This window comes from Girardinichthys multiradiatus, chromosome Y (genome assembly GCF_021462225.1).
Source record: "Girardinichthys multiradiatus isolate DD_20200921_A chromosome Y, DD_fGirMul_XY1, whole genome shotgun sequence".
In the NCBI taxonomy this organism is placed as follows: domain Eukaryota; kingdom Metazoa; phylum Chordata; class Actinopteri; order Cyprinodontiformes; family Goodeidae; genus Girardinichthys; species Girardinichthys multiradiatus.
Window position 1 is genome coordinate 7,646,993 of NC_061818.1, and position 119,166 is coordinate 7,766,158.

Here is a 119,166-nt window from a genome sequence, read left to right on the forward strand (position 1 = left end):
GACACCTGTCCACACTGTATCAAACAAGCTCCAACCTCTCCACAACGGCCAAGACCAGAGAGCTGTGGAAAGACATCAGGGGTAAAATAGTAGACCTGCACAAGGCTGGGATGAGCTACAGGAAAATAGCCAAGCAGCTTGGTGAGAAGAACTGTTGGTGCAATTATAAGAAAATGGAAGAAGTTCAAGATGACGGTGAATCTCCATCCGTCTGGGGCTCCATGCAAGATCTCACCTCATGGGGCATCAATGATCATGAAGAAGGTGAGACATCAGCCCAGAACTACACGGCAGGACCTAGTCAGTGACCTGAAGAGAGCTGGGACCACAGTCTCAAAGAAGACCACCAGTAACACACTACGCCGCCATGGATGAAAATCCAGCAGAGCACGCAAGGTCTCCCTGTTCAAGCCAGCTCATGTCCAGGCCCGTCGGAAGTTTTCCAACAACCATCTGGATGATCCAGAGGAGGAATGGGAGAAGGTTCTGTGGTCTGATGAGACAAAAATAGAGCTTTTTGGTCTAAACTCGACTCACCATGTTTGGAGGAAGAAAAAGGATGAGCACAACCCCAAGAACACCATCCCTACCATGAAGCATGGAGGTGGAAACATCATTCTTTGGGGATGCTCCTTCCCTCAGTAGGGGCATTAAAGATGGGTCGTGGCTGGGTCTTCCAGCATGACAACGACCAAAAGCACACAGCCAGGGCAACTAAGGAGTGGCTCCGTTAGAAGCATCTCAAGGTCCTGCGGTGGCCTAGCTAGTCTACAGACCTGAACCCAATCGAGAAACTTTAAAGGGAGCTGAAAGTCCGTGTTGCCCAGTGACAGGTCTGAAACCTGAAGGATCTGGAGAAGATCTGTATAGAGGAGTGATCCATAATCCTGCTGCACTGTGTGCAAGCCTCGTCAAGAACAACAGGAAACGTCTGATATCTGGAATTGCAAATGAAGGTTTCTGTACCAAAATATTAAGTTTTGTTTTTCTGATGTATCAAATATTTATGTCATGCAATAAAATTCAAATTAATTTCTAAAAAATTACCCAATGTGATTTTCTGGATTTTTGTTTTAGTTTCCGTCGCTCACAGTTGAAAAACCTGAGAAATCGGCAGTGTATCAAATACTTGTTCTCCCCACTGTATATACATGTGTTACAGCTCATTTAGCACATCACTATTATGCAATGCTGACATTGTAATTTCTTTCAACTATTAAGGCTCTGAGGCAGAGTGGCAGTGTCCCGCAGAGCCTAAACAAGTTGTGTTGAAAGGTAAGTGTCATTTTTTCAATTTCATTTTGTCATTTATTTTTTATTTTTTATTTTGGTCTATAATTAATTTGTCCTTTCCTAAAGACATTGTAGGGAACAAAGTACTAACACAGCTTGCCCAAGTACTCATCGAGATAAAATAGATATCAAAGGACATGCAGATTTTAAAAACTCAAGTTGCTGCGATTACAACAGAGATTGGTCTTGAGAGAGATGCTTCTCAGAAAGACTTCCCAGTTGCTCTCCCACTCATGAATGAGGACCAGTTCGAGGAACTAGAAGCAGCACTGAAGGACACCTCAGTTCGCCAAAAAATTGTCAATTTTAAGTTAACCGTTTTTGGTTTGAGTACTATATTTTTATTTCAAATTTGTTCTATTTTAGTTACATTTAGATTTTGACAAGATTAACCTTTTTTTTCTCTTTAAATTAAGGTTACTCGTTTGGCATTGGTTGGTGGGACCAACGCTGACAGTATGATCCAAAGGATGTTAACTGCAACCCTTGCAAACAGCCTGGCCAGCACTTGTAATTGGAAGTGCAAAGGACAAAAGAGGGCCTTCAAAGACACTGTTGCAGGACTGCATGTTTGGTGAGTTTGGAACCTAAAGACGGACAGCAAAGAAAGAAAACCTGTTAGTTTTACACTTATGTTTTGGCACAAACATTTACAATCTGGTTTTGTAATACATAGTTTAGTTGTATGTATTGTTACTTGATGTAATTTACTTCTACAGACTATATTAAATTACAAATTAAATAAGTATAGCCTAATTATTATTTAAGAAATTGTGTATCTTGAAATAATCTCCAGACCCCCAACTTGATGCCTCGCAAATCCCCTGTAGGTCCCAACCCCCACTTTGGTAACCACTGGTCTAGTGCATAGGTCTGGGCAAAAAAATCAAATAAATATTGAAAAACAAATGCTCAACTTTTAAAGTTGATGAATTAACCTAACAGGTATTTCTTTTGGAAGAAGCCGGAGTACCCGGGGAGAACCCACGCATGCACAGGGAGAACATGCAAACTCCATGCAGAAAGACCCCAGGCCGGGAATTGAACACAGGACCTTCTTGCTGCAAGACAACAGTGCTACCAACTGTATGTATGTATATATATATATATATACAATATATACAATATATATATATATTGTATATATTGTATATATATATATATATTGTGTGTGTGTGTTAATTGTTATTCTCATCTGTGGCCCCCTCGAGATCTCTCTCTCTCAACAAAGTCCAAACTCAAACTAATTAAAACATATCAATATTTTACTTTACCGTAGGCTGTCTGTATAAGGCAGAATTTAGAATCCCTATCTCAATTGTTAAAGAACTGCCATGTATGAAACAATGATAAACCATTTTCTGAAGCATAACTTTTCATCTTCAGTTTCTGTCTTTTCTTTTGAACAAAGAAGTAATTGTTCTCTGCATTGTGGTCAAGTTTTGATTTCTTTTAAATAACATATTTGACAGTTTGGTTGTTTTCGCGGTTTTTATTTAAAAGTTTGTAGCTGGTCAGTGATTTATTGTTTGCCCTGTCCTAATGCAAGCGGCATTTTTTTATGTCTGTGCACCACCTGTGTAAAATCTCCCAGTCCATTAAATCGAACACACAAAATCCTACAATATGATTTCCTGGATTATTTTCTTATTTTGTCTATCATAGTTGAAGTGTATGATGAACATTACAGACCTCTCATCTTTCTACGTAGGACAAATTGCACAATCAGTGGCTGACTGAATACTTTTTTGCCCACTGTATTGGTAGATTCTGAAAATACATGAATAAATCATAGAAATAAACAGTGGGTAATAAAAAAAAAAGGCAAAACAAAAACACTTTACATTTCTAAAGTTGTTTATAGAAAAATAATAACACAACACACATTTCTTTCCCTGTATTTAACCAGATTATAACCAACCAAAAACAGAATAGGCCTACTTAATGTACAAGTGAGGGAATAAATGTGTAGATGAAAAGATGTCTGTACTATAGTATTGTATTTGCACTTTGAGAGACATGTATGAGTAAAGATAAAGAGCGCCTAGATAATTATTTAGGACTGTGACACGCAGAAGGAACTGCAGGTGCATGCCTTTTTGGGCAGTCTTGCTTTGATTGAAAATATGTAACATGATAATTCCAGTAATGAGATATGGGAATTGGTCATTATATTAGTAAAAATGTAAAAAATAGTTGTGTTATTGAACATCAGATAGTTGTATTGATCATTTTATTAGGACCTTTTCTGAGTTGTATAAAAAACAAAATAATGCGATAGAGAATTTCTATTTTAGGGTTCTTATTCATGCCAACTCATAGATTAAGAATCTTTCTAGCAATGGTTCATAGAAAAATAACAGCAAACACGGAATACAAGATTAATTTTTCTGTATTTAATAACATTACAACCACCAAATGTCCACAGATAGCGTTTCTGCAGACTAGCTCCCGTGCGAGTGCCATCTGGTGGAGGAGAATAGTATTACAGCTACAACTCGGAATTCAAAATTCAGATCTCATTTCAGCACAGTTGATCTGTCATGAATTAGTGGGGTCTGCAGTTCTACTTCTCTTATTGGATGGCTGGAGTTTAAATTTACTGGCTAAGAAGAGTGTGGGCAGGGCATTGCTTAATTTGAGAAAACGCCGTTTTTTACGGCGTTCTGTGACATTTTTTACGGCGTTCTGTGGCGCTCTTTAAACGCCGTAAAAAACGGCGTTTTGATGGGTTTTTGACTTAAAAAACGGCGTTTTTTGCGTGACCATTTAACCAGACGCGTGGTAAAAGTGGCGTTTTGTGGCACAGTTGGCTTGCCATACTCACGTGGCAAAAAAGGCGCGTGCTTGTTCAGCGCTCGTAACCAGCGCGCCGTGCTTGCGCCGCAGACAGCGTGAAAGGTCAAACAACGTGTTTCGGCGAAGCTGTGCCACTTTTTTGAAAGATAGATATCGTTCCCCCTGTATTAAACAGGGGAAACGGTATCTGATGGGTCTCCAGACCCCGTCAGATACCGTTCTTCCTGTATTATAGACGGGGAAACTCGCATCTGACGGGGTTTATAGTACCATTATAGGACCATATAGGACCAGAACATCTGTGGGGTGTATATATATATATACATTTCTGTATGTATGTATATATATATATATATATATATGTATATGTGTGTGTGTATATATAAATATGTTTCTCTATCTCTTTTTTGCCGTATGGTGATGGGGAAACGTGAATCGACGTAACACCTGTACTACGTACCGGCGCAGAATCTTTTAATGGAATGCAGTACCGGACCGTACCGGCTCACTTTCACCCCTGGGAATAACCTTTATTGATATGACTCATAGCTGTTAATCCCTTTTATGCCATAGTGATAGAAAGTATAAGTTCTGTTTCGCTTTTGTTAGAATAGGACAAAAATGCTCATCGACACACATTACAAGGATAAATGGCCCAAGGTTCGTCATAAATCACCTAAGGCTGGGGCACTGGGGTTGATAGTGGAGCAGCTGGTAACTGGTTTGATTAGAAAGCCACAGCACACTTAGATGAAGTATGGACACCCGCTACTACACAATCTAACAGATAGACACCACAATGGTGACACATAGTCTACTGATAATCACTGAGGGAGGCCACATCCATTGCATTGGATTGCCAGATATAAAACTACATGTGACCTTAAATCGAGGCTCTTCGTCATCCTCTAACAGACGGTGACGGTCCGAGATGGGAGCCTCAGTGCTGATCTCTGTAAACATTCCTCTGCCTTAACTTAGATTAAAGAAGCTAAAAGTGAGAAACTGGTTGAGATTTGTTCATTTAAGAGTCTTTAGATAGAGTGTGTGATTGCTTCTGGGGACCAAGGACCGGAGGAGCTCCGAGGCGTCTGACCGCCAACAGGGTGCGGTAGCTCGGACACTTTATACACCTTTGATACCAGCGACAATGGTTTAAGTTCGAAGAGACGTTTTGTTCCATTTAAAGCGGACCAAAAGTAGCAGGAGTGAATCCACCTGCATCTTTATGATTTTTTGGCAGGTGGCATCAAACGTTTAGATGCATTATCAGCATCTACTGTGCTGGAGTGTGGGCCAGACAACCTAACTGAGCTATTTTATATTCTTGCAAATAATCCCGTTTGTCTTAAAAATCTTATAAATACTCTATTTATCATTTCCTGTTTAGCTAGTACTGTATTCACTTTTAATGCTTCCATACCATACTTCCTTAATTCTTGCTTTAACTTTTTTCTCTACTCACCCTATATTTTTCACACTGAATTAGAACATGCTCTACTGTTTCCAAATCCATTCCACAATCACATTTGCCTGTTGGATGTTTACCCAACATATGTAATGTTTTATTTAATTTTGTATGTCCTAATCGTAATCTTGTTATGACTGCCTGTTCTTTCCGATATTCTCCATTTACTTCCATTTTACCTACCGATTTTTGTATTTGAAACAGATGTCACCCTTTGGTTCCCTCTTCCCAAAGCCGCTGCCATTCTGATTTTACTTTGTTCTTAATAACAGATTTTATTTAAGATTTACTATATGCAATTTCCATAACTCTATCTTGACTTAAAGACTGTTTGGCTTAACGATGTGCAACTTCATTACCTACAATTTCTTTATGAGCAGGAATCCACATGAACTTAACTATTAAATGAAATTGTATAAGTCTAAATAAAATGTCATAAATTTCATATACTAAATCTATACGGCTTTTGGACAAGAAACCCATAATCGACATCACGGAGGACAGTGAATCTGAGCAGATAAGAACTCTTTCTATTCTGTTTTGTTCTACCCATTGTAACGCCATCAGAATTACAATCATTTCAACTGTAAAGACAGCTAAATGATCTGATGTTCTTTGTTTCAATGATATGTTTAACTCAGGAATAAAATATGCAAATGCTGTTTTACCTGACTCTGAATCCTCAGAACCATCTGTATCTATTGCAAGAAATGATCTGTATGTGTTCTCAATTCTATGATGTACTACATCTATCCAATTCCTCTTATCCTTATAAATCTTTCTTTATGGATATCTAGATCAACATTAATGCTAGGAAACAACCAATAAGGTATAACTGAATAGGGCACAGCTGTGCTATATCTCTTCCCTTGTAATCCCATTTCCTTACCAGATTTGTTTGCTGCCCAAGCAAAACAGTCTACTTTTGCCTTTCCACTTTCCCAGCACGGCTGTAAAGTCCGCAGTTATCCCGTTTCCTGGCTGTGCCGGAAGAAGGTTAATGCACTTTATTTTGAAAGTTCCAGAAAAGTCCGTACCGGAGTTTAATGTTGAAATCCATGGCTGTGGGTCCCAACACTGTCTTTATGTGCCTCTGAAGGTTCAGGTCTGAGTCCATCACTACACCCAGGTTTCGAGCCTGACTGGTGGTTTCTAGCTGTATTAACTGAAGCTGTGTGCTAACTTTTAAACGCTCTTCCTTTGGTCCAAAGATTATTACTTCAGTTTTGTTTTGATTCAGCTGAAGAAAATTTAGACCCATCCATGCATTGATTTCTTCTAAGCATTTACCCAGCGCTTGAATGGGTTCATGGTCACCTGGTGACATCATAACGTATAGCTGTGTGTCGTCTGCATAGTTATGATAACTTACGTTGTTATTTATTAAAATCTGAGTTAGGGGGAGCATGTAGAATAGGATATTGAATATTGAATAGGAGGGGCCCTAAGATGGACCCTTGGGGAATGCCACATGTGATTTTTGTGTTCTCTGATGTAAAGTTACCTACTGACACAAAAAAGTCCCTGTCCTTCAAGTAGGATTTAAACCAGTTGAATGCTATACCAGAAAGACCGACCCAGTTTTCCAGGTGCTCTAATAAAATGGAGTGATCAACAGTGTTGAATGCTGCACTAAGGTCCAATAATACCAGCACTGTGGTTCTTCCACAGTCTGTATTTATACGCATGTCATTGAACACCTTGACAAGAGCAGTCTCTGTACTGTGGTGAGCAGGAAGCCTGACTGGAAGACATCGAAGCGGTTGGTTTTACGGACGTTGTTTAACTGCTGAAACACAGCTTTTTCAATAATCTTACTGATGAAGGGGAGGTTTGATATAGGCCAGTAGTTCTGTAGTAGCAGCTTGTCCAAGTTGCTCTTTTTCAATAGAGGTTTGATAATTGCTGTTTTTAGGGCCTGGGGGAAAACACCTGACAAAAGGGACGTGTTTATTATTTGTGTTAAATCAGATGTTATTACAGGCAAAGCTTTCTTAAGAAAGCTGTGGGTAAAAGATCGAGACAGCAGGAAGAAGAGCTTAGTTGCTGTACGATTACTTCTAAGTTTTTGCAGTTTATTTGGTGAAATTGGGAAATTTTATCAAAATCAGTTCTAGTTGGAGACAACATTGGTACTGGAGTTGATGTGGATGTGCTGACTGCCCCTCTGATCTTTTGGGTTTTTTAAGTAAAGAATTTAGCAAATTCATTGCAGGCCCTGGTAGAGTGGAGTTCAGATGCTACAGTTACAGGAGGGTTTGTTAACCTGTCGACCGTGGCAAATAATGCACGAGCATTGTTAATGTTTTTGCTGATGATCTCAGAAAAGAAAGATTCCCTTGCATTTTTCAGTTGTAGGTTATATCTATATATTGTCTCTCTTTATAGATAATATAGTGAACCTGGAGTCCAGTCTTTCGCCACCTGCGTTCAGCTATTCGACACACCGTTTTTTCACTTCTGACTGGTGGAGCACTTCTCCACGGAGACATTTTCTTCCCAGAAACGACTTTCACTTTAATTGGAGCAATTGAATCAATGATGTCCGAGATTTTAGAATGAAAGTTATCTATCAGTTCATCTACAGTGTTACAGGGCAAAGTGGAGGTAGATTATATCTGGTTAAAGATTTCAGCAGCACTGTCCTTAAATATGCGTTTTCTTATTATGTCTCCTTGGAAAACTGAGTCATTGCAGATGATGCTTTCAAAAATAACAGAAAAGTGGTCAGATAGGGCAACATCAGTTACAGACACCTTGGAAATGTTTAGACCCTTAGTGATGATCAAGTCCAAAATATGTCCCTGTTTGTGCGTTTGCTGTTTAACATGTTGAGTCAAACCAAAATTTCTAAGAGTGCCACGTAGATCTATTGCACTTCTGTCTTCACGATTGTCCATGTGAATGTTGAAGTCTCCCACAATAATTAAACAGTCATAATAAACACAAATCACAGATAAAAGCTCATTAAAATCACTGATAAAGTTTGATTTGGACTTAGGAGGCCTGTAAATATTCAAGAACATGGTTCGGAAAGGGCTCTTTACCTGGAGAGCCAAATATTGAAAAGAGTCAAATTTGCCCAGAAATACATTTTTACACTGTAATAAAACTTTAAACAAAATGGCCACCCCTCCACCTTTTATTTGCTGTCTCCTCTCACAAAGAAAATTGTAGTTCGGAGGCGTCGACTCTATCAGAATGGGAGCTTCATTAAATTCATGTAACCATGTTTCTGTTAAAAACAGAACATCAAGATCGTGGTCAGTAATGAAGACATTGATTAAAAATGATTTTCCTGACAGAGATCTAATGTTCAGTAAAGCCAGTTTATATGACTTAGTTGCTGATATGAACTCTGTGTCTGGTTGTACCTGACAGTTTATGGCTTTTGTTGATTGTTTATTACTGTCTCATATCCTTTTGGCTTTGTTCTTTCTGTCACGTATAAGCACAGAGATTTTACAACTATCTCCTATTAGGGGCACAAGTTTTTCCTGGACATGCTCATTTCTGATAGAGTTACCACTGGGGCCCAGACTGTATCACAGAGAAGTGATTTGAAGGTCCTGATTAGGAGGAGATAGATTAGGAGGTGGTGGAGGTCTGTTTTTTCATTTGGGACACTAAACAAGGAAGAATACTGTCAGATAATCTATATGCAGAAACATTTTAGCATTTGGTGACTTTGGCTAGAGGGCAAGCGAAGGGTAAATTGACACCTGGAGGTATTAATCCAATTCAATACAGTTTATTTATATAGCGACAATTCACAACACGTTGTCTCAAGGCACTTCGCAAAAGTCAGGTACATACATTCCAATTAATCCTAATCATTGAGCAGTGCAGTCAGATTCATTTATTTATTCAAATTGGATAAAAAGTTTTTCTGTCTAAGGAAACCCAGCAGATTGCATTCAGTCAGTGACTTGCAGCATTCCCTCCTCCCAGATGAGCATGTAGAGACAGTGGACAGTTACTGGCGTTGACTTTGCAGCAATCCCTCATACTGAGCATGCATGTAGCGACAGTGGAGAGGAAAAACTCCCTTTTAACAGGAAGAAACCTCCAGCAGAACCAGGCTCAGTATGAGCGGCCATCTGCCACAACCGACGGGGGGTTTGAGAGAACAGAGCAAAGACACAAAGAGAACAAAGAAGCACTGATCCAGGGGTACTTTCTATGGGAAGGAAAAGTAAATGTTAATGGATGTAGCTCCTTTAGTCGTTTCATCTAGAAAGAAAGAACAGATAAACTTTGAGCCAGTTTTCAAGGATAGTGTCTGAAAGAGAGCACATAGATTAGTTACAGTAAAAGTTCAGTCAATTGCTTTATCTAGGAGAGATATATTACTCAGCATTGTGGGAATACAGAGCAACCCCTACCACAACCCTAACATTACAATAATGCCACCTACTCTTAGATGTGTGAATATGAGTTCCGGATTTTATATGTATTTAGGAGTAAATTTCCCAGGATGGATCGCACGAGATCAGGGTAGAATTGTTTGAATTAATCTTGTTTCTTCTACAGCCAAAGGTGGTGAAGTAGAAACCCCTGTGGTTCAAATAGACTCAATGTTTGGTGACATATGCTGAACATTTATTCCTAATAATACTGCCCCTGATGGTTCAGTGACTCGAGCGTTAGAAGGCTTGCGTACGTTAAGTAAGGAAATGCATGAATATTCAGGAATTGGCGGGGGACTGGAGGAGTGGTTCTCCAACACCTTTGGTAAGTGGGAGAATATAATTATCTCATTACTGATTTCGTTGTCCGTATTTTTGGGTATTCTAGTCACATGTGGATGTTTTTGAATGCCATGTATTCGCTCACTCACAGTAAGACTTATAGCGTCAACTATTGAAAAAAGGGGCAAGCACTCATCAGCCACCTCCATATAATAAGATACAAAATGTTGCTGCTGAAGGTTGGGAATTAGTGGCCCAGCTGTAATTCATTGCTTTCCTTTACTACTTTGGAGAGTACTAATCTTTTAGTGTGCCTACTTTTGACCTTATTATTCTTTTTTATTTGTTACTTATCATTGCTACATCTTTGAATGTTGACCTCTTTTGCAGAGGTCAAAAGGGGGGGAATTGTTGAGAATTAAAATCATTTAGTTTCATACTATGTGTTCAGTTTGCATGTGTATGCATAAAACTGAAATATAGCATGCATGAATTGTGAGCCTGGGAGAGAGAGGTCACAGAGGTCACAGCAGGGTTCAGGCTGAAAGAAGGGTTAACCACAGGTCAGGATGTTCCCAGCAGCTGTGAGCAGTAAATGCTGGCTGTTAGTCATGATATAGGAAATAAAGTACTCCCATAGGGGGGTAACTAATTTATAGTGGAAAGTGGAAAACACCATTAGAGACCGTGGCTTTGTAAATAATTCCTTAAAAGGGGAGTTTCAGCAGTCAGCAAAGGTATATAAAAAAGCTTTGACACTGACGGTGTCAGAGAACACTTGGTGAACCCAGCCTAGCTTTGCTGACTGAGTCTCTCTCCCTAAGGCCTTAGGTAATCTTTCTTTGTATCATTCTTTTTGTATTCAGTTCTGCATTGGAAATCACTGGACTTATTTACCAAATTAAACGTGTGTTAATCTGAATTTCCTGCTCTTCTCTGTTCTTTCTCACGACATCTGGACTGGGTGGGGTTGAGGCCTGTGTTATATCTGGTAGAATTATTTTACCTCAACAAGTTTAAAAAGACTCTGGTAAGCTGTTTGCGGGATGGTGGCTGCTGTGTCCAGATGCGTTTCTCTATCAGCAGCTGCTGATCAGAGGCTTCAGTGGTCTGCAGGTTCATCACCCGTGTTTAAGATTGGATTGTATTTCTACAAAGCGTTTTGTAGCCACAGGTATCATAGCTGCATGCTTCATTAAAATTCACTTGCTGTTATTGACATTGAAGTCTAAAGTGAATAAATACATTTTTTATATCTGCAAACTTCAGCAGAACCTCTTTTAGCAGCTCCTGAACATCATATGCAACAGTTTCCAGGTGGTTTTACTGATCTATATGGTGTTTACTTCAGTGATAAAACCTCAGTCAGTTCTATACACAACACCTTTACGTTAAGCAGCTACTGAAGCACTCATGTTTGAAAAATAACTATTTTCTGCTGCAGCATCTTTGAATAATGGATTTTTCTTCTAATTAAAAATGGCAGCAGACGGACTGGCTGCAGAACCATGGACAATGACACCAGCACTGGTCAGGGCCACAGTGGACTGGAAAGCTGCTTACAGTGCCAAGAACAGGTAATCAACTTTTTCATGTTGTAACCCCAAACTTTAATGTATTTTATCTGGATTTTACAGTACAGACCAAAAGTTTGGACACACCTTCTCATTCATAGAGTTGTCTTTATTTTCATGACTATGAATATTGTAGCTTCACACTGAAGGCATCAAAACTATGAATTAACACATGTGGAATTATATACTGAACAGAAAAGTGTGAAACAACTGAAAATATGTCTTATATTCTAGGTTCTTCAAAGTAGCCACCTTTTGCTTTGATTACTGCTCCGCACACTCTTGGCATTCTGTTGATGAGTTTCAAGAGGTAGTCACCTGAAATGGTTTTCACTTCACAGGTGTGCCCTGTCAGGTTTAATAAGTGGGATTTCAAGCCTTATAAATGGGGTTGGGACCATCAGTTGTGTTTTGCAAGAGGTGGATACAGTACACAGCTGATAGTCCTACTGAATAGACTGTTAGAATTTGTATTATGGCAAGAAAAAAGCAGCTTAGTAAAGAAAAACGAGTGGCCATCATTACTTTAAGAAATGAAGGTCAGTCAGTCTAAACAATTGGGAAAACTTTGAAAGCGTCCCCAAGTGCAGTCGCAAAAACCATCAAGTGCTACAAAGAAACTGGCTCACATGAGGACCGCCCCAGGAAAGGAGGACCAAGAGTCACCTCTGCTGCGGACGATAAGTTCATCCGAGTCACCAGCCTCAGAAATCGCAGGTTAACAGCAGCTCAGATTAGAGAACAGGTCAATGCCAGAAGCAGAAGAGACTTGTTTGGGCTACAGAACACAAGGAATGGACATTAGACCAGTGGAAATCTGTGCTTTGGTCTGATGAGTCTGTGATGGCAATTCTTGCAGTAAGTGTTCCAAAGTGTATGACCTTTTTTATCTCACTCCTCAGAACATCTGTGTTAGAGGAAGAAGCTGTAAAAGCCATTATCAGAAGTTTAATGGTTAAGACCCATCTTTTAGGGTGATGTCAGGAAGGGCAGTTTGGTCTGTTCCTAGATAACCTTGTCACCTTTGAACTCAAGAAGGGTCTGGGCCATAAACCCAGACCAGAGACCGCAGGAGTGCCAGAGACCGCAGGAGGGGACAGGGACACCTGGCCAGCCTGGAGACGTTGTCCTCAGTCCACCTCCATATTACGGGAGGGGAATATTACACATTAACCATCATCTCCTAACTAATTAATTAGGTTCCGGAGTTGCGAGAGGGAGGACATCAGCTGAGGGCCAGGTCACCCTGTTAAGGAATGACAGGGAGGTTCTTATTGGTAACAATAAGTTAAAGCAAAACACAGGGTTTTGCGGGTGGTTTTTAGCAATTTTCTACACCTCATAAAGGAGAAAAGCCAGACGGCAGACGTGCCGTTGAACAGGTAAAAAGGAAAAAAAAAAAAGGGTTCCGGAACCTCAAAGGCATCAGGGGTGCCTCCTTCTCTAGACTCTGCGATTTATAAAATAATGATTGGGACCCTGGATCTGGCTGTCACTCGCATTGAGGAGGGGTCTCTTAAGGAGCGTGAGGTTCCACAAACACACACAGTTGCATGATGATACTGATTCACATAGGTTGCTTACAGAGGCCATACTACACTTAGAAGGTGCCTCCGTAGTTTTACCAGGCACGTATCTCCATACACAGAACCCTGCTTTTAAAAGAATGCCTATGTTTTCTATGATGGTGATGGATGAAGAAATTTCTTTTGCTGTAGATTCAGGAGCGACACACTCTGTTTTATCAGCTAAATGTATTAAAGAGCAGCCAAAACTGAGTGGTCAATATGTTCATTCTATCTCTGCTTCAGGTGAAACAGTTAGGGAAAGTTTTTCGGTTCCTCTAAAGTGTTCCACTCCACAGGGAGTGCAGTTAAAACATTCTTTTTTGGTGTCTCCTTTGTGTCCTTTAAATTTGATGGGTAGAGATTTGATGTGCAGATTAAATATTGCTATTATTTCAAACCCTGATGGACTGACAGTTCACACTCAGAAGGACTTTGACTATGACTACACTGCAGTACATTGGGCCCCAGATCAACCCTTATATGCATATCAGTGGAAGCTTCCAGTTGGTCCTGTACCTCAACATTTTGTCACATTGGCAGTAAATGCTGTGACACCTGACAGTGAGATAATGAGTGCAGATGATCTGCATTGTACTTCACATGTATCTGAAGGACCTGATTTTGATTATGAGGACAGTTGGTACAAAATTACAAATGAGAGAGTGCACCTCTCTGTCATGTACTGGAATGATCGCATGGCGGCTTTATCTGTGACTTTGACCTCTGAACAGCTGCATTTTTTTCAAGTTTCTGGTTCACTGCCGCATGTATTGTTGGCCAAGTCTGAAAATATGGAATGGAAGGATGTGGGGTTTTTTGTTAGATGTTGTCTCCTTGCCACAGATTGGAGGGAGACAGATATCCCATATGTGTTTGCGTCTCCTTCTCAAAATGCTTTTAAAAGACATTGTCCCACTGTTGTTTCCTGTAATCGGACAAAGGGTTATAAAACTTTTGGCGGCAGCTAGCCAGCAGTGAGGTTGGAGACAAGACAAGGGAAAATGGGGAATTTCACCATGAGGTTATTTCAGCAGTCCAGTCTCACAACGCACCTGCGTTGACTCTCAGGTGGTAAAACACGCACAGAGCTAGCACAGCGGCTTCAGACATCAACACAACACATCAAAGTTCCAATAAGCAAGGTTACATGCACATATCATTCAGAACACATGAGATTCTAACTAGCGATTCTCATCGCACTACAACCTCTGACCCTGCCCAGGCCTTCTAATAAAGGAATAAAAGTAAATGATAGGTTTACTTGTCGTCGTCTTCCTTCTGAGCGGAGGAGGGGGGGGGGGGTCGAGTGAGGAAAGGTGGAAAGGGGTTAATTGTGCGTCCACAATTAACTTCAGGAAAAACAGTCAGTCTTTGTCTTCTGGCCTTTTTGGCGAAAAGGGAAAATATGATCTGACCATCAAAAGTCGACTTTGGGATGAAGCACAGTAGCGGTCCGACTTCTCGAAACTCCGTGTTCTTAGTTACGTGTTAAGCTCACGTCTTCGATCGGCAAAGTGAAATTTCTGTCCTTCCTAGTCCAGAAATCTCAGTTATGAATTGTTCGTTGTCCAACGAGAGAGAATGAATGAACTTCCAGGAGCTCTTCTCTTAAAGGAGCGCGCTTAAGTTGCTAGTCCGGTCTCTAGCAGAAGGCAGCGTGTTCAGAACGGATGACTTCCTATATAGCGTCTTGTGACGTCAAACTTGGGACGCTCATCATATCCGTCGCAATGCTCAATGGGATATGTAGGAGCGGCTGTCCTGGATACCAAAATGGCCGATGCCATTGGAGAGGCACAGTGACGTCCAACAACATGCAGATAGTCCAATACTCAGCAAACAAGTGGTCCAACGTCATTCATATTACCCTGGTCCTTCAACACTGCATCAAGCAGACAAGAGAGAACATGGCACATCTAAGTCTGAGACGTGATCCAAATCGCTTTGTAAATTACTATGTAAGTCAATCAGGCATCTGCCAGGTTTTTATGGGGCTCCGGTAATGTACGGACGCGGAATTGGATCATTATTTTTTTGCTATTGCAAAACCCCATCTTAAAACGGCTGCATCAAATATCGCTTCGGATGTCATCGGTAGAGCCGTTAGTAAAATGAGTGGTTCTACACACACCGAAGGTCAAGAAGGTTCAGGAATTATGGTTTTATCCTAAAGACCCAGAACAAGACCCCTTGGTGATCGTTTAAGGACGGTTAAAAAGCAACGACAAGCACAAAAAAGGAGATCAGTCGGAGCTGACAAACGAAGAGGAAGGAAGTCTTCCGCAAGTTTTGATATATTTAAATAATGGCTCTTTTACATAACAAATCATCAGAGTGCACGCTGGCAGAGCTGGACTTATTTTCTGCCCCGATGACGCAGCTATCGATCGAAGATAAAATTTACACCGAGATCCAGCCTTTATCAGCAATCACCGATGGAGGCCCGATTGAGTTTTTCATTCCGGGAGACGGAGAAAAGTATCTGGATCTCAACGATATGCTGTTGTATCTCAGAGTGAAAATTACTAACGAGGATGGAACAAAACTGCCAGATGATGCACCTGTAGGGCTCATCAACTACCCGTTAAACACCATCTTCAGTCAGTGTGATGTCACTCTCGGAGATCGATTGATTTCACAATCCAGCGCCACACATCCGTATAGAGCCATGATTGAGACATTGTTAAACTTTTCTGAGGATTCTTTAAAAAGCCAGTTTAGCTCTGGTCTTTTTTATAAAGACACAGCCGGGGCTCTGAACTCTATTGTTACAACTAACGGCCCTAACCAAGGTCTTAACAGCAGAGCAGGCTTTACGGCAAATTCCAGGGAGGTACATCTCCTAGGCCCCCTGCATGCAGACATATTTTTCTGTGAGAGACTTCTTTTAAACTCTGTTGACCTCAAAATTAAACTTACAAGAGCCAACGATGCCTTTTGTCTCATGGCAGCAAGAGACTCCACTTTCAAACTCAGGATATTAGGAGCCTCTCTTTCCATCAAAAAAGGTTCCGTCTCTCCAGCCGTTCGATTGGGTCACGCTTCAGCTTTAATGAAGGCAAATGCTCTCTATCCACTTTCACGTGTCAATGTAAAAACATATTCCATCCCTGAAAATTCAAGGGTGTGCAACCAAGAGAATCTTTTCTTAGGCGTCTTTCCCAAGTATGTGGTGATTGCATTACTGGATCATGACGCTTTTACAGGAACACGCGATCTCAATCCGTTTGACTTTAATCATTTTGATATGGAATATTTAGCTTTGTGTAAGGATGGCAGACAAATTCCAGCTAAGGCCTTCCAGCCCAATTTTAACCAAGGTAGTTCGGTGAGAGAGTATTACAACTTGTTTACGGCTACAGGACGACATCTAAAAGATCTTCCGCTGAGTATAACACGTCAGGAATTTAATCAAGGATACTCTCTATTCACATTTAATTTTAACCCGGGTGAGGACACAGATGCTCTATCTCCAGTTTCCAGTGGGAATTTAAGATTGGAAATGCGTTTCAGAAACCCATTGCCTCATACCACCACGCTGATCATCTACGCTTGTTATGACTCTATTTTAGAGATTGGTTCAAAGAGGCGTGTGCTGGTGGATTATTATTAATCTAATCAGACATGAATAATCATAAAATTGAGAATCTGCTGCATCATCTGCTGGGAGATATGTTTTGCGGTGTGTGTGGCCGTGCGACCAGCTCCCGCTGCTAGCTGACAAATTCCCGGGGCCGGCCTACTTTATTGTGAACACACATCCTTCGCACATGCCTCGAAAACACTGGTTAGCTCTGACTTTGGATAAGAATGGTCAATCCAGCTTTTTTGACTCTTATGGATTCTCTCCGGATTTCGAGTTCTACCCGTCAAGCATCCTAACATTTTTAGAAGACAGATCCTCAAAAATATTGTATCATAATAATCAGCTACAAAACAATCTGTCCACTGTGTGCGGTCACCATTGCATTTTTTATCTATGTCATAGAGCGTGCGAATTATCACTGCAGCAAGTGTTGTCAAAATACACCGGAGATGTGATTAAGAATGATTTAATGGTATCTAACTTTGTGAAAAAATATCAGAAATGTGTCATTAATCAAAGTTGTACATTTTATACTCACGGAACATGCTCTTTGGAGATGTTTCTGGATTGTTATGGAATTTAAATTGTCTTTTTTTTTTTTCATTGTTTGTTTTTTCTTATGATTTAATATTTGTGTAATGACATCATATGTTAGTGTGTGAAGTAGAGAACAAAGCTAGACTTGAAAATATAATCAATAAATATTTTATTGAATAAAAGAAATAGGCTACATGTTTCATTTTCTTATAACGGTTTATGGTGAAAATGTAATCCATCGGGGTGGTAGTGTCGTCTTACGAAGAGACTTTTTTGACCTCCCATCAGCATTTTTATCTTCCAGCTCGGATCTCGACCAGTGGGTGGAATGAGTTATTTGCCTTCTTCCTCTTTTTCTTCTCTGCTTAACGCTGGGGGGTGTACACCCATTTTCAATCGATGTACCCTCTGTTTTGAAACGTCTATATTCTTCACGAGCATAAGGGTTAATGACTGAAGATATAGGGATGTTTACCTCTGACAAGGTGTGTAGAAAGTCTGGACATCCTCGGGGTTGCGGTGCTCCAGATTTTTTAAACGGTAGCATGAGATTTTTCAACAAGTCAATCATGTGGGACCCGTTTACGACATTTCCTTCAGATACAAATTCACCTCGCGAAGTCCAACTGTCACTTCTTTTGGATAATTTCTTCAAAATGTACTCGGCATTTTTACGGTTATGTTTAGGTAGGCTTTTCAGTACTTCCGTAAGAACCTGATCTTTAGGGGCCTCGTCCTGCCCCGGGCCTTGTTTTTCTTGGGACCGCTGATGTTCAGGAACCTCTGTGTCACGCTGCAGTGTCAAACTCACCCACTGTTCTTCTTTCACACCTTGCTTTAGTAGAGTCAGATACCTCTGCAATAGCGCATTGTATTTCTTGATTTTTTCATAAGAAGTCAAACCGAGCTCGTTTAATATCGCTCTCATTTCAGCATCCAAATTCTCCTCCGCCGTCTGTCTGATAGACGTGTCTGACTGGGTCAGACGCTTGAATTGATGAGGGGAAATGAGAAACATCTTCTGCGATGTTCTGAGAGACATTATCTCCTGATTATACCACCCACTAGATCACCGATCAAGGGAGCAAGAGCCGTTAAGATGGGGAGAATAAAAGCACCTCGTTGCCTTTTGAGAGCCAGCTGTTTAGTTTTTATTCCGGTTCTTTTATCACCCAACAATCTAATGATTTTTCTTTGTTTCTTCAATTGTCGGTGTTGAGAGGGCGATAGTTTAATGTTACCTTTTAAAATATTCAGAGCAATCTCACACAGAGCCCGAAGAAAGTCGGGTGAGCAGTGTGCGAGAATATTTTTGCGCTTCTGCGGAGTAGCCTGGTACAAAGCTCTGAATAATGGTACATTCCTTTTTATACGTGCAGACATGATGACTTACTTTGTTCTGGGCACGTACACAGCAGGCCACTGGTGAGGAAGTATGCCCGTTCTCAGTCTGAAATGTTCTGGGCAGGTAGGCGTAAAATCGATGATTAAATATCCATGAGCTTCTCTCCTCACATCTTCAAAACTCTCCAAGAAGAGACCCTTTTGAGATGGAAACATTTGGCGGGCCAGTATATTCAGCTGGAGTTTATCTCTCGGGTTTTTAAACACCATATAATTAGCGTTCAGGCTGATGGTGCGACTGTACTTTCCCTGATGAAATACATTCTGAGTCAACATCATGACGCTCATATTACGATGGTGACGAAACTGGGTAAAGACCTTCATCACGTTTTCATCATCTGAGGCTTGAGCAATAACATCGTCTAGAATAATCAGATGATTTTGATCAGGAGGAAACAGGTTTTCATCTTCAAAAGAATGAGGCAATCCTTCCACAAAGGTAATATTTGTATTCATCTTCTGCAATTCAGCATACATGGGTTGAAAAGAAGTGTAAATCCATACAATATTTTCTGGAACAACATCCATGACATGATTACAATTTTGCAAAATACTTTTTACAAAGAAAGTTTTCCCACAGCCGCTGGGTCCAACAATCATACATGAGAAAGGTGCTCTAAATCTAGGATCAAAATCAATCTCCTGTAAATCCATGGAACTTTTTATTTTAGTTTTTCTTCTTGTTCTTAAGCTCTAATAACCAAAAGGCAGAGTTGTCCCGTCAGAAAAAAGACGTCTCTTATCATAGACCAATCGAAACTTTTTAAGAAATGTTGCCTTTGTCAAGCAGAATTTCTTTTTATCCCTCCTGATCGTGTGCTGAGGAATTTCAATGAAACTCTCACCTGACTTCTGTAAGTAACCCTCGACCAGCCCTTTGATGCTGTCAAAATTGACCCTCTCACTGCATTCATGCGTCTGAGTGATGCCTTTAGCACGTATCACTACTTTTTTACGGTTTTTGGTCTGGTATGCATAACTCTTGGGTCCTGTTGATGCAAACTCCGAAATGCTGTCACCATCTAACTCGTCTGTTAAATCACCCAGATAATTTCCAAGCTCCAAAGGAGTTTCACCACTTTTTGTCACATAAATCAAACTGTCCGTGTCAATATAAATCAATCTGTCCTGTAACTTCTCCATGCTGCTGAGAAGTTTTAAACGTGCGTAAGCGGTGGTGAATGCTGCAATAAACACATTGTTTGCCTTGCTTGGAGGATAGATGACACGTTTACTAAAATTGCACTACACACATTTCAGGGTTGAAAAAATGAAAATAGTTAACTATATTTACTCGAGAACATGAAGCTGAAAAATTCTTCAGGGTTAGTGATGACTGTGGTCTGAGACAGATCACTTCTTTGCGCAAATTTCCCCCAAAAACAGTTTTGCAATCTGCCTTTTGGCAGGGTTCACCTCGATTTGCTCAGGGTCTAATTGGATACCCTGATGGAGTTTGTAGTCTGCTACATACTTTGACTTGCTCTTCTGATCCACTGCTTCAGACGGGTAGCCTGAAGCCTCCTGTTTACCCTTCAGGAAGGTGTTGATATACCCTTTGCAGATTGTGTCACTGCTCTTTTCAAAATGCCACACCTCTGTGATTTTAGCAAGGCGATGACCACACTGCAACGCTTTACAAAACTCTACACTCACCCACACACCCGTCAGAGCTCTGTCCTCATCATTATGCCTGCAGGGACCTGACTGGTTATTTATTTCAGCGCATGTGCGGCAGAGAGTAAACACAAGTTTACCTCGGGAAGTTCTGTAAGGTAAAACGGGGAACAACAGGTCACGTGGTGGGTAGACCACATCTTTGATTATTCCGAAGTAGCTGCTGGGGTCATCAAAATCTTTGCATATGATGGTGGGGTGACCGAGGGGAAAAACGCAGTTGGCGTTTACATAAGGGTACAGAGATGTGTAATCCACATAGTGTACAGTTTCATCCGGCCCCGCTGTGTACCTCAGTCTCATTGCGCAGGTGCGTCCACCATACAGAGCATCCCGGGGTGATAACGGTTCGGGTGCGTTAACTTTCTCAAGAAAGCTGATTACCCCCAGGTGGGTTTTTGTCATTTCAGTCCACTCATGCTCCCAGATGACCTCGAGACGAAGGCCGTACACAGTTTGGAGCACCTTGCTTCTCTCTACTGTTGCTGCGTAAAACTGTTCAAATGCTACCCCTCTCAACGGACACTTGTCATATAACACTTTTTACTGCCGTGGAAAAAACAGCCGTAAAATTCAAATGCAACTTTGACACCGTTAATCTCTGCATACCCATCCACAGAATATGGGCCGATTTTCTTTTCACCCCTATTTAATGCATGCTCGATAAATATGGTTTTGCTGTCTGCAATTCAGCCGAGCCATTGAATGGACACGCTCTTCGGATGAGAATACAGGTCCTTCTCAAAAAATTAGCATATTGTGATAAAGTTCATTATTTTCCATAATGTCATGATGAAAATTTAACATTCATATATTTTCCTGTTGTTGTTTGCCCAGATTTGCCTATAGATGGTGTGGCTATGTTAATGGGGAACGACATTGCTGGAGGTCTAGTACTTCCAAGTTTGGAGGTTTTAGACAACCCCTTAAATCAGACAACCCCAGACTCTTCAGACCCCGGGCTGTACCCAGCCTGTGTGGTCACCCGTGCACAGGCACGTAAAGACCCAGAGATTTCCATTTCTGATTCTGTTTTGATGTCTCCATTTTCTAGTGAGGGTGATGCACAACCCAAAAGTAACAACAAGATGTTATGTCCAGATTCGGTGGTGTTGGGGGAGCCTGGTCCACTCTGGAAAAAAGCGTCCATCCCCCTGACCAGACAACATTTGTCGTCAGCTCAACAAGCTGACGAAACATTACAAAGATGTTTTGCCCCTAAAACACAGGGGTGTGTTTAAGGGTGTTACGGGGAAGGCCTTAAATGAGCCAATTAAAACACAGGGGGTGTGTTTAAGGGTGTTACGGGGAAGGCCTTAAATGAGCCAATTAAAACACAGGGGGTGTGTTTAAGGGTGTTACAGGGAAGGCCTTAAATGAGCCAATTAAAACACAGGGGGTGTGTTTAAGGGTGTTACAGGGAAGGCCTTAAATGAGCCAATTAAAACACAGGGGTGTGTTTAATGGTGTTATTAATAATCTGTATGTTTTTCAGGCATTAATATATCTAAAAAAAAAAGACATGCATCTTTTATATTTTAAAGGTATAATCAACTTAATATTAACCTGTCACATGAAATCCTTATAAATGAACTGTGTAACCTGACAGAATTGTAAGTTCATTTTGCTTTACAGCAGGACCTATTTGCTGAATATATGAGCCAGTCTAAATCAGTTCAAAATAGAAAAGACCTAAAAGTAAATAAAGATAGTGCTTCAATACATTGATGGAACGAGCAAACCTTCCACTTCTGCGTCAACAGACTGGAAAGCAGGAGAAAGAGGTAAGACAAAAAAAATGAAATTAACAGAAAAACTTTACGAGCCCTCAGTATACTGTTTCCAAGTTATAATTTGACTCTGGCGATGATGTGTTTGTTTTCATCAATCATGAGAGAATCCATTTTAGGAAAAGAAATGATAATTTTAGTTACCTGTAGCTTTTCTAAAACATTTTCTTTTCATCTTAGAGCAAATGTTATTGAGAGACTTACTGAAACAGTTATTCTGTAACTGAAGTCCCAGTCAACATCAGCCCTCGGCCTTCTGATTCAGTTTCCTGACCAAGTGTGTGACACAGGGCAATAAAGTAATTAGAACTCTCTCAAGCCCCTCCAAAAGAGTCAATACATGGGTTCATGAACAGGTGAGACCCCCAGGGCCTGATGAATATCAAAGTTTGCTGGTTTCTCATTGCTAATACCTGCTTCTAAAAGGAAATTCTAGTTTTTGATGTTGGTAAAGTCTACAGACACAGCGTCCCCATGTCAGACATCACTGACTTATGTCCACAAGAAACAGTGCAATGAATAGCCAATATGGTAATTTGACCTCTTTTTTGCATTTCAGTGTGCTGGCAATAAAAAACAGGTTTAGTTTCACAGTAGTCAGAGCAGAGATATCAGAGCTGTGTACATCGTCAAGCGTCAAGTCTGGTACAACTAAGAAAGGTTTAAACTTGTTACATTGAAAATACCAGTACAGGTAATTTGTCACCACAACCAGTGCTCTTATTACAGGGTTCTTTCTTCACAAAACCAAAACCTTTCGTTTGTTGTGAATTTGGTTGTTTTTTTTTTTCATTTTAAAACTAAGCAATCAGCGATGACATGTCCAGGTTTATGACAGTAGAAACATTCACGGCTGTCCTTTGGAACTACGGTTTTAACCATCTGGGACGGCGGCACAGAGTTAATAGGTGTCTTTTCATTAACAATGAAAGATGACTTATGGGTAAGCACATACTCATCAGCAAGAACAGCAGCCGACGCTAGAGTGGTCACCTTCTGCTCATTTAAATACAACACCACACGATCAGGAATGCACTTTTTAAAGTCTTCTAACAGCATTAACTCACGTAACGAGTCATATTGGCTAGCCTTTGAGGCAGCACACCACTTATCAAAAAGGATGCCTTTCTCTCTAGCAAACTCAATGTTTGTCCAATAGCTTTCTTGTGTTGTCGAAATTTTTGTCGATAAGCTTCAGGTACCAATTCATAAGCTCGTAAGACAGCAGCTTTAACCATTTCATAATTTAAACTATCCTTTAAGGGGAGCGCTGCCATCACCTCTTTAGCTTTTCCATTAAATTTGCACTGTAACAAAAGCGGCCAGGTATCCCTGGGCCACTGCAAAGCACCAGCAATGCGTTCAAAGGCTGCAAAGTATGAATCAACCTCAGATTCTTTGAAAGCAGGTACTAAAGAAATGCACCTACTTACATCAAATGGCATAGCAGACATGAAGGTGGAACCTGGTGACTCAGGAGAGGCAGAGGGCACTCGAGTCCGGGCCTCCAGCTCAAATTTGCGCAGCCTTATAGCTTTATCAGCCTCTATTTCCAGTCTCCTGATTTCGAGCTCCATTTGGGCTCTCCTGTCCTGGGCCTTTTCTTCAGCCTCCATTTGGAGACGTGCCAACCGCACCTTTAATCGAGCTCCATCTCGGCTCTCGGAGATCACAGAAGACAGTGGATCATAACGAGGAAGCGTGAGGGATTTTTCCCTGCGAACTCACCTCAGAATCCACACCAGAGCCATGTTTGTGCTCCTCCTCAAGTAAGGCAGATTGGATTGGCACCGCAACAGCAGCCTCAGGCAAATCAGGCACTCTAATCACACCAGCTTCCATCAATTTACCTACTAATAGAGCCTTTAATTCACATTTAAGGATCTGTTTTGGGACCTGCATTTTAAAGTGGTCCACAATCTGCAGCAATTCATACTTGCGGCAGCTATTGATAAGCTCAATAGATGGTGCAGCTAGAAAGTGCCCCAAACTGAATGTAACTGGCATAGCAGCTAATTACTGACGAACTCGCCAACTCTGGACACAGGGATCCTCTCTAACAAGAATCCCGGATGAGCCCCCACTTATGTTACGGCCCAGCACAGCTCTAGGGGTTCAGGGGCGGTAACATAATGATGTTTCCAGAGGAAACAAGTGGAATGTAAAAGGATTTATTACAAAAGAGGGTTTCACAAAGCCAAAACACAATACAATTTTACCCAAGTAACACAAAAAAAAAAAAAAAACACAGAGCGCTAACAGCCTGAGGAATATTAAGTGCAGAGTAAATTACAAAGGGTCCAAACAAGTCAATCCAAAGTATGTCAGGTTTAAACAACCTAAAATACTTATAACATCACAAAAAGAAGAGAGAGACAAAGAATTAATTATATACTCGAGTCGAGGAGAACGGTCAAGATGTGTTCAGTTATAAATCTCGCACCGCTCTGAACAGCATCTGCCTGTACCTCTCTTTTTATTATCTTTGGGGGTCCCTATTTACAAAAACATTGTTCTCTAAAGGATGGGAAACAACAGCTGCATCGTAAACAGGTCATAAACTCCTTTATCTTTTAACAACACACTTCTACAATCTCTCCATCTTCCAGGATCAGTGCATCTTCTGGTTAGCGCAATCAGCCTTCATCTTTATGACCTCCTCAACTGGACCGCTTCCTTCCCAGCTCCATTTATGACCTTTGCCTGCAGACAACTCACACATTCTTTACTCACACAAACATCATGAATGGTTATAAAATCAAATAGTCAAATGAAAGAAAAGGAAAAGAATATAAGATAAACATAAAAACTATATACAATTTTTCCAACGTTTCCCTGCTGTTTATCTTATATTTGCTCATATTCTCATATCAAACAGCCACTTCTTTTAGATTTTTAATTGCAAGATCATTTTTCATGAGCACAAATATAATTACACTCAGGGGCACTTACTGACATTTAAATCACAGGTTCATATAGAAATGGATCTGGGTATAGGTCAGAAAAGTGGTCAGTCACATCCTCATCATCTCCATCATCCTGATGTTCAAGTAACGGATAGAGTTGAGTAACTCTATCTTCCATAGGAGAAATAGCTGTGGTAATGAGACGGTTAAACAGAGAACGAAGGCAGGGAATACAACAACATCCACACAATGTCAAAATTGCAGCAAACACTGCAAAGGAAATTATTACTGATGATACTAAAATTTTATACTTCCCAAAGACATCCAGCCAGGAGTCCCACATCGAGGTGTCTACTCCAGAATGCTCCTTCATTTTGCCATTTAGAGATCTCAAACCTTCTATGGCTTTCGTTAGGCTGCCATCAGCCGCAGTGTTGTTAGGTATAAATGTGCAACATTTTTCTCAAACAATGGCACAAACTCCTCCTTTTTCAGCTAAAAACATGTCCACAGCAATTCTATTCTGGAATGCCATCAGGGAAGTTGAAGCCAATTGGTCATGGACAGTTCAAACCCGCTTTGTCCAATTTCCCAGTTTTTGTCCATTGTAATGGATATAATTGATCCTGTCTACGTTTTTGTTCAACGTACACCACCAACAGATACTTGATTCAAATCAAGTATCTGTTGGTGATACTTGATCATCCAATTTATATGCATCTGGCACCCCGCGAGGTACACCTATAGCATCAATGTAAGTAGGGTCTCCCTCAGCCTGCCATGCTGCAGCTCTGCGCTCCCTATTACGCCAGTCATGTGGGGTTACACTAGATAGTCCACGTATTACCTCATCTATTGACATAGGATATACTGAAACTGGTAACAATAAAGTAATTAGAGCACAGAGTCCTGTTACATTTGAAGGTAATCGATCAAACAACCTGTCGTCACCACACCACCACCAAATGTCTCCTCTAGAGACTGGTTTAAAATACTTATTTACTTTTATAATTGCAGTACACCATACTGCAGTGAGATTTCCCAATTTATTGCCTCTCTCTGTCATATTTATACATGTGTAGTTTCCATTGGTGACCCGTTTATGGAATACCGGCTTATCCTTATCTGCTGTGGTTACAGGACAAACAGAATCCCAGTGCTGACACATTTCATTAGGATTAGTTCGATTCATTACTTCCATCACACAGGGTTGTGGTATCACAGCTGGAATTATTTGTAATAAAGGCCTGGGACCCATACATACAACACAATCTCTTTTAGTCATGTTAGCCGCTTGCTCTACCATCAATAACCAGTTATTATTTGTTCCTGAAACTCCAGTAATAACCTGGAACCAGTCATCTGTAGTTAAATTTCCTAACATAATTTTCGCTGTAGTCTTAGGGGAGAGAATCGTTTCAGTTTTTACTTCACAAACAAAAAGGTCAAAATTTGGGTCTGATCCTGAAACCCAAACCCACAGGAGAAAACCCCAACATTTTCCTCCTGATGAAACGTAGTCGGGAGGAAATAGAGAGTTATGCATGAGGTTAATGGTTACCTGGATGCATTATCAGCTTTATGGAGCTTAAACAACTTCTTTTGATGACTAGCATAAGCAGTGGTGCCCCACTCTGGTGTCCAATTATTTCCTTCATCAGCTACCATCATGGACCATGAGGTGTCTCTTCTGTCATTAGTTAAGTACCATTTATAACTTCTATAATCCTGCCCTTTCCTTCCTCGTTTGGTCAAGCTAATGAGTGGGATCAGCACCACAGCTGTGGTTTTAGATTTCATGCACACTTGAATGCCATAAGTATAAGAAGTTTGTTTAGTACACATAGTTAGGTTATCTTGCCTTCCTTGATTTAGCGCTACTTGTTTCATATGATTCATAGCAGGTGTTGTTACATCCTGATTCATCTTGACTGGTTCCCAGAAATACCAGAAAAATAAAAAAAAAAGTCAATATGAGGAAAAATATAAACACCCAGCATCGGAAAGCATTGTTCATCCATCTAGAAATCATTTCGGCTGAAATTTTACTCCTCTAAGTGGTTCCAGTGTCTTAATTTTCTTCACTGACTTTCGGGTCTCTCCAGCCTCTAAATGTCTGGGTCCACCCTATTATCAGTCTGTAAATCACTTCCCCTGGCGGAGCTTTCAACCGAAATGACCTTTTTACAATGTGTAAGGTGAATCCAAGTTGATCTCTCAGCTATTTTTACTGCCGTGGGAGTCGTTAGTAGTACCTGATATGGGCCCTCCCACTTAGGTGAAATACCAATGTTTCTTCTTTACACTCCTTATTAACACCCAGTCTCCTGGTTCCACTAGTTGGTTTTCCTGCTGGGAAATAAAACATTCCTCATTAGTTTGATTTTGTTTCTGTTGTTTTTCTAACATACTCCTCATATAATCAGCTAGGTTGGCTTCTTCATCTAACTCCCACTGATTTTTGAACTGTGGTAATCTGGTCTTCCAAATAACGTTTCATAGGGTGTTAGCCCTGAGGTACTTGTAATGTTTATATATAGTTTTACTAGATCCAGACACTGTGTCCATGGTCGTCCTGTCTCTTCAATACACTTTTTCAGGCGGTTCTTTATAGTCCCATTAATTCTTTCTACTAATCCAGCACTTTGAGGGTGGTAAGCGCAATGGTTTCTCAGATTTATGTGAAACATAATTCCTATTTTCTTTATTATTTGATTTACAAAATGGGCTCCATTGTCACTATATATTTTCTCTGGAATCCCATATCTGGGAATGATATCTTTACACAGTGCTTTTGCAACAGTCAAGGCATCTCGATGTTTAGTTGGAAATAGTTCTATCCATTTAGAAAATGCATCTATAATGACTAAACAGAACCTTTTCCCTTCACTGTGATTTAACTCAATAAAATCCATATGAATTGTTTGGAAAGGGTATTTTGGTTTTGGAAATTGTCCCCTTCGTGGTCTTAAATTCCCTTGAGGATTGTGTCTTGCACATGTTAAACATGTTCTACAAAAATGTTTTGAATAAGAATTAAATCCATATGTTCTATAATATTGATGTATCTGTCCTACCATACCCCCTGTTGAGACATGTGTAAGATAGGCTTATTATCTGGTCACATATAGATTTAATCTTTTAATACAGCTCCATGTTTTTTCCACATTTCTATCTCCTGTGGTGGGCTTTGTTGTTGCATCTCTTTTAACACAATATTGTCTATATTATGTTGTTTTTCCATTACTAATATTTTGATTTGTCCTGCTGCAGCCGCTTTTGCTGTCTTATCTGCAAATGCATTCCCTTTTATGACATCACGCGTGCCAGAAGTGTGTGCTGCACACTTACAAACTGCTAATTTTCTAGGGAGGTGTACTGATTTCAATAAGTTTTTTAATAAATCAGCATGCGTTACTGGTTTTCCAGTAGATGTTACCATGCCCCTATTTTTCCAATATTGAGCGAATGTATGCACTGTTGCAAATGCATATTGACTATCAGTATAAATAGTTACTTCTTCATCTGCAAATAGTTTGAAGGCCTCGGATAGCGCAATTAACTCTGCAGCTTGTGCAGAATAATGTGAAGGTAATTGCTCCGCTTTTAACACTGTATCTCTTGACACCACTGCATATCCTGTTTGTGTCTTCCCCCTCTCATCTTTTATAGAGGAACCATCTAGATAAACTATTTTGCTGTGCAAAAGAGGTAAATCACTTCTTGTTTTTGCTTCTTTTTCTGCTAATTCCTGACAATCATGTTGAATTCCATCTTCAGGTGTGGGTAACAGTGTTGCTGAGTTTAGAGTGGTGCACCTTTCTATAGTTAAATGTGGTGATATATGATAGACCAACACATGGTTATTCATAAATGTAACATGGAAGGAAAAAGATAGTGGCTTTCTTTAAAAAAATAAAAAATATTTTTTACCAGTCTCAGACACCAGATTCGTGGAGGGCACAACTAATAGTTGTCTTGTTAAGAGACTTTCGTGTGAGTGGTGGCTCTCTGCAGCTCCTCCAGAGTTATAATGAACTTTTTGGCCGCTTCTTCTTTTTTTTTTTTTTTACTGTGATCTGTCTGGCAGAGTAGCGCTCAGAATTGTTGTCTGAGTGCCAAGAAAAAGCCCAACAGATTTACTTTCACAAGTGGAGCATTACAGCTAACGCTGTAAAGCTCAATTAGAAACTGCTTTGGGATTATTTCAGTTGTTACGGATACGGAGACAGAAATGGAAAGGAAAAAAAAAGAAGCACGAAAGAGAGAAAGGGGGGCAAAACGGAAAAGGGGAGAGAAGAATAGAATGGAGGGAAGAAAGATGGATGAAGAGAATACAAGATAACACCCTGCTTGCTTCTACACCTGCAGAAATGTTGGTATTACCAGCTTTTTTTATCGAAAGGTGCACAGTACTTATGAATGCAAGATGTATTTAGTGGTAAATGCGGCTCAATATAGAACATTTGTGTATCTTTTAACATTCAGCGCGCATGTGCATACAAGGTTTCTCCATAAAAATATGCAAGTGTATAGTGAGTGTGAGGAGACACAGACCTGCCCCCCTGGACCCAGGACAGATACGGAGGAGAACTTTTTGGCTGCTTCTGGGATTATCATTGTATCTCTCTGACCTGTCCTTGTAGGTCTGCAGTTGTGTTATACTTTTTTCAAGCTTGGAATATTGTTTTAGAACCAAACACTGCTTTAAACTTTGCCACAACTTTATCACCTTGTCGCTTTTTGTTGGTCTTTTACCTAAAATCTTAATGAAGTACATTGAAGGTTGTGGTTGTAACATGACAAAATGTGAAAATATTGATCCTTTTTTGAATACTTTAGTAAGGCTCTGTAAATGTGCCACAATATGTGTGGGGCATTGTCCTTTATTAACATCTTGTTTCATTAGTAATGTCATTGGCTGTTAACTGGATGGATTTACAAACATCTAAATCTGGAGGTTTCAGATTTTCAAAGTGTTACAAAGTGGAACATCTCTCAAATCTTATATTTATTCATGCCTTGGCCTTAAATAAAGATGTTTCAAAGAATTTGTTCTGCCAAATTTACAGAGAAGGGAAATGTCGAATCCTGATTATGTTTTTGTCTCAATTTCAACATGGATGAACTTTTAAAGGAAAAATAAAAACGTTTTCAGCAAATTTTAACCCGTTTTTGTTGCAATTTCCTCGACTTGTTTCAAAAGCTTTTGACATTTAACAGGACCAAGACCTGAAGCGTCTGAAGTCTCAGATGTTTTTTTGTAATTTACAAATTGCTTTACAGTTTAAAATCTCAGCTACTTCTGATAACTTGGCAAAAAACACAGGGAAACCTTGAGCCTTTTTAAGTGTGAATTTTGTGACGTGTTCAGGGTTATTAGACGGAGCGCTACAGGAGATCCTTCCTGCCCACAGCCATCAGCATCTACAACGGCTCTTTGAGGAAACCTTCATAATATGAGCTATAACAACATTTAATTTTTTAGTTTAATTTGTTTTAAGTGAAAGGTTCATTTAGGCGTTAATAGTAGTATTCTTGATTTTAGAATAAGTTTGTTTTGATGTTCTCAGACCTAAAGAGAATGTATGTGCAACCTCAACAGAAGCTACCAGAGGTCTCTGTCTGGATGCTTAAATGTATTCAGGTTTTTGATCTATAAAAACAAAATCTGCATCTTTCTTGATTTGTGAAACAAGAAGGTTCTAGGTCTCTGTATCTCATTTACTGCTTTTCACTTTGATGTGCACAAACACGATTCATTATTAAAGTCTTCTTACGCCTGCAGATCCAGACGACCTCCTGGGTGATTCGCTTGATGACCTGCTTCCAGATGAAACCAGGCCCAAACCTAAACCCCAGCAGAGCAAGTCTGACAAATCTGTGCCGTCTGCATCAGCATCTTCTGTCCTCAAGAGCCAAATGAGTGAGCTGCACACTCAAGGATTTCGTTTCTCAGCTATCTAGCGAACTCTGAGTGAAGCTCGTAATGTTTCTGTCTCTTCATCAGCAAAGACGTCTAAAAGGGATGACAAGGATGACCTGCTTGACGCGCTTGGATTTAAGAGACCCAAAAATGATGCCAAGAAAAAAGAAGCTCCACTTTGGTCTTCCAAGGAGTAGGAACAGCTTAGTTTTCGCTTTGTCTAACTGTTTGTGTTCTCCTTATTTATAGTGCTCACATGATAAATAATTACTATGAGCCTTGGGCTTTGTTGTGCAGCTCAGAGCTAACTAAGACAATGTTTTCCCAACACACTACCAGTCTTTTCCAATTTCTTTTACTTGGCTGACTGAATTTGATTCCTAACATTATTTGCTATCTCTTCTTCTTTATATTTCCAGGAGCGATGCCCCTCAGAGACCACGTACCAGAATCCAAGATATTCTGGAGACCTCAGCCCAAGCCCTGGAGCGACCACCCACAGGTGAGAGGAGGGACGAAAAGCTACCGCAGGAAAAAAACTCTAGTCTGAAAGGTGGGAAAACATTCAAATTTTTGTTGTTGGAATATTTGGAAGCAGTTGCTGTTATGAAATATTAAAGATCTAACCATGTTTCTGTTCATCAGATCCATTTGTGGAAGATGACGTCACATTTGGGTCCTACCAGCCCACAATGTTGTCCACCCCCGAGGGGCGCCAGTCCCGCAGACAGTCTGTCAGGTGTCTCCAGCCTTCATGTTTTTTTTTTTTTGTCAGAATTTCATAAAGTGGCACCACCTAGGGGGCTTAGGGGCAGCAATCCCCAGCCTTATAAAGGTGCTGCCCCCTCGTGGCCAGACAGTCTTCTATGCATCTTTGTTTTCTTAGAAATTTAAGATAGGGCAAGCTTCTGTGGAGAGCCGTTTCATTCAAAATTAAATAAATAAATACTGCTATTGATAAATTATTAATAAATATTCCATGAAATAAATAAATATCCCCATGAAATAAAACTAAATAATTATGTTAAAATAAATTTTCATCTTATTTTATTTAATTCATTTCAAGATTTATTTCTATCTATCTATCTATCTATCTATCTATCTATCTATCTATCTATCTATCTATCTATCTATCTATCTATCTATCTATCTATCTATCTATCTATCATCCATCCAGATAGCTTGGTCAGTAAAGATATCTTCCATAATTTTATGATGACCTTGTGTAAAATTTGTCAAATTTTCTAAGTCGCTCCATCTTTGGAAAACGTCCCAGAGGTGCCCCTGATTTTATGTTAAACAAATATTGTTTTTCGTCTTTTCTTTGTATGGTTAGATTTTCTACAGAGGATGTCAGAGACTCGACCCCAGAGAAGAAACCACATCCCAGCACCACGACAACCAGCCGGTACCGAGGCTCAGCAGAATGGATTGGTTTGACAACAAATGACGAGTTTGACTATTTAGAAGAAGGTTCCAAAGCAATGAAAAGTTCAGCGGCATCTCCAAAAGCCCCCTCCTCTCCTGTTCTCGTGAGAAAGTCTTTGTTAACCGAAAGTCAAGCCACATCTATTGCAAAAATGACAGGAGATGCTCCGAACTCCAATCAGAGCAGATCTGAGGTTTCTAAAGACAAGAGGAAAGATGAGGAGGAGCAGCATGACTGGTTGGATGGGGCGCTGAGCAGGAAGAAGGCTCTGTCGGAGGCAAAAGCTTCCAAGCAGAAGGACTCTCTACAGATAGAGTCGGTTGTCAGGTATTACACTCAACACTGAGAGGAACACTGGCTGACCTGAGAGATTGTGATTCTTAGTATTGAACATTACAACAATCCTGTTTTCAGTAACCAAGACAAGACACAAACTTTCAGAGACAGAGAGGAAACTTTCCCATCTGTCGGAGACACTAGGTAAGGTCTTTATTTTCCAACTACATCAGATCAAATCGTTCCACCCTTTATGTGCAATAAAGGGTGGAACAGCTTGGAGGATCAGCTTCAGAGGCTGAAGAGATTAAAGGATGAAGAGATTGATGCTGTTACAAGTGCAACATCTCAAACCAGGTGAGACACCCTCATCCCCATCTCCACTCTCTAGCTTACTCTGGGGAATCCCAAGCCATTCCTGGCCAGAAAGGGTTACAGTGATTTCTGAGTTTGAATCAGAGTCTGCTTTGTGTGCGACCTGCTGATAAAATGTCCAAAGGTAGTTACCATAAAATGCCCAGAACCACCTAAGCTGACTCTTTTCGATGTGGAGAAGTAGCGGCTCTACTCTAAGCTCCTCAACCTATGTTTAAGGCTGAGTCCAGCCTTCCTACCGAGGAAGCCCATTTCAGCCGCTGGTATCTGCTTGTTTCTGGAATTATGTTCTTTCAGTCCGGGATGGGCTGGTAGTCAGAGCGTTACAACTGATAGCTTCGCTTTTTGGGCTTCAGCTCTTTCTTCACTAAGACAGACCAGATCAGGGCCATCATTTCTGCAGACAAGACTCCAAACCGTCGATCCATCCCCCACTTCGTCCTATCATCACTTCTGAGCAAGACACGAAGATACTTGAACTCAGGCAGAGACTGATGTTGGGACCACACAGCCATGGGTTTTCAACACTAAAACTCCGGTACATACTTTCCTGGAACCTTTCAAAATAAAGTGCATTAACCTTCTTCCAGCACAGCCAGGAAAGGGGGTAACTGCGGACTTCCTGTGGCGAAAATACCCACAAGTCTTTCTCTTCCACCCGGCTCTCCATAGGAACCGGATAGGAGGGGAAAGCGCGTTGAATGTCTTTTGCTGGTAAAAAGACATAAATTCAACTGGATCCAAGGACCGATCACCAATCATATGCAAAGGTTAAGTAGAATGAAATACTGTCTGTGTATCCGTTATTTTCATTCATGAACGGGGAAATTAAGGTGTAAGAGTTGCTTACATTTTCTCTTCGAGGCCCCACAGAAGCAAACGGTGTTCCGAGAGAAGCCGGTGGAGAAGCTGTTTTGACAAGCCGAGTCTGGAGGAAAGACGACGGCCGCAACCGTGTTTACGGTAACGAACAGCTGGTCACCTTCTGATCGGGAGAAACTGAGGAAGTTAGCGGGAAGCTAACCTTTGTTCACAGAACGAACGCACCTTCGGATCGGAAGAAACTGAAGAAGTTAGCGGGAAGCTAACTCTTTGTTCACGACGGATATCTTCTTCAAACTTCGCCCTTGGACAACATTCCCTCAACAGGTTCAGAGGTTGGGTTTTGGGCAGATTAACAGATTGTTTTAGGGTGAAATCATCTAAACGTTTTCATGTTATGAAGTTTGTTTTGTGGAACTCGGCTATCTTGGTGCTAGCATGCTACCTGTAGCACACAAGCCGGTTTGTGTTCTTTGTATGTTTTGAAGCTAAGATAAACTTTATTTAAAGGGTGGTTTTAACCAGAACATTGCTCATAACGCGCCATCAGCGCTTATGCATTTTAACCCTGGTATTTTAAAGGTATGTGTTGATTCTGGCGCTAAGCTATCTCTACCTTAGCACTTTAGCTAGCTTCTTTGTTAGCCCAACGGCCAGCCGGTAAGAACACGTGTGCTAGCATTAGGGCTAGTCAACAGAAAGGTTGTTAGTTTTCAAGCTAGTGAATAATAGTCCCTGAACATCATTTGCTAGAGTTGATAACTAAGTAAACACCATTAAGCCCCATTTCTCCAGAAAGATTTGGCTCTTTTCCAAAATACTCAATAATATTTCTTCAAATATTATTTTAATAAATAAAGGCAGTTAATTAGACACCGTTGAGAATTAGTCATCCAGGAGGTTGGTTTTATTCAGCAGATCATTATTTAAAACATTATTTTATTAAAATAATATTTAATCTTATCTTGCATTGTGAAGGGTTGTCTAAATGTTGCTGATTATTTTCTAAGTTAGTTCCAAGACTAACTTAACTTCACTTCCAGATTCTTCAAGATAATCCTTGGTTCTCAAACATAAACATTGCATGGTAATGTTGCATCACTCTTTTTGGTCATGATTTCTAATCATCTTTAATCAACTTGTTTATATTGTACATAGTCCATTAGTCTTCATTATTCTTTAATTCTGCTTGGTAGTTTAGTTGGATTGTTTTAGCATAGTAAAGAGTTTGTTGATTGAAATATGTTTGACTTTGAGTTGACTTATTTTTGTTAATAAATTCTTGTATTTTAAGAAATTGTGTGAATTCATTCCATATGTGTGCAGAGTTTATGCTGTTCAATAATGCCAGAGCTCGTCTCACACCTTTCTATTCTGTCCTAATACCATCGCCTTAATGGGGCTGGTATTCACAGGACAATCCTTAACAGACCGGAATATTATTTGGTAAAATATTAATATTGAAATATTAATATTAAATAATATTCTCAGATTCATATTTACAACACTGACCACCAACCAGGAAGGGAGCAGAACTCCTTTTTCCGTTTGAGAAACATGGCCTGAGAACTAAAGCAAAGTTGTTTTTCTCTTTTCTAGCTTTCCTGACATACATTTTTTATAGCAACTTCCAAACTAATCCAGGTCTACTTTCCACTTGTGACTCCACTGTATTTGTACAGATCTCTCACAGGGGTGATTGGGCAGATGGAGCAGTTCTCTTCCCGACTTGGAGAGCTCTCTTCTCGAGTGGAGAGCACACACGAGTACACCGCCCACGGGTTGGAGCAAGGGGCACGGCACCGGGACGAGCAGCTTCGAAGTACGCACTCATACATCCACATGGAATCATCAAAAAAAAATCAGGACTAAAAACTATGAGTGTAACCACCAGGATCTTGTTCACATCCTTCTCCAAATCCAGTGATGCAAGACCGTCTGGCCCAGCAGCAGAAAGCCATGGCAGAGGAGAGAGCTTGCCTCAAGGAAATCATTTCCAGGATGGACACTCAAATCAGTGAGCAGCAAAGGCAGTTGGAGAAGGTGAGCAGTCATAATAGACTGGATCAAGAAGTCATCAGTAGTTTGATGTTGTGTGGAAATGTCCAATTGTTTAGCAAGGAACCGCATATCCTCAAAATTAACGTGAGGCTAGTTTTTTATTTGCTTCAGGAACGCTGGAAGGTAACGGCGGAGCAGGCCAAAGCCAAGTCCACCCAGAAAGGCCTGGAGGAAAAGCGACGCGTCTTCACCATGCAGATCAGTATGGAGAGGGAGGAGCTGGATAGAGCTAAGGTGAGACTGACAAATATCTGTGTTGTAACTCAAGCAGCAGGGATGTTTTTCAACTTCACCCCGTCTCCTGCGTCTCTCTGCCCCTCAGAGTTCATTGCTGGAGGAGCAGAAATTGGTGATGCAGCAGTGTACAGAGGAGAGGAGGAAGCTGGCAGCAGAGTGGGCTCACTTCCGTGCTCAAGAGAAACAGAGGCAAGACAGAGCCGAACGGGAGGTCAACAGTCTCTTAGAGAGGAGAGAAGGATCCATCATCAGTCTGGCACAAGTGAGTCTCACAATCTTTTTTTTTTTTTGTTGCTTTATTAGACTGCTGTACTTCTTGAGGAAGGAAATCCAGTTTTCCATAAATGTTTTTTGTTTGCTTTGCAGGAACAAGCTGACCTCAAGTTTCAAATGGCTGAACTAAAACAGAAGGAGCTGGTTGTGACACAGGAGAAAGAGACTCTGGCAAGACTCAGGGAAGAACTGGACAGAGAGAGGGAAACAACAAATAGTATGGCTTTGAGACTCAAAACACAGTCCCAAGAGGTCGAGGCCTTCAGCAAGGTGATTCGCTCCCTATTCCCACCCCCGAAGGCTGCAAAGGTTTGACTTTTGACTAAACTGTTGTTGCTCACAGCTTGCAGCAGAGAAGTATGAGGAGGGTGAACGAGCATTCCAGGAGGCGAAACGTGTGGAGTCGGAGCACGAGGCTCGACTAAGAAATATTCAGTCACGAACCGAGAACCTGAGGCAGCTGGAGCAAAGGATCCTGAAGGTGTGTGTCACGGTACAGAGCAAAAACCTTCAATTCTGTCTTAAAAAGCACTTCTATTCTTGCACATTAAATAACAATATGATGTTACAGGAGCGCATGCAACTAAATCATCTGCAGGAGGATGTAGAAAGGCCAAGAGAACATTCCACCATCTCACCTTTACCTCAAATTGTTCCACCTGTTTTACCAGGTTTGGTTGAATGCTTGAAAAACACTAATTAGTTTATTGGCAAAAAAGTAATTTTCACAAGTACTTGTTTCTGTAGACTCTGTTTCAGTGTTACCTTTCCCTGAGCTGACAACATCTCTCAGGAGTAAACCTTCAAATTCTTTTCCCAACTATCAGTCTATGATGCTTCAGGCGAGTCTGGCTCTGTGGAGGTACACGGCAGAAAAGGTAACTGGTTAAAGAGCACTTACCTGGCAATGCTACAAACCATGGCCACAAATATAGAAACAGCCATTTCTAGTGTTTAGACTGAATATAGAAACTGCAAATCCAGAGACTGAAACATAAATGGCTAAAAATATTTTTCCATTTTGTTTCCTTTTTCCATATTTTTCCAGACCAAGTTATTGGCCATCATTCATTTATTTATACTCGGGAAGCCACGAGTGAAATTCTCACATCATCAGACGGCATAGGTGGCAGAATACATCATAAGAATGGATCAGAACAAACCTTTCTGCTTTGCCTCCTCTTCCTCGGTGAATCATCTCCACAACCCTGCAACAAGACATATTATTGATCTACCATCAAGAACGCCTGTCTTTACACATCACCCTGAAGAAGTAGATCAGATAGCATTGATTTCCACAATACTGTTTCAGACAGGGATAACAAAACTCATCAAATCTACCGAATAGGAAGAAAGACATAAATGTTCTCTAAAGTTTTACCTTCCCAAACTTCCCTGCCTTAGTGCCGAAATTAACACGATCACTGCAACATCTCCAGTTAGAAACCTGTAAATAAAGCAGGTAACTTTAACATGCATACTTGTTTCGGTACTTTTCTGTCAAACAAGTAGTTTCATTCACCTTATCACAGATTAGTCCAACAGAACCGGCGTGACTAACACGTGCTCGCCGGGCTAAAGACTAGCAGCCGACACATGCTTCGTTGCACACAGACTTTTAAGAAAAAAGAAATCCTAATTCGTATTTTTAAAAAGTACCTCATCATGGCGGGTCATCTCTGGAAGGCATCACATTATCACACAGGTTCAACTGGATAACTAAAAGCATTATTAGTGAGTCGCTCATATTCACTAACAACTCTTCTTTCCACGACACAGAGCTGATGTGTCTGAAATCTTCTTCTTCTTCTTGTATTATTTTTCGCGGTTGGCAAATAACTTTATGGGTGCATTACCGCCACCTACTGGTATGTAGTGTGGTTCTTCATGGTTTTAAATCTTATTTACTATTACAACGATCAAATTCTATTTATTAATTTAGTTTTTTTTTTTTATCTAACTATAATTTGAATATGTTTGATACCTAAACTTCTTTGCAAAGTATCTATCAAAATAAAATTTTCTTTAATACCTACAAATTCTCTCCTCAAAATTGTTCTTTCTTGTTCATATTTCTGACACTTCAATATTACATGTTCTATTGTTTCCTCCTCTCCACAATGATCACATTTTCCTGTATTATGTTTCTTTATTTTAAACAATGTAGAATTAAGTCCTGTATGTCCGAATCTTAATCTTGTAATTAACCTTTCCTCTTTTCTGCTCCTTCTTCCAGTTCTTACTTCTCCTACTATCTTGTTGATTCTGTAAAACCATCTTCTTTTCCTTTCTTCATCCCACCTTTTTTGCCACTCTTTCCTGATTCTCTGTTTAATTATGTTTCTTGCCTCTGAACTACTAATATTAATTATAAAGCTAATGTTTTGTGTTGCTTTCTTTGCCATCCTGTCCGCCATCTCATTCCCTCCAACTCCTACATGTGCTGATACCCATAAAAACACTAATATTAATCCCATCCTTTGTATTCTAAATAAAGTATGTTTTATTTCCAACAAAATGTCTGGTCTACCCTCTGAATGATTATGTTTTAAACTTAATAATGCTGAACTTGAGTCTGAACAAATTATTGTTTCCTATGGTTTTATATCTGTTGGAATAATTGAATATAGATTTATCTTATGTATTCTCCTATTCTTTAACTTGACTATTTGATTTTATAACCTTTCATGATGTATGTGTGAGTTGTCTGCAGGCAAAGATCAAAGGTGGAGCTGAGAAGGAAGCAGCCACAGTTGAGCAGGTCATAAAGATGAAGGCTGATTGCGCTGAACAGAAGACACACTGATCTTAGGATGGGGGGAGACTGTGGAAGTGTGTTGTTACAAGATAATGGTGTTTATGACCTGTTTACGATGCAGCTGTTTTTCCCATCCTTAGAGAGCAACGTTTTTTGTAACTAGGGACTGTAATGGAAAATTCTTTTAAAGTGCTCTGATATTCCCTTCACCTCTCACATTTGTTTCTGTGTTGTATCACTCACAGGTGACCTTCCATCTACCTCTCACCTCTGACCTCTGTGTTTGATGAGTGTTCTGTTTTATTTAGCAGATGGACTCTAAATTCACATGCTGGAGAGTTTTATGGTTAACCCTTCCTGAAGTGTATATTTCAAAGGAAGGTAGATGGGTGCCCTCATAAATAACTTTGTTAACTCTGACCCGGGGAGGGTCTAGGGGCCATATTTCTAAAACTCTTTGAAGTTGAGATAACACCCTCATTTTTAGTATAAATACTGTTTGTGATTTCTGTTCGTGGCTCTGTTTAACTGACTTGCTTGGTGACAGAGTCATTCAAACGCTGAATGCCTTTGAATAAAACTTATTAAGACAAAGTCCGGATTTTCTCTTCTTGTGAGTCAACTTCTCTCCACTTTGATAAGAAATTCCACAACAGGACCCCGAAAGAAAATAAAAAGAGAGGTGCGGACAGATGGTTTTCAGAGCGGTAGGAGATTTGTAACTGAAGCACATCTCTGTCCGTTCTCCTCACAGCGAGTTAAATAACTAATTCTTAGTCTTTCTCTTCTTTTTGTGATATAAGTATTTTAGGTTGTTTAAACCTGACAATATCCTCCACCCACTGCACTGCTAGCAATATGGCTAATCATTCTCCTGAATATATCGATAATCCATCTGTAATTCTATTTCCTACTTTTATTTTAAATTCTGGTATTACAAATGCTGTGTCTGAAATCTCGTGGTGTTATGAAATTTATACCTCGTAAACATCACAAATCACGTGATTTTATTACGTTTCATCTAGAATAGAAGTTATTAGTTTTTTTTTTTTTTTTGCTTATAAAAACAAATGTCTGGCAAAAAAATATGCAAGCTTTCTCATTATAATAACCAAATTGGACATAAGCGCCAGTATTTTGAGTCCAGTTACTAACAATATAAGTAATTGTGTGTTCAAATAAACTTGGCTGGAGTCACAACACTGATGCTCTTAACAGGAAGAATCAGAGCAGACTTTACCTACTGAGAAGACTGAGGACTCTTGGACTACAGGAGGTGCTCCTGAAGACATTTTTGACTGTTGGCATCAGTCATCTTCTATGATGTTGAGAGGAAGCAGTTAGATAAGTTCATCAGGAGGGCCAGCTCTGTCCTAGGATGGTCTCTTCATCCAGTGCAGGTGGTAGAAGACAGAACAATTGTGGCAAAAATAGCATCACTCTTGAACAATGTCTCCCACCCTATGCATGACTGTTGCAGAACTGGAGAGCTCCTTTAGTGACAGGCTGCTGCATCCGAGGTGCACAAAGGAGCGTTATCACAGATCCTTCCTCTCGGCTGCTGTTATTTTATAACCATCACTGCTCCCAACCAACTCAATAAGTGTTTCCATATTCTTGTGAATTGGTTGTTGTTGTTTTTTTATGCACAGTTTTTACATGTTTTACATTATCCCACTCGTTTGCATATTTCTTAAAACCTGAGTATGCAGTTTTTAATAACTGTACATGATTTTTTCCTTACGTTGTAAATTTGTCCTTACAGTCTTATTTCTTTAGTCGGTATGTTTTACCTTTGTGTGAATCAGCATGCTTCCATTTGTCTGTCCATTTGCTGTAAAAGACATTTACATTCTGTTTTTCTAGTATTTGCCAACCTTGGTGTTTTTGAAGCTCATATCTGAGCTGTTGTTTGGATTTGCTAAAACTGAATGAACTCTGAAGCTATGAAAATCAAAGCTTTCTGTGATAATTATGAATTATAACTTTTTTTGTCGTTTTATTTATATACATGTATCTCTTCTATCCTTAATCGCAAATTATGTTACTGTTTAAGTTGAATTAAAAATGAAATTTGAAACTTATTTACCAAGGTTGTTACAACGTAATATTTTTCCACAAAGTCTATAGTAGTATTCAATCAATTAGAATATGCATTCAGATAAGGCTGGTTTGTCAGATTAAAACTACCTTTGAAAAATAACCGTTAAGCATGTATTAAACATATTTTTTATTAAGCCCATATTTCTGTATATTTTATTTCTGTTGGCCTGAAGCAATAACTTAAATGTCATGATTTCATTAGCTATAAGTGGAAAATGTTCGTAAATAACACAAAAAAGGCTTAAATACATCAGTCTGTGTGTACTTTATCTACATTATGTGTATCACTTAATAATTTTACTTCCAACAAGTATTTAAAAATTGACATTAATTTGTTAACAAATTAATCAAAAAACAAAACTAGAATGAGTTAAACTTGTCAGTTTCATATAGGCTAAACAGTCATATATTTCAAGAGTTTGTTTCTGGTAATACAATTTTTATGGCTTAAAGTGAAAGAAAACCCAAAGTTCAGTTTCTCTGAACAGTTGAATATTGCAGGGTAAGACATTAAATTAAAATAACAAAAAACCATAATAACAGAGAAATTTGAGCTTACACAGTCTAGGCTATTTCAGAAGAAAGCCCTGGTTGAAAGAAAGCTATTGGAGTCCCGTTTGTTGTTTGCCACCAGCCATGTTAGGCACTCAGCAAACATGTAGAAGAAGATGGATGGAGCACGTTAAAGGATGAAAACTTGTTCTTTTTTATGATAATATACTAACATCAGCCAAACATCAGCTCCCTCATCAAGAAAGCCCAGCAGAGGATGTTCTTCCTGCAGCAGCTGAAGAAATTCAACCTGCCAAAGACTATGATGGTGCACTTCTACACAGCCATCATTGAGTCCATCCTCACCTCCTCCATCACCATCTGGTACGCCGCTGCTACAGCCAAGGATAAGGGCAGGCTGCAGCGTGTCATTCGGTCTGCTGAGAAGGTGATTGGCTGCAGTCTACTGTCGCTCCAGGAACTGTACACCTCCAGGACCCTGAAGCGGGCAGGGAAGATTCTGGCTGATCCCTCCCACCCCGGTCACAGACTCTTTGAGACTCTCCCCTCTGGCAGGAGGCTGCGGTCCATCCGGACCAAAACCTCACGCCACAAGAACAGTTTTTTCCCATCTGCCACCAGCCTGGTTAACAAAGCCCGGAAACCACCCTGACACTGTCCCTTTCCCCCACACCCCCCCTTTTTTTGCTGACAGGACACTTGTAACCTGTAACTCTATGTGTTACATTAACGCTCAGCTTGGACTCCTGCTTTACTTGCACTGCTTTACTTGCACAATGATCACCTGCACTGTTGTATTGCTCTTGCATCTTATACTGCTCTATATTTACTCTCACTCACTTAAAACTGTGCACATATATTTATATTATATTGTAGATATGTTTATACTGTTTAATTTGTACTGTATTGCACCAACTACGCCAAAACAAATTCCTTGTATGTCCAAAAACGTACTTGGCAATAAAGCTTTTCTGATTCTGATTCTGATTCTGATTCTATTATAAATATGATAATCTAGGTGGAACGTTAATGTATTAACAAGTGCATTTTAGGTAGGAGTCAATACCAAAGAACTCCAAATGGGTGAAACATTGATTTTTTTAGATAAAAAGTCATATGAAAAACTTATATATAAAACTTATATATACCATATATATATACACTGCTCAAAAAAATAAAGGGAACACTTTATAACACAATATAACTCCAAGTAAATCAAACTTCTGTGAAATCAAACTGTCCACTTAGGAAGCAACACTGATTGACAATCAATTTCACATGTTGTTGTTCAAATGGAATAGGCAACAGGGGGAAATCTTTGGCGATTAGCAAGACACTCAATAAAGGAGTGGTTCTGCAGGTGTGAGCCTCATTTTGACTTGTTTTAAGGACATTACATCAAAGTTGGATCAGCCTCTAGTGTGTTTTTCCTCTTTAATTTTGTGTGTGACTCCAAATCCAGGCCTGCGTTGGTTAATAAATTTGATTTCCATTGATGATTTTTGTGTGATTTTGTTGTCAGCACATTCAACTTTGTACAGAACAAAGTATTCAATGAGAATTTTTCATTCATTCAGATCTAGGATGTGTTATTTGAGGGTTCCCTTTATTTTTTTGAGCAGTGTATATATATATAAGTATGTTCTAAAGTATTCCTGAGAAACTGTGCAGCTCTCCCATCCTACTCCCTCGCTGTAATTCCCCTCACAGACTCTAGGGGGAGACTGGGAACCAGGCAGGCTGCACCCATTCCTGTTTAAAGGGTCCCAGGCTGGCAGGTTCAGAGTCTCCTCGGCACCGGCCTCCGAGACGCGTCTTACTCTCCGTCCAGGATGGAGAAAGACGCCTCAGCGCCAGACCCATCCCGGCAGCGGAACGGGTTTTCGGGCGTGCTGTACGGTGAGTTCACCGACACCCTCAACGACGGGGTCCGCTACTCGGTGAGCCTGACGGAGAGCGCCCTGACCATCCAGAGGATCTCCTCGTCCCCCGGCCGGACGAAGGTGGTGTTTAACTTAAGCGACTGCGTCGGCTGTCGCGTGTACAGAGGGCCGGACAACGTGGACATTGGCGCCTACTTCACGGCTTACTTCTATCCGTTCAAGAGGCGCTGGATGAGCGCCGGCGTGGCCCGCCAGAGAGTGGAGCAGTGCTTTCGGGTCGCTCTGGTCCAGGACCCGCTGGTCAACCTCCGGGAGGCTGAGAGATGGGCTCATGCCATCAGAGATGCCTCGGTGCTGCAGGCTCCTCGGAGAGACGGTGAGAAACAACAGTCTGAATCCGGTGAACCTAAAATCTAACTTTAGATGACAAAATAAATACCGGGAGAATGCATTTTCATGCCAGTAAAGCCAGACTTTGAAAAACACTTTTTTAGTTTATAGCAAAAGTTTGTCTCATGTAAATAGGTTGATTCAACTTGAAATATATTCCTCTTTAGTCGAAACATTTATTACACGCTGTTCATATGTTTTTCAATTTTGGGATTTAATGTAATAAACCGACACTAACAAATATATAAGAGTGAAGGTAAAAACAAAATGTGTTTTTAAATTTTTCTTGCAAAGAAAAATCTGAAAATTGTTGTCCATTTGCATTCAGCCCCCTGAGTCAATACCTTATAGACCCCATTTTCCTGCAGTTACAGCTGCAAATCTTTTGGGCTCCATCGGCTTTGCACATTAAGGGTCAGACATTTCCATTCATTTTCCTCTGCAAAATTGCTCAAGCCCAGTCAGATTGGATAGAGGCCACAGTAAGATTAGTTTCCTTTGATCTAAACCATTGTAGCTCTGTCTGTATAGTAAAGGTTGTTGTCTGACCAGAATCCCTTCTTACATGTTTAATATGGTGGTTTTTCTGAAAAAAATAATTCCCCCAGCATGAGGCTGCCACCACCAAAGGGGAAATGAAACAAATGCACATAATTATTCTTCAGATATATTTTTTTAAATATATTTTAAATATATTTTAAGCCTTGTATAATTTTCCTTTCACAAATATAAACTACCTTATGTTTGTTTTTCTTTCTTAAATTCCCTAAAAATCCATGAAATTGTATGATTGTACTGATTGCTACAAGGCACTGTATAATATTATCCCTAAAAAAAAAAGGCTTGGTAAAGGAAACAGAGAGAGGCATTTCAGCTGCTCTCTAACCTGTTCTACCTGCCTGGAAAGCTGAGCTCACCCAATTGCGGCCATTAAATAAACACGTCATGCCAATGCACATGCCTGAGCGGAGGCGGGCTCTCAATCTGAATCTAGATCTGGATCTGGATCAGCATCTAGAGTCTGCTGTGAACGCTCACTTTAAGCAGTTAGGTTTTCAGCTGCTCCTCTGTCAGCAGCTGAGCACTAACATGCTTCATTATTTCAGCTCAGCAAATTCCCAGTGAGACTTAACTCAGGTTGGGTGGAAAAAAAATTACATCAAAACAACGGCTGTTTGCCACTTGGCTCTACAGCAGCCTCTTCTTAGTGGGTATCATCCTGTCTTGTTCTGTTTAAAATGTGCACGGTTTCACGGTCTAGTTGTTTACTTTTTACTTCGCACTGGTAAATAGCAGCGACAGAGTAATTAACATGAATAAAAAATGAGAAGCAACTACGCAGCTATTTACAGTGTCTTGGAAAAGTAGTCATACCGCTTGATCTTTTTAACATTTTGTCACACTGTAATCAAAAACCTCAGCATATTTTACCGGGATCTAATTTGATAGAACATAGTGGCATGCATTTGTATGTAGCCCCTGTTTACCCTGACACCGCTAAATAAGGTTATGTTCAACCAGTGCCTTCAGAAGTCACTTTATTAGTAAATTAACTCCATTTGCACATGGACAAGTGAATGAAAAACGTCAGGAAGACCAAGGAGCACAGCAGACAGGTCAAGGTCAACGTTGTGGGGGAGTTTCGCAGAGCATTGTTCAATCCATCATCAGAAAATTCAGAAAAAGGGGAAAGTGGCAGGGCAGCATCATGCTGTGGGGATTCCTTTCTTTAGCAGGAACGGTAAAGCTCATCAGAATTGATGGGATGATGAATGGAGCAAAATAAAGGATGACAAATTGTTTGAGGCTTGAGACCAGCACAGAGGTTCACCCACCAGCAGGAACCTAATTCCGAGGTATCATGCAGTCGGCTCGGTTCAGGTATATTCATGTATTAAAATAGCCCAGCCAAAGTCCAAATCCAATTACGAATCGCTGGCAAGGCTTAAAAAACAATGTTCACATCCAATCTGACTGAGCCTGAGCTATTCGAAAAAGACAAATTTGCAAAGATTTCAGTCTCTAGATGTGCAAATCTGGTAGAGACATAACAATAGCTGTAATTCCTATGAATTTGACTTTGCGGGGAAGGGAGGGGGTAATATTAATGCATGACAGACTTTTCAGATTTGCACAACTTTGTTGTGGGTGTATCACACAGAATACCAGTGAAATCGATTGAATTTGTGGTTGTAACGTCACAAAAAGTGAAACAACTTTAAGGTACATAGATCTTTTTGCAAAGCATTATATCTGATTCTGTTTATCATAAGGGTGCAGATTAGGAATATTCCACTTCAGGTCAGGAAATATACTTTTTCATTTGTGTACACTGCAAAGCAGGGATGAACTTGCTGTGTAGTTGAAAGAGGGGGCGGATATTTGACTTGGCAGTGACTAATTGGGAATGTTGGCTCGCCAAAGACGGGGGCAAGTGTGAGCAGTGGGATGAGGAATGAGGTTGTGATCCTGGCAGCAGCCTCCAGGAGTACACTGCAAACATGGAGAGAGACACTGGGAACTTTATGAGGAGGAACAACCAGTCAGCCTCCATCCCTCCCTATGGCCTGTGGCCGGCAGGAGTTTGAGATTCAGACCTGTGTGCCAGCCAGGCATTCAGGCAGGCAGATGGTAACCTGTGAGGTAACCTGCCTCTCCCCCTGTCACTGGACTCATCAAAGAGCTCCAGCTTGGGAGGGCTTGTCCCTGTACTCGACGGTTTTACTGCCTCTTATTCCAGTATCCTTCTAAACACAGTCTCTCAGTAATGTTGGGATCATATCATTGATTTATAAGCTGTTTTAGCAGTTTAGAGCCAGTCTGGCCGATAATAAATACGCTGTTTAACAGAATGTGTTATGCATTTTAAATGAAGTTTTATTTTCCTAATAAATGAAACAGAACTGCCATTTTACTTGTTGCAGAGGGTTTATGAAAGTCAGTGAGATTCACTAATCCCTTATGGAGGACTTCCCTCAAGTTAATTACATGTCATCTCATCAGGGGATTGCAGATGGAAAGGTTGGATTAAAACTAAAATTACTGCACAAGCTGGGTATTTAGACAGACGAGCTAGCAAGGGTGACTCCACATAATTACAAATATGATGGTATTACTTACGTTTCGAGATGTAACTCTGCTAATTTAGTCTGCCTTCGGAAATCCATTCAGAAGCTGCTTGGAGGTTTATTCTCTTGGCAGTTAAAGTAAAGACTTGAAAGCAATAACGTACATAGAGTTCCTTGCAAAAGTATTCACACCCCTGATATTTAGTCACATCACAATGTAGTAGACCAACACAGAGTAGTGCATGATTGTGGAGTGAAAGAAAAATGATACCTGGTTTTAAGTACTTGCTGTATTTCCCCAAATAAAAATATACTTTTACACCTTTTGCTGCAGTAACAGCTGAATCAGCCTGTTAGAGTGTGTCTCTACTAGCTTTTAACACAGAGAGACTGACATTTTTACCCATTCTTCTTTGGCAAATAGCTCAGGCTCATCCAGATTGGATGCCGAATGTCTTTGAACATACATTTTCAAGCAAATTTTCAATTGGATTTAAGTCTGGACTTTGACTGGGCACCTGAAGAGGGATACTTCCTCTCGCTACAGCTAATGTTTGACATGAATATGTAGAATAGAATATACCTTATTGTCCCCCTAGGGGAAATTTGTCATGGACTCAAGGGTAATAGTATCTGCCCTTACAGACAATAAATACACCTAAAATACATACAACAGCTGGAGACGCGCACATAGGTTAAATACACACTCATGACATATCCAATAAGAGATTAAAACAAACAGAAGGCCAAGTTATTGCCCATTTCCGCCACCCCGACATTCAGATCTATTTAAAGTTTTGATTTAAAATGTTGATGGAGGTGGGTACAAACGAGTATTTAAAACGGTTCTGTTCATTTATTCAGGGGTATGAGCAGAGTTAGTTTTCTGCCACACAAAGAGTTTTGCATGTAGGCCAAAAATTTCAATGTTGGTCGCATCTGACAATTGGTTGCACTGGATTTTATTTTGGGGTATCAGAGTAAAGGGGCTGAATGCAAATGCACACCAAACCTTCAGATTTTTTATTGTTAGTCATTTTATAAGCATTTTCCTTTCACTTTACAACTATGCACTACTTTATGTTGGTCTATCACATAAAATCACAATAAAACACACTGAAGTATGTGGTTTTATCTGGTCTGCAGATATTTGTGAGGCACTGAATGTGATGGGAGATCCATCATGGAACTGCATGCAAACCAAACTCTTTTAAACTTGGTGTGACTCCTTTTGCAAGTGGCAGCCATTTTTTTTCGTTTTCTGTTGCTTAACTGGATTTTCAAATCAGATTAAACACATTATATCCAATAAAGAATTCTCATGATGATTTCAAAGATGGAGCTAAAGAATTCTTTAAGTAATGCACAAATAAGCATGATGGTGGCAAAGCCTGCGTCAGAGAGAGAAGAAAGATCTACAAGCCCACTCCACCCCTGCCCTTAAAATCTGTGTTTTTAAGCTGCCTCAGGGTCAGGTGTGCCTGTCACTGAGTATGCCTCCTGGGTAGAGCCTCTGCTGAAGATGCTGTGGCTCATATGGCAAGGAGCTAAAATGCGTCACCGGGTGACCTCTCACCCCAGCCAGCATCTCAGTCCCAGAGGAGCGTTCGTCTTGTTGCTCCATGACACATGAATGTGATGGCCTGTCAACCCCCACTCCCGCTGCCACAGCCTCCCCCTTCTCCTGATGCTGCCTCAGTGGGCAGTGGTGTTTATTCTCCGCGGACCTCCTCCCTTCCTTTCAGCAAACACTCAGACGGCGGCTTGTTTGCAGTCTGAATACAGCGTCGCCGCTCCTGAATAGGAGCGCTTTCACATAATATCTGTTTCTGCTCCAGCACTTGTTTCGAATGCTTTCTGTGTTTTAATAAATCTCACTTGTCTTACAACGTGTGATACTGAAGACACAATACAGCTTCATGTTCTACTCTAGGTGGTTGTAGCATTTGTGGAAAGAATAGAAGTTGTTTCTGCAAGACCCTTGTTTGCACTGATGCATCATCACATCCAGTCTGCCTGTCACCTTACTGTGTTTGTGCGTGTGTTTGTGTGTGTATTTCTTACAACCACGAAATACACACACTGATACAGAAACGTTATGTGCCGGCTTGATGGACAGGATGTGCCAGCAGATTTGTGACGTCTTGCCTGAGACAGATTGTACATACACCACACATACTGACACAGACAGAGAGAAATCTATAGAAACAAGTGGTTTACTTAGTGAAGAGTTTGACATTGGTAGCGGTTTTTAAAGCAAAGACAGACAATGATAATAATGATAAATATAATAATGAGATGTTCAATAGTAATCCCAAAATCTGTGTCTGATGAAAAACACAAAGGTCTTGACTTTTTTCACATTTTGGCACATTACATCCATACACTTCAGTGTGTTTGGTTTCTGTTGTATTATTATTAAACCGTCACATTGCTTATCCCAAGTTCCTGTCTGCAGTTTGGTCCAACTCTCAACTCACAAAACCTGACATCTAGCATTGTGATTATAATCTTCTGGATGAGACATTAGGGTTAAGGTTAAGGTCCCTTAATGCCATCACGTCTTTAAGCAGAAATCTGAGAATTATAAAATAATAGTCTGCTTGATGACAGACTTAAAATAGTAAAAAGTCAAAATTTAGCTTGGTTATACTAGACAGTCCACTGGAACAAGACTTTGCTGAAAACATATAGAAAAGCCAGCTTTGTCTTTAGTCTAAAACAACATAAATTGTGTTGAAAAGTTAAAGGTGAAAATCCATTCAAAAATACCCTTTTGGGATCTAAATAAGGGTGAAAAGTTGTGAGAGTTGATTAAAGGGGCTAGCTATGCCTGACTTTAAACAACTTTGTTTAGGCTAAATGTGGACAGTGCATTTGATTTTAAATAGTTACATCTTCAAAAGATTTTTCTAGGTTAAAACGGGTCGATGAATAGTCGACCTGAAATAGCAATTTAATATATGTAGATGAAGTCTAGTGCTTGAGGCAGCCCTTGATATCAGTAACATATACTGTAATACCTGCAGGCACCATAACACCACTCCAAGTCCCACTAAGCTGCAGCTCTTCTCTGTACTTGCATGACGTTATACCCAGTCGACGCATGCTGATCGTAGGATATGATGGAGGTTTTAACATTTTTAAACATTACCTGGGCGTCAAGTTATGGTCAGGGTGAGGTGTCAGGGTAAGGGTTAGGTGTTATGGATGCAGTTGTATTTAGGGATAAGGGAAGGGAATTTAGGGATGGAAACACTTAGTTCAAAATAATCATGAACCAAAAATAGTCTTACGGTGGTGGTGTCTGAGATTAGCGCCTGCAGAGCGCTATTTTCTCTCGCTACAGCTGATGTTAGCTTTTTCGATTCCTTAAAAAAGAAAAGAAAAGTCAATACTCTTTTTCACATAGCACAATTTTTAAACCTTCACCCACACCACCTGTCCCCAGACCTTCCAGGTTCCTCTTTGCTGTGGTCCAACAGAACAATGTTCTTCATGTCCAAACCCAGTCCCTTGTCGCAGAGTTTTAATAAAGCTTACTAAGACCTTAAGCCATACCCTTCTTTTTCACACTTCCCCACACTTCCATCTAATTTAGAGCTGAAAACATTCCTTGGTGAGTTCTGGGTTAGAAGGGTCTCAGTCTTGGCCCAATCAATTCCCTTTATAAAGCTTTCCACAAATTATTTAGCTTGATAATGAGGGTCCTAGATTGTTGATTTGTGTAAATAGAAGCTGCTTCAGTTGGACATTATTTAAACAACAGAACATTCTTAAAAATGGAAAAACAGTATAACTTCTGCCATAAAAATATCAAACCTAATTTGCATTAGCGTTTATTTCCCAAACTAAGCCCGTCTTGACCTGTTCAGGAACAAATGTTAAAGTTGCTTATTGTCCGTCACTTTCCTAAAATAATGGCCCAAGTCATTTTTTCAAGTTTTTCAGGAAATACAAAAATCTTCACAAAATCTATATAAAATATTTATTAACATTTCAACCCGAAAATGTAAAAACAACAGATGAGTGTTGACATAGCCATTTCCTATGGTTCGTTGTATTAAGCTACATATCTTTCTTAATTAGATCATATAATGTGGAAATTAAAAGAAAAACAGTTGATGAATTAATCTTTAAAGAGAAAGGAAGGAGTTTACAAAAAAACGGTTACTTGTTCTAGCCACAGGTTCTGAAGCTCTTCCACTCTTTGCTAAATGCTAGCTTTATGAATGTAGCTACTTTGTTGACAAAATGCTGACTGAAAGACAGACTTAAAATACTAAATATCTATATGCAATATTTAATGCCTAGCACATATTGTGGCAATCCTTATCACTTACCAATAGGGATGAGCCCTGAATTGGCTCAAGTCACACTCTTGACATAGGCCATTGTACAACAGACCTGGAATTGCGGGACCTCCTCAACTGAGGATTTAGACAATACAAGAGGTGGCTAGCATCATGAGCAGATGATTTAGGCAAAAAAAAAAAAAAAATCTATATATATATATATATGTACATTGTAAATATGTATATTCTTTAATGCGAAAACAAAACCAAAGAGCAAAGTGTACCGGAGTCAAATTCCTTGTTTGTATGTACGAACTTGGCAATAAAGCTGATTCTGATTCTGATTCTGATTCTCTGACTTTGTAGAACTGCTTCCACAATGTTCTTCTCTGTACTTCATTTTGAGCCAAGGTTAGCATGTACTGAGTATATATTTGGGCAGACATTGCAGACTGTCTATGAACTCCATTCTATATTCTTCCTTTACAAAGTTAATAAAACTTTTAAGGACACGTCTTCTTTTACCTGCCAATAATAAAACTCAGAGATATTGATTCTCCTCTTATAACTCATGGCTGCTTACATTTAAATCTCATTGATAAAACATTCCCAAAAATATATGGAATAGTTTTTTTTTGTATTATCAGGAGTACTCTGCATTTTTTGAGAAAAACATGTTCATCAGAGCACTAAAAAGTGCAAAGCTATACTTGCCTTGCCTTTTTGGTCAGGAACAAAAAGTTGCAGATGAAGAATTATTGAATTTGATATTGATTTGTCATGTAGGGAATCTTTAGTAGATAGGTGCAGATTTTGTTAAAATCATTTTCTCTGGCCCATCTTTTTTCTGTGTTATCCGTCACATACTATCAGAAATGCCAGTGCACTAAGGATTTCAGTTTTTGACCTTTGCAGAGCGATGTGTGGATATTTTATCAGAAAGCTTTTCAGCTCAGTTCACTTGAGTGCAAGAGCTGAATCCAAAAGCTGGTTGACCTTCATAAGCTGCTTTCCACTCAATTCTGGAAGTGCACGGAGCTTTTTACCATTGAAAGGAACATTATGCAGGGATGCAACTAGCGAACAATACTGCCCCTGTGTGAATGAACAGAGATAGATTGGCACATGCCTGTCTGTTTTTGGATTCTCACCTCTCCCTGTAGGGTGTAAGCACCTTTGCATGAGATATTTCTAATAATTGTTTGTGTTCCATCATTCCAAGGCTAACTGAATTTGGCGGAGGCTGGTAAAAAGGTAGCAGATCGCTTTTCACAGAACAAGACAATGACGCTATAGACTATTTAATTAGAAACATTTTACAGGCAAAGCTACACTGTCTAAAGCACTTTCTTGTATTGAAAAAGATGCCCTTGGTGCTGAGAGTTTATGATATTATGACGTCATAAGCCTTCAGAAATAGAACTTTTATAGCAAATTCATACCTAAGTCTCCAGACAGTTTTAGATAAAAATTGCTGAAAATTCTTACTCTAGGGAGGCAAACTTGGCGCTAGATAAACTTTTTTGAAACACTTCTCACAAAATCTCATTTTAAAAAGCATGTTAACCTACAAAATTACTGTAGAAGAGACCGGATCTGTACACAAAGGGTGTAATGCATTAAACCCAGGCAATTGGAGGAAATTAGCTTTTCCTTCAGGGCTTAAAGTGCGTAGGTGCTTGCTTTAAAAAGCAGAACTCATACAATCCTTACAGCATCTTGCTTGTTTGATGTACCATATGCAATTTGTAAAAGATGAGCAATCAAATTCACCAAACTGGCTGAAAAGGCTGAGACTAAAGTCAGTACGTTTGTTGAGGCAACACAATGTGAGGCACACTTATAAACAACACAGGTTTAGAATATTTTGCTTCGAGTACGCACAGAAAAACAAAGAATCGGATGACGTGTCTGTCAGCATTGTTGTCTGTGGCTGACTGCTATGCTGCTATGGTGTTACACAATTACAGAGTATTTGCACTCACCAGCCACTTTATTAGGTACTCCTTGCTAGTACTCATTATACATCATTTGCATTCAAAACTGCCTTTATGTTTGCGACATAGATGCAACAAGGTGTTTGAAACATTCCTGAGAGATTTTGATCCATATTGCCATGACAGCATCACACAGCTGCTTTGCCTGCTGCACATCCATGATGCAAAATTCTATTGGGTTGAGTGGAGATTGTTGGAGTACAGTAAACTCATTGCCATGTTCTAGAAACAAGTTCCAGATGATGTGAACTTTGCGACATAGTGAATTATCCTGCTGGAAGTAGTAATCAGAAATGGGTGCAATGCTGTTATGGTCAGGGATGAACTTGTTCAGCAACTATACTCAGGAAGACTGTGGCATTCAAGTGATGCATTGGTACTAAGAGGCCCAAATTGCACCAAGAAAAAATCACCACACCATTTTCCTACTGCCAGCAGCCTCAACAATTGATAAAAGGCACGATGGATGAATGCTTTCATGTTATTGAAGCCAAATTCAATGCCATCCGAATGTTGCAGCTCAAATCTGTTATTGTCCATTTTTCCTAAACCAGTGAGAACTTTGGCCTCAGTTTCCTGCTAGCTGACAGCTCTGGCACTGGTTTGGTGCTCTGATGCTGTAGCTCATCAGTCTTAAGTCAGTCTTATGTGTTGTGTGTTCAGAGATGGCATTCTGCATACCTTAATACCACCACACCTGCCTTTCTTTCATCTTGAAACCATCTGCTCATACTCTTCTGACATCAACAAGGCATTTTCATCCACATAGCTGCCATTTTTTGAGTATTTTCTCTTTTCCTGACCGTTGTCTGTAAAACAAGAAGATTGTGCATGGAAATCACAGCAAATCTGCAGTTCCTGAACTAGTTGGACCAGCCCGTGTGGCACCAATACCTTTAGAACATTAAAATTCACTTAAACCCCCTTTCTTTCTCATTCTGATGCTTTGGTTGAACTTCAGCAAGCCATTGTTATCACGTCAAGATGCCTAGATGCATTAAGTTGCTGCCATGTGATCAGCTGAATTACTTAACCCGTTAACAAGCAATAAAACAGGTGTACCTAATAAAGGAGACGTGATGTTGTTACTGTGTACATGTGTCATTCACGAGTGGGTTTGAAAGAGGAGGTCCATGATGTTAATCTAATTAATTCCTGACTGTTGCAACAAGAAATTACTCTTTCCAACATCACTCAACATCACTTTCCCTAATCACACGTGCAATTTGGGTTAAATGTTTAGTGCTGCAGCACTATACAAAGTTGTAGAGTGTTCTTAAGTGGTCCAGTAATTTTTAGCTGAAAGGCTCAGACAATAAGGTCAAGTCCCTTCGCATCTCAGCCACCTCAAGTTAATGATGGGTCACATGTAGTGAGCCTTCACCGGTCCTGACAGAGTTCATTGGGGGAAATATTTAATAATAAAAACAAAACATGGCTTTACTTTTCAGACAAATTCATTAAATCTGCACTGGCACAGATAGTAGTTTATGCCTTGCAACAGGTGGAAGCCCTGCAACAACAGGAGAGTGCCAAATAAGAGCTGTATTAGAAATGATATAATCTACAAGACCTTTCCAGACAATATTTTATAGTACAATGAAATATGCAGCGGCTCCCACATTTATTGGCATCCCTGGTAAAGATGTGTAAAGATATACTTCAGTTCAGTTTTCATTGCAGAATCATAATACCACTAAAAATATTAGGAAGTCCCAACCTTTAATTTAAGTACATTTATTCAGTGAGGGAAAATGTAACAAAATCACCACTAGTACATTTGCGGGCATCCCTAATACTTTATTTAAAATAAATGTAACTAAAACACTTTTTTGCAATTTATACCTTACAAATTTGATCTGAGTAGCAGTAACTCATGCCTTCTTTGAATAGGATATAAATATGAATAAATTCTTTAGACAATACGTTTTAAAACAACTACATCCGTGAGGACCCTTGTTTATCTGGTCACCACACAGCGTGAGGAGGATAGTAAGGGAGGGAAAAAGATCTTCAAAGCTTACTCTTACAGAACGTCAGCAAAAGAGCTGAGGTCTTGGTGATCAAGAATAACCATTGTCAGTTTAACCCCAGTTATTTAAAAGAATTTTCTTTCCTTCCATTGATTTGTGATTATTTGATAGACACAAGCAGCAGGCTGTCTTAGTCAAGGATAATAAGGTTCCCAACATAAATAATAGGTAAGATTCCAAATAAAATACCTTATCTCTGCAGCACATCACATTAAAATTGAGCGCTGTCAGTCTTGATGGTCGCCCAGCTGTTAGCTGCAGTGTTCTTGCATTTTTCTCTCACACAGCATTTCTATGCATATATTCAGAGAAGGATGAGGTCGTTTTTTCTCATCCTCTTTATCCTTGCCATCACTCACATTATCCTCTCTCTGCCTGTCAGGTGTGGTGTACACGGAGCTGAGGAGACCTTGCAGAACCATGATCCTGGTGAACCCCCACAGCGGGCGTGGACAGGCTCTCCAGCTGTTTACTGGCCACATACAGGCCATGCTCACAGAGGCCTCCGTTTCCTACACCCTCGTCATCACAGGTCAGTCATAAATATGTTTTCTACATTCATTCGGCTGCGGCTCTTCCAAGGGTCATCTTCATAGAAAACAGAGGATTAAACATTCCACTACATCATAGCGTGATCATTCTGAGAACTGGGTCATGCTGTGAGTTACGCATGCACTGACATAAGCCAAATTGACAATGCTTCGAAGCAAGTTTTAATCTCTGCAGGAATTATGCATTGTTTTTGTGTTCACAAATTCACAAAGCATGCGCTCACAGAAAACATGGGCATTGAATTCTCACTCTATACATGCCATCTGCTGCACATTCAGTATGATTTGCTAATGCCGTTTGGTGACCTTTAACAGTGTTGTGCATGTTACTGTCATCTGAGGCTATTTTCACCACAAGAAGCTGTTACTCTGAACAGCTTTAAAAGAAGATCTGGAACAAAATAATCTACATTTCATCATTTACCTACAGTGTTATGTAAAGTGCTCAGACCCCTTAAGCTGTTTCGCGTTGTGCCACGTTGATCCACAAACGCCAATGAATTGTATTGGTATTTTATGAGATAGACCAACACAAAGTAGTGCAAAAATATGAAGAGAAACCCATTCGACTATAACAACCCAGCACAGTTTTGCTCATTTTTCCGTGCAAAGAGCTCCATCTCAGTCACCATAGACTGAGAATGCATGTGCACATCAGTTGGTGTACCATGCCATAGATTTTCAACTAGATTAAGATCTTGACTTTGACTGGGCCATTCTAACACCTTATACGCTTTGATGTAATCCATTCCATTGTAGCTCCAGCTGTAGGTTCTGCTGGAAGCTGGACTTCCACTCCAGTCCACTCACAGCTTCATCTTACTATAAACTCTCAACTGCTTCCTTTGTGTAGAAAACAATCCCCACAGCATGATGCTGCCACCACCGCGTTTCACCATGGGGGTGGTGTATTAAGGCTGATATGTATATGTGTTAGTTTTCCACCCCACATGTTACAGTTTTGGTGAGAACTGACCAGAACATTTTTGTTCACTTGTTTCCTGTATCCCCGACATGATCTCTGACACTCTTCAGCTCACCTAAGGTTGCCATAGACTTCTTGGTTGCTTCTCTAAATATGTAGTTTAAGTGGACGACCAAATCTCGGAAGATTTGCAGTTGTGTCACACTCTTTCCATTTTCAGATAGTGGATTAAGCAATGGACTGTGAGATGTTTAAAGCTTAAACCCTGCTTTAAACTCCTCCTTAAGTGTGCTCCTGACCTGTCTGCAGCATTCCTTGGTTTTCATTAGGCTTTTTGTTCAATAATGTTCTCTTACAAACATCTGAGGCCTTCACAGATCAATTATAATTATATTCGGATTAAATTACACACAGGCAGGCTCTAGGTACTAAGTAGGAGACCTCTGAGGCCAATTAGTTGCACCAGATTTTATTTAGGTGTATCAGAGTAAAGGGGGTTAAACATATATTTATAAAATGTCTGAACTCCACGAATATTTTTTCTTTCACCTCAACCACCTTCAACCTCTCTGCACCCCGCATACTTACCCTTAGTAGGCAGGACCAGCAGTTTGGCAGGTATGAATATGCTGTCTCTTTTTGGATCAGCTCGGCATTATGAAGCTGAATCTCTGCTGCGGCTCACAGTGAGACGGATTATGACAGCGAAGGCAGCGGAGCGCTGGAGCAGAAACTCTGCTTGTGTGGTTTTGTCTTTTTGAGAAAGTACGCCGGTATGCTCGCACATACTTAACGGGCTCCTGGGACCCGAAGAAGGGTCAGGAACTGGATGGAGATGAAAACACAGAGCCTAATTACTGAAGTTAACGAAGAGGAACAGAGATGGACATATAGGAAGGGGAATATAGGACACTGAGACCCCAGAGTGGTGGGGTCCAGCATGTCTAGTGAGAACTAACTTTAGTCTATTTTACTCAGTGTACACCTTTTTGATGAGTGTATCAAACTGCTTTTTGCCTGAGGTTGGACAAGCACAGTTCAAAGCTCCTGTTGTGTCAACCTGAACATTTTACATACCCATTTTAGTCTTTACCTAGGTTAACCTCAGAAGAAGGCCGAAGACAGCAACATATATAGCAAACTGCTGCTTTTAAAGAGAAACAACGGGAATTTGACCCAGATTTCGGGTGTTTTTATCTTTTATCAAGCTGCGTCTTTGCAACTTGTGAAAGATTTCGCGGACGACATAAAGTCTGTAATATTAAAAGGCATAACTATAAGCTGCCTTTATCTTTGGATTTAATTTTATATTTTAAAAGTAATAAAAACATTGTTTTTCTTTCGAGGTTTCTATGAAGCAGAAAGTGCCATAGACCAAGTCTTTAATAGTAGAGTTAGACAAACACCGGACAAGTAGAGCTTGTTTGAAAGACTTGCCAGAAGTCTCAAATACACGTTGGATTTTATTATAATGAATATGGGGGGTGATAGCTGTTTAACATTAATGTCTTATTTAAAACCATAGTGATCAGATGACATCATGCATTGCTTTTGTATAGTAAGTTCCCCACTAGTTGATTTATAATAGCAGCAAAAAAACATATTCAATGAGCTTTTAATGCATAGAAATGAGATTTAAAGACAGGTGCATTAGAATATCATTAAAAAGTAATTATATTTGAATTATTCAGTTTAAAACACAACCAAACCAATAACCTTCCATCACCATGCTTAGCTGGGACGAGGTGTTTGTCCAATATGATCTCATGGCCATGAGTATGTATAAAGGTGCATCTATATACATTAGAATGTAACAGAAATGTTTATTTATTTGAGAAATTTCATTTCAAAAAGTGAAACTCCAAACAGATTATGCACACACAAAGCAATCATGGCCTAAAACTACTAAAATCCCCAAGTTTACTTACTTAGAAAATGTAAAGACAAATAATGGATTTTTAATCCAGAAATGTTGTGACCACTGATCATAATAAAGACTGCTAACCTAAAAACTGTCTAGTAAACAGTCACTGACACCCTCTACAAGGAGGATAAGCCACAAAGTGCCATGCTAAATGGCTGTTCACAGCATATTAATAAAAAGATTAGTGGAAGGTAAACATGTGGTCAAAATGGTGCAGTCGCAACAGGGATAACCACAGGCGTGGGAAGAATGTGAGGCAAGCCCATTTAACTGTTTTGGGGGAAATTTACAAAGTGTGGACTGTGGCTGGATTTACCCAGGTGTTATGGACTTCAACTGTGTGATTCCTTGTGTTAACCCAGTCCTGAGCCAGAGGGAATGTCAGAAGCATCCTACCTGGGCTAAGAAGAAGGGTCTGGCTTGTTGCACAGTGGTTCAAAGTCTTCTATCAGATGAAAGTTAATTTAGCATTGTATGTAGAAATCAAAGTATGAGAAAGTATGCGAGTCTGGCGAAATAGTGAAGAGGCACAGAATCCAAGTTGCCTGAGGCCCAGTCATTACAGTTAGTAATGATTTGAAGGAGTTGTGTCATTGCTGCTGTTGGTGTTCTGTGTTTATCAAGTCAAAGACAATGCATTAGTCTAGCAGGACATTTTAGAGCACTTCCTGCTTTCTGCTGAGATGCTCATTTCAGTTTCCAGCAGGACTTGGCACCTGCACAAACTGCCAAAGGTACCAATACCTGCTTTCGTGCCCATGGTATCACTGTGCTTGATTGGCTAACAAACCAACTGGCCTAAACTCCATCAAGAGACTATAGAATATTGTCAAGAAGAGGATAAGAGACACCAGACTCAACAAATCAGATGACCTAGAGGCCGCTATCAAAGCAACCTGGGCTTCCATTACACCTCAGCTGTGCTACATGCTGATCTCCTCCATGCAGTAATTCATGCAAAATGAACCCTGACTAATTTTTGAGTGCATGTACTGTACAGTACATAGACATACTTTTCAGTAGGCAAGTATTTCTGTATTAACACCTTTCTTTTTTTTAGTCATATGTAAGATTCAAATTTTCTTAGAAAAAGTTAATGGTTTGGGCTTGCTGTCCACCTAGATGACCTGTGTTTCTTGCTGTCTCTATGAGCCCTTCAGTATGTGAAAGAACTTTGAACTAAAGTATTAGGCAGTTGGTGTCAAAGCGGACATCTACCCGGCCCCTGTGTAATAAATCCTCCCAAGTACAGCAACAAATCTATGAGAATTTTGTTATTTACTTTTGTAATCCCTTTACATGTCACTCAGCTATATGAAAAGTGCTTTACAAATAAAATCAGATTTATTCCATTCATTGGCCAACAAAGACAAAGTTGTATTTTAAGATAAATAAGATAAAAAGCTGAATGAAAATAATACTTGGAATTAAACGAAGCCATACACATATTTCACGAGAACTGTATGTGTGGTTTTCCAATGACCTCTTCAATAAGTAAGTATCTCGGAAGGAAAACATCAGTCTTGCAGGCTAAAAATGCTGAGTCAGCTGTGCAGTTCAATTACTCCTGTCAACACAGCACTGCATAAACACCTCCAGCCTGTCCAGCACACAGCAAACAAACAGCACAGGAGTAAGGAGAGGTTGAGCAAAGTAAAACCATTGGGTTGATCAATACTTCAGTAGGAATGTTCTCGTAGTGGCAGCACACCCGTGCCTCTTAGGTTGAATGTCTGCCGTCCTTTCCTCCCTTCCTCTCTAAAGCTGTTTCCATTTTCCACACGTGACTACACTGGGGAGTCTCGGCTGACAGGACTGTAGACTTTAATGCTGGCAAGATGAGCCCACAGAGACCCCCAGTGCAGGGACCAACTCAAGGACGCTGCCAATAAAACTAGGCTGAACAAATAGCTCACTTCTCCACCAGCACATTTACCAACATGCGACCACTCGCTCCCTGCTCTCTCTGTCACAGATGTTTGCAGGCTGGCTAAGCTGCCTTGGAGCTGCCGAGTAGCCATTGGATGAGCTAATGTGATATGTCTAGTCCGATAAGAGGAAATTGAATCCCTTTTCTGCCTAATCTCCCTGATCCCACTCCAGAGCCTGCGGTGATGAAGGGAACATGTCTTTCTCTGCCCTTACCCCTTTTTATCATCATTCTTTTCACTTTGTCCCACATTCTGCCACATTTTCTGCCTCGTCTTGCAGTTTACTCTTGCATTTCTTCTGTTCATTAGAGCACCAAAACCATGCACGGGAAATGGTGAGGAATGCCGACCTGTCGCAGTGGGATGCGCTGGTCATTATGTCGGGTGACGGGCTGCTGTTTGAGGTATACAACCCACTTCTACTCACAAATGATGGGAATTGTTAATCACTGGGTGTTGGATAAACCTCCACGACTCTAGTTTCTATTTTCAGCACTTCTTGGAATAGGAATATGAAATTTTAATTTGGTCTCAAACATGATAAAGGAGATCAGGTGCATGCATGAAAAAAACTGCAGTCATCCAGAAATTATTTTTGTACTCAGCCACAGTACCATCTGGTCACAATGGTAGTGCCACACTACACACAAAACAGCAGGTTTTTATGTTTTCGTCATCTTTCCTCTTCACTCAGGTAATAAATGGTCTGATGGAGCGTGAAGATTGGCAACAAGCCATCCAGACTCCTCTAGGTATCCTACCAGGGGGCTCTGGCAATGCCCTGGCTGCATCCATCCACAACTACTCGCAGTGAGTCCATCTTTTAATGAGTCATTTAAATGCATAGGCTAAAAGTACAAAAGACGATCCTTCTTTAGTTCATAAAAGACAATTTATCTCCTTCCTTTGTAATTATAGTAAAGGCTGACTGGGCTCATCTTTCCTCAGGAGAGAGGAGTTACTTAGACTGTTTAGCTGTGCAGCCAGAGTTCAGGTCTGGTTGCACAAACACTCAAAGCAATGATGTAAGGGTTTTAGAAATTCACTCATTATGTTAACCCAGCACATGTCCAGGTTATCATCCCCATCTGCTGGATAGTTGTTGGCCAAATTTCAAAAAAGCATCACTGGTGAGCCAAAATGTCATGACCACATCTATTTAATGGGATGTTAGGACTTTGGATGACTCCAAAACAACTCAGATTTGCTGATCTATTGACGTCATAATGTTTATATATATATATATATATATATATATATATATATATATATATATATATAGTCATATTTAATACATTTGAATATTGGTTCTGACGAGGCCCATTTTTCAGATTTAAAGCAGCCTTTGAAAATAACAACCATTAAGCAGGTATTATACATAGGCTGTTCTTCCTTAAGCCCATGTTTCTGTCTTAAAAATGCATTTATTTATTGGTCTGTTGTAATATTCTAATCTTAAACATCCTGTTTTTATTAGCTGCAAGCAGAAATAATCATAATTAACAGATAAAGACTAGAAAACATCAGTCTGTGCATAATTAATGTATGTAATGTGCTTCACTTAGTGCTGGAGTTACTGTAATTAATAAACTTTTGAATATAAGTCTAATTTATTGAAGATAGCTAGATTATTCATGTAGGAGATACTCTGAAACATTTTAGAAGACATTTGGACAAGACTCTTTTCTGAGCATAACACATGAAGGTCATAAAAACATCTGCATAGAATAAGAAGTTGTTATTGCTAAATATAAAAAGTCCAAAAATCCGATTTTGAAGTCATCTGGGAGAATAGCAGTTATTCTTTGTGAAAGGTCATATGCATAGTTTCCTGTACCCTAAACCTAACAGTGTTCCTCAACACAAAATCCCAACTTCATCTGTACATTTTGTTCATTTACCTTCAATGTGTGACTGCCAAGTTGTTTTCGTGTCTTAGATGGAGGACAAAACCTTACAACTTCTCATGTTTGATGTATTCCTATGCATTATGTTTAGTTTCATTGTTCATTTATCTTAGTTTAGCCTATATATAAAGAGGCAAATAGTCAATAAAAAGCTGCATTACTATGTGCTCTACTGTGTTTTCCTCTGATCTTGTTTTTTGTAATGATCCAACAGGTTGCCTCCAGCCTGGAACGAGGAGCTGCTACTGAGCTGTGGTTTCATGCTGTGCAAAGGTCTGGTTGGTTCCCTTGACTTGGTCTCAGTCCATTTGGCCTCCAGGCAGCGCCTCTTCTCCTTCCTCTCCTTGGCTTGGGGCTTTGTGGCAGATGTGGATATTGAGAGCGAGAAGTATCGTCATGTGGGAGCTATCCGCTTCCTGATGGGCACCCTGGTGCGCCTGGCCTCACTCAGAGTTTATCAGGGCAGGTTAGCATATCTACCTGCTAAAGAAGCACCGAAACCTTCCAAAAAAATCGTGAAGGCAACCCATCCTACGTCTACGTCTCTCTGTTCGTCCTTTCCCTGTCATCTCATTCCCAATGTTTCACCAAAGCAGAGCTCGTTGACCAATTGCATTGATATGAACATAAACCAAAACTCCATCACCAACTCTTCCAATTTAATCAACAACATGAGGCCCGAGACACAGAGCAACAATATGACTACATCACTTGTAGATTCTCTTCTCCCCAGTCTGGACCAGCAGGTCCCAGAAAACTGGACAGTGGTCAATGAGGAGGACTTTGTTTTGGTGCTGGCTATTTACCAGTCCCATCTGGCTGAGGATCTGTGGACAGTCCCGGGAGCAATGGCAGATGACGGACTGATTCATCTGTTTTACGTGACAGCGGGAATATCCCGGCCTGCCCTCTTGCGTCTCTTCCTTGCCATGGAAAAGGGTTCCCATTTAGCGTGCGGTTGCCCCCACCTTGTGTACGAAAAGGTGAGGGCCCTGCGGTTAGAGCCCATTTCACAACAAGGCATGATCACCGTGGATGGAGAGGTGGTGGAGTACGGGCCCATTCAGGCTCAGGTCCACCCTGGAATGGCTAAACTTATATGCGGATGAACTTGTGCTTTACTTTATAGTTCTAGTTTGGCTTTTATACTCAGTGTCAGATTCTTTATGTATGCTGTCTTCTCAGAAGTGCCAAAGACAATAAATCAGCCTTTGGAAATTCCTTTATTTTTTTACAGAGACAACATGTCCTATTTTTATGGACCCCCTCCTCCTCTCCTTCTCTCTCATTGTTAAATTCAGGGTCAAAGTCATGGAGGATTGCTCTTACTTCTGGCTGGTCCAGGCTTAGAGAAAAAAAAGGAATGTGTGTGTATGTGCTTATGAAAAGCCACATCTTTACGTGAGAGGTGTTTTGATAGTACAGTGGCAGCGCAGTGCTCTCTGCTTGTCGGACCTTATAAGCATGGCACATATGAAGAGATACATGTTTTTCTTTCCTTGGAGACTCCTAGAGAATCCCTGCCTCATGCCCCGCTGTACCACTACTGGCTGTCAATCCCCTTGCCGGGCCGCCACCCTAATAGCAATGCTTGCCCTACAGCTTAGTAAAAAAACTGAGGAGATATAAATTAGCGTTGACAGATCTTTAATCTTTGCATAGTTTACATGAAAAAAACGTCAGATTTGCTGATGTTATAGCCCTGTCCTTTCCTTCTGTGTGACAGACAGCTTTCGCTACACCTTTACCAACGTTTTATCCATTTCCTGTTCCCTGTTTCATCTTCAACTATCATTAAACCGTAGGAATCGCCTCCACTCACACACTTTCTTTTCCCCATCCCCCCCCACCTCTTCCTATGCTCAGATCTTCACATACACACACATTCCCTTGCGTCTCTGCAGCACTTAGCGAGGGGGAGGGGTGTGATCTGCTACCGTGCAAATGATCCCCTCTTCTCTTGCCATCTTAAGATTGTACTCTTGCTCCCCTCCAATGGTTAACGAACCATCAGCACCTAATGTGTCCTTAATATGAGGGTTTAGATCTGCTAGAGGGTACTAAATAGAAAGTCCTCCTTTTTTAATTACATGAACTCTTAGGTGGGTTTTCAAATTTATATTAGGATGGTTAAAGCACACTCGAGTGGATAAAGTGCAGTTTCAGACGGGCCCTGTTAGAGTTGCGTATTGAGAGGCTTGTGATCAATGTAAGGAGGGTGGCAGGTGTTTTGCTCCTCTATGTGACCTGCTTGGTGGTCGGTGCTGTGGATCAGTTAGTGTTCGGGGGCGGAGGAGAGTGCAAATGTTATCATTATCATCAGGATCCCCCGCACACACACACACCAGTTTACCTCAGGCTGCAGACCAGCTGTGCAAGTGTGTAGCTGAGTTGTAACATACAATTTTAGCAAGTTTTCCTTTAACTTTAAGTGAAACCGTGGTTAAATTACAAAAAAGTCCCCCCCTAAAGTAAAAACTGATGACACTTTTGCCTGTTAGACTCTTGCTAGGGGGACTCATAAAGTGCTGATTTGGAAAATGTTTTAGCTCATCTGTCATTTGGAGCGAGAAAAAGCCAATGCAATAAGTTGATAGCGCACCTAATCTTCAGCTGTTTTCTTCAGTAACTAGTCCTTCAAATGACTAGATTCTTCTAGACAGAGCATACATTTGTTACTTATGTCAATATACTAATAAAATACTTGTAAGGGACACTCAAACATTATTTGGCTTTCCTGGCAAGCTAGCTGGATAAGTCAGTAAAGTCTTGCAAACTGCTGTGTATGTCTTTATGGAGTAAAGTATTTATATGCCTTGAACGTTTCCATCTTTTGTCAAATTAGTAGAACCACTTTTTGGTAATTCCATGTCTCTAATAGTTTTACACATTTATATACTGTCATGCTGTTGGGTTTTGAGTGATGTGCAGGGTTAGTTTTTCAAGTAGGCTAACACATTCAAATTATGGTTTTATCTGATCAGAGCACCTTCTTCCACAGGTTTGCTGTTTCCCTACATGGCTTGTGGCAAACTGCGAACATGACTTCTTATAGCTTTCTTTCTGCAATTCCCTCCACTGTGCCACTCTTCCATAAAGGCCTAGATTTGTTAGTGCGTGACCACTAGTTGTCAACCTATTCGTCCAATTGAGCTATGGATCTGAGCAGCTCCTGTAGAGCTACCGTGGACGTCTTAGCTGCTTCGCTGCTTAATGCTTTCCCTGCTTGATTTGTCAGTGTAGATGGATAGCTATGTCTTGGTAGGTTTAAGATTGTGCCAGACGTTTTCCATTTTCAATTGATGGCTTGAACTGTGCTCTGTAAGTTTTCAAAGACTGGGGTGTGGTTCACTTCACATCTGAGGAAGCTGCGTAGGAGCAAGAAGAAGGATTACAGCAGTGTGGACTGGGCCCTGTGTTAGCAGGCCAGTACAAACCAAACAAGGAGACCAGGGCAGCTAAGAGAAACTACAGTGAGAAGCTAAAAAACTGTTTCTCAGCAGATGACCCGAAATCAGCTTTCTAATTCTAATTAGGTGACATCTGAAAACAATAGTTGTACTGGATTTAATTTAGGGGTATCAAAGTAAAGGCACAGCCTAAAATGCTTAACACACTTTTATTATTTATGTTTGTAAAAACTGAAAAAAAATAATTTTCCTTCCACTTCACAATTATGACATTGTTGTTGTCTACCGGATAAAATCATAAGCAAATACATTTAAGTTTCTTGTTGATGTAACAACATGTGGAAAAGTTCCAGGTGTGTGAGTCATGGAATGTCTGTCAGAACATTTGACCAAAATTTCTTTGTTACTGTAGGTTTACTGTCCAGACTGGTGCATATCATGTAAATCTCATTACTTAAATTAGCTCATCAAACCAGCCATGATCTGTACTTTACAGGCATATTTACAAAATTAGCAAGTGACTACGTCTTGTTGTTGTATATTTCTTGGATGCAATAGTTCTGATGAAAATTTAAAAGAGAGATCATATTTTGCCTATTTAGTTTCCCTTCATTGGCTCCCTGTTAATCCAGAATATAATTTAAAATTCTCTTTATCACATTTAAAGCCCTTAATGATTTAGCTCCATCATACATCAGAGATCTGATTGTTCCATATGTTCCTAACAGGGCACTTCGTTCTCAGACTGCAGGTTTACTGGTGGTTCCTAGAGTCTCTAGAAGTAGAATGGGAGGCAGATCCTTTAGTTATCAGGCTCCTCTCCTGTGGAACCAGCTCCCAGTTTTAGTCCGTGAGGCAGACACCCTGTCTACTTTTAAGGCTAGGCTTAAAACTTTCCATTTTGATAAAACATATAGTGACAGTGGCTTAGGTTATCCTGAGTCTTGATCTGTATTTATGCTGCTATAGGCTTATACCACTTTTACTCTCTCTCTCTGCCGCATTCTCATACTACTCTCCAATTTTGCATTATTTACTGTTATTTCAGCTTTTAACTTTATGTTCTCTCTATGTTTTTTTCTCTCTCTAGAAGCTACATTTGACCGGGCTTTGTGTTTAGCTGTAGCACCTTCCTGGAGGGGGACATCGGCCAAGCTTCTGCTGCCAACAACTTAATGCTTACCTTATACAGATGATACACATAGCCCTGTCTTTCAGTCTTTAACCCTGTCTCTCCTAGACATAGCTACTGGCTTAGCTTCTACTGTGACTAACTGTATGTGCTCTCTTTCATACTCTAGACTTAAAAAAAGGCTCAGAGTTCATCTGCTTAGCTGTCTTTCTCTCCTAGATGAAGCCGCTAAAGGAGCTGTAACCATTAATGTTTCACTTTTCTTTCCTATAGAAAGTACTACTGGATCAGTGCTTCAGTGTTCTTTTTGTGTCTCTGCTCTTTACTCTCAAACCCTCCAGTCGGTTGTGGCAGATGGCCGTTCACGCTGAGCTTGGTTCTGCTGGATGTTTCTTCCTGTGTAATGGGAGTTTTCCTGTCCACTGTCGCTATATGCATGCTCAGTAAGAAGGATGGCTGCTAAGCCAATGCAAGTGGCTGTCCTCTGTCTCTTCATGCTCATCCAGGAGGAGTGAATACTGCAAGTCACTGACTTGATGAAATTGGCTGTTCTTCCTTAGATAGAAAACATTTTAAACAATTTCAGCTGAATCCGACTGCACTGTTTGATAGTTAGGATTAATTGGAATGTATGTACTCGACTTGAAATCTGTATGATTTGACTGAATTGACTTTGTAAAGTGCCTTGAGATGACGTGTTGTGAATTGGCGCTATATAGATAAAGCTGAATTGAATTGAATTGAATCTCCAAAGAAGGGTTTCTGAAGTGAAACCTGAAAACAGCTGAAACATCTTGGCTTCTCAAAGATTTGATAGTCCTAACACACAATGGTGGCTCATAAGTCATTGATGGAAAAAGGCAAGCTTTATACTGATATTTTTCTAATCTCTTGTAACAGCTAGCTGTGCTGTAGTGCTAATGCTAGCATGTAAACAGTTACAACAAGGAGAGATTCGGTCTTAGCTGCATTATTTTTACCTATGTTCTGTTTGAGACTACTTCAGCCTACAACATTTTTTAGCGTCTGTACTATAAAAGATGCAAAATTTTACTAATGTGCATCTCATTTTATTTTTTCCAGTTTTAAAGATCAACTGACCATCTTTGGGTGGATTTTCAGTCCTCTAGACTGCCCTCAAATGGTCAGATAATTATTAGCTAGATTAATCAAAAAGTAGGTCATGCCTTTAGTTTTACTGTCAGTTTCCTTCATCCTGAGGTGAATGGATTTTTATCTGTGCACACATAGCATTTGCATACTGTGGTATTAGACTGACTAATGTTATTTTTGGGTCTTTGCGGTGATTTTTGACTTGCTGTTGTGGAAATGCGGGTTTGACATCTCCAGAAAATCTGTGACAGCCTGGGTTAGCTAGTGATCAAATTGTGTTTGTTACAGTGTTAAACATAAAGGTGAAGCTGAAACGTTATTTACCGAAGTTAGCATATCTTTCTACACCATTTAAATACAGGGTAAATATGCAATAGTGTGAAGGAAGTATTAAGTTACTGTATCCTTTAAGCCAGGCAGCACTCTTCCCCTCACTAATTAGTATTTACAAACAAATTGCTGGTTAGCTGGTATTTTAATTAGAAATGTTTGCCCCAACTTTTTTGTTTACATATTTAAAAACATGTATATTTTACATCTAAGAATTCTTTTTTATACATTATTTAAATTAAGATTTTGGCCTGCTTAAACATCTAAGTTCTGGTTATTCAAGTGATTATGTTTCTTAGGTTTTTTTCAAAAATCTGCACCTGCAAAGAATCCCTTTCTTCTAAATAACTCCAGAAAGTCCTTGGAATGTCCTTGACGGTACATTATATATCCATCTTCTATGACTTGATTTTACATTCCAAGCTTTTTACTCATGCTGCACAAACATCGTCACAAGCCATGCCCAAAAAACCGCACACTCCATCATTACTCCGCAGAGTTACCAGGCTGCCTGGAATGCATGTCCTGTCCTATTCTGTCCCGTCCTGACCTGAAATTCCAGCTTGTTCTTCATGGACTGGTGTATTAAGTCAAGATGAGCTGTGCAAATACCTTGTCATGGTTGCAAATATTTGGAGTAAGAGGTCCCCCTGCTGGCTCATAAGAGAACATGGAGCAATGGCTTGATCTTGAAAAGTTCTTCTTTGGTTACACGTCATGGTCTTCCCATCCTGCCCCCGTTCCCTCCTTTTTTATACTTAGATACAGATTAGTGTTACCACGTAATCTCAGCAACAAAAGACTTGAAATGTATAATTTTTAATTAAATCCAGCTTATTGTATCTTTGAGAAATGACTTGATTCTTGCAAATAATAAACATGATAATGCTATATGGCATTAGATGTTAATCTGTTAATTTATGGTTCAGTTACTCCACTGACTGTTGCTTTTTTACACAAATGTTAATACCCTCATTTGTTTTTAAAAATTTTTTATGACTGTAAACTGAAACTAACTTTAGAAAAACCATACTTTTTGTACTATGTACTCGATCAACTTCAAATCTTTTTTGAAATCATATCTTGCTATTGTTTTTACTGCTGTCTTAAGCTTGAGATATGCAGCAATTTGCAGAAAAGTGTCATTATTGGTTTTTAGGTGCAGAAGAAGCTGATGTTTAGAGCAGATGGTTTTGTGAAATCAGTCATGTACTTTGTGTTAGATACTAAAAAGATGGTATTGTTTTGTGAATTTTGTGCCACCTATTTGCAGCTTTTTTTCTTTGAATTAAGTGGAAATAAGAAAACAGAGTTTCAGTGCCTTAGAATCTACACGACAGTAGTTACGTATTGCAAAGATTTAAAGGCTTTGACTTGTTACGATTCAAACACTAACAGTACGTGTGTATGTCTTTGGGTGGATAATCAGCCACACATCATGTTCTTTTATCTTCTGTATCTTTTTTATAGCTTTTTTTTTCAAAAGATCAATAAAAGTAATTTGGAAAAATTCCTGACTATGTCCTTCATACTGTTAAACATAATTTATTCCAACAAAATTTTGTTGATACTTTCCAAATAGGGGCTGCATGGTGGCGCAGTTGGTAGCACTGTTGCCTTGCAGCAAGAAGGTCCTGCGTTCAATTCCCAACTGGGGTTCTTTCTGTATGGAGTTTGCATGTTCTCCCCATGCATGCATGGGTTCTCACCAGGTACTCCAGCTTCCTCCCACAGTCCAAAGACATGCCTGTTAGGTTAATTGGTCTCTCTAAATTGCCCTTAGGTGTATGAATGAGTGTATGAATGAGTGTGTGCATGGTTGTTTGTGTGTTGCCCTGTGATGGACTGGTACACCCTGGACAAGTCGCCCATAGACTGCTGGAGATAGGCACCAGCTCCCCTGTGACACACTATGGAATAACCAGTAGAAAATGACTGACTGACTTTCCAAATATATCTTCAACCTTCAAAAAGCTTGAAAGCCATAATAGAGTTGAATCAGCATCATTCTGCACATCAATAGTAAAACAAAAAAAAATCAATATTATGTTGCTTTTTTTATAAACAGTTACAGATATGTTAGACATTGCTTTGAGCTAAACTGTACTTCAAGTGCATTCTGAATATTTAATGATTTATTTCAAAAGGCTTTGCCTTTCACTTAAACAAAGGGGACAAAAAGAGAAAGAGTAATATCTGGCGATGCCACAACAGTAATCCGGACAAATATCCATCCTATGGTAATTTCTATTCGTGTATTCGGAGAAAAATCATTTAAACAGAATTACTGACGATGTTTGATAATATGATTTCAACAGGTTGCCAAATAGCTCAAAAACTATTAAATTAAAAGAGGTGTACCCCAAGGCTAAGTTCGTGGTCCGCTTTTTGTTTTTTTAGATTATATGAAAACATTTTGTTCTTATTTGTTTTTCATATTTGCTGCGGGTTTCCAGATGTACAGGTTCTTCTCAAAATATTAGCATATTGTGATAAAGTTAATTATTTTCCATAATGTAATGATGAAAATCTAACATTCATATATTTTAGATTCATTGCACACTAACTGAAATATTTCAGGTCTTTTATTGTCTTAATACGGATGATTTTGGCATACAGCTCATGAAAACCCAAAATTCCTATCTCACAAAATTAGCATATCATTAAAAGGGTCTCTAAACGAGCTATGAACCTAATCATCTGAATCAACGAGTTAACTCTAAACACCTGCAAAAGATTCCTGAGGCCTTTAAAACTCCCAGCCTGGTTCATCACTCAAAACCCAAATCATGGGTAAGACTGCCGACCTGACTGCTGTCCAGAAGGCCACTATTGACACCCTCAAGCAAGAGGGTAAGACACAGAAAGACATTTCTGAACGAATAGGCTGTTCCCAGAGTGCTGTATCAAGGCACCTGAGTGGGAAGTCTGTGGGAAGGAAAAAGTGTGGCAGAAAACGCTGCACAACGAGAAGAGGTGACCGGACCCTGAGGAAGATTGTGGAGAAGGGCCGATTCCAGACCTTGGGGGACCTGCGGAAGCAGTGGACTGAGTCTGGAGTAGAAACATCCAGAGCCACCGTGCACAGGCGTGTGCAGGAAATGGGCTACAGGTGCCGCATTCCCCAGGTCAAGCCACTTTTGAACCAGAAACAGCGGCAGAAGCGCCTGACCTGGGCTACAGAGAAGCAGCACTGGACTGTTGCTCAGTGGTCCAAAGTACTTTTTTCGGATGAAAGCAAATTCTGCATGTCATTCGGAAATCAAGGCGCCAGAGTCTGGAGGAAGACTGGGGAGAAGGAAATGCCAAAATGCCAGAAGTCCAGTGTCAAGTACCCACAGTCAGTGATGGTCTGGGGTGCCGTGTCAGCTGCTGGTGTTGGTCCACTGTGTTTTATCAAGGGCAGGGTCAATGCAGCTAGCTATCAGGAGATTTTGAAGCACTTCATGCTTCCATCTGCTGAAAAGCTTTATGGAGATGAAGATTTCATTTTTCAGCATGACCTGGCACCTGCTCACAGTGCCAAAACCACTGGTAAATGGTTTACTGACCATCGTATCACTGTGCTCAATTGGCCTGCCAACTCTCCTGACCTGAACCCCATAGAGAATCTGTGGGATATTGTGAAGAGAATGTTGAGAGACTCAAGACCCAACACTCTGGATGATCTAAAGGCCGCTATCGAAGCATCCTGGGCCTCCATAAGACCTCAGAAGTGCCACAGGCTGATTGCCTCCATGCCACGCCGCATTGAAGCAGTCATTTCTGCCAAAGGATTCCCGACCAAGTATTGAGTGCATAACTGTACATGATTATTTGAAGGTTGACGTTTTTTGTATTAAAAACACTTTTCTTTTATTGGTCAGATGAAATATGCTAATTATGTGAGATAGGAATTTTGGGTTTTCATGAGCTGTATGCCAAAATCATCCGTATTAAGACAATAAAAGACCTGAAATATTTCAGTTAGTGTGCAATGAATCTAAAATATATGAATGTTAAATTTTCATCATGACATTATAGAAAATAATGAACTTTATCATAATATGCTAATATTTTGAGAAGGACCTGTATGCTAATAACACTTTGCTGATAAGAACAGTGAATCTGTTTCAACAAAACTATCTCGGTTTTTGCAGCACAACAATCAAGTCACTGGGGATGATATACAGTATATTCAGGCCATCAACATCTTGGATAGGAAGCCTAATAAATTGCATCACTATCATGTTATCAAGAAACTGACTATAATGAACTTTTAATACATTTTCAACGTCTTTCCAACTCCTTACTTGTACAATTAAAATTGAACTCTGGTGGACATTATTTTTTACCAAAATAAAGAAGTTCACCCTCCGCCAGAGTGGATAATTTTTACAAATACTTTTTGCTGATTTGGAGCTTAAAAGGTGTTTTGCGGTCTGTTAGACTTCTACCAGCATAGCACATCTAAACACTGAGATGTTCACCCATTCTTCTTTACAAAATATATAAAGCTCCATCAAACTGGATGGAGAGCATCTGTAAACATAATTTTTCAAGTCTTGCCCAAGATTCTTAATTAAATTTAGGTTTGGACTTTGACTGGGTCATTCTAGCAAGTGAATATGCTGTAATCTGAACCATTACATTCTAGCTCTGGCTATATGTTTAGAGTTGAGATGTTCTGATAGATAGCAAACCTCCAATCCAGTCTTTTGCACCCTCTAACAGATTTACCTTCAGGATAAGCTTGTAATTTACCAGGAGAACGTTTCTTCTTTAAATGCAAAGGTACATCTAAATGAACCCCAAGTCTTCTAAAACAATTTCCATCAGACATTGGCCACTAAAGTAGAGATGTTCAGCCACAATGCATAGCTTACGGAGTTTACTGAAGACTGAACACAATGTGTCAGTACAAACACCTCATACTAATTATCAAATATGGTGGTAGAGGGGTGACAATTTTGGCTCGGCCCTGTAGTTCCAGTGAAAGGAACTCTTAATGACTTAATTCATGCTGCCAACTTCGTGGGAGATGTTTGGGGATGGCCATTTCCTGGTCCAATATGACTGTGCACCAGTGCACGAAAAAAAGTACCTTTGAAAAGAATTAGAGCTAAGACTACAGTAGGTTCTGATCAGTGTAGTGCACTAAATCTCTCACTCCACTAGATGGAGACAGGTTTAAACCTTAATTCATCAACTTGCACAACAGGATACTATTTGATGTATGTATTTAAAGACTGTACAAAGCTTTCTCTTTTTATAGTCTTTTTTCATTCTTTTTTTACTGCTATAGTTGAGGTGCAAGTGTCTTTTAAATACTGATCATTTGAATTCAAGCAATGAAAAGAATCCATCCGTTTTATAGGCTTGCGTGGATGAGTGTGTGCATATAATGTAACGAGACCCATAAGATGTTTAAAAAGTTATGAAAGAGATGCTCAACAGGAAGCTGCAGGTCATCTCTGTGGCTCTCTTGCCTGTGTTGCTGTGTGTGTGTTTGCCTGTGTTGCTGCTTCGGGAGGCTGCCATGAACTTCTGACAACCATGAATATCAAACTCAGTGTAAGTGTGGGTCACCTTTGACACTCCCTATTTCAAAACTAAAAATACATCACGATAGCCCTATTGCCATTGTCTGAGTGGAGCAGCTCTGGGCACTGCATAAATGAGATGATAATAGAGATGGTGGTTATGATGATGATGATGATTTGGGCAGCTGCTAAATTAAGAGTAGAGTAGAGTAACAACATTGAAAAAGTCTTTCATTCAAAAATTCAAATTCAAAATTCAAAAATACTTTATTAATCCCAAAGGGAAATTAAATGTTGTAGCTCATTATGAAGGTTTCCTCAAAGAGCCGTTGTAGATGCTGATGGCTGTGGGCAGGAAGGATCTCCTGTAGCGCTCCGTCTTACAGCAGATCTGAAGAAGCCTCTGACTGAAGACACTCTGTTGTTGTAGGACAGTCTCATGAAGAGGATGCTCAGGGTTCTCCATAATGTTCTTCATTTTATGAAGAATCCGTCTTTCCACAATGATCTCCAGAGGTTCCAGAGGAGTCCCCAGAACAGAGCCAGCCTTCTTTATCAGCTTGTTGAGCTTTTTTAAGTCCCTGGCTCTGATGCTGCTTCCCCAGCAGATGATGGCAGAAGAGATCACACTTTCCACAACAGACTTATAGAAGATATGCAGCATCTTGCTGCAAACACCAAAGGACCTAAGCTTCCTCAAGAAGTACAGTCTGCTCTGTCCCTTCTTGTAGATGGCTTCACAGTTGCATCTCCACTCTAGTCTGTTGTCCAGGTGAACACCAAGGTATTTATACTCCTCCACCACCTCCACTTCTTCTCCCATGATGGAAATAGTTTTTGACTTATTCCTGTTTCTCTTAAAATCTACAATCATCTCCTTTGTTTTAGTCACATTCAAAATGAGATGATTGTTTCCACACCATGCCACAAAGCGATCCACCACCTTCCTGTACTCAGCTTCTTGTCCATCTCTGATCCACCCCACGACTGTAGAATCATCCGAGTATTTCTGCAGATGACACGAGTCTGTCTTGTACTGGAAGTCTGAGGTGTACAGAGTGAAGAGGAATGGTGAGAGTACCGTCCTCTGTGGTGCTCCTGTGCTGCTGACTATGTGGTTAGACTCACAACCCTTCAGTCTCACAAACTGTGGTCTGTTTGTCAGGTAGTCTTTGATCCAGGAGATTGTTGAGGCCTCCACCTGAGTCTTCTGGAGTTTCTGACAAAGCAAATCAGGTTGGATTGTATTAAATGCACTGGAGGAATCAAAGAACATGATCCTCACAGTGCTGCTGGCTTTGTCCAGATGACAGTGGGTTTGTTGAAGCAGGTGTATAATGGCATCTTCAACTCCAACTCCACAGCGATAAGCAAACTGAAGGGGGTCCTGATGGTTTACTGTTTGCTTACTCAGGTGGGCCAACAGGAGTCTCTCTAGAACCTTCATGATGTGAGATGTCAGGGCAACAGGTCTATAGTCATTGAGGACTAATGGGTGAGTTTTCTTTGGTACCGGAACAAGAGAGGAGGTCTTCCACAACACCGGAACCTTCTTCTGGGCCAGGCTAAGGTTGAAGAGGTGCTGCAGAATCCCACAGAGCTGCTCTGCACAGGCCTTCAGGACTCTAGGGCTGACATGATCTGGACCTGCAGCCTTATTCCGATTCAGTCTCTCCAGTTGCATCTTCACTTGACTTCTTGAGACACACAGGTGGAAGGGGAAGCAAAGGAAGCATCAGCATCTTCTGATATGGTTGAAGGCAAACATGTAGAAGCAGGTGGAAGGGCTGTGGTGGAAGATAAAAAAATTGAGGTGTTACTGGACAGCTGTGGGTCCTGTGGGTCAAAGGAGGGTGGAATGTCTGTTTGGCTGTGAGCAGGAGAGGAGGATGCAAAGTTTGTTTCTGAACTGAACCTATTGAAGAATGTGTTCAGTTCATTGGCTCTGTCCAGACCTTCATCGGTCCGATCATCCCTCTGCCTGAAGCCCGTGATCTTCTTCATCCCTGACCACACATCTCTGATATTGTTTTGCTGGAGCTTGCTCTCCAGCTTCTTCTTGTACACCTCCTTGCTGTCTTTTATCTTGACTTAAAGTTGCTTCTGTAAATTCCTCAATAATTCTATGTCTCCCTCTCTGAAGGCTCTTTTCTTCTTGTTAACAAATGATGTTATCCACACAGAAGTTTATATAGTCGGTTACACACTCAGTCATGGCATTGATGTCCTCTCCATGTGGCTGGCACAGTGTGTCCCAGTCTGTAGCCTCAAAGCAACCTTGCAGAGCTTCTTCAGCTTCCATTGACCATTTTCTCACAGTCCTCTTTATTACAGGTTGTCTCTGAACAAGGGGCTTATATTTCGAGGAGAGAAAAACAAGATTGTGATCTGATTTGCCTAGAGGAGGTCTTGCTGTAGAGATGTATGAGTCCTTGACATTTGCATAAAACAAATCCAATGTTTTGTTTTCTCTGGTAGAGCAGCTGACAAACTGTTGAAACGTTGGAAGTGTAGCAGAGAGTGAAGCATGGTTAAAATCACCAGAAATTGCCACAAAAGCATTGGGGTTTTGTGTCTGTAGCTTAGCAACAACTGAGCTGATGGCATCACATGCAGTGTTGGCAACAGCGGAAGGTGGAACGTAAACTGTTGCCAAAATAACACTGGTGAACTCTCTGGGTAAATAATATGGACTAAAACTTACTGACAACAGTTCAATATCTGGACGGCAGAGACGACACTTCACAGTAACATGTCCTGGATTACACCATCTTTTGTTCACAAGTACTGCCAGTCCACCTCCTTTACATTTGCCGCTCCTCTTTAAATCTCTGTCTGCTCGTATGGTTAAAAAGCCTGGCAGAGAGACGCTGGAGTCGGGGATATGATCCTGCAGCCATGTCTCAGTAAAACACATAATACTGCATGCCCGGTACTCTGGCTGGGTCCTTGGTAGGGCTTGGAGTTCATCCAACTTGTTTCCCAACGATCTCACATTGCCCATCATAATCGGCGGAAGAGATGGTTTGAACTTCCTCCTTCTCTCTCTACTCTTAGCTCCTTCTCTGCATCCACAGCGTTTCCTTTTCAACTCATCAGGGATTTGGGGTTGTAGTTGAAATATTATTTGAACTTTTGAGATATTAATCAGCTGCTCCCGGTTGTAAGAAACAGCCCTGTTGCCATGGCAATGCATCATAACAAATGTCCAAAAGTAGAAAAGTATTAGGAAAAATCCTCCAAGCTGCACAGCATCTGACACCAGAGAGGACGTAACAGAGCTACTCCAACCTGCTGCCACCTTCAGCGGCGCAATTATAGAATTTCATAACAAGCAAACCTTCCTGCTGCTATTATTTTATTCTCTGGTTGTAGTGTGAAGCAGAGAAAAGCCTTGTCATTGCTTCTCTGACCCTTTCTTAACAAACAAAATAAAAAGTCCAGATTACCCGAATGCATCCAGCTAGGCTTTGCTTCTGCAAAGAAATCTTTGCCAGGTATATCTTTTCACAGAGCCCCAAACAGCCTCTGGCTGATTTCCAGTATGGGTGTGAGTCAAACCTTTATAAAGCACTGTGTTTTTAATGGCATGTTGACAACAATCTGGCATTTCTGAGCATTTAAGCATCCATTAACCATATACAGGCAACTGTAGATATCATTTAAATGTGGTGAGGGGTTCAGTTGAAGTGACTGAGATTAATTGCTTTGTTGAGTTAATTGTTTTTCTCTCTGACAAATAAAGCCATTTAGAAAATCTGTCCCGCAGTCGGTAGTCTTTAATTTCCTTTTCGTCCAATTTTCCAATTTTATACTTAACCTTTTCAGACAGGACTAATTAAAGGCCTCTCTGACTGTCAGCTGGATACCAAAAGAGTAAGTGGACCAGGGAATGGTGTGTGCGGTCTAAAATGGTTTGACTTTCCATTATCCTTCTTAAGGTTTTTTACACATTGTTTATGTAAAAATGCAATATTTTTTCAGGCTCAGTTTTACAGGGTTTTCAGTCGTTTATACTCATTTTAAAATACGAAAAATATAAACATTCCTAATCACGGCAGAGATAAATTTAAAGCAGTCAGGCTTAACATAAGGCACCAGAAAAAAAATCAAACAGGGAGGAAGGAAGGAAGGAAGGAGTAAAATCACCAGAAAAGGCATAAAGGGCACAAGAAAGACACAAAAAGTAGCAAGGACACAAAGAAAGAATGAGCGAAAAGGGCAAAGGGCAAAAGACAGTAAATGCATGATGCATGGGCTGGAAGGGTAGATATCATAAACAAAATGAGCCAAAACGGCATTCATTTATCACCTTGTGGTTGCAAATCATAGAAGGGATGCACAAAAGCAGAAGTGCAACACAGCTGCAGTCAAAAATATCTACCACCTGTTGTAACAAGCCTTCTGCAAATAGTACATGTGTTTGTGAAATACATTGTCAGATGCGCCTGAATACATCACTAATTATTGTTCCTGATGATATGGAATAAGTTTTTGTGTTCTGGAGAAGGCAAACCTGTTGCATGTGTTCTGGTAGGACTGGGTTCTGCTGAAACATGATGCTCTTCAGCAAACAGCCTCAAGGTACAACATCATATGGCTGCAGAGAGCTTCTTAAAAAATGAAGAAAGCAAACTTGTTGTTTAAATGTGGAATCTATGTGATTTGGAAATATGCCGAAAGCCAGTCTTTACAAAGGTCTAAAATGTCATAAATCACATTTCGTTATCTTCAAACAGCTATAGGTCGATGGAAAATCAACCCCTATGGCCACTGCATACTGTCCTTTAAGGCTTCTATAGAAGAAATATTTTCCTGAAACAATAATAAACAAACATGTTGGTATCATTTTTCAGCTGAAAATCTCCAGTGCTATTGCACACATCCAAACATTAGACTCTGAAAATGACCCTGAGCTCACATATTCCCCACCCAATCTTAATCATATTCTCATTTTCAAGGTGCAAATCACTGTCAATTCATATATTAAAAAACGTCTCATTTGACTTTCAAATTGGATTCCAACAACAGTCATTATGTGTACTGAACTAAATCTGTGACTTTCATGTGTTGCTCTTTCATGCAACTTTCTATGGCAATTCAAAAGAACAACCAAAGTTGGCAACGTTCTCTTGTTTTTACAAAGCTAAAAACAAGCCGGTGTACCTGATCTCCCTGTAAAATATGCAACACACCCTACCTTCCAGCATATCCATACACATAATTCACCTGGGAGCGGTGCAACTCCCTGACACTACTTTAAAACCTGCTCTATTTTCCACAAAGGCTCTGTCTTTTTTTTGTTTTAGCCAGACACGAGGGACTGGTCCCATGTCACAGAGGTTTCCGTCTATCTGAAATCCTGCTAGCTGATATAAATGGCACAAGGCAACATTAAGTTGTTGTTAAGTGTGAGTGGCGAGTGTTTTATTTCACAACACTTTGTATCTGCTGCTGCCTGAAGACAGCAGACAAAACTGCAAATCGTTTGTCAGGGTGAGCCCTGCAGCTTATGCGTGCTGCCACAACGCATTTTTGTGTCCTGGATTTAACACTGCTTTAATGCCGCTTCAGTTGACTTAATGCAGCATCCGAATCTACTTAAGTCCCCAATCAGCAGCGTCTCTGTGTATATAATGCTGAAGGCCAACAGGAAAGCAAATAAAAACTAAATGCCCGCATGTCTTTATTGGTAAGGTCACCCCGAGGTGCAACCACACAATACTGAATACATTTTGTTCTTTGTTGTTTTCTTGAGAGATGTTATTCTTTGTAAAACAGGTTTCATAGAGTTCATTTATTTATTGATTTACAGCGACTTTCAAGTTTATCCATTACAATCTTCACAACTTTAAAAAAGTTATGTCATAAAACGTGTTGCAGCATCACACCAGTTCTTTATCAGCCTTTTTACTTGCCTCTCTTCTCTTTTTGTTTTCACTGGTAGTTTAATATTTTCTTCTTGACTACAATGTCTACAAACTTTACACAGATTCAGACCAATTAAAATCACAATGTCAAAACACAACAAAGTCGAGGCTCTATTTTTATTAAAAATAAACTGCTACAATAAACACTCCTGTAGGGTGCATGTAGAACTACACATGTATGCACAATTCAACATAAGCAACCATTGGTGATGGTTACCAAATTTAACCTTAAGGTTTTAAAGTTTAAAATGAGAGCTAATGGCATTACAAGAAAGGCTAGAATATGCAGATTTTCTGTCATCCAGTCTTTTCTACTATGCAAAATATCAAAAACTATGTTAAAACAAAACACCCCTCTCCAAGCAGTCTGTTAGTTTAGGCCACCAGAATTAATAGCACCCTTATTTGGCCTTGTACCACTGTGTAAAAGGCTTGTGATAAATTAATGTGTCATTGCAACAGCATAATATTATGCAAAAGAAAAACAAATCTGTACTTGTTCTTATTTTAAGAGGAGAAACAAATCTATACTAAGTTTTAAAGGTGATTAGTTTCTAGAAATTTCTAATTAGTAACCAATAGCTTTGCCACACTTTAAAAATGGGAAAGACTAAAGAACAAACCTTTGAAGCAATAATTCAAAACGTTTCAACAACTAGAACTGTGACAAACAAGGCTGGGCAAGAACCAAAATTGTTCTTGCCACCACACACAGTGAAGAGGATTGTTGCCTATCTGGGTCACCGAGTCTCCATAAAAAATATCGGCTTTAAGGCTGTTGCGCACAGCTTTAACCAGGAATGGGTTGAGTAGGGGTCATGTTTGTCAGGTAAAGAACAGGCTCATCAAGCTCATAGTTCTCACAAAATGTGCATTTCATGCATGCACTCTTTTGAACAGCTTGATGCATAACTCAGTACGTCAATATGCACACTCATACTTTGCTGTTGAGTCACGCATTTTCTGAAAAACAGACTGTAATCATTATGTCATCATCTTTGGCATGCATTTCATCAAAGTAGAGTAACAGAACACTCATACTTATAGTATAGTAGTCAGAATGTAAAGGTGCTAATTAAAAGGTGGATGTATTGACATTCCCCAAATCCCTCTTCCATCCAATTACATCTTCATACAAATCCTTATGTCCCCATAGAGCTGCAAGGAAAGGTAACACCTTTACAAAAGTGTGTCTACTTACACATGTGAGCTGCAGGGTTCCTGAAAGCCCTGAGGGGCCTCAAATAAAACTGTGCATGTATCACTTCATTGTTTTTACTGTGACCCCTGAGGCTGAGTGTAAATATGGCATTATTAGCTATGATGAGCTTGAAGTGCAAAGCTGAAGGGGACGTCACATGTTGCCTGTGTGCGTGCTCTGTATGAAATATGATAATCGATATAAAAAAGTTTAAGGAGAGTGGATTATTTCTGATAAACCTGTGTGGGTGTATAAAGTTTTTTTTTTTTTTTTTCAGAATGAGCCAATTTAGTCATTTACACACAAACAAAGAAAAACGTGCAAAACCTCCATCATGCTTGTGCTTGTTTATGTGTGTGTGGTGAAAAAATAAAGCAAAATGCTGAAATGTTGCTATGTTCAATGCAGAGGGTAATTCAAAAGACTAGTGAGGTTGTTACGGTAGTCAATATCTTACCTGCAGCTAACAACATTCAACATTATCTGTTCTGATTTGGCTTAGAGCAGTTCAGAACAGGGCCCAATAAAAGAGGCCATCTAAACCAACTAAAAGATTTCCAAGCAGTTTGAGCAAATGTTATTAAATATTTACACCTGAAAAATTTGTATGAGAAAGCTATTTACTTTGTTGCTATTTTTACAACCCCAACACCTGCAGTGAGACACTTAACTCAATATACATTTCACTTTTACTGTCAAGCATATGTAATTAAACAAAAGTTTGTCTTGTGCAGACTCAAGATGCATATAACACACAAAACAGAATAGACAATAATACAGTGGCCTGGACCACATAAGAAATAACAATGAAAAATAAACAAAAGTGAGTTATAAATAATATAATTAATAATAAACAATAAAAGAGAAAGAAAATGGGATAAATTAATTAGTATGGAGTAAAACTGACAAATGTGGGGCAGTATCAAGCTATAGTAAGATTTTGAAATTTGTGTCAAAACTGGTGAAGCTTTACATCATATAATTCCTATGGTTTAACTTGTTTAACCTATGGTTTTAACAAGTTGCAAATGAAAGTGTTTCCGTACACTGCTTGTCAGTTGGCTGAAAGAAGGCTTTGAAATTTTGCTGTTATATGCAAACATTTCCAATTGTGAAAAACACGGACAATCATGATGTGGACACTGAAAAAGCGCCACCCATCTTTCTTATCTGTAAAGCCTGATATATGATTATGATACTTTTGAAAATTTTATTACTTAAACATTTAAACTGTTTGTAAGATGATTTAAAAAATAAAAATAAAATTTGTATCATAATTGAAATGTTTGCTGTTTCTGATTATGCAATTATTATATTTCTCCAACCCAAAGGTTGTGAATTGTATTTCCTAAAAAAAAAATCTTAAAAACTCCACAAAAAACATGACTTTAAAAAATAGCAACTACTTTTTAGCTTTAGGAAACTCTGGTTCTGCAAGGTGTGTGAAGATGTGTGCAGCCATATTGAACTTGGATCTTTCACCAGATGGCACATGACAAGTATAATATTCAAAAAAGGAGATTTTTGTAAAAAAGTACCAACTTTTCTAAAGAGGTAGACATCTCAGGAGTGCTAGTGATACATTTGGCATTAAAGCTTTAAACATAAATTTGTCAGAACAAAATCAGGTTGTGTAAAGCAGCAGACTGCAGGCTGGCAACGTGAGCAGATATTAAGAGCAATTAACCAGCTACCATCAGTTTGGTATATTCCCATTGTTACTTTATAAAGAACAGAATGATGAAAATGTATACTGTTATGTGCAATTAGAAGTTATTATTTACTGCAAGATAAAAATTTAAAATAAATAAATATTATTGATATTATTATAACTGTAAGAATCAATATGTTATAATATTATTGCAGTGGTGCGAATAACTGGTGCTCTTCTGTTTTAAATAAAAGTGATTAGATCATATCATAGATTTACAGATGTTTGCTTTGTTTTTTTTTTTTTTGCATAAATACCCAAAACCTTTGATATTTGCTCTCAAGGCTACCACGGACCATGAATTTATCAAATATTAAGTTTAAGCCACAAAAGACTTAATAAGGTTATCTAAACAGTGAGTGGAGAAGAAACAAACTGAGGGGTTTTATATAGAGCTGGTTAGCATGTCTCAAACTAACATTAGAAAAGCTGACAGATTAGGGCAAACCAAAAGCTTTAAGAACATAAAGTGCTGCAGTGCAGGGAACCTAAAATAGCAAATAACTGAAGAAAGAACAAAAACTAAAATATTCACCATAGGTGACAAAAAAACACCTTGAGCAAAACAGAATCAAACACTGGTGCAAGCGACTGGACAGAAGTGAAACTAAACCAACAAAAACTTGTAATAAGAAACCAATTCTACAAAATAGAACCAGGAATTAAGACATGGAAACCGAGATGAGGAAGACAGAGACACAGAAATTAAACCTTTCAGCACATGATTAATAAAAACATATTCAGACATATTATTATACTATTTAATAATGTGGAGAAGTAAGAATAACTCAGTAAATAAGTTCAGCAAACACATGATCTGAGTTACGAATCATCTATATCTTGATCATGTTTTTATGACAGATTTTAGCTAAAATAATCTTGCTAGTTTAAAAATACTCTTCTGGTCACTACAATGTTTTATATTTCTCATTTCGTGTTATGTAGATTTGTATTTAGAATACAGAGGTAGTAACAAAGTAACTAATCAGATGTACGCTGTCACTTTGTTTTTCATGTGCGTGTTTTTTGTGCTCAAATTATAGGTGATAGTGCAAGTACTCAGGTGGAAGGACTGGACAGACAATTCCCAAAAGAAATACCTTTAAAATACAGAATACATGAGAACTATTGCACAAGTGAATAAGAATATAACAAGAAATCCTGAGATTCAAAATAAAAAGAGCTGTGGCTCTACGCTTTTGAGAATTATATGAAAGAATTAAATGTTTGATGCTCAAAAATGCTCACAAAACCCTGTTATGATATACTTTTTGGTATTTGAAATTACGGCTGATGCAAATTATGTCTGATACCTGCAAAACTGCTACATGCTGCGTGGCATAATGTGAGTATAAAACGTCGGTGGGACATTTTTGACAAGTCTGAAGATTTCGTTTTTACAGCTCTGAGGCCTGAATAATGGATTGAGTATCTTAGGTGGCAGAGCTCCCATAGCTTCTAAGTGCAGTTATGAATGACTCATAAAATACTAAATTCCTTCTACTTTATACTGAAAATAAAATTGCTCCCACACAGATTGTTACATAACTAGTTCCTTGAAAAAAAAGTAACCCTTGAACTTGTTCACATTTTGTTCTGTAAAAGCCACAAACGTCAGTGCATTTTATGATATAGACCAACAAAAAGGAGTGTTTATTTGTAAAGTGGAAGAAAAAGTATTCATAGGTTTTAAAATTTTTAAGACTAAAAATCTTAGAATTAGCATTTAGCCCCACGAGTCAATAGTTTTTCCCTCAATTGTCCTGTTTATAGCTTCATTCATCTTAGCATCAACTCTGGCCAGCTTACTTGTCTCTGCTGAAGAAAGGAATCACCACAGCATGATGCTGCCACCACCATGTTTTACAGTGGGGATAGTTTGTTCAATGAGATGCACGGTGTTAGATTTCCACCTTGTGTAGTGTTTTATATGTAGGCTAAACATATCAAAATAGATTTTATCTAACCAGAGCACCTTACTCCATGGCTGCTCCATGTACCGCCTTATGGCAAACATAAAACAGGCTTTCTTTCAACAATGCCTTTCTTTTTCCCAGATTTGTGGAGTGCACAAATAATAGTTTCACACTTGAGCTGTGGATCTTAACAGCTCCTCCAGAGTTACAATGGCCTTGCTTGGCTTGTTAGTGTTCTTTTGGTCATGACACAGTTTGTTCACTAATAATAACCAATAAAGGGCCAAAACTATTGTTTCATTGAAAAAATTTGTTGAAACTGAAAAGAACTCATTTTAAAATTTTATTTCAAATTATGATTTTGAAATTTGAAAAATAAACAAATGAATTTAAAATTAAAAAATGAGTGAAACTAAAGTTTCTTTCAGTTTGAATAAAGATTTTATTCGGTTAATTTTCTGTTACAGATTTTTATGTTTTAAACATTTGCTCAAAACATAAGAATTTGTCGGAAATTCTAATTCAATTGAATTCGGTTTTATTTCTATAGCGCCAATTCACAACACGTCGTCTCAAGGCACTTCACAAAGGGTTGGGAATGGTGCGGGGTTGTTGTGAAGGTTAGATTAAATTCTAATGCCTATCAGTCATGTCAAAACTTAAATACTTTCATTATTTCCTGCTAAGCTTTGTAACTCAACTGCCAAATAAAACGGTAAGATGTATTAGTAATTTTTATTTTATCAAAACATTTATGTAAATACAGTTTATATTAAAATTTGAAAATTAACTACGAAACTGTTAAAATTTCACGTTTCATAAACGCAACATGACAGGGCACACACACAGCCATATGAGACTTGCGGTCCATCAGGTTCCTACACCCTGACATCTGATGCCCAGCCCCCTGGATCAGGGCCGAAGTTTTAAACCTGAAAAAAACCCAAAAAACAGCAACTTTGAAGTAGAAAAAAAGATCTGGTAGTAAAGAACAAACCGAAAGAAAATTTTTGTTTCAATTCTTTTAATTTTAAGCACATTTTCTTTTTATTTTCAAGAGTCCAAAATCAAAATTTAGCATTTGACTTAAATATTTATTCATTAACTTCTTTGTGTTGGTCTACCACAGAAAGTCCCAATACATTTGTTGCTGGAACAAGATCAAGAGGTATTAATACTTTTGCAAAACACTACATGGACAGGCGACCTGTCCAGGGTGTACCCCGCCTCTCGCCCATTGACTGCTGGAGATAGGCACCAGCTCCCTGTGACCCACTATGGAATAAGTGGTAGAAAATGACTGACTGACTACATGGACATGATGTACAGGAGAAAAAGTTGTTTCGAAGTGAAAGAAAATGTAATTAAATTAAATGTAACTTGTCTTTTCGTGCTCTGTCTTTATTATCTGTAGGACATCTGCATAACAAGCCTTTTAGGTGTTGTGTTTACTGTGTTCATCCCCACAGTTCGTGCTCAAGCTTTGCTTTGGGAGAAGACATTATGACTTTGTATTTCTGGCCAATAGCATTTGAATGTAAATGGTTTTGGTGTAAACAAAGAATAAATCAATAGGCTTGATGACACTGAATGAATACAAAGCAGTCACGACAAAAGGTACAACGCGTCAGAAACAATAATAGAACATCCTGTCTTCTGTTTCAAACATTTTATTGCAAAACCTGTAGTAGAGTCAGAGCTGGAAAAACCTTGTAAAACTATCATGACAATTAGGCTTGAATAAGCACCGTTTACCATGGTTGGAGGAGGCAGTTCATTATTTTCATCACATTTCAGTGTTGAAAACACAGCTGTACTTCACATGAAAGCTCAGTTTAAAAAGCTCTCCAGCACACAATTAAATAAACCTTGCTACTTATACAGAAAAATATAAACAGAGCAATAAACCCAAATTCACATGCACCACCAAACAATGCGTGAAATAAGATGTCAAACCCGTAATTTTACAGCAGTTTTGACAGGCGCTCAAGTAGCAGACTGTCATTTGTCTTACTCTTTCAAAAGAATTGTAAAAGGAAGCATCATGACATTTTCACAAATAATTGGAGACACCCACTCAAGATACCCTTTTCAGCATGGTCTCATGGTTTTTAATCCGTATTCTCTGGTCTGATGTTTCAGTAACATAAAACATGATAACAGGAGGACGGATCAACATCACTAGCTTGTGCTTTTACGTTCTTTTACTGGTGTGCCAGTGCTACTTCTCTTGCTCTGAGTTGGCAGCTTGGTCCATTTGTCTCTTAGCCCTTTAAAGTTGTAAAACCTGCCGAAAGATAAATTAAAAGGACCCCTTGCTTCTTCCAGTTCATGAGCTGCCTGTTCAGACACTTCTTCCGTAGAGGCATGGGTGTGGACCCGAGGCTTCAGATTAAAAGACTGTGGCTTTGCAGTCTGGCTTTGCTGGTAGTCTGGTTTTGACCGAATCTGGGCTGCTGGAGGCTGGCGAGCGAGCTGGCGCGGCTGGCTCTGGGAGACTTGCTTTCTCCCAGATGCAGCCCCAATAGGAACCACTTTCATTGGAGAGGTGGATCGGGATTGTGATCTACGAGAAGGTGGTTTATTAACCGATAATTTGAGATTACTTGGAAGAGCCCTGCTTTCTGTCTGGTTGAGATCACGGATTCCCGAAGGACGAGCACTCTGAACTTGGGAGCCTGATAAGGGTCTAGAGGACTTCAATGGTCGGGAAGGTGAGGGACCTCTGCTGCCAGGCTGCTGACGTGGCTGAGATTTGGGTGATGGATGCAAAGACTGTAGAAACACAGAGGAGATGTTTGTTTAACACATAATACAACAGCTCACTTAAAAAAGGGACACTCAAAATATCTATATCATACTGTAAGTTACACTAAACAGGCATAACATTATAACCACCAACAAGTGAAGGACTTAAGTGAGTATAACAAGAACCGATAGTCAGAATACACAGTGCATTGCATTTTTTTGAGAAAGGGGCTGCACAGCCACCGACAGGTCAGAATGGTATCAGTATTCCCTGATAGCTGTGGCCTCTTTCAGCAGAAAGCAAAAATGTTTCTGATATGATTTAAGAAGCACAATGCACAAATTCTATGGATTTCTGATCAGTGTGTGTGGGGGATGTACTATACAATAGTCCAATAGCTTTGGGACCCCTGCTGCAGAACTGACAGGACTTTAAAAGATCTGCTGTTAACATCTTGGGACCAGATACCACAGCACACCTTCAAGGGTCTAGGGGTCAGGCAGCAAAAAGGGGACAATCACTTGATTAGGCAGGTAATCACAATGTTTTCACAGCTTCTTTATGCCTGGTTCAGGTAGGATTTGTATGCAAATTTTTGACCCGGTTTTCCCCTTTTATCGTGATGGCCCTTAAGGTAAGCTTTTGAGGTAATCCTGGTGTGTGCGGTGTGTTAAGAGTGATCTAGTCTGCTTGGAAGGACGTCTGGACTGCTCTGACCTCAAATCGGGGATATACAACATGTTGGATTGTCTTTGCCCAATATCCTAGCGTGTGGATTGATCCCTGATGACAAACAGGCAAGCAGCCTGTTGAATGTGACGCGTAGCCAATCAGAAAGCGAGGTGACGGAAACATGGAAGGGAATTACTCTGAGCTCATATTTGATCTCGAGAGGGTTTTATCTGTGATTTTTTATCGTCACGTGATAGTCGAGTTTTCAAAATAAACAGAACATTTTAAAATACTGTCATGTGAACCAGGCATTAGATAGTACTTGTAATACCACAACATAGCTAACATAGCTTTACAAATACACTTCCTTATTTTTCAGAATTGTTATGTCGACTTTGGTCAACATCTAGTGGGGATTAATATGTTTCTGATGTCAAAATAAACTAATTACCTCATCATAAAATGTAACATTTATGGCTATTCATACCTTATGTCCTGTTGTCTCCCTTGTAGGCTGCCTCTGTCTTATCTCCATATTGCTGGGGGTTGGTGCAGCCTGGTTCAGTGGCTTTTCAATGCCGGAAGGTGTGTTCTTTCCCTCAGACAAAACCCTTTCTGGTTTAGGTTCACCAGTGGACAACCTATTTGGTTCTTTTTGCATTGATTCTCCATCAGTCATGCCTCCATCAACCAGCCTCCCTGAGGCCTTGCTGAGTTTTAAGTTTATTTCTCTTAAATCGCTGTCATTTTTCAAAGGCCCAGGCATTTGGTTGAACTCCTTATTGTCCGTCCCTTCCTTGCTCTGGTATTCTGGTGCCTTCTTTTTACCTGTGTCGCAGCTTTTTACCTCAATTTTAGCCGCATCTTTGCTATTTCTTTTATTTGTGACCCTTGACCCCCTGTTTTGCCCTTTTGTCCCACGTAAAGAGGCAGAGGGATCTCCAGCAGTCCAAGCTAAAGTACTGGATTCATTGCAAGAAATACTCTGGCTTGCACTGTCTAAGGCAGCAGCACTAGGAATATTATCCAGATCTGCAGGACTGGTCCCAATATCTTTTGAAAAAGGACTACCTGAGTAGGCTATGCTATCATTTTCTTTTATCCCATGGTTGCGATAACCACTTGTGTCAAGAACAGGATCATGTGAAGGAGATTCAATACATTCAAAGTACTCTTCAGAGGGGGTGGAGAGAGCGGAGTCCTCCCTTGGTGAGAAGTAACCATCACTGTAATCCGGTATAGGTGTTCGTGGGTCTGGTGATGTCGTTCGTGAATCTGGGGTAGGTAGAATCTCTTTTGGAAGCCCTTTTGGAGTTGGAGTCTGTACAACAGCTGCAGGCAATTGTGATTCTTTTCTGGTGGTTTGCGAAGTCAAATCTGTTACATGCACATTCGAAAGGTGTAAATGAAGTGTTTTTTTGGAGGGATGTGCAAATGCTTGTGTTTTACAAGCTTGATCTTGAAAGGTGTTTGTGAGTTGTTTTATAGAGTTTGATGTGATGTCTGTGCAGTCTGGTGATGGGACTTGTGCTTGTTCACTAGACGGACTCAGTCCATTCTCATCACTCTTTATACTGTCACAATGCTTGTCTTTGGGTACATAAGTGTTGTGCGATATACAATTTACTGGAGCTGTTAAAGAGTCCAAAGCTTTTACCAGATTTATTTCTTGTAATGTAAAGTTACTATATGATATTATTTGAGGTTCATGGCATCTTGCGAGGTATGTTTGGATCATATTTGTCACTTTGAATTCAGGGTTGGTCAGGGTTTTATCTGACTTTCTGGTGTCTGTCGTTACTCCTGTTACACTGTCTCTATATGTCATTGAATCAACATTTTTGGGTAACATTTCGTTGATATTCACAACGGTCGTCTTTGGTGCATCTTTTATCGAAACATCTGACTTTGTTTCTACTTGGATTGCAGTGATGGACTGCACGCCTTTTCTTCCATTGTCTTTTTCATCAGCTTCCTTACTTTTTGTCTCTTGGGAAATGACAGTCTCTGTTTCCTGTTTGGCATCTTTAGGAATATTTGTGTTCTCTGTGTGTTTTTGATCTCCTGTTTTACTGACACTGTTCTTGTGCAGTTCTTGGGCACTCTCAAGATGTTTTACAGGGGATGTTTGCACCACACTTGCCAGAGCTGACACATCATCAACAATTTGTTGTCCTAAACTGGTTTCAGACCTCTTGACAAGAGAGATATCTGGTACCGTCTTGCTATCGATGCTATCTTGTTTAAATAGTTGGTCAGTATGAGGTTTAGAGTCTAGAGCAACAGAACTTTTACAAGAAGATAAAGAGGATGGGAGTAAAGGTAATGCTGGAAAAGATGATGTAGAGTGAGAAAGAATAGAAGGTGAGCTAGTAGAGGGACGAGAATTACAAGAACTGTCAGTTGTGGTTGAGAGCACTGTAGTAGAAGCAGAATAAGTAGCAATGTGCACTGGTCTGCTAGGGTATTGGAAGTTACGAGACTCTTCTGAAGAGATTTTAACCTGCATATTAACAGTATTAGTGTGTGAATCTTGTTGTGATACAATAGTCTTTTCTTCTGTGTCTTCTGTATTTAATTGAGTTAGTTTCTGCATTTGAGATTTTTGTGCAGCGTTTGACTCCTGGGTGTTTGTTTCATCCATAAAAGTACATTGTATTTTTAAAAAAGTCAGAATTTCAGGTTCTTTTACAGATTTAAATAGTATGAGGGGCTCAGACAAAGTGGTTGTGGAGACAATTTGGGCTTCATGTGGAGGTTGTTCATTTTTAGGTGTGAGTGCTTTAATGCTAGATTGGGGTCGTGCCTGTGGACTAAGATCAAGTAGACCTGAATCTGGACTTGTGGTCATGTTTGAACATAGTTTGTTCTCCGTTCTGACAACTTTAGTTTCGTCCTTATCGGAATTTAGCTTGTGTCTATACAAAGGTGAGCTTTGTTCAGGTGCAACTGTTTTAATATTGTTGTCAACAAGACCTACACTTTTCTGTTCTGGTTTTGCTTTATCGACTAACAAATTTTCAGTCTTTGATTCACTTTGTGCAGTTAATTTTCTGGGCATTGCGACCTCTGGCAAAGTTTCCTGTGGATTGCTGATTGTACAGCTAAACTTAATTGCTTGGCTGGTTTCAAACATCTCAGAGCGTTGCAGATGAACTTGAGCTGTTTTCTTAGAATCCCGAATATTAATGAACCCTATCACATCCCTTGGTGGATCAGGTTCTGGCCAGATGGGCAGGTATGAGATTAAGTTTGCTTTCTCTAGATTTATTAGTCCGGGATGGAGAGGAGGAGCATTCTGTGGGAGTTCTTCATGTATTCTCTTTCGCTTCTTCTTATTTTTGGGGTCCTCTGAAATTTCAGGCTCTTTGGGGCTATCATGGCCATTTGAGTTCACAGGGCTGGGGCTACTTAAAGCAACAAGGGCGTACATGGGGTTGTATAGTTTTCTAGCAATAGCAGCAGAAGGAGGAGCCACAGATAAAACCTGATGTCGAGTGTCCGGTTCAGGCTCAGGTGCTGTGGCGACTTGGCGGAGCTCAACAAAACTAGAAGACATATACATGAAGCGAAACAGTTGGTCAAAGGTATCCACAGCCTGGCCTGTGATAACAGTGATGAGATTTCTATCCAGCCTTGAGGACCTCCACGTGAAACTAAACAGAAGAAAGGCAGCAAACATTAAGCAAGGCTCAATATCTAAACAAATAAGTTACTTAAAAAGGCTGCTAAAAACAGTTGTTTTTACTGTCTACTTAAGCCAATTTGTAATGCAGAATTCAATGACAGTATAGTTAAATTGCATATTTATATTTACATACATTGTACAAAAAGACAACTTGTTTTTTCCTTACTGTGTGATATTTAACTGGACAAAACAATCCCTCTTTTAGGTATGTTCATATTACCATACCTGTTTTTATGTTTGCTAAAGGCCATAATATTAAGAGAAATAATATCATAGAACAATATACATTCATTAGTATTTGGTAGAATTGCCCTTTAAACTGTGTGACTTGGTAAAAATTGAAAAGCTGCTCAATAGTGTGCCGGAATTTTGCTCCAGTCCTTTCTACAGAACTTGTGTAACTAAGTCAAGTTTGTAGGTCACCTTCCTCACTCACAACTCTGCCCAGAAATGTTTAAGAGTACTGGAATCAGGACATTGTGATAGCTACTCAAAAACATTGACTTTGTTTTCCTTAAGCCACCTAACTAATTTGGTGATATGATTAGGGTCACTATCACATTTACTATAGTTCATTCACAAGGTCATTACTTTTGTTCATTGACTGACAAGTATAATTTGTGCCAAAACATATTAATCTCTGGAACACAGAAGCAGTCTCCTTTCTGGTTGCTCATGCATAAAATTGTTCAAACTGATAAACTTTTGGATTTGAAGAAATAAATATTCTCAAACAAATTCTTTATCTGATTACTCTGGCATTCAGCAAATAGAAATAATTTAGGCAATCGTAACTGTAATAAAAGAGGAAAAGGTTCAGTCTCATTTATTGTCAGGCATTGAAAAAAAGGTTGTCTTTTTTCATACGGTTAATGTTAAAATCTGGTTTCAACAAAAATAACTGTTGATTATGTACGCTGCTAATAATCAGTAAAAACTAAGTAGTAAAATAATTTATGCAAAAAAAGCAAAGTTACATTATCATTAAATGCTGTTGTTTACATTCAAACTAACCTGTCGCAAAGTGCAAACCCAATACATTGTCTATTGTTATTGCCCCACCCTCAAATCCTTCCACGATCCACATGCAATCACACCTTATGTACACTGACCTGTATGACCCAGATACAGCTTTGTCTCCATCAATGAACATGAACCTGTGCCCCATTTGCCCTGTGACCTTGGTGGAGTACCGAGTGTAAAACTCTGTGCCATCTGTGCAGCGTACACGAAGATGCTGAAATGCAAACATATTTTTCTGTCATGACCACCTTTATAATTTCAGATTCATTCAATAATATCCCTTTTCCCAGAATCTTTTCAAGCCAGGCCTGATGCCCCTTTGTAGTAAATCAGTGTTACTTGTGAATGTGCAAAGGAAAAGTACTGGTGTAGAAAGTGTGGTGTGCAGTTGCGATTATTCTCCTTAGCCAATCCAGCTGCAAGTGTTTTAGGGCATGTTTGTACCAGCTTTGGACATCTACAACCTTTAAATTGTTGTCTTTCATTCTTCTTTCCAACATGTTTAAGTCTGGGCAATTAATTGCTTGAATGTGTTTTGATCTAATCTATTACATTGTAGCTATGGCTTTATGTCGAGTGAGGTTTTCCAGATAAAAGGTGAACCAACACTTAATCTCATTTTGTCTGTATCCTCCAACAGGTTTTCTTCCAGTTTTGCTCCACAGCATAATGCTGCCACTGCCTTATTTCACAGTGGGAACAGTAGTTTCTTGGCAATGTGCTGTTTTATTTTTCCACACGTTTTGTATGTAGGCCAAAATGATAAATGTTGGTCTGATCAGACCAGAGCTCCTTCTTCCACATTTTTTCTGTTTCACCTAAATGGCTTACTTCAAATGGGACCTTTTATGGCCTTCTTTCAACAATGGTTTTCTCCTTACCACTGTTTCATAAAGGACAGATTTGTGGAGTGTACCACTAATAGCTGCCCTGTCAAGAGGGTCTGCCACTTGAGCTGTGGAGCTACTCCAGAGTAACTATGGGTCTGGTTTGCACTTGAGCTGGACTCTTTCCATTTTCAGACAACAAATTGAACTGTCTCTATGAGATGTTAATAGCTTGGGATATTGTTTTACAACCAAACTGATATCCCACCCTGATATAACATTATTGAGGTTTAAATCAGGGTTGGGATATTGTTTTATAACTGAACCCTAATTTAAAACTCTCAATAATGTTGTATCTGAGCTATCTGGCGTGTTTCTTTGTCTTCATTACCCTGTTTAATGTCCTCCATCAAACCTTCACACAACAGCTGCATTTATACCAGTTTTGAAATGTCGATCACATTTTTGAAAGCCTTTCCTCAGCAAGCCCTTGCCCAGCATTTATTTGTTGTAAACTGTGTTATCGTTGGGGAAGTTCATGACTAAATTTAAATTTGTGTCTAGGGTCTTCCAGAAAGACTGCATACACAACTGATGCAGCAAAAATATTGTGCAACCATTTGTCTATAGTGGCAGAAAGATACTTGCATAGCTTGTTTTACAGCAGAGACACATGTATTCCCCCATTTGGTTACACCCTTAGCTTTCTCTTCTTGTCTGTTCATTCTCCTGGCAAATACATTAGCTAAGTCAACAAACTCTAATACTTTGTCTTACTTTTGTACTTTAAAATAAGACAAATAAATACCTCCCTACCTACCAATAAGGATATGTACAATTTGTAAAAAAAAAACAAAAAAACCAAAAAACTTCAACTCAAGTTATGTAAAGTTGAAGTGTCAACATAATTGGAGAACTAACAATTAGGAAGAGTCTTAGATTTTCTCTTTGTCTAGTGAGGCGCAACGTTCTACTTTTTCTCACTCATATGTCAACTCATCTGCTCCTCCACCCTTCCTGTTTTCTGGCCGTCCACCAGCTCCAGCTCATCACTTACAGCTTGCAGCAAAATCTCAATCTGTCACACTTGTCTTCCTCCTTCCTTCCAGCCACCTTCTTCTCATTCAGGCGCCCAGTTGCAGCTTTCCTGCAGACTTGTCACTTGTGGAGATTTGGCAATAGCTCCTCTTTAATGTTCTACAGCTGCCCTACTTACACACTTTCTGAACTGCCACCGGAAACTGAAGGAGTGCCTAGCTGTATACACTGCCATTAATGTCATTAAAGGTTATAACATTTTCTTTGACACAACAGGCTCTGCTGCAGCTGCTACTGCCCGATAATTTAAGTCAGTACTGTATGGCAGGGAAAGCTAAGGCCTCCAGTGCCCTCTAGACAAAACCTAATAGAAATTAACTATATGACTCAGCAATAACTATTTGTATGCTGCGCCACATGCCATTGAAAGAGAGACTGCATTTCCTAAAAGCACCTGGTGAACCATATAAAATATTTGTGTTAATACTGTGATACCATAGTTCAGTTTTCCTTTTGGTCATACGAATGTTCAGTCGAAAAAGTAGACCACGCCATCATGAACACAACGACTCCTTTAAGTGTCTACCCTCTTGTCGACCTCCTTCTTAAATCATGAATTATCATGAATTAACCTGATAAGCATCAATTCTTTGGAAAGCAGGGTTAATTTTCACAAGCGACACCTATTCCTGATTACTGACTGACCTGTAGGATCAACAAATCCCTTAAATAGATCAATAAAACCTGTCTAACAACATGAAGATAGTTTAAACATTTCAAAAAGCAACACATCATTCCCCCGCAACAGAGAAATTCAAAACCAGGTAAGGAACAAAGTCAATGACATCTATAGATCTGGAAAAACGACACAAAGCCATTTTTAAGTGTTTGGGACTCCTGCAAACCAAAGTCATCTAGGAATTCACAAAATAACCCTGAACAACACTTGAAGCACTGAAGGCCTCCCTCGCTACAGTTAAGGTGAGAGTTCATGATTCAACAATCAGAGACTAGGCAACACTGGTTGGTGGTAAAACCAGTTATTTAGTTTAGCGGGCTATCACTTATTCATAATAGAATTAGGTTTGTTTGAATAGCTTTTTTCCGTTAATAAATAAAAGCATAAATGCAAACTGCATTTCATGTTAACACTAATCATCTTTAATATTGAAATATGTTTGGGATCAGTATACGTTTGGTATGGAGAAAGCTTTGAGTAATCCTTCATTAGACACAAATTTAAATATGTATTATTCTATGAGACATTGAATGAGGATATCTCATTCTATTTATTAGAATGATAAAATGTTTAGAAAAAAGCAGTAAAGTGAATACAGCTTTAGTCATGAGATAGTCTTAGTAATAATTTTCGACAGTTTAAGGCTACCATTTAGTTGTAGTCTGTAGAGTAGAATTAGATATTTCAATCAACTCCTGATCACTTTGATTACCAGTTCCCACTGATTTTTCTTAAGCGTTCATACACAGAAATCTCTTTGCTTCTTTTATACGTGATTAAGATTGCTCAGCGGATAGGAAAATGTTTCATCTTCCAGACTGATTTTGAGATTGTGCGAGAGTTTTGTAACCTTAGAATATTTTAACGTAATTTAATTACACTAAACTTTAAAGGGGTGTCCCTTGATGACTGGAAATTACAAAACTATGGAAGCCATTTTGACCAGGATTATAAAGCAACGCCTCTCAAACCATAAACTCTGAGCAAGTAGGGCACAGACTGCCTTTCCAACACAGAGACATCAAGCTGTCTAGTTTTTGTCTAATTTAAAAAAGTAGGGCAACTTCAGGCTAAACGTACACGATGCAGATCTATTACTGAGGGCAGGACTAACACTTGACATCTCACACTTTAGAAGAAAGGCAGAACTGAGACAACCTGGAGAGAGACAGCAAAAAGCAAAATGCTTTTTGCTTTTTTATATGAAGGGAAATGTAACAATGATGAAACAGGCAGAATATCTTGCTCAACTAAAATGTCTGCATTTATTTATCATGTCATTAGCAATTCAAACAGAAGTTCATGTTTGATGAACTAGAAGCTGTTAAAAGACACAGTGGCGTCTTGTACTGTTTTGCTTGCAAGTTGCACCCAGATGGTACTGAGAGTCTGTTAAGCTGCTACACGCTTTATGAACCACTTCAGATGACAAGCATCAGCTGCCAGGGAATAGGTTTATACATCTATGAACTGTGTATGTGTATTTAAAATGTATTGTGCAGTGCAAAAACTCAAGGTCATAAACATGATTGCATTGTTTTAATTAGTCTATTCTGCTGAGATGGTAAACAGAAAACATAGAAAACAGAGACAGAAGCAAGACCCTTAATATGTTTGTTTTTATTATGTTTGTTGAACTTTTTATTATATTAGCTGACTACAAAACAATGTGGGGACAGCTTTGCACTGTAACCATAAATGATCAAATATATTTTACTTGTCTTGTCAAAACAGTTCTATTTAGTATGGAACTTTGATCAAATACATTACCCTGCATGCATGGGAAAAGAATCTTGCCAAGAAATAATTATTTTTAACAAAATTACTGGTGTCACACTTATTGGCCCCCCTCTTATATTACAACCCCATTGCAGAAAGAGGAATCTTTTTCCATTCCTTATTGTGTCTTAAGACTGTCTAAACCCTTTATCCTCACTTATGCTTTCTTTTCTTCAAATCAACCTTAAGGTTTCCCACAGGATTTGGGTCTGGGACTGAGATGCTATTAAAAGAAGGTTGATTTAGGATCTGGTGAACCATTTCTACATTAATGTGGGCATACGGTTAACATTAAAGGCCTCTTAATGACCCAGTGATGACACATTTTTTAAATTTCTGCCAGAGTCCATTGGGTTTTTCTTCTCTTGTTATTTAAGAGTTGATGAGGCCAAGCACTCTAATAAGGTTCTCAGGCTTCCATTAGAAGTCCAACAAGGCCACAGCCTCCCAGATCCTCCACTGTACTTAACAGCTGAGATGAGGGGCTTTCTTACCTATTCATCCTTTGTTGCCAAAAAGCTCAATCGTCTCACTTCACCAAAGCACACAGTTTCAGTAAATGTTCCAGCAGCATTTAACAAACACCAGGTTAACCTTTGTGATAGTAGGACCAAGTTACGACCAAGGGTATTTATTGAAACTTGGTGAACCCCACGATCTGTTACAGAACTGCTGTAGTTCTCTAACAGTGAGCTTCTTAGATTGTTTTGCCTCCATTACCCGTACTTGTACTCGTACTCGTCGTCTTCCCCTTCATCCGGGACCGCGTCGCGGGGCAGCAGACTCAGTAGTGACACACCCAGACGTCCCTCTCCCCAGACACCTCCTCCAGCTCCTCCTGGGGGGAGCCCATGGCATTCCCAGGCCAGCTGAGAGACATTGTCCCTCCAACGTGTCCTGGTCCGTCCCCTCGGCCTCCTCCCGGTGGGAGGTGCCTGGAACACCTCCCGAGGGAGGCTTCAAGGAGGCATCTGGTATAGATGCCGGAGCCACCCCAACTGGCTCAACCACCTCCATTACCATCCTGACAAAATAGACATTGGTCCTCATCCCGCCGTTTTTGTCACACTTCCAGTTGGTTTAAACTGTTTAATCATTAGATTAAACAGTTTAGATAATGACTAATGACTTTAGATAAGAGCAGGCTTTCTTGTACCCATTTTCTAATATGTTAAGAACAACAGAAATGTGCCTTACTTTAGTGACATATTATCTCGTCTTTCCCATTTTGAAGAGGGGGTATGAAAAAGTTGGCCTCTGTGTCACCTCATATTCATATTGGTTCAGATTTTCAGATAAAACACGAACTCAAGGATTATTAATTGAAAGACACTCTGACCAACCTAAAAATACATGTTTAAAAAAAACACATTTCAGTTGTATTTATTTTAAAGGAATCGTTACGGTTGCTAATAGGAATGACACCAGTGATTTTGTTAAAAAAAAAAAAAAAAAAAAACAATACTCTTTTAATGAGGAATTATTTTCCCCAATGAATAACTGCAAACATGTTAAAGCTTGGATTTTTCAAAATTTTCAGGGTGAGATTATGCTACAGCAATATAATATACATTTATTTTTAGGGTTTTAGCACATCTAAACCAAGGGAGCCAGTAAAGAGGGTGGAGTATGCCTGAGCTTATAATTAATTTAAGTCACAGTTGAATTTATGACTAACTCTCCTTCAAATCTCTTTATGTTACCGAAACCTGTTTTATGTTTTATGATAATACATTTGTCATTATGGCACCTAAGATAAACACACCCTCTAGTGCAGTGCCAGCTGAATGAGCCAAAACATTTTATTTGAACTAGGGTGCGTGTGTGTGTTTATGATTCTGAGAGAGAGAGAGAGAAACCAACAGCAACAGGGAGATTATTTTTATTGTATGAAACACTATGAAACTGCCAAACCAAATTGACACATCTATTACTTTTATTTAAAGTACATTTCTCCTATGACTTGCAAAAACTGAAAACTTGCATCATCATGGACATTTCTGTGCTGTCTCCTTGATGGCAACTTAACACAAAGAATGTGGTGGGGGACAGCAGCTTACCTTGAGGTGTCCGGCATGCATGCTGGCCCTCCGACACATCGACAGGAAATGAGGTAGCATTGTGCGTTCCAGCAGGATGTAAACAGACACCTTCCTTTTAAACCCAGCATCTAGCAGATCTCTGAAGATGTCGACGTCAGTGAAGACATCCATCACCACTGCTATCATCTGGAAATGCAAACAAACGTGCAGGCACAACTTTTAAATCCCCCATGGGTAATCCTACATCAACTATTCAAGCATTAAAATATGCATGTGTAGTACCAATGCACAGCTGGTCTAAAACCTTATACTCTGCACATTGCCATACATTAATAATTAAGTGGTTGTAGTTGGTTAAGTAAAATATGTCCGACTGATAATCAGTTTTAAAAAAGGGAATATGATTGAAGCAAATTTCCACTTACAATGACGTTTTCCAAGAATGCTTCATTTAAATAATTTGTCATAGAGAACAGCTGCTGTGAAATAAAACAAGTCATAAATTGTGTGGCCTGGGATGAGTCAGCTGCACGAGCTGTCAGGAGCACAGAGCACATGTCTATGCAAATAATCGGCATGACATGCATGCTTTAATATCGCAAGGACGATTTCAGTATGAAGCACCTCTTTCATAAAGCAGCGTAATCAAGTTGCACTTTACTCTACATTGTAGGTTGGTCTACAGTGCTCTTTGGACTCTGATGCTCTGCCTCACGTGATTAATTTAATTGTGTTTTGTTTTTAAGATTGGAAACCTAGTTACCAAACAGTCTTTTTAAAACTTACAAGTAAACTCAATTAAAAGTTTCCCAAGTAAAATTAGGCCAGAATGGCTTGGTTTACTAATATGTGCACATTAGGCGCAGTCTAGATATTCTGATCACAGTATACCGATGTTTAAAAAAGGTTATTCTAAAGAAAATCCATTGTTTTCCTCACATATTTAAACAATACATAAGAAAACTAAAATTTACAATTTTAACCATATGGAGTAAATATTTTATTAAACTACAATCTTCGATTTAATACATCTATGACCACAGAAGGATAATTCATTCGAGATAGTTTTCATGCACCCATGTCACAATCTGAGGTGGTTCTAATGCCCAAAAAGCACAGCAAATACAATTTTGTATGTTCACAAGTAGAGTAAAAGACCAAGTTGTACAGTTCACCATCATCAGTGGTGTTCGGTGACAGTTACTTATAGTGTTTGCACCCTCCACATCAAATAGACAACAAAAAACTTGTTGAGGCACAAATGACTTCGGATTTTTTGGCCTTGTTGCGTTCCTTAGGAAAGAAACACATCACATGTTAAATAAAGCTACTGTTAAACAATGCAGAACAGCCAAAAGATATTCTATACATTTAAAAAAGTATACTTTAATACAAAAACTAACTGTAGTGGTCATCTGTAACTGTGCTTAAGTAGCTTGTTTAGAAGTAAAGATACTCAAAACATGATACTGAAGTAAACACCTACCTTCTGCGCCTGTGCAATCATTTTTCTGACCACCTCTTTAATGTGGGCCTGGCCCTCCATCGGTGGCTGCGTGTACACTGACGTGCGTGTCACCCCCCTGTACGAGTCACTGTCAGGCCAGCCCAAGTCCATTTGCGGGATAGAGGTGTCCGAGACCTCCGGCCAGTACTGCAGCGACAGGGGCTCCGACTCGTCCTCTGCCTCCCCCGAGAAAAGCTCCGAGTGCGGGTCAAATGGTTCTAGAGCGGCGGTCAGTGTCTCCAGCTCTAGGTCGGAGAGGAAACCCCGCAGGCCGCGAGACTCCAGGTACTTAACGAACGCATCGCGACCATCCTGAAAGAGCGCTTCGAGCGCGAGACGCTGCTCCTCGCAGTAGAAGAACTCCGGTTTGGCCTCGTGGATCCGCGGGTTGACGTGGTTATCATCAAAGCACTGGATCTGGGATAGGGCCATTGCTTCGAGCTGATAATATTTACCAGGTTTTGATATATAAAAAGCTTTAAAAGTCCACCGTTCTTTCAGTCTTCAGACTTTTGGTAAAGCTGTTCAAAAACATCCTAATTCTCAGCATATTTGACATTTAGTGCTTTAACCGTGTCAGGACATGTAGACATAGTCGGTCCTATCTTGCAGCGGTGCGTTTTAAAAGTCGGCCATTGCTGTTATGAAAAGCAGAAATCATCCAGCTGATAGTGAGAGTGACATGCCTCCTTCTGCACCGCTTGACGGGACAGGTGCTACACCAACAGGTGAAACGCACCTACCCACACGTGACGTGTTAGCCTTTCCAAGAAGCAGCTTGTCACACGAACTTTGCATGGCATATAAATGATGGATGGAGACATCCCGCCCTTATTCTTACCCTCATTAAATCATTAGCCACCAGCACATCCTATATACTTCTGTCATGTTCTTTTTTTTTAGGAAGCAAGACATTTGCCCCAACCAGTTTATAAAATACTGAAATGAACACCATAATTAAGATTTTTTTTTTGCGACAGAACGCTATAATAATAATAATAATAATAATAATAATACCTTTAGGGAATTGTGTGGGTTTTTTCTCTTATTTTCTGAGTAACCACAATGACATCATCAAGAGCCTCAGACACTATCTGTAAACTCTATTAGTTTGATGACTTGTTGTAATGAGTATTATATCAGAATTCAATCTGAATTCACAAATGTGGTAATTAAAAGTTAATAGAGCTTTTATTTATGTAACCCATCTCTCCAAAACACAAGCAACACATGTTTGCAAAGAGAGCTGCCAAATCAAACACAGGTTGGCAGCTTCTAGGTTTTTGTTTACTATGAGAACAAACAACCTCAAATAACTCTCTCTCTCTCTCTCTCTCTCTCGATAATACCTTAAATAATAAGTAGATGACAGAGACAGGGCAGCATGATTTTTGCCATGCGTCATGTGATTAAAAAAATTGTTTCCGTTAACAGAAGTGAAGTTTTGGCAACTCTGGACGTCAATGAACGTTTCACTGATTTTAGCATGCTTTAGGTGGAAGTGTGTAAGTTAGGTCTAAAGTCATGCCACTGTGATGATTAAAATAAAAACTATTGCATACAACAGAGTCCTTGGGCCAGAGTCCCTGCTAGACACTGGGCCAGAGTCCCTGCAAGTTAGACAAGTTTGAAAGAGTAGAATTGAAAGAGTATGGGAAAAGACAACAGACTATGTACCAATTCACTCATTCATTCATTCATTCACTCATTCATTCATCTGTTTTTCCATCCATCCACCCCTTATGGATGGTGTTAACAGAGGTGAAGAGAGTAGTGCTCAACTTCTTTAAATATGTTGTGGTCTTGAAGCAAATCTTGCAAAGTTTTATTCATCTTTAAGTCATGTTAATACCTGACTTTATCCTTTTTTGACATTTTTTCTTTTATCCACTGCAGACATCTGACCTCTGTGACCTTTTCAAGTCTTTCAGACCGTTTCTCAACCAATGAACGGCTTTTGAAGAACACTTCAGACAGTCTTCTCATGTTTGTGACACAGTGTCAATACAGGGGACTCCACTGTGGTAACACTGGGCTTTCAGGGGAATAGGTGTCCAAATTGGTTTCAGGTTACGACATCTTGCCATGCTTTCTTAAAGTGCTCTGGAAGTGAAATGCAATCTTGGAATATGATTCACCATGACAATATGTCACACACAGTGTTTAAGAATTGATGATGCAGAACATCTGTTATGAGGAACATCCGAGAAACCTACATAGCAAACACAATTTCATGGTTCCTCCTGAATAAATGGTTCTAAAGGCTGTGCGTTAGGATATTTCCTGAACACAATGATAAGCATAATTTCGATTTTATGTTTCTATATTTTCATCTTTTATCTATATCTTTTTTTTTATAAATAAAACTGAGATATCTACAAAATTTTGACAGCAACCTCATAGATGTGGATAATGCACTCAAAATTAAAAGGAAAGGAAAAAAGGGATTTCTCACCAGAAATTCAAAACATTTTGTGTTCTTGTGGTCTGTAAAGGATTAATAATCCAAACTGGTATAAAATCTATGCGCCCTCTGCAGAAGGGCCTTGCAGACCCTAGCCGGCAGGTATAGATGACCAAACTTTCACACAGGCTAAATGGTTCAAAATTTTTATAGTGGGGTTCTGTCCAAATGCTATAAGTAGATAATATATTACGACTGCTTTTGATAAATCTGGCATCTTCATTTCATATAAATAGTGATTAGCTGATCTTGGAAGCCGAAGCTAATTTTAGTTAGTTTGAGAGGGGTCAAGTGACTTACAGGTGCAAACGTGCATCTAATGGCTAAATCCCCCACAAACGCTGAAAATATGCTGCAGACACATGAATGATGCAATCTTTAAAAAAAACACACACACACACACACACACACACACACACAAAACCCCCAATGCAACAGAAAAACACTGCAAAAGAAACATGCTGTCATGGAAAATACATAGTAGCAAAAAGGAAAAACGCTGCAAAAGCAACAAGTTTGAAAAAAGCTGCAAACTGGCTCCACAAATGGAAGTACACCAGACCACTAGAGGAAATAGACACTCAGTAAATACATTAACAGGATGCCCAGAAGAAACTTATAGGGAAGTCAAGTCAGTCAAGTCAAGTTTATTTATATAGCGTTTTCAGCAACAAGGCACTCAAGGCGCTGTACATAAGGAAAAACATTACAATGATACAGAAAATCAAACAACAGAGGTAATAAAAAAAAACAAAGAGAACAGAAGGATGGATAAGAAAATGAAAGGAAAATTTGACTGAAAACTTAACTAATAATGTTTAGATAACACATTCAAAGGCCACTCTAAACAAATAAGTTTTAAATCTTGATTTAAAGCAACTTAGGGGTTCGGCGCTTTTACAGTTTTCTGGGAGTTTATTCCAGATTAGTGGAGCATAAGAACTAAAAGCTGCTTCTCCATGTTTGGTTCTGGTTCTGGGTATGCAGAGTAGATTTGAGTCAGAAGACCTGAGAGGTCTGGGTGGTTGATACACTGACAACAAGTCTGTAATGTATTTTGGTGCTAAGCCATTCAGTGATTTATAGACTAACAGAAGTATTTTAAAGTCTATTCTCTGAGCTACAGGGAGCCAGTGTAGGGACTTTAGAACCGGGTTGATGTGCTCCACTTTCTTAGTTCTAGTGAGGACGCGGGCAGCAGCATTCTGGATCAACTGCAGCTGTCTGATCGACTTTTTAGGCAGACCTGTGAAGACACCGTTGGAGTAATCAATTCTACTAAAGTTGAACGCATGAATTAGTTTTTCAAGGTCCTGCTGAGACATTACAGGTCCTTCTCAAAATATTAGCATATTGTGATAAAGTTAATTATTTTCCATAATGTCATGATGAAAATTTAACATTCATATATTTTAGATTCATGACACACTAACTGAAATATTTCAGGTCTTTTATTGTCTTAATACAAATGATTTTGGCATACAACTCATGAAAACTCAAAATTCCTATCTCACAAAATTAGCATATCATTAAAAGGGTCTCTAAACGAGCTATGAACCTAATCATCTGAATCAACGAGTTAACTCTAAACACCTGCAAAAGATTCCTGAGGCCTTTAAAACTCCCAGCCTGGTTCATCACTCAAAACCCCAATCATGGGTAAGACTGCCGACCTGACTGCTGTCCAGAAGGCCACTATTGACACCCTCAAGCAAGAGGGTAAGACACAGAAAGAAATTTCTGAACGAATAGGCTGTTCCCAGAGTGCTGTATCAAGGCACCTCAGTGGGAAGGAAAAAGTGTGGCAGAAAACGCTGCACAACGAGAAGAGGTGACCGGACCCTGAGAAAGATTGTGGAGAAGGGCCGATTCCAGACCTTGGGGGACCTGCGGAAGCAGTGGATTGAGTCTGGAGTAGAAACATCCAGAGCCACCGTGCACAGGCGTGTGCAGGAAATGGGCTACAGGTGCCGCATTTCCCAGGTCAAGCCACTTTTGAACCAGAAACAGCAGCGGAAGCGCCTGACCTGGGCTACAGAGAAGCAGCACTGGACTGTTGCTCAGTGGTCCAAAGTACTTTTTTCGGATGAAAGCAAATTCTGCATGTCATTCGGAAATCAAGGTGCCAGAGTCTGGAGGAAGACTGGGGAGAAGGAAATGCCAAAATGCCAGAAGTCCAGTGTCAAGTACCCACAGTCAGTGATGGTCTGGAGTGCCGTGTCAGCTGCTGGTGTTGGTCCACTGTGTTTTATCAAGGGCAGGGTCAATGCAGCTAGCTATCAGGAGATTTTGGAGCACTTCATGCTTCCATCTGCTGAGAAGCTTTATGGAGATTAAGATTTCATTTTTCAGCACGACCTGGCACCTGCTCACAGTGCCAAAACCACTGGTAAATGGTTTACTGACCATGGTATCACTGTGCTCAATTGGCCTGCCAACTCTCCTGACCTGAACCCCATAGAGAATCTGTGGGATATTGTGAAGAGAACGTTGAGAGACTCAAGACCCAACACTCTGGATGAGCTAAAGGCCGCTATCGAAGCATCCTGGGCCTCCATAAGACCTCAGCAGTGCCACAGGCTGATTGCCTCCATGCCACGCCGCATTGAAGCAGTCATTTCTGCAAAAGGATTCCCAACCAAGTATTGAGTGCATAACTGTACATGATTATTTGAAGGTTGACGTTTTTTGTATTAAAAACACTTTTCTTTTATTGGTCGGATGAAATATGCTAATTTTGTGAGATAGGAATTTTGGGTTTTCATGAGCCGTATGCCAAAATCATCCGTATTAAGACAATAAAAGACCTGAAATACTTCCGTTAATGTGCAATGAATCTAAAATATATGAATGTTAAATTTTCATCATGACATTATGGAAAATAATGAACTTTATCACAATATGCTAATATTTTGAGAAGGACCTGTAGTCCTTTAATCCTAGAGATGTTCTTTAGGTGATAGAAGGCTGACCTTGTTACTATCTTTATGTGCCTCTGAAGGTTCAGGTCTGAGTCCATCACTACACCCAGGTTTCGAGCCTGACTGGTGGTTTCTAGCTGTATTAACTGAAGCTGTGTGCTAACTTTTAAACGCTCTTCCTTTGGTCCAAAGATTATTACTTCAGTTTTGTTTGATACAGCTGAAGAAAATTTAGACCCATCCCTTCACTGATTTCTTTTAAGCATTTACCCTGTGCTTGAATGGGTTCATAGTCACCTGGTGACATTGTAACGTATAGCTGTGTGTCGTCTGCATAGTTATGATAACTTACGTTATTGTTTATTAAAATCTGAGTTAGGGGGAGCATGTAGATATTGAATAGGAGGGGCCCTAAGATGGACCCTTGGGGAACGCCACATGTGATTTTTGTGGTCTCTGATGTAAAGTTACCAACTGACACAAAAAAGTCCCTGTCATTCAAGTAGGATTTAAACCAGTTGAGTGCTGTACCAGAAAGGCCGACCCAGTTTTCCAGGCGCTCTAATAAAATGGAGTGATCAACAGTGTCGAATGCTGCACTATGGTCCAATAATACCAGCACTGTGGTTCTTCCACAGTCTGCATTTATACAGATGTCATTGAACACCTTGACAAGAGCAGTCTCTGTACTGTGGTGAGCAGGAAGCCTGACTGGAAGACATCGAAGCGGTTGGTCGTTGTTAGGAAGTTGTTTAACTGCTGAAACACAGCTTTTTCAATAATCTTACTGATGAAGGGGAGGTTTGATATAGGCCTGTAGTTCTGTAGTAGCAGCTTGTCCAAGTTGCTCTTTTTCAATAGAGGTTTGATAATTGCTGTTTTTAGGGCCTGGGGGAAAACACCAGACAAAAGGGACGTGTTTATTACTTGTGTTAAATCAGATGTTATTACAGGCAAAGCTTTCTTAAGGAAAGCTGTGGGTAAAACATTGAGACAGCAGGAAGAAGAGCTTTATTTGGTGAAATTGGGAAATTTTGTCAAAATCAGTTCTAGTTGGAGACAACTTTGGTACTGGAGTTGATATGGATGTGCTGACTGCCCCTCTGATCTTGTGTTTTTTTTCCAGAAAGAAAGAAAAGGTAACTTTTCCATCAAGTCTTTTTTAAGTAAGTGGTCGAAATATATTACAATATTATTGTTGTAAATATGAATCTGAGAATATTATTTAATATTTAATATTAATATTTTAATATTAATATTTTACCAAATAATATTCCAGTCTGTTAAGGATTGTCCTGTGAATACCAGCCCCATCAAGGCGAAGGTATTAGGACACAATAGAAAGGTGTGAGACGAGCTCTGGCATTATTGAACAGCATAAACTCTGCACACATATGGAATGAATTCACACAATTTCTTAGAATACAAGAATTTATTAACAAAAATAAGTCAACTCAAAGTCAAACATATTTCAATCAACAAACTCTTTACTATGCTAAAACAATCCAACTAAACTACCAAGCAGAATTAAAGAATAATGAAGACTAATGGACTATGTACAATATAAACAAGTTGATTAAAGATGATTAGAAATCATGACCAAAAAGAGTGATGCAACATTACCATGCAATGTTTATGTTTGAGAACCAAGGATTATCTTGAAGAATCTAGAAGTGAAGTTAAGTTAGTTTTGGAACTAACTTAGAAAATAATCAGCAACATTTAGACAACCCTTCACAATGCAAGATCAGATTAAATATTATTTTAATAAAATATTGTTTTAAATAATGATCTGCTGAATAAAACCAACCTCCTGGATGACTAATCCTCAACGGTGTCTAATTAACTGCCTTTATTTATTAAAATAATATTTGGAGAAATATTATTGGGTATTTTGGAAAAGAGCCAAATCTTTCTGGAGAAATGGGGCTTAATGGTGTTTACTTAGTTATCAACTCTAGCAAATGATGTTCGGGGACTATTATTCACTAGCTTGAAAACTAACAACCTTTCTGTTGACTAGCCTTAATGCTAGCACACGTGTTCTTACCGGCTGGCCGTTGGGCTAACAAAGACGCTAGCTAAAGTGCTAAGCTAGAGATAGCTTAGCGCCAGAATCAACACATACCTTTAAAATACCAGGGTTAAAATGCATAAGCGCTGACGGCGCGTTATGAGCAATGTTCTGGTTAAAACCACCCTTTAAATAAAGTTTATCTTAGCTTCAAAACATACAAAGAACACAAACTGGCCTGTGTGCTACAGGTAGCATGCTAGCACCAAGATAGCCGAGTTCCACAAAACAAACTTCATAACATGAAAACGTTTAGATCATTTCATCCTAAACCAATCTGTTAATCTGCCCCAAACCCAACCTCTGAACCCGTTGAGGGAATGTTGTCCAAGGGCGAAGTTTGAAGAAGATATCCGTCGTGAACAAAGAGTTAGCTTCCCGCTAACTTCTTCAGTTTCCTCCGATCAGAAGGTGCGTTCGTTCTGTGAACAAAGGTTAGCTTCCCGCTAACTTCCTCAGTTTCTCCCGATCAGAAGGTGACCAGCTGTTCGTTACCGTAAACACGGTTGCGGCCGTAGTCTTTCCTCCAGACTCGGCTTGTCGAAACAGCTTCTCCACCGGCTTCTCTCGAACACCGTTTGCTTCTGTGGGGCCTCGAAGAGAAAATGTAAGCAACTCTTACACCTTAATTTCCCCGTTCATGAATGAAAATAACGGATACACAGACAGTATTTCATTCTACTTAACTTTTGCATATGATTGGTGATCGGTCCTTGGATCCAGTTGAATTTATGTCTTTTTACCAGCAAAAGACATTCAGCGCGCTTTCCCCTCCTATCCGGTTCCTATGGAGGGCCGCGTGGAAGAGAAAGACTTGTGGAAAGGTGGGGGCTTTTATTTGGGTATTGGCGCCACACGAAGTCCGCAGTTACCCCCTTTCCTGGCTGTGCTGGAAGAAGGTTAATGCACTTTATTTTGAAAAGTTCCAGGAAAGTATGTACCGGAGTTTTAGTGTTGAAACCCATGGCTGTATGGTCCCAACATTATAAAACAGCAGCATATTTATGTTGGTAATATTAATAATCAACTTCCCCTAGTGGTCTGTTGTACTTCCATTTTGGAGAGAGTTTGCAGATTTTGTTAACTTGGAGTTGTTTTTTCTTATTTGCGGCATGTTTCCTGTTGCTTCTGCCGGCTTTCTGTGATTTCAGTATTTTTCTTTTGCAGTATTTTTCTGTTGCATTAGATTTTTGTGCTTGTGTGTTTTGGAGTTTGTCAGGTTTAAACAACCTACAATACTTATAACATCACAAAAAGAAGAGAAAGACAAAGAATTAGTTATTTCACTCGCATTGAGGAGAACGGACAAAGATGTGTTTTCAGTTACAAATCTCTCTACCGCTCTGAAAACCATCTGTCCGCACCTCTCTTTTTATTATGAGAACGTTGCTCTCTAAGGATCGGAAAAACAGCTGCATCGTATACAGGTCATAAACACCATTATCTTTTAACACACTTCCACAGTCTCTTCCAATCTTAGGATCAGTGCGTCTTCGTTCAGCGCAATCAGCCTTCATCTTTATGACCTCCTCAACTGCGACTGTTTCCTCCTCAGCTACATTTATGACCTTTGCCTGCAGACATCCTTACTCACACAAACATCATGAAAGGTTATAAAATCAAATAGTCAAAGGAAACAAAAGGAAAAATATAAGACAAAAGATATAAACTATATACAATTATTCCAACAGAGTTTGCATCATTCAAACTAATTCATGGGAAGTTAGTTCCCAATGTTTCGGTGGTCAAATTTGTGTCATGATTTTTACAGCCGACTTAACTCACATGCAGAGACACTCAGAGATCTTATTAAATAAAGAAGTTTATTGCAAACTTGGTCAAACACAACAGAAGCGCCGAATCTAATCTCCCGTCACTGAAAAAACACAAAGAGAAATGATTAGTGGCTGAACCTCGGAATATGACCCAACTGAAACATTCTCTTACTGGAGAATCCGGGGAAACCGCCAGGGAGAGGATAAGTGTCAGGAAAGAAGCCCCGCTTGCCAGGTCCAGTCCAATTCCAGGAAGTAGCCAGTACCACAACGGAGGACTGGGACAGGTCAGGCAGAAATCGTACCTGGAACAGGTAACAAGGGAAGTTAGAATTCATACAGAAAAATACTTCAAAAATCTTTCACAGCAATTCTTGCAAAGTTTTCAGAGCTGGCCAGAAGATTACCACGAAGGCAAAACACTCAGGCGACAAATGTTGGCAACCATCCTCTTTATGCTTCTCAGCTGATGAATAGATGAGTAACACCTGTCGCCTCAGGACTCTCCTACTGGCGGCACCTAGTGTTGGAAATGTGTTAGCAGCAGGCAGCAGATGACTCCAAATCCTGACAATTTAAATGTGAATTAATTTAATTTAACCTGGCTGAGCGTATTTAGCTGTGACGTGCTTGCAACCTGTCCAGGGTGTACCCCACCTCTCGCCCAATGACTGCTGGAGATCGGCACCATTCCGCCACAACCCTGCACAGACAAGCTGTTATAGACAGTGGATGGATGGATTGATCGATGAGCGTATTTTGATTTAGTTCTTTTTAAGGGTGAACTTGCATAACACTGCAGCCAGTACCAAAATGTAACAACACTTTATGAAGTAGCATTCACATGCACTATCACTTCTGTAAGACTGGAGTTGTTTGAGACAGAAGAAGTCCAGGTGTTCTTGGGCCCCCCTTGGACTAGCTATTAGCTTCAGTCTCCAGAGACCAACTAACCGGCAGTTTTGACTTCAGCCCCTTAGTTGGGATAATGTACCGGTTTATTAACTTTCTTCTCAAAAATAAAATACCTCCCCAAGACTCAACAAGATAGGGTTGTCATATGTTGTGTATTTATTGCCCCATTTGAATAGGAGCTTTATTGTTGGTGTTGTCAGCATGCACAGTCTGTGTGGTCACAAAATATTTGAGCTGTAAACCCATATTCGTGAAGAGATCTTCTGGGCTGTAGCGGGCAGTTTTGTTGGCAACTTTGCTTCATGCAGGGTTTTCCAATCTGACAGAAGGAGAAATACGAGTTTACCCTATGTTCCTTTTTAAATAGTTTTTGTTTTGTTCGCACTTTATAACTAATATTCTATGTTAAAAAGCTGAATAAATCAAACGTTGAAAGGTTTTCTCTCAAACTGAGAAAAAATATCTGTGCTGCAAACTCAACGAGTAGCAAAGTGTTTCTTTGAAAAGCTTTCTGACTGATCATCCAATAGCATTTTCTTCTGGTTTACAGCCTGTTCAGATATTTTCTAAAACTAATATCTCTTCCTTTACTGACGGGCTGTCAGCCGCAGTCCAGGTAGTCACTTAAACTAGCTTATTGTGGTTGTTTTTCTCCAATCTAGCGCCTGTGAATTGCATTGATGTCACAGCTCAAACACCTTCCTTCGTTATTTATGTTCATTCTTTTTCTGTTCCTTGTGTGACTGACATTCTGCTCTCTCACTAGGCCATCTTTCTTCTTAATTCTGGTTCTTCCTGTTTTCATCTTCTCGCCATACCCCAGATTGTTTGGTCATTTGTCTTTTCATAATCGCAGCATTTCTGCCCTGTTTTTCTCTCTTTACATAACTTCAATGCATTTTGTTTTGTGCCAGTGAAGTTTAGAGCTTTTACAGTGGATGAGACAAATATCTATCGCTGCACAGAGACTTCAAAGTGACTCAGAAAGATTACAGCTGTTCTATTTGTGGTACACCTTTACCTCCTTTGTTCTGCTACGCTCTCCTGCGGGATGGTGTTTGTTTATTGACTACCTGTGACGAGAGAGCCAGAGGTGACTCTATGAGGAAGGAGAAAAAGGTGGTTTTGTAAAACAACACAAGAAGAAAAGAGAGTCAAAGGGGGTAAACAGAAGTGATTCAGTGTCTGGGAATTACAGATTACAACTCTACTGCCAGCTTCAATTCAAAAAATTATTGTGAGAGATTGTTACTCTCTGTAGAGGACTCACTGAAAGATGTTTGACCTGATAATATGTTGATAACATGAATAAGTGAGTAAGCTCTTCACTGACACCTCACCAAATATAAAAGATGAGTTTATTTGCAGTTCTATGAATTTTTTTTAATATCTTGTTTGCTTTCAAATGGACTGCTGATCTGTTCAGAGTAGTCCTGGAATGAACATTTGAATTAATAATGACTCTTCACCAGCGATTACATCTAGAAATCAAAGCAAATCACACATTCTCTAGGCCGGAGTAAAGCTGTGCAAACTGCTGAGGAGAAATTAACTTGTACCAGTACATTTCTTATACTGCTGGTAATGACTTTATTGATTAACGCATTATGTAAATAATAGTCTTTAATTGCATGTCTCTCCACTTTGTCTGAATCTCAATACACTCTAAGCAGTTATTTGCCCACCGTGAATGTGTTTGGCAGAGATTCAATATGTGTTGTTTATTCACCCTTCATATTAAATATGATAAGATTGAAGACAATGCTTAAAATATAGTTCCCTTTTGTATCCACTCTTGGGCCTGTAATTTCATTCCCAATATGGTAAAAAATACCTTGGCAGAAACTTAGATTATGAGGTACTTTGATAAAAGCATGGTCCATGTTTGCCAGATGGACATGTACTGCAAGAGATTCATTGCATTTTGACACATATGAGTTGATTGCTGGTGGTGGTGATGCTTGGGGGTGAACACAAGGAATGAACATTAGACCAGTGGAAATCTGTGCTTTGGTCTGATGAGTCCAAGTTTGAGATCTTTGGTTCCAACCACCGTGTCTTTGTGCGGCGCAGAAGAGGTGAACGGATGGACTCTACATGCCTGGTTCCCACCGTGAAGCATGGAGGAGGAGGTGTGATGGTGTGGGGGTGCTTTGCTGGTGACACTGTTGGGGATTTATTCAAAATTGAAGGCATACTGAACCAGCATGGCTACCACAGCATCTTGCAGCAGCATGCTATTCCATCTGGTTTTCGTTTAGTTGGACCATCATTTATTTTTCAACAGGACAATGACCCCAAACACACCTCCAGGCTGTGTAAGGGCTATTTGACCAAGGAGAGTGATGGGGTGCTGCGCCAGATGACCTGGCCTCCACAGTCCCGGACCTGAACCCAATCGAGATGGTTTGGGGTGAGCTGGACAGCAAAGTGAAGGCAAAAGGGTCAACAAGTGCTAAGCATCTCTGGGAACTCCTTCAAGACTGTTGGAAAACCATTTCATGTGACTTCCTCTTGAAGCTCATCAACAGAATGCCAAGAGTGTGTGGAGCAGTAATCAAAAGCAAAAGGTGGCTACTTTGAAGAACCTAGAATATAAGACATATTTTCAGTTGTTTCACCCTTTATTGTTCAGTATAAAATTCCACATGTGTTAATTCATAGTTTTGATGCCTTCAGTGTGAAGCTACAATATTCATAGTCATGAAAATAAAGACTCTTTGAATGAGAAGGTGTGTCCAAACCTTTGGTTTGTACTGTATATATATATATAGCAGCCAGCAGTCAAAGAAACTGAAAAAAGAAAACTACAATACAGTTTAGAACCAAACCCCACTAAACAAAAGAATATGGTTATTAATCTCTTGAATGTCTTTATTAGTTAACTTTATTTTCAGTTTTCCAATTTTTTTGTCTAAAAGTATTAAATTGGTTCCTATAATCATTTCAAAAGACAAACTGATGGCAAGTATTTGTTTTATTTATCTTATGCTAAGACAGCAGGTTCAAAGAGGTAAATGTTTCTGTTTAACTGATTTTTCATAACAAGTGATGGAAGACCAGTTCAAGTTCATATTGTAAATTATGTTGTTGTGGAATTTTCTTATCAAAGTGGGTAGAAGTTAACTCATAACAAGAGAAAATCCGGACTTTGTCTTATAAGTTTTATTCAAAGGCATTCAGCGTTTGAATGACTCTGTCACCAAGCAAGTCAGTTGAACAGAGACCCGATCAACATTTACACACAGTATTTATACCAGAACATGACAGTGTTATCTCAACTGCAAAGAGTCTGTGTTTTATGACCCAAACCCTTCTTAAGTTCAAAAGTGACAAGGTTATCTAGGAACAGACCTAACTGCCCTTCCTGACATTGTCCTAAAGATGGGTCTGAACCATCAAACTTCTGATAATGGCTTTTACAGCTTCTTCCACTAACACAGATGTTCTGAGGAGTAAAAAAGGTTATACACTGTGAAATGCTTACTGCAAGAATTTCCATCACACTCCCTTCTTCTGATTACAAGATAATCACAACTAAAGGAAAATTCTTCAAAACCATCACCCCTCTCAGCTAACAGATAATCCAAAGCCATTCTAGTTTGCAAACTCATAGTTCTTATAGCCTGCTGCTCCGTAGTTAGAACAGTGAAACCTTCCTCAGATAAAGCAGTAAGATTAAAAGTTAACACAAAAGGATCTGGAGCCAAAGATTCTGAAATAGTATAAGGATCAGTTCTGATAGGACATGACTCAAATTTATGTCTGTTGATTAAAGCACATAAAACAGATATAATAGCTTCGCAACCTACTGTCTTCCCAAGGAAATAAGGTGTACTTTCCTCCTGTGTAATACAAATATCTGGATCTTTAATCGGATTTCTAATACCCCGAATTCTATAAAGAGTTCCTGTAGACGCACACGTTAAATTAATCTCACTAGAAAATTTACTAACATTTCTGCTTTCCCTTACACTATAATTCCTCACAGTTTTGATGCATCAGTTGCCACCAAACATTATCAGTATGATCATAGTAGTCAGAAAAGTGATGAATCTCTCTTCGAATCCGCTGATGAGTATTATTAGTCAGATTAACCACACATTGTCTTTGCTGTACCTTTCCCAAAATGAACACAAGAGTTATAAAAATACTTGCAATACCAATCATTAGCATCAGAACAAACCATTTTCCATATAGCTGCATTGTGACCTTGAAGTGGAATGTCCTTTCTTCTGGTACTGAAAGCAAACAGTTTTTCCCAAAGAAAACAAATTATAAACACAACTTAAAAACAAAAACAAAAAATTCTGCTGCCTCTCCTGAGTGGCTTCTGCGCTTCAAGCTGCCCTGTCACCAGTCTGGTACAGGTGGGCGGTCGTAGGAAGTTCCTCTAGAAATATATTTAGAAACAAGAACTCTAACCTGCTGGAAGTTAGGCTTCCATAGTCCAACTAAACAACGGTGGAAATGAACACATTCAAATTTGTAATAATACCATAATGATAAATATCAAGCAATAAACATAAAAGTTAGATAAAAGCATCCGAGATTTCCTCCTCAGAGTCAGTCTTGCTGTCAAAGTGGGAGGAAAGAATCTCTCACTGTGGTGTGTGTGCAGTGAGGCAAATGACCTTACGATTTCTAACTTTCAGGCAATGCGATGGCCTTAAGTAGATTCTGAAATAACGTTGCAATGCCCAAGGGATTATTGTGCCCTTGTAAGAACAGTGTTCCTCAACCACCTCTTCGATCACTCGCCAGTGATCAGCTTACAGTTCTTTATCTTGTGGTGGTCCGCTGTCCTCACACCTTTCAGGCCGTGGATGATCCAGTTGGAAGATGACTTGTCCTGGAAGCCAGATGAAGCTGGAGGAGCTGGAGCTTTCCTGCAGCTTTCCTGGGTGTCTAGCAGGATCTGATATGGGCCATTCCAGCCCTGGACTTCCTGTGTTTTCTCCTAAATTCTCTGAGCAGAATCCAGTCGCCAGGAATAAAGGACTGGAGGGTGGAAGTGGCTGTTTCTGGTAATGCAGCCTTCACCATCTGTGAAACTTGAGAAAACACAGTGGACAGGTTTTGACAGTAAAACAACATCCTATCTTCACACAAAGATGTGGAAGAAAAAGATCCTGGCAATATTCCCATGTCCAAATTAGGAGACCTGCCACACAGCACTTCAAAAGGACTGAGATTTGCCTGTGTCCTTTGTCTCAATCTCATATAAGTGAGAACAATAGGTAGAGCCTTGACAACACTTGGCTAATTTTCAATTCAAAGTCCCATTCTCAAACCTAAGTGCTTAACTACATGAACTTCATCAAAACATCCAACAAAATCAAAAGAATTGATCTTCTGACTTCACCTGATATACTAGCAGTGACCATCAGCTAAATATTCTGAATATCAAAAATGTGACATGATGTTTGAGGAAGGTCTGATTACAGGTCAATATTTCATAGTTTCAGAATACCCAAAAAGAATTTCAAAAATGGTCTAATCTGTAGAGATGTAAAATTTCACAAAAGAATCAACACCATAATTTCAGAGAGGTTTTCAGAATGTGGTCTCAGGGAGCTATGCACCATTTATAGAAACAAAGTACAACGTCTCTCTCGCATTGTCACTAAGTCCTCACTGGAGGTATGAGCTACCCTTTTTCCCATGAGTGCAAATACTTTTGGAACCCCATGTTACTTTATTCTGACATTCCCCCCTTCTGGCGCAGGGTCCAACCCATGCGACAATCCAGCAAAAAGTCTGAACAAAAATGTTTAGTAACCAAGATCACATAACCTAGAACCAAAGAAATGAATTCTGACATAACTATGTGTCACTATGAATTTAATGAAAGCAACATAAAGAAAATCCAGATGTTTTTACCTGCAATTCAGTTCCATTAACAACAAAACACAAACTGTAATTATTCAGTTCATCAATGTCACATATCATCCTGATTTGTCTTGTACAAAGATGAGTATTAGATTAATGGACATCTAATGTAATCCAGATGCATAAACCCTACAAATTTGAATTTAATAAATAATTCCCACCAAGTATAAAGTCATGACTCTGATTCTTTATCAAAAATATATTCCTTACTTTTGCATATCTTGAACTGTCAGCTAGCTTAATGGTACCAGGGAAACTTTCAATCTAATAAATCACCAATGATTCTGCATGCAAAACTAATTCTTCAAACTAGTTTAAACTATTTCATTAACCTTTTAATAGTAAAACACATACATCTAAAAGTCATGCTACATCCTTAATCATTATACAACAAAAAAAAAAAAAATACATGTTTTTAAGGCAACAATCACTACAAGCATTTTGATTCTATTGTCTCTTAAACAGTGTTAAAACTCAGGAAGGGAGATGCTGAGCGTTACCATGACAACAAAGGCATGAACCAACCTGGTAGGTGGGCGGAGTCAGGCAGAACTAACCTTTGATTGGCAGCCTATGGGCGGGACCCACAGTTTCTTCATCCCATCCCACATTAGTGTAACTTAAACTGCAAAGCTATTAACATGCACCTACCTCAGAAACAAGCTGCTTCTTAACTCTCCTGAAAACTCAAAGTTTTAATCAATCTGGGATTTAGAAACATTATTCTAAACATGGATTATTGTTTCATGCAACATATAATCAAACATTCAGTCCAACAAAACAAAGACAAAACATCAAAGACAGACAAATGGCCAAATTTGAAGCTTCAAGAATTCAAAGAAATTTTTAACAATCTCTTTTCAGAATATGTTTTCTCAACCATATATTTTAATGCTATAATTGATCAATTTTGTTATGACAATCGTCAGGATCCTTTTTTTTACAAAATGAGTGCACATAGTCCAAAAAATCTCAAAGTATTTAGAAGCACAGCAACAGTTTTCTCTTAAATTAATCCAAATTTACTGATGCTGAAACCTTTTGCTAATTCTTTGTACTGTAACTCTGTAATAATAACTACAATCCTGAGAGTTATTGTTATAATTCTCTTTTTGTTTGACTCAATTTGATCACAGCTGTATTGCAGAATTTCAGGTTAAATGCAAAGAAGTATTTTAATTCAATTCAAATTCAAAGATACTTTATTGATCCCCGAGGGGAAATTAGAAAAGTCGGCATTGACATTTTTATGTTATACCCAAACTAAACAAAACTGCAGTGTTTGACTTAATCAGAAATTAAGATAAGAAGCTTGTCTCCAAACTGGACTTTTTCCCACATAGTGTTTAAAAAAGAACAAACATCATTTTCTTTAATTTGGCTATTTAAATTTTGAGAGTTGGGGAAAACTTATTACTAGAACCCCTTTTTTACAATCCAAATGCTGATAAATGTTCCAATATTTTATCTCTTAGTAATCTGAAATTACCTTGTGTACCTTTGTACTCATATGTATTCCTTTAATCTTTAAACCCTAAGAAATCAAACAAGGAGACTGGAGTTTGAGCCGACCATCATCTTACTGTTAAGAGAGCATTTATTTCTTTTCTTTTCCTAAAATAAAGGATTTTACTTGTCTTGATTCTGTTATAAAAATCCTAACCTTGGTTCCAAAACAAAACTCTTCAGCCCCAATCTGTGTTCCCCAGAGTAGACATTTTGAGTATTATTGCATTTCAAAGCCACCAAATGACTGGAACTAATCATTGGCTTAGATCTATTTTAATAAGTAATCGGTCTACCTTTAATTAAATATAATAATTTTA

The 119,166-nt window shown here is 39.5% G+C and overlaps 3 protein-coding genes across 3 annotated transcripts; 2 read left to right on the forward strand and 1 right to left on the reverse strand.

The window, feature by feature from the left end:
- Positions 1-11,730: 11,730 nt before the first annotated feature.
- LOC124864866 (fas-binding factor 1 homolog) lies at positions 11,731-36,155 on the forward strand. Its single transcript, XM_047359826.1, has 9 exons — positions 11,731-11,828; positions 31,065-31,219; positions 31,304-31,412; positions 31,639-31,772; positions 31,865-31,958; positions 32,556-32,975; positions 33,063-33,281; positions 35,804-35,943; positions 36,046-36,155. Exons 1-7 carry the CDS (start codon positions 11,731-11,733, stop codon positions 33,130-33,132), a joined length of 1,080 nt encoding a protein of 359 aa, XP_047215782.1. The 3' UTR covers positions 33,133-33,281; positions 35,804-35,943; positions 36,046-36,155.
- A 7,688-nt stretch (positions 36,156-43,843) lies between these two features.
- LOC124863873 (sphingosine kinase 1-like) lies at positions 43,844-67,056 on the forward strand. The gene is made up of 5 exons (XM_047358408.1): positions 43,844-44,325; positions 56,115-56,264; positions 61,373-61,467; positions 61,758-61,873; positions 63,185-67,056. Exons 1-5 carry the CDS (start codon positions 43,899-43,901, stop codon positions 64,077-64,079), a joined length of 1,683 nt encoding a protein of 560 aa, XP_047214364.1. The 5' UTR covers positions 43,844-43,898; the 3' UTR covers positions 64,080-67,056.
- A 19,833-nt stretch (positions 67,057-86,889) lies between these two features.
- LOC124864078 lies at positions 86,890-101,934 on the reverse strand. Its single transcript, XM_047358700.1, has 5 exons — positions 101,279-101,934; positions 99,811-99,978; positions 93,457-93,581; positions 89,144-92,312; positions 86,890-88,010 (listed from the first exon to the last, which is right to left on the reverse strand). Exons 1-5 carry the CDS (start codon positions 101,729-101,731, stop codon positions 87,417-87,419), a joined length of 4,509 nt encoding a protein of 1,502 aa, XP_047214656.1. The 5' UTR covers positions 101,732-101,934; the 3' UTR covers positions 86,890-87,416.
- Positions 101,935-119,166: the final 17,232 nt, after the last annotated feature.

Coding starts and splice junctions, on each gene's coding strand:
- LOC124863873 (XM_047358408.1), top strand. CDS start 43,899: ATGGAGAAAGACGCCTCAGCGCCAGACCCATCCCGGCAGCGGAACGGG. Junction 56,265..61,372: donor CTACACCCTCGTCATCACAG/GTCAGTCATAAA, acceptor TCTGTTCATTAG/AGCACCAAAACCATGCACGG. Junction 61,874..63,184: donor TCCATCCACAACTACTCGCA/GTGAGTCCATCT, acceptor ATGATCCAACAG/GTTGCCTCCAGCCTGGAACG.
- LOC124864078 (XM_047358700.1), bottom strand. CDS start 101,731: ATGGCCCTATCCCAGATCCAGTGCTTTGATGATAACCACGTCAACCCG. Junction 99,979..101,278: donor TGATTGCACAGGCGCAGAAG/GTAGGTGTTTAC, acceptor TTGCATTTCCAG/ATGATAGCAGTGGTGATGGA. Junction 93,582..99,810: donor TGCATGCCGGACACCTCAAG/GTAAGCTGCTGT, acceptor TTTGCATTTCAG/CATCTTCGTGTACGCTGCAC.
- LOC124864866 (XM_047359826.1), top strand. CDS start 11,731: ATGGCAGCAGACGGACTGGCTGCAGAACCATGGACAATGACACCAGCA. Junction 11,829..31,064: donor GCTTACAGTGCCAAGAACAG/GTAATCAACTTT, acceptor TCATTATTAAAG/TCTTCTTACGCCTGCAGATC. Junction 31,220..31,303: donor TGTCCTCAAGAGCCAAATGA/GTGAGCTGCACA, acceptor TCTCTTCATCAG/CAAAGACGTCTAAAAGGGAT.